The following is a 144,179-nucleotide window of genomic DNA, read 5'->3' as shown; positions in this document are numbered from 1 at the left end:
TTGAACTCTAAGCTTCTGGAGGAGGAGGTGATAAGACAGTCTTTTAGGGACTTCTTTGAATCCCAGGAATCACTTTTGGAGGCGGGTTGGAGTAGGTCTGAATGGTGGGAGATGCTGAAGAAAAGGACCCGGAGCTTTTTTCGGGGCCTTGTAGCCAGAAATAACTTGTTAAAAGAGAGCGCCTACATGGCACTGAGGAAAAAACTTGGATTCTTGATCTCTGGCCAGGGGGATAGTGGGGAGATCCCCCTGGTGAAGGCTCAGATGAGAGAGATACAGTATGACCGGTACGCATCCTTGGTTCTGGAGAGGGATTGTGGGAAGTACCATTCGCCCGATCCTTTCCAGAGCTGTAGGAACTCGGTAGATGCTAAGGAGGTGAGGGGCCTGCGCGATGCTGAGGGTGTCCTTAGGGAGGAGAAGGAGGGCATCCTTGGTGTAGTGCGGTCCTTCTATTCCGATCTCTTATCGGAGAAGTCACTTGACAAAGAGAGGATGGACCAGTTTTTGAGGGAAACTCCTGGCCTTGGTGATTTTTTAGCGGCCTGCTTGAGTCCTTGGGCGATGAAATAACGGTGGACGAGGTCAGGATGGCAATAGATGGTTTATCTGTCAAGAAAGCCCCAGGCCCAGATGGCCTTACATCTGAGTTTTTTAAAATCTTTAGGGACATTCTGGCTCCGCGTCTCGTGGAGGTTTTTAATGAGAGCCTGGGCAGAGGTTTATTGTCTCCCTCCATGAGGGTCTCTGCCCTTATCTTACTGTCCAAGGGGAAAGATCAGTCATGTATTGAGAACTGGCGCCCCATCGCTCTTCTCAATACTGACAGGAAGATTCTGGCAAAGGTGCTTTTTAATAGAGTGATGCAGGTTTCCGGCCAGTTGCTCTCTCCTTCTCAGCACTGCACTGTGAAGGGCTGAAGCACTTTCAGTGCTGTCCTGACGGTGCGGGAGGCCTTTGAGCGGTGCCGTGCGGAGAAGTGGGGGAAGTACCTTTTAGCCTTAGATCAGTCGAAGGCTTTTGATAGGGTAAATCATGAGTACCTTTGGGCTCTACTTCTGTGGTATGGTCTTCCAGTGCAGGTGGTGAATTGGCTCCGTACCATTTATAGACAAGCCGAGAGCTTCCCTCTTGTGAATGGTTGGGTGGGTCAGTCCTTTGAGGTCAGCTCTGGAGTAAGACAAGGTTGTCCCCTGAGCCCCCTCCTGTATGTGTTTGCCATAGATCCCTTCGTCAGAAGGGTTGGTGGTAGCTCGTTGGGAGGTGTGCTGTTGGGTCCGGAGTGCCCCTTGAAGGTAGTGGCCTACGCTGATGATGTTACTGTTGTCTTGTCAAGTTCCGCGGAAGCTGAGGAGGTAACGATTCTGGTCCGTGGGTATTCTGAGGCCAGTGGCTCATTAGTAAACCAGGAAAAGAGTAAAGTTTTCTGGATGGGGGAGGAGGGTTGTGAATTCAACCTTCCAGACAGTCTTCCCCGGGCGAGTGAGAAGATCAAAATTTTAGGGATTCATTTTGGCCCTGGTGATTATGCCAAGCAAAATTGGGAGTTAAGGCTGGAGGAAGCTTCCCGGAAGGTAGTGAGCTGGAAGAGGTGGAAACACTCTCTCCGGGAAAGGGTGGACCTGATCAAGACCTTCCTGATCCCGGTATTCCTGTACATCAGCTATGTGTGCCTTTTGCCGGAGTCTTTATGGTCTAGGGTTTATGCAGTTTTCTTCCAGTTACTCTGGGGGAATAGGCTGAATCTGGTCAAGCGGGCTGTGACCTACCGACTGAGGAAGGATGGGGGCCTGGGTATGATTAACCCTGTGCTGTTCTTTATGTCAACCTTTCTGAAGTTGCACCTTAGTAGTCTCCTAGTTGAGACCCCTCCTCAGTGGGTGGGAGGCTTCAGGGTATGGGTGGATCCCTTCCTCAGTGCATGGTATGGGGGAGGCACCGTTAAGAGTTTCCGGGTCCGGCATGGGTATCTCCCGACCTACGTTTCCTTGGGATTGAAGGTGACAAGGCGTTGGGGCTTAGGGGCGGGGGAAGTTGGGAGCTCTTCTAGAAGGGAGTTGGAGAAGAGAGTCCTGCACTCCCACTTTTGGGTTCCGCTGTCACTGAGAGACTGCCCAGGTGATGTGAGTTCGGTGGGGCTTTCCTTGATTAACTCGAGGAGAATCCCGTTGAAGCTTCAGGACATTGCCTGGCTCTCCTTTCACGGGAGACTTTATGTAAGAGGGAACCTTAAGCACAGAAATGCTGATGATCGTGGCTGCCCACGGGAGGAGTGTCTAGGGGTGGAGGAGACTATGGACCATTTCTTGCTCGAGTGTCCCTTTAATGTAAAGGTTTATAAAAGAGTCTCCAGGTCGCTGGGGATCCCCTGCCTTTCGGGGCTTAGTTACCCTGAATGGGTCTACGGGGCATTCAAGGCAAGGTGGAGGGCTTTTGATTTCTGTACACTTTTTTTAGTCAGTTTAGTGGTCAGGTATTTCACGTGGAACGCACGGTGTCAGGTCACCATCCAGCAGAAAGTCCTTCCCTGTGAGGTAGTGGTGGAAGATATTCTCCACGAGGTGTGGAAATTGAGGGGCATGGAGGGTCGCCGGATGTCCAATGCTAACTGGCTCAGGCTGTGGCGGAGTCTGAGACCTCCTTAGGGGGTCAAAGTCTGGTGCCTCTCCTTTCTAAGTGGCTTCTCTTGCTGTCCTTTCACCCCATTAGATTTTGTGTGGTGGAAAATTTTTTCAAGTATGGCTTACATGCACCTACAACTTGCTTCTTAGTGGGATACGGTGATGTATATGAGTTGGGTTTGTTGTTTGTATGGTGGCACCTTCTTGTTTTATGTGATTTTATCCTTTTATATTTACTGGACTTATGAATTGGGCAAATAGCCCTTCTGGACTTTCGGTTAAGTTAGGCAAATCAGCCTTTGATTTCAGTTGGTCTTTTTTAATATAGGTTGGTGCCACCTTTAGTAAAGTTTATTGGTTTTATTGTTTCATATGTAATGTTATGTTGCAAGTTTTAAATAAAAAAACATTAGCAGAACACAGCACAGCACAGCACAGAACTGAACAGCACAGCAAAGCACAGCACGAGATATAGCAGGACAGAGGACCACCTAACACAACCTCCCTCTACCCTGATCAATGCCCGAGTGAAGATGGTGGCGACTAGCGGGGAACTTATAGGATCCGAGTATCGCGAGATCCGACAGCGGGATTATGACTCAGAGCCTCGGTTTCAGTTTTGCAATTGGCGGGAATACCCGGATCTGTCTCGGATCCGGTTTGGATCGGCAACGTTCGGGTGGGCTCGGATTTCAGATATCTGAGCCTGCTCATCTCTAGTCTACATTTGCACCAAGTTTTACAGGGTTAGGGTTAGGGTTGCTCATTAGCATGCTAATATGGCAAGGTTGGGAGTGCAAGGGTTTGAGCAGGCCAATGGGAGTATTTGGGTTGATTTAAAGCCTTCCTTGTTAAGTGAGGATTAGGTGCATGGATGTTGTTTCTGAAGTGCAAAAACTAGAATTAATTTTGGGGGACAGATGATTTATAGTGTTGTTCTCTGCTTTGTTGCACGGTTTACCTAACACAGTCTTTTCTATCCCGCAAAAGAACTTGAATTCCCTTCCATCTCTGTTCCCAGACACTTGGAGGTAAATGTATTAAGCTCCGGGTTCTTCAACACCCGCGAGTTCGGCGTCTTCGGCGTTTAAATTTAAAGCGGCGCTGCCTTGTAAAGGGATGTTTCCCTTTACAAGGCAGCGCCGCTTTAAATTTAAACGCCGAACTCGCGGGTGTTGAAGAACCCGGAGCTTAATACCTTTACCCTTTGGTCTCTTTCCTTAATTTATAGTGAAATACATTTTGCACCTTCCAGGAGCAAAAAAAGTGACACGTAATAAAGATCCATTGTATCCCTTGTCTCCTCAATCCCATGATCAATTTAAATGACATAATAAAAATAAATGGAGCAGTATTTTAGAAGAATCCCTGAGAAGTTTAAATTAATAAAGAGTCTGGTTGTAAATTGGAAGTAGATAGTACTTCAATGTGAGGTGTTTAAGGTTTCTACCCTACGCGTTTCTTACAGGTCTGCTTTCACTGAATCCTTTTTTGAACAGCATATAATTGATTCTGTGCAGTTCTCGTGAATCACTTTTCTGTGCTGTAATTTCTTCTCACCTTGCCAGATCATGCATCAATTTTCTATGATTACTCCAAACACTTCTTTTCACTACTCGATATGCAGCTGCATATTTAGTTTGGGCAGTTGCCTCGTTTTGCCCTCGTTGACCTGAGCCTTGATCTGCTTCCTTTCACCAATGTATTCCCAAGTCTGCTCATTCATCCAGTCCTTTTCTAGTGGCCGAAGCCAGGGTCACTGGTCTCTAGGTATGCATTTGTGACTTTTCTCCAGGTTTGTTCCATGTCATGCTCTGATTCAGATGCAAATGCTTCGAAACAGTCGTTCAGCTCTAACCTAAACTCATCTTTAGATTGTTTTTCACGTAGCTTCCCAACATCGTACCTCCTGTTCCTTTTCATAAAATTCTTGTTGGCCACCATTATTTTCAGCAGAGACTTGGCAACTACTAGAAGATGGTCACTACCAATGTCCTCACTTTGTCTGTTTCTAACATTGGTCAGAGAGCTTCTGAATTGTTTAGTTACAACGATGTGATCTTATCTGGTTTTCAGTGGTTGAATCTGGACATACCCATGCGACTGGAGTGACACACCTTCCTCCATTGGAAACCTGCTGCCCGTCTGCCTTCCCTCAAGTCTAAGATGTCTAACATGTATTCCTTTATTCCTTTCACGGCTATTTATTTTTACTTGATTGGTTCCCTCAAGTTCTCATGTTCCATATACCAATCCTCATTTTCCATTTTGCATCAAAGGTTGTCAATAAGGGATCAATATGGGATCGCTTCCCTTCTGTTTCTATAATAGTTTATGTTTTATTTTTAAGGTTACTAGACCATAGCTCCCAAGTGTCCAGGTGGGGATGTAACCTTAAGGCCAAGGCACTGTCCTGATTTTTTTATCCTGATTTCTTCTCCTAACCTTTGAAGAGCTCTCTCCAAACTACAAGACAGAAGATGCTGGTTTTGGTCCACCCAGGTATTTTATTTCATATTTGGTGAGCAATGCCCTATCTGCCACTTGGGGAGGCATCTGATGGGAGACCAGCAACTGCACATGGAAGAACAGATGAGTGGATGGGATAAATACTTTTCCAAAGTTTCAAACAGAGATCGGCCAATAAGAGAAGGAGAGGAGGATCAAACAGACGATGTGGAAAAGGATCCAACTATCAGTCTGCAAGCCCCATCTAAAGCAGAAACAGCCCTTAGATATCTTAGCAATGGAAATTCCCTTTGAATCAACAACATCCCTCTCAAAATCTTAAAGGTAGAGCTTGAAACCTCGGCTACGTTGTTGCAGCCTTTGCTTGAGAAGATCTGAGTAGGAGAAAAGATGCCCAGGGAATGGAGAAAAAGGCATAATTGTTACGCCACCCAAGAAAGGAGATGCCTCAGCTGCAACAACTGGAGAGGGATCACAATCCTCTTTGTGCCTAGTAAGGTGCTGATCTTAAACCATGTCAAAGACACTGCTGAATCTTGATTTCAGAAAGATCAGGCCGGGTTCTGGAAACAGTCGCAGTTGCATTGCCAACACACTCCGAATAATCCTGGAGGACAGCTGCAAGTGGGAAAACATCCTATACCTTTTTCATGTAGCACACAAATATCAACTTTAAATTTCAGTGTACAAATAAGCTATCAATTATTTGTGTTCTACATGAAAAAACAGTATTTTACTTAGACAGTATTTAACTCATATGCAAAAGAGAAACCTAATTTGCACCCCTTGCATTGTAACATGGTTTTGTCCAAGAGACTGAAATAAGAAGTTTCTCAAGTTAAGATCCTTAATGAATCAGGCCCTTACTCATCTTACTTTGTCACCCCATGCACCTCAATAGAGGTTCTGCCCCTTTCTCTTTCCCCTCCTGTTCTCATTACCTATAATGTTTACTCACCAGCTATACTGTGCACCTCCTCCTTGGACTCTCTGCCCCTTTACTCCACTCCTCCATTGTCTTTGCACCTCTTTCAGTGGCTCTAAACCTGTTCGTTGTGCCCACGCTAATGTGCACAGGTTATATCCTGCGTCAAATATACCCCTTGCATTCCATTACCCATCCCATTACTGTATTGTACTGTTATACCATGTTCTGTCTTGTTGTTTGTCCTCTGTACGGTGCTGCAGACCTCATGTGGTGCCCTATAAATTTAGGCTAATAATAATAATCAATAGTAATAATAATAATAGGCGTACTTGCGTATATCAAGACATGTGGTGGGTCCAAAGCTGTCTATGCATTGTGCAGGGGGCAATTTGAGCTTAACAGATGACCTCCAGTAGAGGCAGCAATTCTGTAGGTACCAGAGACATCACTGATGAAGTGAACGTGTGATATGAGTGGCTGTGAGGTGAGGACTGGTTTACATTAAGTGAAAGTGTGATATGAACTAACAGTTCAGCCGCACAGCGTGATGATATGAAGGAAATATGTGAAGATGTGTAGAATGCATCTACAGGTTGTTACACGAACCATACGCACTACCTGGGATGATCACCATATGACTCAAGATTTTCAGATAAAAGAGTAGCCAATTTCTAAATAACTCTATCGTCTTAGGCATACCAAGTCCTTAACACTCTGCTAGCGCTCACAGCATTTGTGATTAAGATCTATTCAAGAAACACCTCAACAGTGGAATTCTCCCTGAATATAAGGGAGTATACAAATTGATATATATGTTTCCAGTCCCTATAGGATCTAGCTACAGTACCCACGATATAGACTGAGGGCCTGATTCATTAAGGATCTTAACTTGAGAAACTTCTTAATTCAGTCTCCTGGACAAAACCATGTTACAATGCAAGGGGTGCAAATTAGTATTCTGTTTTGCACATTGATTTGAGTGAAAAAGAGTGAATTGTATAGAGATCCTATATGGATTCAACATATAGATACAAAAACTTTGTTCCAGTCTCCTGTGTTCGAGGTATATCCCACTAGTGAAACAATTCACAACTCAGGGACTGATTCATTAAGGATCTTAACTTAAGAAACTTCTTATTTCAGTCTCCTGGACAAAACCATGTTACAATGCAAGGGGTGCAAATTAGATTTCTGTTTTGCACATAAGTTAAATACTGACTGTTTTTTCATGTAGCACACAAATACTTGATAACCTATTTGTACACTGAAATTTAAAGTTGATATGTGTGTGCCTCATGAAAAAACAGTCAGTATTTAACTTATGTGCAAAACAGAATACTAATTTGCACCCCTTGCATTGTAACATGGTTTTGTCCAGGAGATTTAAATAAGAAGTTTCTTAAGTTAAGATCCTTAATGAATCAGGCCCCTGGTGACTGTTGACGCCATTGGAGGACATTGAACTCATTATCATATTCGTGGAGCCAGCTTGAGATGACATGTGCTTTGTGACATTATGCGTTATCCTGCTGGAAGTAGCTAGTAGAAGATGGTAGACAGTGGCCATAAAGGGATGCACATGGTCAGGAACAATACTCAGGTTGGCTGTGGCATTTAAATGATACTCAACTGGATTTAATTGTGTGCCAAGAAAACATTTCCCCACACCATTACACAACAGCCTGCACAAGGCTGGATGGATTCATGTTGTGTACCCCAAATTCTGACCATGCAATCTGCATGTTGCAGCAGAAATCGAGATTCATCAGAACAGGCAATCCTTGTGCAGCCCATCCACTTCAAGGTTCAACATGCTGTGCATTGAGATATAGTATTCTGTATACAACGGTTGTAACACATGGTTATTTGAGATAATGTCGCCTTCCTGTCAGCTTCCAGTCTGACTATTCTCCTCTGACCTCTCTTATTATCAAAGTGTTTTCTCCCACAGAAATGCCGCTCACATGTTTCGGTCACTGTTCTCTGTAAGCTTTAGAGACTGTTTAGCATGAAAATCCTAGGAAAATTCTGCGATACACAGACCACCCTATCTGGCACAAATAATCAACCCACTGTCCAAATGACTTAGATCACATTTTTTCTCCATTACGGTGATTGGTCTGAACAACAATTGAACCTCATGACCATGCCTGCATACGTTTATGCATTGAGTAGCTGTTACATGCTCGGCTGATTAAATATCTGCTTTAACAAGCCGCCATGCTTAATAAAGTGGCCACCGAGTGTATGTATATATATACTGTGTGTGTGTATATATATATATATATATATATATTGTGAGTGGGAGTGGATTGCCACAGGACTGGGGAATTTGCACAACAATACAGATGTATTGTCAAGGTAATCTGCGCTTCTCGCAAAGTCCGCACCATCCTACTTGGTGACACTAGGGGGAGGCGTATGTGACAGAGGGAATAGTTTTCCACAGCCTGTGAAAGAGGAATCAGCTATACAGCTGACAGTCTGCAGGTAAAGTCTGCAGAACGCGGTACACACAGGTATAGTAGTGCACTTAGGTTAAGGTATACAGGTGTAAGACGTGTGACAAAGTAAAAGTATAAAGTGTGATTTAACTTACATGCTTTGAAAGTGTCTTTTCCACAGATACAGCAGGCTGACTGGGTGTGTCTGCAATGAAGAGTAATTACAGAGCACCTGAGGAGACTTCCTTCTAAAGGCAAGGTGGGATTGTCGCCTGCCCGTCAAGCTAAGGCTGTGGAAGGATTCTCAACTCTATTTTATGCTGCTATGCAGTGTGACTGATGCCAGCTAGTGGCCGGTAACCAGACAGGAAACCTGGGACTAGCCAGAGTTAGGTTGCCTGGAGTCATCCTGAGAAATGTATGCTGTGTTATTGAGATGGAACAATAAAATCCCTGTTTTCAACAAGTTTTTCATGTATGAATCACTTATGGGTGCCCGTGCTACAAGTGGGGTTGCAAAGGACAGCCAAAGCACATCTGTCCCCCCAGCTATCCAGATGCAAAGGTGGTGAGTGAAATGTATTGAATGCCACTAGCACACACCAAACTATTAAAGCTGTCAGATGCAATGGGGAAATTTCTGCATTCCAGAGAAAGCAGAAAGGTTTTAAAAATTGCTGGGCATTGTAGTGCCACACCTGGTTATTCACTGAGCTGTGAGTTGGGTGTGGTTCATAAAAAATCCCTGTGTACAGGGGTTACTGTTTGGCTGTTTCAGATGCTAAAGCACCTGTTTGTTTTGCTAATTGCCTGTGGAAAGCGCTGGATATATGTAAAGATCAAGTTTTATGTTTAAAGGCTGCAGTAGAACAAAGAGTAATTGTTGCCAGTAAAAATTTTTGTTACTTGTCTGAAATTCAGTCCCAGCAGGAAAATTTGGAAAACCTTCATGGAAGTTTGGAGAAGAAGTTGGAAAATCTCATGGTCTATGCACAAACCTTGTGTTACCTGAGTGAGATTATGTGGCCAGGGAAGAGTATGATTGCTTGAAGAAAATGTTTAGAGAGAAAAGATTTTCTGGTAAAAGAAGTGGGGTATTTAAAGCACCAATGTGATGAAAAGATAACAGCCCAAGAAGCTGTTTCTGAGTCCTTGAAAAATTAGTTGCATGTATTGCAAGACTTATATAAAGTAAAAAGAATGACAGTGGAGGCTCTTAAAGAAACTGCAGAGAGATTGCAGCAGAGAGAGCAGGAAATGTTGGGTTTTGAATATTTGAAAGATAAGTTGCATTCATTACAAGAATTGTATGTAGAAAGGGGAACAGCAGTGGGAGCTCTTAATGAGATAGCAGCAGAGAAAGATAAAGAAATTGCTGTTTTAAATCAAGAGCTTGTCATGGATTATCAGGAGGTGCACACATGAAGAGAGTCTGTAATGGAACTTGTGGAGTACAATTTAGGCTTCATCTGGGTGCAGCGATTGCTACATGAGAAAGAAGACTCTTTCTTCTAGATATGCTGAAGAATGTGATCAAGTGGTGGCCTTGACATCCTCTCAGAGGGGTTTGGTGAATACCAAGGATGAGAGCATCCAAGTGTGTAAACCCAAAATCAAGGGCATAAAAGGGAAAAACTGCTGCTAATCAAGGTTCAGCTGTAAAGGTGACTCACCTGAGGTGTTTCAAGTGCGAAGAGCTTGGACACTTTATAACCAGGTGCACTAGACCCCGGAAACCAATGGACTGTTCAATTGCCCAAGCTGGGTCTCTCTTTCTAAGCTGCTGTCCTAGGAGTTTTACAACCAGTGGTTCACATATAATCAAAGTGACTGTGTGGAAGCACAACAAGGTTGTCCAGGCAGTCGTGGACTCTGGGTGTGACCTTATGCTGGCTTCCATTCTGTCCTGGCTGGAGCCAAGTTCTCACGGTTGCCAAGATTTTAAGTGCGCTGCTCACATGGGGTCACCAGGTGATTAAAAAGGACTCTTTTGGCCAGTAGTCTAAAATGCTAAACTATGTAGTTAGTGGCTGTCATAGCGACTAAGCTGCCATATCGATTGTTCTGGGGCAAGACTTCCCACTGTTTAAAGAGCAAATTCGTCCACACATGCCGGCAACTGATACACCAGTCGGAAGCCCAGTTGTGACAGGATGGACCGCCTATGCCACCCTGTCTGTTGCTGCTGGGAACCGACTGGGCTTACTTTGCCACCGTTCCCTTTCATTATCCCAAATGCGCCCTCTTGTCGCAGTAGGAGGGGCTTACAAATGCTGCCACCACTGGACTCCTTACGGGCATCCAGAACCGGGATTCTTCTGGCTAACTAGCGCTGCAAGTGTACCCCGTTACTAGAGTACCTGCTGTGGATGGATCCCCCCCTGGCCTATATTATTGACCAGGGCTGAAGGGTAGCAGGCAGAGCGGTGGTACCGGAAAAGCTGGGTCCAGCCTCAGAAACAGCGGGAGAATGAATAAGACTTAGGGTCTGATCTGCAGGTCACAGGAATAAAGCAATATTGAAGATGTTTTCATGCAGGTCTTTGAAGCAAGTGATGTTTATTTGCTCTCACACTGGTTGGAGGTAGCAGTAATCAGGTGAGATGAAACAAGAAGAACAACTTTTCAATACAAGCCAGTGCCTTTTATACAGTTTGGACACAGGTTATTTTTAGAATCAGGAAGCAATGTGTTCACACAAACATGGATTTACATGCATTGCAAAGCCAACAATATTTACACTTATCTATGAAATTCTAGAGACGCTGTGATGTCCTGCATCACATGCTGTTTACAAAGTTCAGAAAGGTTTGAACACTCTGATAAAAGGCCACACAGTAACGACCCCCTGCTGGGCCTTTGGCCAGAGCAGGCATTTGACACTTCATCACAAAACTTAGTTAGAGATTCCTGCTATCAGATTCCCTCTCCATATGCCTAATTGGAGGTTTCCACTAGCAACCTTGCAAACCCCAAACAATGATACTTCCATACAAAACATCCCAATACACAAAAGACCTCCATCCACAAAGGTTCATTGTATCAGATATATACCTCAGAAAAAAAGGCATTTCCTTTAGAAAGGTTAAAACAGAAAAACACATTTTCTACCCTGGTCTCTAAAATAATGATTTCCTACCTCAAAATATACACAATATCAAAAATAAATGCATGTGCAATTATATAAATAAGCGCCCTGCGCTATTTCCTTTAAATAAGTTTATACCAAAAGCTATTTTTCAGTGATCCAGTTACACCAGTCTTAAAGGATCTGCCAAAAAAAACACAACAATTGAACTTCGATCTTTGGGAGTGGCCAAACCAGAATGCTGTCCTGGAGTTCACGGCAGGACTTTCACCGATGCCTGGACAGTCGAAATCAGCATTGGTTGGTGACATCGCAGAGGTACCCGCTGCCTGTTGGTGAGGGTATGGACTGGTCTGACTATTCCAAACTGGGGAGTGTGCCAAGCTTTACACGTGATCAGAGAGATGATGTAACTTTAAAACATGGCTTTAAAGTAGCTAAAAATGTTGGTGTTATGGCAAGAGTTGCCAACTCTGCAGGCTGTATATCATTGTCAAACATGATTTGTTGTTCCGAATGACTACTGTGAAAGGGAGAAAGGTAGAACAGCTAGTAGTTCCACAGGTTCATGTACCCTCAGTGTTGGGAGCAGCACACACAGGTGGGTGGCGGACATTTAGGGGAAGGGAGCACACGGGAACAGGTGCTTTGCAGGTTTTACTGGCCTGGAGTCTATCTAGCTGTGAAGATGGCTTGTGCAGTGTGCCAGAAAACCTACCCACAATGTTGCAGTACAGCCACAGTTGGAAAGGGCTCATAAGCCCTGCAATGAGGAGTAATTACAGAGCACCTGAGGAGACTTCCTTCTAAAGGCAAGGTGGGAGTGTCGCCTGTCTGTCAAGTTAAGGCAGTGGGAGGAGTCTCAAATATAAAAACTGCTTTGTGCTGCTATGCATTGAGACTGATGCCAGCTAGTGGCCGGTGACCAGAGAGCGAAACTGGAACTAGCTAGTGATAGTTTGCCTGGTGTCATCTTGATGAAAGTATGCTGTGTTATTGTGATGAAGCAATAAAAGCGCCATTTTCAACAAGACGTTGTTCATGTATAAATCACCTAAGGATGCCATGCTAATATATATATATATATGCATGTGTTTCATGCATCGGCAGTTTGCAAATTATGTTTTTGACCCTGCAAAATTGCAAATAGCAGATCACTTGGGTCGCTTTATAACATTGCATTAAGGTGCACTTTGCTCTAAACCATAGTAACCAACCAGATACTTGTTTTAATTTCCTAACTTGCACTAGTCTGATAAAAGCTAATTGTTTATTGGTTGATGTAGTTAGTGCATGTTTCGCACCTAAATGTAAGGTTAGTAAATAAGCTTTGCAGAGTCTACTACCAGTTTATTCCACCGATGCCCCTGGGCCTTAAAGTTTTTAACACATTACAAAAGACATAATAGAGGTATTGCTTGGAGGCATATAATAGGCATAATAATTTAATTATGGAAAGAATGTGCCATGTTGATGCACCCTGGAGAGTTTGTTTGGTCCATACTATGTAGAAATGTGTCCACTGAGCTGGCTGAGTTTAGAACGATTGCAAAATGCTGCATTCCTTAGGCTGTTTCCTTTCCTCGCTGAAGCAGACTGTGGGTGTTGGAGCTGATAGACACATGCATATTTTGTTTAGAACAAGAAGGCAGTAAAAACTTTAAATTCCAAGCCGGCAAAGTCATCCAAGTAGTGTCCATCTTATGAGCTTTTCTGCATTGCTGTCTCAAGTACAACATTTCCCTCATGTAAAGTTGGATATAAGCGTCTCCTTTTAATTTTTGCATAAAATGCGCATTTCCGTACTACACATGCACATGAAAAATGCATACGTGTAAGTCGATAAGCAGATTCAGAAGCATCAATGGGGCAGGAACTGATGTGAGTTCTCTGTACAGTGCGGCAGTATTAGTGGCGCTATATAAATAGCTGCTGCTGCTGCTGATGATGATGATGATAAAACCTCGCTCTAGAAATCCTGTTTGCCTCGCTCTTAGATATTATCTTACCAGGATTACAGCCTGTGGATTTCTACTGCTCCTAGCACCATCTAACTTGAAAGATTATTGCTTAAATAGACAAAGACGGTCTATTCGTTAATTCCTCAGCGAGGGTCTTTTCTGGCATCTCTCCTGTCAGTAAGCTGGATAAATATTATAAAATAATGAAGAACAGCCGTTCCAAGAAGAACGTTCTCCTTGGATTACAGGTGGACAATTTCTCCAGATGAGATAAAATCTTGCCCTGCTCGCTAAACGTCTGCTAGTGGGTGTTCAAGTCATTTATTTATTTTGATTTAATTTTCTGTGGCCTTTTTCTGTGTCTTCAGGTTGAGATTAGCAGTGAGATGTTTAGCTTTTCCACAGGTAGGTAGATGTTACTTGGGATACAACTCAGTTGTTCTTAGGTGCCTTGTCTATTTGTACATACGCCCACAGGTCCTGACTCACTCGCTGTCCATCCCGACATTCATACAAGGTATTCATCTACTAGTGTTCTTAGGGCTAACTGGGATAGGCTTGGATGTGTCATTATCTGTTATCTATTTGGATAGGTGAAGATATTTTTAAAAAGAATCAATTACTATATGTGATACGTTAATAGCTGTCCAGTGATACAGTCACAGGTTATCACTGAAAAGCATTATTCTAATTTCCTTGTTGATAAAGGAGGCAATGGGGAGGATGAGGACGAGGTTTGGGCTAGAAAGGAACCATAGTTATACAACAAGTAGAGTAAACAGAAGTCTAGTTTAAGACCTGGCAGCTTAGTGTACTACAGTAAAAATACCCAAGGTGCCAAAAATGTGTCTCCTTTGTATTGTAGATTATGGGCTTCATTCATTAAGGCAGGCAAAACGCACGTCCGGAGGCTACTAGGAGTAGACCTGAAGATACGTCTCTTGTAGAGTTCGGGTCTTGGTCCGCTCTTCTCTAGCAGACAATACACTGCAGGATATGTACAATACATATTTGGAATATTAAGTCCCAAAAGAACGCACAGGAAAAAAAACCTATTAATGTCACCTGGTAATAATATAGTCATAAATGACAAAATATAAAAAAGTCATTCTTTTTTTTTTTCTCTGTATAACCCTCTCCCCCCAAATAAAATGCATTTATTAGGATGTTATGAATGTCTACTGTACATAATATGCATTTTTACAGTTGCTGCTGATTGCAGACACATATTGCAGCATGCACACGAGACTGTTATCACTTATAATTGTCACTTATACCATACCTGTAGCTGCTGCATGTGATACGACAGAAAAACACGTACCCGAGAGATGCCCGAGCTTGGCACGTCCTCACTGTACATTGACTACGTGCTTACTCCCATTCCGCCAATGAAACTGCAGGCTCTAGTCAGGCGGCGCCGAGAGAGGGGGAGCGGGTACAAATTACCAGGGACCCGTCTGTCTGGGGGGCCCGAGCCCTGTAGTCCGGTAATTAACTTTTTTGTTTTAAAAAAAAATTCTCCCAGTGGGTGTCAGCCGCTCCCAGTCCGCGGAAAGTGTGTGACATCACACATTGTCCCAGCAGGCTGGAGAGCAGAGAGGAGGAGTTTCAGCTCAGCTTAGGTAAGTATGCTGGGCGCTAGGGGGTTATGATGATTTTGGGGGGTTGTGATGTGTCTGGGGGGATTGTACTGTGGCTGAGTGTAATTTACTCTCATCATTATTGAGTTTATGTTTAAGGGTTTTTGAGCACCTCTTAATTTTTATTGTGTATTTATCTTTGCATGGGGTTGCAGAGTCCCTAGAAGCAGCCATTTCTCCTATACACTTACTATTGTGTTTCATTATCTAACCATTTTCAAACATATAGATATCTGTGATTATGTTTATCACACATATTTTGCTTGTTATATAATTATATACTGTGTGATCTGTGTTGTGTACTGTGTTCACTAATTATTTTCCATATTTGATGAACATTTTCCAAACAGGTCCCAACATTCCAGGATTCAGACAAGAATCCAGTACCAGGATGTGAAAGCTGCAATAACAGGTAGGTGAGAGCAACACCCTTTTAATATATAATGTGGGGAATTCAATTTCTGGCGATGTGGAGTGCGGACATTGCGTCGGACACATTGCCAGCAATTTCAGTAGTAATTTCTGACAAAATCTCAGCTGCAAAACATCTCACGGACGTTCTGAAGACACTTTGTGGCTAATTGAATTTCCCCCATAATGTCGTGTGTAAAAAGATGCAGCCACAGCCCATGTTGACCACGCCCCCATCAATATGTGGCCCTTCACGGCTGCATAGTGGCGCATGTCCCTTCTCCTGCTATACACGTAAGGGGGGGGGCAGAAAGTTGCTGTACCAGGGCCCAAAAAGTCCTCTTGGTGGCTCTGACTGTAGTAAGAGATTGCACCCCAAAATGAATTGGATGATGCTGCGTTCACTGGTGTTTAGTCCGGTTCTGGATATGCGGATAGCGATTTTATGCAAAATACAGCACATATTCACATGTACGTTGCTTAATGAATCAGGCCCTATATGTTTTTGTTTTTTTCATGTCACCCCCTCTCAAAAAAGAGAGGGTGACATAGCAGAAACACCCAACTGTCCTTGACTGAATTAGTCCCCAAGATTTTGTCTATCAGACGTTTTACCTTATCCCAAAACGTGGTTACCTTGGGTTAGGACCACCAGGTGTGCATATAGACCAGCACACTGGGGAAGTGAGGGTATCAGGGCCACCGAGAGGGGGGGGGAGCGGGTACCAATTACCCAAGCCCGGGACTCGCGCCGACGGATTTTTTTTTTTTTAATGGTTTTTTTTTCAAAACTATTTTTTTTTTGGTGGGGGGGTTTGCGGCGGGGGGGGGGGGGGCTCGGCCGTTGTTGGGGTGAGCAGGGTAGTACAAAAAAAATATTCATACTCGCGTGATTGCGGCGCCGGCGTCCCTCCTCTCTGCTGCTCTGTGCTCCATTCAGACTGTCTGAATGCCGGGTGTGACGTCATCATGTCACGCCCAGCATTCAGTCAGTCTGGAGCAACGGAGCACAGAGCAGCAGAGAGGACCAAGAGAGAAGAAAAGGAAAAGGTAAATAAAAGTAAGCAAATTTTTTTACCATACTCGACTATAAGGGGGGCCCCATTAATTTGTTGTACCGGGGCCCTGAATTCCTCTTGGCAGCCCTGGAGGGTATTATGAAGTTTTCTGTGACATTGCACCATCTATGATAAACCTTTTAAATGTTCTATTTTATTAGTGTGGAAATCAAGCTATTTTTCCCTAATGTCAGACCACTTGTCCTCATGTGGGGAATTTACCAAATCCTGCTCATGACAGACCGGCTCTACACTAAGTTAGGCTAGAATCAGGTTGGATAGAGCAGAGAGTAGATGGACCCTGCAGCAAGGAGATCTTAGACATCACCTTTCACAGGTTTGGGAGGCCAAGCAGCGCTTTGTACATAATCAAAAACTGTGGAGCCTTCGATATCATGTTTCTGCAGTAACTTGGGCAAGGTAATCAAAGTCTCCAAATATAAATGTATCACAGACTAGAACTTATCCACAATTAGCATTGGGATTTTGAGAGGCCTGGGGGGGGAGGGGGGGAAGGGGGGGGAAGGTTGGATGACACTACATGGGGATGAGAGGAGATAGAAATATTATTTCAGAATTGGCAAGTGAACCGGATAGTAGGAAAACTATTTCGACAGAAGAGGCATTTGTGACTTTGAAATTATATAGACACATGGGGGCCTGATTCATTAAGGAACATAAACGCCTATATGTGCCATATTTTACACATTAGAGCAGCACGGTGGCTTAGTGGTTAGCACTTCTGCCTTACAGCACTGGGGTCATGAGTTCAATTCCCGACCATGGCCTTATCTGTGTGGATGTTCTCCCCGTGTTTGCGTGGGTTTCCTCCCACACTCCAAAAACATATTGGTAGGTTAATTGGCTGCTCTCAAATTGATTTTAGTCTGTTTGTGTTTGTGTGTGTGTGTGTGTGTGTGTGTGTGTGTTAGGGAGTTTAGACTGTAAGCCCCAATGGGGCAGGAACTGATGTGAGTGAGTTCTCTGTACAGTGCTGCGGAATTAGTGGCGCTATATAAATAAATGGTGATGATAATGATGATATTTTCCATAAAATCACACTGCACATACCCACAACCAGACCATACGCCAGTGCACACAAAGTACATTCAATTCATCTTCAAACGCGAAGGACACTTCTGACAGCCTGCGATTTTATGAGCGGAAAGGGGGGCAGGAAGGGGCATATATATGATGTCAATGTACAGTAAGGGCGTGCCAAGCTCGAGCGCACACAGCAGTGCCTGGTTTAAGCTTTGGGCATCTCTCAGTTACGTGATTTTCTGTCTTATCACTGCGCCAACTACAGGTCCGATGTAAGTGGTAAGTGATAGTGATGATGGTCGCTTGTGCATGCTAGGACATGTGTGAATCAAGAGCAGCCGAAACGGCTTTTACTCAGCTTCTATGAATTGCTATTAAAGAAAACGCCTGCACTTTAAATTGACAGTTACCATAGCAACCTGTTTTAAAGCGGCAATGCCAGGACTCAACAATCCAAACTAAGGGTTAGGGTTAGCGTTACAGTTATCATTAGGGATAGGGTTAGGGTTAATATTAGCGTGTGTAGCCGGGTCCTGGCATTGCCCTTAGTCCCTTAGATTGTACGCTCCTTTGAGCAGGGTCACCTCTCCTTCTGTCTCACCACTGTTAACTCTGCTCTCCAGCAACCTTGTCGCCCTCCTCGAGGACCCTCTTCCCCCTGTCCCATCCCGCTCCCTCCTCTCCCCCCCTGGGGGTCTCCCTATAATCCGTGCCCTCCCTCTTGGGCTCCGTCGTATGCAGACCTTCCCCTCTCCCCTCCCCCGCCCTTGCTGTGCTTTGAGCTCACGGAGTTACTGTGCTTATTGTTTACTGTACTGTGCTGTCTCTCCTTGTATTGTAATTTCGTTTGTCCCTGTACGGCGCTACGGACACCTAGTGGCGCCCTATAAATAAAAATTAATAATCATAAAAATAATAATTGCCGCTTTAAAATAGGAAATGTTAATGTCGCTATGGTAAATGACGTCAATCCAAAGTGCAGGCGTTTTCATTAGTCGCATTTTATGGAAGCCGAGTAAAAGCCATTTCGGAAATCTTCTGTGTCTATTAGTTGGTAAGTCTATATTTTATTTATGTCGCTGTCATAATGTTCGGTATTTTTTTTTGTAGGTATTGTCTGTGTCGGTGTTATGGTCATCAATCAAACGTATTCCACCCAAGTTAAATAAGTTCAGTTTCTGGTGCACCATAGTATGTTTTATACCTGATATATGGCTGCACATTCTACAAATTGCTACTATTAGAGTAAAGTAATCCTGAGCTCAGCTCACAATGAGCTCTATGGCTGATGTGGTTCCCAATGCAGATTATTTTCACAATGCATCAAAAATGCTAAAAACAGAATCATACACTTATCAAGGACATAAACTTTATAGTAAAGTAAAACAAACAATAACATAAATGGTATGATATGTCCGTAGGGCAGTGTATTTTTAAGAATTATTTTGTGGACACCGGAGATATATTTAGATATTCATTTGGAGTTGACACATTTTGTGACCTGATTGTGCATGTCAAATTTGTGTCACAAAACTTGCTGACATACACAGGTATGTTAGGTTGAATGTATGGCAAGATACATCCAACTCCAAACACTGAAGAATTCCTACGTCATCAGGTGTATACATATTTACACGATAGCTACAAAATTATATTTACAATGGGCCACAGGTAACGGCAAAAGGTCCACCTCCTAAGAAGTATATCTGTGGATGTGTCAATGGCTCATTAGGTTGCATCTCCGGGGGGGAGGTTTTACACTTATGTTACTGTACGCAACTAGGGCTGCGTGCACACTACAGTGTTTTCAGACAATTATAGGGCCAATCACACGATAAACAGCCGTTTGGCCCGATATCACATGAGTGTCTACGCTACAACGATGAACGATCATCGTTCCAAAGCACATTGTATTGTTTCATTTGATTTATAAACCGGATTAAAAATCAAGTGCGACGATGTCGTTCCACTTCTGCAGTGTGTATTCACACACGACCGGCAGCGTCCACTCTATGGAGTGTGTCTGTTCAGCCGATGGTTATGACAGATAAAGAGCACAGATCTGAAGGTAAAATGTGTTTAGTGTGTACACATAAATCAGCATGCTGATCGGGACTTTTTCAGTCGTTGGTAAAATCGTTAACGATATGTCATTGTGAGAAATTTTCTGTACACACTGAAGCATTTTCGGCGAATAATCAGGCAAATCAGTCGACATTCCACCGTTCGGTCAAAAGTAGGATTAGTTTATATAGTGACACGATGGTCGAAAGTCGTTCCACAATGCCAATTGTCGGCTCATTTGGTTGGTCGTACTGTTTAATATTTTCCAACCAATCACCTAACGATCATGTGGTGTGTATGAGTTTCAGATCGATCTACGAGCAACTGTTCCTCGAGCTGAGACTCCTTTGGGGGGTGTGTATGTTAAATTCTGATGCCTGTACCAGTCCCACATGGTGCGGTGGCCGCACATCACTCATTTGGTAATTAGGTGCTTCCATCGGTAAAGCAATAGCAGGTGTCTATTGCATTAATGCGTACAGCATATGTCTGCCATTTTAATTACAAACATTTGTCAGTTTAGTGTTATATAAATGAAACGTTGTTTTTTTATGTATATTGCTTATGTCTGCCTCCATAATTATAGTTACATGGACCTCATAAGTCGTTTCAGTGTGTACAAAATTCTAATCTTTGCTCACGACAATATGACTGTGAAAAGTTGTTGCCTGGACGGTCAGTCTTTCGTTAATCGTCTAAAACGTGACTAGTGTGTACGCATCAATCGAAGGTAAAGTCGTTGTAGATAAAACGTCGTTCGGAAAATTCTTCAGTGTGTACCCAGCCTTAGTCCCCTGTTCTGCCTCTACAACACAATATGGCACAAGTCTGAGATAAGCTGAAATCTAATTATGGTTATGATATGCATGCCCTGTACAGAAATATGTATATTTATGCCCCAAATGCTCCCAATTGTAAAAGAGGCCCTTACTGGTTATATCTCACTGTCTTCAGCCTGCTAGATGGGCGGAAATGTTAATCATTACAATCCATGTTCTCAAAGACAGCGAGGGGTGTGTCAGTCACCCCCTGGGGCTACACTGGATCCTAGGATATGATGAATCGACTCATTTACATTCAGGAAGATTGTGGGGTGTTGCCTGTAGAGAAACAACTGTGCTAATCATCACACTACACTTAATGTGCCAGGATGTAGGAGACATGGAGCCGTTATGAGCCTTTTTTTCCTCTAAAGCCAGAACTGACAGCAGCTAAAATATACGTGCAGACCAGGGGACCTGGGGTGTTGTCTTATGACGTATCTCAATCTCTTCCGTACAATGTGAGTTACAAGACGACAGGCTTGGGCAAGTCTAAGTTAGAGTATGCTTATCATTACTTGGGTCACAGCCTCCTATCAGCGTGATTCAACACTTACTGTATTCCTGGGTCATAATGAGTCAGAATAACTCATAATGCTTGCTGCAGAGTTGGGCCAAAACCAATTATTGATGTATCTGTTCCTAGTGACTCAGTTCTGTATCTAGTGACTCAGAATGTGTTTTTTTAAGTGGATAGTTGTAGTTTACCTAGGACGGACCTGGCCAACCTGTGAATCTCTAGGTGTGACATTACAAGTCCCAGCATAATCAGCCGATAGCTGGCAGGGTATGCTGGGACTTGTAGTTTCACAACACCTGGAGAGAGACAGGTTGGCTGGCCTGCTCTAGTATCTCTAAACTAAGCAATTAGGAAATTGAATACCTAAAGGTATAATGACAACACCATCCTGAAGGATGAAATGAGAATCTGCTGTTCACTGCAAACTTCGTTGTGTAACACTCTAAGTTCCAGATCCACTCCCTCCTAATATTGCAATCTGCTCAAAAAACAATAAAATGATAATAATAAATAATAACAATAATAATAATAATAATAATAATAATAATAATAATATCCTACATTGTGAAACCATTTGCAGTTGAGAAAAAGCACACAGTAGTCGTGGGCAACCTGATACTCTACGGGGGTCGCACAATACATCTAATCAAAGAAAGAGACACCTATCTGTAATACCATATCTGCAGGCATTTTATACAAGTGTTACCAGCTATAACAAACATATCTGACAATAAAGCAGGAAGGAGCTGGGGGCCACAGGTAAAGGCTCAGAGGGCCACCTGATGACCATCACTGACATAGTATCAGAGAAGAGCATTAATGCTGTGGGTGCACTGTGTAGAAGTGTAAACATCAGACCAAAATCCAACCTCCTACCACGTTAGTACGGCACCTTTCAATAAAAACGTATTTATGGCCTATAGTACTTCCACCTCATTATCCCACTGGAATGTTGGCAGAATAAGTTTACCTAGTGGCCAGGATTATACAACTATGAATTATTTGTCAATTAACTACTTTAATGTCCGCCGTGTTCTAGTGTTATCTGAACGTGTATTCAGTGCAGTCTCCTGTCAACAGCTAAGATGCTTAAACCCTTCGATGCTGCTCTTATTCATTTAGGAATGATTCTACAGAACACTTACCTGCAGAGAGAGGACGGTGAGAACCAAACTGGGAGATAGAAGGAAAGAGATAGATAAAACTAATCCTATAGTTTATTGTTATTAGACATTATTTGTAGCTGATGACAGATGAAACAGTTCTGTCAAATATCTCAAACTAATAAGATGATAATTGATTCCTATTCCTGTGAATTGAGTGAGCCCGAGGACAGATCAACTACAAACAGGGGACACAAATTCTAATATCGACGCAATTTACCATGGGGCCGCTTCCTGGTGATACTGGCTGACAGTACTAGAACTCTTACAGCTTCAAAATGCCTCTAAGCATGCGTGACCCGGCGTCGCTGCTTCACACACGCACGTTGGAACTTCAAGCCCAGATAAAGGACTTTTAGTTCCACTTTCCATTTTTAATAAATAAATAAAAGGTACAAAAAAATATATATTTATAAAAAATAAATAAGTCATTCCCCAGGACTATATTTATATAGTAAATTAAGTAAAGTTTCTGAAGTATTGGTATTTTTATTGTTTTGTACTGTTTCACCCTGTATAGTCGACTGTTTTGTACTGTGTACGGCGCCGCGGAAACCTTGTGGCGCCTAACAAATAAAGGATAATAATAATAATAATAAAGTATTTGCCTCCCTATTTTCGCCATCCTGAGATGGCCAAGCGATGAGAACCTAGCGGTACTCGTTTCACAACTGTCCATGATAAATAGGCTTAGTGCTGCCGGTGAAAGTGCTCTGCGCATGCAGAATCCCATAGGAAACGACAGGTACCCCATTCTGAGATGTCTATTTTAGATCTGTAGCAACCAAACATCGATAATTAGATTATAAGGTCATGAAGACTAGACTATTGTTTAACAGAAGCAATCCTTGTTTACCTAAACCACAGGAGATCTAGCTAGGTGTGGTGTCCCCCATCCTGTTACAAATCTAGCCAGGCTAGTGTTATGCTTAAAGCACAATGGAGTGAATAGCCAACATTACATTGTGCTGTATCCATTTACATAGATTGGAATTATTCTGCCCTGCTAGAATGTAAATAGCAAACAGCCTGAGACTGTAAGATTGTGCTGTTAGCTACATCTCTGGGCAAACAGTGACCGTGAAGCAGGATGGCTCAGCAATGTCGGGACTTGTGCTAAGTAGAGTAGAAGGAGCTAGTATCAAAGCGTAAGCCCACGTTCAGATATCCCAAGGTGGTCAGAATAAGACTGGTAATGCATTGTATGCTCTACCCTCGTGTCCGTTGTCCACACCTGTAATTATTACTCCTGTACATATGTTGGTTTGCGCTTGTTGTTGTTAATAAAAGATACCATTGGTGAAGTTGGATATCTGCCTGGGTGTAAAGCTGGGTACACAATACAGGGTTTTTGTCCAATATTCGGCTCAACCAGCCGACATACGACCGCTCGTTCAAAAGCCAGGTCAGTGTGTGCAGTGACACGATGGTCGAATGTCTGCCCAAATGGACGTTTGTCGCCTCATTTGGTTGGTCATAGCGTTAAATATTTTCGTTCCAATCTCGTTTTCGTTGTGTAGTGTGTATAAAATTCCGACCGATGTGTACAAAATTGCAATCATTGCTCACGACAACATGGCTGTAAAAAGTCGCTAAAGGGACGTCCACTCTTCCCTTTATCTTCTAAAACAAGGCTAGTGTGTATGCAGTCCATGGACCGAGCGATCGGACCATCGATCGCATGTAAAATCGATCAGCATAAAAAGTTGGTGGAAAATTCTGTAGTGTGTACCTAGCTTAAGTATTTACCCATGTACAGGGACAGGGGTCAGCCTCGGGAGACGCCATGTCCTCACAGAAAAATCCTGCATTCTCCCTGTATTTGGATAGCATCAACAGCAATGCTTGTAATGTGATTTTAGTGAATGATTAACACTTTTTCAAAGTGATTCTCTTCTCAGATATAAAATCCCCATTGATATTGCAGACCCTGAAAACATTAGCGCATTATATCAGCATTGTGTTTTATTACTAGTTTCCCATAAGGTATATATAGTATTTTTATTGATTGTGCATCATTATAAGAGGACAAGATCTGCGTCTCTCTTTCACTCTCATCACATCCTCCCATTCTCAGTTACAGGACTTTTTCTGGGCTCCACCCACTTTGTGGAATTCCCTCCCTCGCAGAGTAAGACTTTCCTCTAGTCTTCAAACCTTCAAGCGTTCTCTGAAAACCCACCTCTTCAGACAAGCTTATATTATTCCTCAACCACCATCTTAATCTCCCTAAATTACCCTATTACCACCCTCTACACAGCTAACGCAAGACAACAACTCTCTGACCTACATTGGTACACACACAGCCCACTCAGTACTTTTACCTTTGCATTCTAGCTGGACCTTTGTGCAATATAATGTAGCACATGCCCTTGTGTCTCAAACTTCAATTGTCCCATAGATTGTAAGCTTGTGAGCAGGGCCCTCTTACCTCTCTGTGTATATGTATTACCCAATATTGTCTTATTAATGTTTGTTCCCAATTGTAAAGCGCTACAGAATTTGCTGGCGCTATATAAATAAATGTTGGTGATGATGATGATAGTTGTGTCCTTTATGTTACGAGACACGGCGGGGACCTCAAGCCTCTGCGACTCACTGTGCCCGCAGACGCATCCCGACCATCTCCATGATGACCAGGATGTCACTTCCTGTATTCACCCCAGCCGTTGCTAAGGCAACGGTCGGGACACTCTTGTTTATACCCCGCCTCCCGGCATTAGGAGCAGCCGAGTGCCTGCACAAGTAATTAGAATTAATTAAAGAGCCTCTGAGGCTGATTATTACCTCCTGGGCTCTCTGCTTTCTATTGGCTAGTCTGTCTATATAAGGCAGGGAGGGCTTAGCCTGTCGGTTATAGCGTTCAGGTTGTTCTACGCTGACTATAAGACCTGTGAACATTACCAGCTCTAGGGGAAAGGCGGCTGCTATAGGTGATGACCTGTTATACAAGCTTAGGATAGTAACCATAGCTATAACACTTGAATAGTATTTTATATGTTCCGATTCCATGTGCAAGATTCCCTCCTAATGCATTTTCCCATTTCAGTTAATCCATTATTAATGACTGACTCTATTAAAGGAGCATGTAATCCTCTCATTCTCTCTCTCCTCTACTCCTGCACCCCTCCCCCCATCCAAATCTACCCGGTCCAGGCGCAATCTCGACACCCTTGATCCTGCTATTCTATCCTCTTCTCTTGAAACTCTCCTCTCTCCCCTTTCCACCCTGTCCTGACCTAATCAGGCAGCCTCCCTCTATAACCAAACCCTCTCCTCCGCCCTTGATGCGGTTGCCCCTGCCCAGCCCATCCACCTTCGCTGCTCCAATCCCCAACCCTGGCACTCCAAACTTACCCGTTTCCTCCAAAAATGCTCTCGTACTGCCGAATGCCACTGGAGAAAATCTCGCTCCCTGGCTGATTTCCTCCACTTCAAGTTTATCCTCTCCTCCTACAGCTCTGCCCTCTCGCTCGCTAAGCAATCCTTCTTTAAATCCCTCATCTCCTCCCAGTCCTCCAACCCCCGCCGCCCCTTCGCTACCTTTAACACTCTCCTGTCCCCCCCCCTCCATATCTGCCACTGACTTCACCTCCTTTTTCTCCTCTAAAATCGCGGCCATCAGACTTGAAATCTCCTCCTCCACCCACTCTTCCGCCACCCCCCCTTTTGCCCTTCCTCCCTCTCCCCCCAGCCACCAACTCCTTCTCTCCTTCCGCCCCACCTCGGGTGAGGAAGTCCACGCTCTCATTTCTTCTTCCCCCCCCTTCTACCTGCCCCAGGACCCTATCCCTTCTCACCTTCTTCGCTCCCTTTCCGCCTCCACCTGCTCCCACCTCGCTCACCTCTTTAATCTGTCCCTCTCCACCGGCATCTTCCCCTCCGCCTTTAAACATGCTTTCGTCTCACCCATTCTCAAGAAACCCAACCTTGACCCCACCTCACTCTCTAATTACCGCCCCATTTCCCTTCTCCCATTTGCCTCCAAAATACTCGAGAGACTTGTCTGCAACCGTCTCTCCACCTACCTCTCTGAACACTCCCTCCTTGACCCTCTCCAATCAGGCTTCCGCCCCCTCCATTCCACTGAAACTGCCCTGGCTCAAGTTACGAACGATCTCCTCTCGGCTAAAGCCATGGGCCACTACTCCCTCCTGATTCTCCTCGACCTCTCAGCGGCCTTTGACACTGTTGACCACCCCCTCCTGCTTCACACCCTTCAGTCCATTGGCCTCTCCAGTACCGTCCTCTCCTGGTTCACCTCTTACCTTGCCGACCGTTCCTTCTCTGTTTCCACCTCTGATTCTCTCTCCCCATGTTCCTCCCTTCCAGTCGGGGTCCCTCAGGGCTCTGTCCTTGGACCCTTACTATTCTCACTATACACCTCTTCTCTGGGTGCACTCATCAGCTCCTTCGGCCTCAAGTACCACCTTTATGCTGATGACACTCAACTCTACCTTTCCTCTCCTGATCTCTCTCCCTCCCTTCTCTCCAGGGTATCCGCATGTCTCTCTGCCATCTCCTCCTGGATGTCCTCTAGATTTCTTAAACTCAATCTTGCTAAAACTGAACTCATTGTCTTTCCTCCCTCTCGTACCTCCTTCCCCTCTGACCTCTCCTTCACTGTTGACAACTCATCTATCTCCCCTGTTCCCCAACTCCGCTGCCTAGATGTCATCCTCGACTCCTCTCTCTCCTTTGCCCCTCACATTCACTCTCTCACCAAATCCTGCCGTTTCCAGCTTCGCAACATTGCCTGCATTCGGCCCTTCCTCTCCCAGGATGCCACCAAATCTCTCGTCCACTCTCTGATTATCTCCCACTTGGACTACTGCAACCTTCTCCTTATCGGCCTCCCCCTCTCTCATCTCGCTCCCCTTAGATCTGTACTTAACGCCGCTGCTAGGCTTATTTTCCTTTCTCGCCGTTACACATCTGTATCCCCACTCTACCAAGCCCTTCACTGGCTCCCCTTTCCCTACAGAATCCTTTTCAAGCTCCTCACTCTGACTTACAAGGCCCTCGCCAACTCCACTGCTCCCTACATCTCTAACCTTATCTCTATTCACACTCCCTCCCGCTCACTGTGATCGTCCAACGATCGTCGCCTCTCTTCCCCTCTGATTACCTCCTCTCACGCACGTATCCAAGACTTCTCCTGCGCCGCTCTCCTCCATTGGAACAAGCTCCCCCGCTCCATCAGAACTTCCCCAAATCTGTCCTCTTTCAAACGAACATTAAAAACCCACCTTTTCCTTAAAGCCTTCCAGTCTCATGCCTAAACTCCCACCGGTCGGCTACCTCTCTTTCTCATCCCTTCTTCCCCTTCCTCGACTCCGTCTCCGTTTCTCCCATCTCATCCATGTGTCTGTCTGTCTTCCTCTCCCTTTAGATTGTTCGCTCCTTTGAGCAGGGCTCTCCTACCTTCTGTTTCCATCACTTTTAACTGCGCTCTCCAGCTACTCAGCTCACCTCCTCTCAGTCCCTCTGCCCTCTGTCTCCTCTCGCTTCTCTCCGCTCCCCTCAGTGACTCTCAACCTGTCATCCGTGCCCACCCTCTTGGGCCATAGTTACCTGCCTGTACTCACTTTTCCCCTCCCTCCCTCTCTCTTTCATGCTGTGCCTGAGCCCCCAGAGTTATAGTGCTTACTGTTACTTGTACAGTGCTGTTTCACCTTGTACTGTACCATTGTTTGTCCCTGTACGCCGCTACGGATACTTTGTGGCGCCCTATAAATAAAAATTAATAAATAATAATATAGGACTATAGATCAAGACCAGGACTCTAGAGAAATGGTTCCAGACTATGCGATCATACACTATATGGACAAAAGTATCCTTACACCAACAGGGATTCTAATTACTTTGTATTCCCATACATATACTTTAATATGGAGTTGGTCCCTCTTTTGCAGCAATAACAGCTTCCACTCTTCCTATAAGGCTAGCCACAAGATGTTGGAGTGTTTCTGTGGGAATTTGTGCCCATTCATTCTTTAGAACATTTATGAGGTCAGGTACTGATGTTGGACGAGAAGGCCTGACTCGCAATCTCTGTTTCATCCCAAAGGTTGGGGTTGAGGTCAGGGCTCTGTGCAGGCCAGTCAAGTTCTCCCACACCAAACCGTGTCTTTAGAGATTTGCTTTGTGCACAGTCATGTTGAAATAGAAAAGGGCCTTCCCAAATTGTTGACACAAAACTGGAATCATAGCATTATCCAAATGACTTGGTATGATGAAGCATTAAAATTGCTCTTCGCTGGAGATAAGGGGCTTACCCCAAACCCTAAAAAACAGCCCCATACCATTATCCCTCCTCCACCAAACTTTACAGTTGGCATAATGCAGTAAGGCAGGTAATGTGCTCCTGACATTCACCAAACCCAGACTTGCCCATCTGACTGCCAAACAGAGAGAGGCGTGATTTCTCACTCCACAGAACACGTTTCCACTGCTCCACAGTCCAGTGTTGGTGTGCTTTACACCAGTCCAACCAATGCTTGTCTTGGTGATGTGAGGCTTGCATGCAGCTGCTCGGCTATGGAAACCCATTCCATTAAACTACCACCGCAGGTTTTTGTGCTTACATTAATGTCAGTGGAAGTTCGGAACTCTTCTATGGAATCAGCAGAGTGTTGCCGACTTTTACGTACCATGTGTCTTAGCAGTAGTTGACCCCATCCTGTGAATTTACATGGTCTTCCGCTTCGTGACTAAACGCTTACATTTTCTAATATCACTTACAGTTGACTGTGGAATATCCAGCCCGGATGAAAATTCACGAACTTATTGCAAAGGTGGCGTCCTATCACAGTACCACGCTTGAAGACACTGAGCTCTTCAAAACCTGAGGCAACGGATCTGATTGAAACACCTCAATTCAGTAATTAACAGGTGTGGCTAAATACTTTTGTCCATATACTGTAGCTGTACAGCTTTCTATACAGGATACATTAACCCCAACTGATGACCAAGTTCCAGTGCGTTAGCGACAGCTGGGTCACAGATAAGCTCTCAATGTAAAACATAAAAACAACTTAGCTGTTTATAGTATATCTGTAGTGTTTCTGCAAGGTCTACTGAAAGATGGATTCCGCAGATACATAAATCTTCAGATATACTTTCATGTGTGAGGAAATGTTCTGTGGAAAGCAACTGGGTTGATATGAGCTGATATTTCAAATGGTCTAATAATAATTTCTCCCAGTTTGAGAGATGGTAGTGGTTGCTTCAGAGGTTTCGTATAGAGCCACTTTCTCTGTGACGTAAAAATTGGGTGTTACTTTACAACTTCTATCAGTGTCTTTGCTGATAATGTTCCTAAGCTTTTCGCAAAGTCTCCATGAAACTTTCCCGTACTTTAGATTCTGTAGCTACAGTTGGGATCTGCCACCAACTCCTGAATCTGGTATGGTTGAGCTGGTGATCGGAAGAGACCCTGAAAAAAGTCTTATTCCAAGGACACTGCGGAAATGCTGAGCCAAAATGATTTCAGCACCTTAAGTCATAGGGGTAAGTGACCAAAGAACTAGGTACATTTCATTGGGCACCATAGAAATCACTTGTTTTATATCCGTCACTGGTATGGTTCTACAGTTCTTATTTGAGAAGCAAGGGCCATAGTTGACCATCACAAAACTTTTATCATGTAGCCTAATGAGTTCTGAGGCTTCCTAACAACATTGACTGATACAGGTTCAGGTGAATTAAGAGTTTTGTGGTGGTTTACTTAAGAGCTGTTGGACTGTAAGACTGTCACATACTGCTGCCAACTCCAAAATGTTCCTTCATAAAGTATTAGGTCAACAGGAATTTATAGTTGGATAAATTCATAAAGGTCGTCGGGCGTTTCGACTCAGGCCAATTCATCATTTGCTTGCTTATAAAGTTCCTGACAGAACTGACATTCTCACATAGAAGAATCCCATGTGTTGTCCGCAATCCTTCGTCGGAACACGGCAGTGGGGCGTTTCCTTTGGAGCAGTTTATAGAGTCTATCTCCAGTAGTTACACATTGATTAGGATCTTCAAAAATTAGGCCTGTGGCTGAAATAAAATAATCCAGATCTTCTAACATATCATGTCTTGTCCTACAAAAGGAGGGACCCACGGCTTCCTCAGTCAAAAGGTTTATTATGTAGATCATCCTACCAATGGAATTTAAAAGTCTAAGTAAAGCTCGAAAATTTGTGCAGAAAAAGTTATTCCTTAAATTTTCCAGATGCTTCTGTTGATCTGTTATTTCCCTTGTGGAACACAATCTAGATTTTGGAATTCAGTAATTTTAGCTGTTTTTTTCCCAGTCCAATAAATGGACTTGCTCTAGTGAACTTCGTGTGAGTCTGATTACTTTTTGTTGAAATGAAAGACACCATTTACTCCTTTTTATTGGTTACAGGGAGTTAAAGGTTACCGTTAAATACTTGCTCCCAGAATTGCCTGATATGCAATTTTAAATATCTACAAAGCTGGATTTGCTCGGGGAATAAATTCTTTCGACTTGAAAAAAAAGATTTTGAGCACTTGGTCACGGCTTTTGTTCTGTGCAATGCACACACTACTTTTCAGCATTTATTAAAAAACGTTTTATAGTTAACAAATTGATTTGTTGTTGGCTTATTTGGATAATGTCCTTATTCTTTCAGATAATCTTGACATTCACCACAAATAATCACTTTATAATAAGTAAATAAAACAGCAGTACTCAGTCTAGTGACAAATTCTCTTTAAACTTAACCACACCGGAGGCCTCCACATTGTAGGCTGATCCTATATACAGCCTTATCAATTGGCTGGGTACCAGTTACATCACAGACGTACAGCATTGCCCAACTAATATTCCCAAGGCCTGACTCGATTCACTAGGAAGCAGTACCTCTTGAATATGATTGGCTACATTCTCATCCATACTAGCTCCACCCACAAAATGGCTGCCTGCAGTGTGTGTTGGTAGTCACATTTTATTATTATTATCATTTATTTGTAAGGCGCCACAAGGTGTCCGCAGCGCCGTACACGGTACAAACAGTAGACTATACAGTGTGAAACAGTACAGAACAATAAACAAAAATACCAATACTTCAGAAACTCCACGCAGGCTAATACAATAAGCATGGAGTAGAAGAACTGGTGAGGAGACAGGAGGGAAGACGGCGCTGCTCATGTGAGCTTACATCCTAAGGGAGGATAGACAGAACAGGCACAAGGGGAGTCAGAAGAGACAAAGGGAGAGAAGGGAGAGAGAGTGGAGGAGATGGGGGTTAAGTAGCTGGTTGGTAGGCGATACGGAAGAGGTGAGTTTTCAGTGCACGTTTGAAGGAGCACAGAGTAGGAGAGAGACGGATGGAACAAGGGAGGTCATTCCAGTGAAGGGGAGCTGCACGGGAAAAGTCCTGGATTCTGGAGTGGGAAGAGGTGATGAGAGTGGAGGAGAGGCGGCGATCATTGGCTGAGCGCAGGGAGCGGGTGGGAGTTTGAATGGAGAGGATAGAGATGTAGGGGGCAGTAGAGTGGGAGAGAGCCTTGTACGTGGTGGTGAGGAGTTTGAAAAGGATTCTATAGAGGAAGGGAAGCCAGTGTAAAGCAAGGCAGAGAGGGGAGGCAGAGGAGGAGCGGCGTGAGAGGAAGATGAGTCTAGCGGCCGCATTGAGTATAGAGCGGAGCGGGGAGAGGTGGGAGTGGGGGAGGCCAGTGAGGAGGAGGTTGCAATAATCCAGGCGGGAGATAATGAGTGCGTGGATGAATTTACAGGAAACCATCCAAGTTAAACAAAGACCTGAAATAAACAACTTGTTCCCATCATAGATGGGATGAGGGACTATTTGGTAAGAATGAAGTAAACTTATATAAAAATTATGGGATGAAAATCTTAAAATATTCTTGATATAGGGACTTTACCAAGTTTCTACATTGGTGGTGCCGAGTCTGCTTTAAGTGGTCACCATTCAGTAACATGTCACAGGTTCCCTTCTCTTTCCCATAATCCCTTTCTCTCCTCCTGTCAATCTTAGTGTGGTCATCCTCTCATTTACTGGCAAGACGTATCTGTGACATCATTTCGGGGGTGGGGCGTGTCGTCTTTAGGGGCGTGGTCAGGTCAGAAAGAGCCAATAAGAGAAATGTATCGATATATCCAAACTTTAACCAAATAAAACGGCAACAAGTGAAAGGATTAAAAAGTATTTTAATTATACACATGTGGTCACAATTCTGCCTTTTAAAAAGATCATTGGGAAATGTACATAAGGCCGCTTGTAAATGTACACCATCTATAGGTTATCGTTACACCGCTGTATGTTCACCAAAATCGTCAATAATTTACATACGTTTTTTTTTATTCATTTTTTTTTACTCCTGGCTTTTGAGCCGGCCAATCAAAAATACAGTACTTTTATACAAAGCAAGCCGCCGGGCCTTTCCGCGAGGTGCTTCCCCACGAACGTGAGAGAGAGAGAAATTTATATTATAATATAAATATCATACCCATTTTTCATTTTTATCTATGCAAAATGTACTGCACTGATTTCTATTAACATGTTACAGCCGTTGTATATAAACAAGAACAGTTTTCAGCGGTAGATAAATAGATAGCTGGTATTTATAATATTTATATATTTTTACGAAGCTGTATAAAGGCTTGTTTAAAAAAAAAACAAACAAAAAAACCTTGATTTAGAAGAAGAAAAAAAAAAAATTTTACATTATACAACACTATTCGCCAAGGCAAAATAGAGACAACCCAAATGTACACTAAAATGAAAAATATCCTAGCCCCTTCCCGGACGAGGAGGGAGAAACGATCGACATGTACAGCCAAAGAGGTTTACAAATGTACATCTGTACAACCAACTACAAAATAAGCAAGGCTCATATTAAACATTGAAACTGTAAACAGTCACCTACTCATTAGTTACACTTCTACAATACAAAGCATATTTTCATATAAACAGAAAGAAAATGACAAACTAAGCCATTTCAAGATTTTTTTTTTTTTCTTTTACATCGGTTTTTTATCATGCGTTAAATGTCAAGCCGTCAACGGGGCTTTTTAACCTCTAACCTAAACCTACTTGTTTCGGCTAATTCATGACAGCAAAAAGTAAATTTCTAAAGCTGCTATTAAAATGTCACACCATTTTATATGCAAGGGGAGAAAAACAAAAAACCACATTAACGTTATGACCATTGCGGAACGAAGCAATGATTCATTGTCGGTGCTTCAGTACGCGCTGAAGAGAGAGAGAGAGAGAGAAAAAACGATGGAGCCGTCTTCTGTAGACTCCGGTGTTGAGTGTTTGCTGAGCAAATTAGGCTTTTCAATATTTAATGTAGCAGCCTGTTGGTTGCAATGAACCACAATGGAGGAATTCATCAAAGCCTCCAATCGCATGCTAGAGCTCACTACATGATTTGTTGCACCCGTGATTACTGAGAGTGAATCTCCTTTTATTCTTTACTATTGCAGACTCCAATGGTGCATGTACAACTATATTTATTTTATTAAAATAATAATAATATTAACAAGCACCGTGAATTGCCTGCTGCTTGGAAAATCATCGTACATTTATTAGTAGGAAATAGAAGAAAAATTAAAGCATTTTCTTGCTTAGTGATGTGAGATCAAGGGTGTGTCCACACTCAAGTCTCCCCGACCGTCCGGTCATTTGTGAACGCCAATGCTCAGCGGTGTCGTTCAGAATGACCGAGGTCACTTATCCTGGTCGTCGAGGATTGAAAAAACAAAAACCAAACCAAAGACAAAGCTTAAGGCGCACCCGTTGTCTACATATAATCATATAGTGCAGGCCGTGAGAAGGCTGCCTGTCAATTCATTAGAAGCCAGTAACGCGGAGGCACTAATCGCTAGGAAACGGTGACATAATTCACCGTAGAACAGTCACGTGACTGAGGTAGAAGGCACACTGCGTCTCATGCCCGGGTAATGTCGCCGTTTCTTAGAGAACAGGATGCATTGTCAGGAACACTGGCACAGCCTAACAAGACTGTTGCCTCCGTAATATTACTGGTACCCCCCCTCCCCCCAGGCGGCCTTCGCGTGAATATTGGGTATAGCCCACAAAATGGTTTTGACCACTGCATGCCAGTGACTGGTATGCTTTAAGCAATTCATCTATTATCATTTATGTGCCCGTATCCAATTGCCTTCCTGTGGAAAAGACCTTTAAAAGTATTTAAAAAAAACAAAAAAAAAATATAATATGCAACAGAGTAAGACTAGAAATCTATTTACAAATGAACGCTCCCTGCTTCGGTCCCCGGGAGACTCACCCAATTGGCAAAACCAGCGTATTAAAATACTTTACTTTTTTCCCTTTAAAAACTACCACTTTTTACAGGAACTTTACAAGGTAAAAATGTACAAAATATGTGACAGTTTGATACACTTACATCATTTACAGGCTCTGGTTATATACTAGTCGGGCAGTTGGGTGAGTCTCCCGCCGCAGTCAGGGAGTGGAGGGCGAGAAAGGCCCAAAATCTTTATCAGAGCCACAGTAAGAATTTATATGAAGGGGGGGAGGAGGGACAATAAATAGCGTGGTACACATCAGATATTCTGATAGGAAGCGAGGTGGGAGGGTTGGATGGTTCCTCGTACATAAGAGGTGTATGTGTATTGTATTTTCTGGTTGTGGGGCCTTCCCTAGAGCATTCCGTTTGACGGCCCGATCATTGGCCCCAAGTCAGTGCTAGTCTTCATGTAATACTTCTCCAGCTTGGCCAATATATGCTTCCCATATGTATATTTACGAAGCGTTGTGATGTGTGGTCGGATCTAATAAGGGGAGAAAAAGAAAAATCATGCTGATTATTTGGAACAGAACACAGCTTTATATGGATCTAAAACAAAATTTGAATTAGGAGCACAACGGTACACAATAGTGTAAGCCGCCTGCTGAATGGACATGCAAGCTCTCCTCCAATCAGCAAGCGACCGTCATTCTGGCACTAACGGAGGGTTCTCAGAACATCATCAACGATTTATATAGCACCAGCAAGTTCCGTAGCGCTTAACAACTAGGGACAAAAGTAGTAATAGCCAATACTGGGTAATGCAGACAAAGAGGTGCCCTACCCGCAAGCTTACAATCTATGGGACATGAGGCACCATTTAATATGTACTTCTTCACAAACGTGTCGGGTCTTTAAACAAAGAAAACTTTTGTTAAATTCCTTTAATTCAAGGGGACTTTACCACAGGGCAAAATATTCTGTACAGACATGAATATGAAAAGCAAACGTTGTTATAAATGAGGCAATACTTGGAGAAGTAACGGTGACTAAGAGCGGGTTTATTTACCTTATGCATGATGATTTTGCGCTGAGCAGATTCAGCCATGTCAATCATCTTCTGCACAACGTAGTTTGCATACTGGTCCTTCATCATGGTGTATAAGGCACTGTGAGGACCATCGTTTTGGCAGCAGACCTCATCGATCAGCAGGGCTCTCTCAGCGCGGGACGAGTGGGTGACGCACTTCTCCACAACATTACTAAGGAGAGAAGAGGCAATCCTATTAATATCCTTGATAGAGTATGCGCGTGTACAACATTAGTAAACTGTGTCACACAAACATAGCACAACGACAGCTTACAATACTTGTATAACTAACAGGATGATTACGGACATGAAGCCGGAGGGATAGTATAGACCAGTGGTTCCCAAACTTTTGCAGTTCCAAGCACCCTTAGAGTCTCCATAATTTTTTCAAGGCACTCCTCCAAAATAATTACAGAGCAGTCCTGTTTTATATGTAGTTGGGTCAAAATAACCCAATAAGTATTTAGGTCAGGACAGAAATAATTATTTTAAAAAAATACACATAAATCCAAGGGAAAAGTGGAATATTTTTTTCAATTATATTTCTGTCAAAGAATAATTTACAGCTAACTCACACTCTGCCGCCCCTCTGCGCCTCCACACACTCTGCCGCCCCTCTGCGCCTCCACACACTCCGCCGCCCCTCTGCGCCTCCACACACTCCGCCGCCCCTCTGCGCCTCCACACACTCCGCCGCCCCTCTGCGCCTCCACACACTCCGCCGCCCCTCTGCGCCTCCACACACTCCGCCGCCCCTCTGCGCCTCCACACACTCCGCCGCCCCTCTGCGCCTCCACACACTCCGCCGCCCCTCTGCGCCTCCACACACTCCGCCGCCCCTCTGCGCCTCCACACACTCCGCCGCCCCTCTGCGCCTCCACACACTCCGCCGCCCCTCTGCGCCTCCACACACTCCGCCGCCCCTCTGCGCCTCCACACACTCCGCCGCCCCTCTGCGCCTCCACACACTCCGCCGCCCCTCTGCGCCTCCACACACTCCGCCGCCCCTCTGCGCCTCCACATACTCTACGCCTCCACACACTCTGCCACCCCTCTACGCCTCCACACGCTCTGCCACCCCTCTGCGCCTCCACACACTCTGCCACCCCTCTGCGCCTCCACACACTCTGCCACCCCTCTGCATCCCGGGGCCAGGAAGAGAAAAAAAAAACAAAAAAACTTGCCAATCCGGCAACGCCCGGGACCCAGCCATCCTCGGCTCTCCTGCCGTTTGTCATTGAATGTCGGACGTGATGATGTCACGATCGACATTCAGTGATAAACGAGGAGGGAGGATGCTGGGTCCTGGGCGCTGACGGATTGGCAAGTTTAGTTTTTTTTTTCTCTCTCTCCCTGGCCGCGGCAGCCCTGGGAGCCGCGGCGCACACTTGGGGAACCGCAGGTACAGGCTATGGCACCACCTGGGTAGGCAGTTACCTGGTCATCTGTTGTTAAACCGAGCAGTATTTTAGAAGGAAAAGTGAAACTTTTTATATAATGAGAGGTTGTACTTTGAGGTGACAATGCAGACGCAGCTTTAGATTATCCTGCTGAAGTCCTGAGAGCAGATATGAGGCTAAGTGTGTGTAATGTACCATCTACCTGCACTGGTGCAAAACAGACACAATTTACTTATTTGCATTGTAAATGAGGTACACTGCAATTACCTCTCAAACACTCCCCTCCCATAAACAGGGACAGGTCCTCCTATTTTATATTCCTACAGTTGGGAAAACGAACTGATTAACTCTTTGTATAACTTTTTTGGGTTGCACCAAGTGTAACTATGGGAAGAATCATGGATTAATCTTTCAATACATTATGAACGAGATCACTTACCTGGCAAACTTGTGCTGACTTAATGACAGAACCTTCCCTCTTATTTCAGACACAATCTTGCTCTTGTCTTCTGATCGGCCATGTTCTAGAACATGCTGGATGACGTAATTCCCATACTGATCCTGCAAGCAGAGGTGACAAGTCCACATGAAACAATTGTTTTGATTGCCAAGCATTTAAAATGTTGCCAGTACTAAACGAGTGCTAGAGGCTAGCGCTGCCTACGCTGGGCGCCCGCGCTAGAGCTGCCTACGCTGGGCGCCCGCGCTAGAGCTGCCTACGCTGGCCGCCCGCCCGCGCTAGAGGCTAGCGCTGCCTACGCTGGCCGCCCGCGCTAGAGGCTAGCGCTGCCTACGCTGGCCGCCCGCGCTAGAGGCTAGCGCTGCCTACGCTGGCCGCCCGCGCTAGAGGCTAGCGCTGCCTACGCTGGCCGCCCGCGCTAGAGGCTAGCGCTAGGTGGTATCTGCTCAGACAGGGGGCAATTCTGAGTGTAATTACTTACTTTATGATGCAGTAGATTCAAGTCTAATATAATGTGGTGGTGGACATGTTAACATTTGGCTAACAGTATTTAATTATACGTGGCTTTTATTGTAATACAAGCAACATTTTACTTGTGTCAGGTAAAATCAAACTGTTGTAAACCTAAAGACAAAAACATAGGTTCTAATGATGCAAATGGGTCACTATATGGAGATGAGGCTTGAAGATTGTTACTACGAATGCTCTAGAAACAGGTATTACCTGCACCAGCTGTTCTGTGCTCTGATGTAATTCCTCCAGAATAGGCATGGTCTGCTCAATTGTGCAATGTTCCAGAATACGTTGTATGACTCTGCAGCCATAAGGATGAGTGGAAAGCACATACACCTGTGGGTAATAACAGCACATTAAGAATAAACATCTATACATAAATAATCTAAATCACTGCAAAATGGCACATGTCTCAGTGATGGCACTGGTTCCTAGAGAACAGACAGGCTGCCCTTCTCAGTGATGGCACTGGTTCCTAGAGAACCGACAGGCTGCCCTTCTCAGTAATGCCACTGGTTACCAGAGAACAGACAGGCTGCCCTTCTCAGTGACGGCACTGGTTCCTAGAGAACCGACAGGCTGCTCTTCTCAGTGACGGCACTGGTTCCTAGAGAACCGACAGGCTGCCCTTCTCAGTGACGGCACTGGTTCCTAGAGAACCGACAGGCTGCCCTTCTCAGTGATCTCACCGGTTCCTAGAGAACAGACAGGCTGCTCTTCTCAGTGATGGCACTGGTTCCTAGAGAACCGACAGGCTGCACTTCTCAGTATTATCACCGGTTCCTAGAGAACCGACAGGCTGCCCTTCTCAGTGATGGCACTGGTTCCTAGAGAACCGACAGGCTGCCCTTCTCAGTGATGGCACTGGTTCCTAGAGAACCGACAGGCTGCCCTTCTCAGTATTATCACCGGTTCCTAAAGAACCGACAGGCTGCCCTTCTCAGTGATCTCACCGGTTCCTAGAGAACCGACAGGCTGACCTTCTCAGTGATCTCACCGGTTCCTAGAGAACAGACAGGCTGCTCTTCTCAGTGATGGCACTGGTTCCTAGAGAACCGACAGGCTGCCCTTCTCAGTGATGGCACTGGTTCCTAGAGAACTAACAGGCTGCCCTTCTCAGTGATGGCACTGGTTCCTAGAGAACTGACAGGCTGACCTTCTCAGTGATGGCACTGGTTCCTAGAGAACTGACAGGCTGCTCTTCTCAGTATTATCACCGGTTCCTAGAGAACCGACAGGCTGCCCTTCTCAGTGATCTCACCGGTTCCTAGAGAACCGACAGGCTGCCCTTCTCAGTGATCTCACCGGTTCCTAGAGAACTGACAGGCTGCTCTTCTCAGTGATGGCACTGGTTCCTAGAGAACAGTCAGGCTGCTCTTCTCAGTGATGGCACTGGTTCCTAGAGAACAGACAGGCTGCTCTTCTCAGTGATGGCACTGGTTCCTAGAGAACAGACAGGCTGCTCTTCTCAGTGATGGCACTGGTTCCTAGAGAACAGACAGGCTGCCCTTCTCAGTGATGGCACTGGTTCCTAGAGAACGGACAGGCTGCCCTTCTCAGTGATGGCACCGGTTCCTAGAGAACAGACAGGCTGCTCTTCTCAGTGATGGCACTGGTTCCTAGAGAACAGACAGGCTGCCCTTCTCAGTGATGGCACTGGTTCCTAGAGAACAGACAGGCTGCTCTTCTCAGTGATGGCACTGGTTCCTAGAGAACAGACAGGCTGCCCTTCTCAGTGATGGCACTGGTTCCTAGAGAACAGACAGGCTGCTCTTCTCAGTGATGGCACTGGTTCCTAGAGAACAGACAGGCTGCTCTTCTCAGTGATAGCACTGGTTCCTAGAGAACAGACAGGCTGCCCTTCTCAGTGATGGCACTGGTTCCTAGAGAACAGACAGGCTGCTCTTCTCAGTGATGGCACTGGTTCCTAGAGAACAGACAGGCTGCCCTTCTCAGTGATGGCACTGGTTCCTAGAGAACAGACAGGCTGCTCTTCTCAGTGATGGCACTGGTTCCTAGAGAACGGATTCCCTGTGTGAGTACCCTTGAAGAAATGTAGAGACTGTACACACCTGTCCTTTGAAGGCATCAATAATGAACTGGAGGGACTGCGGCTGGACACACTCAATACACTTCTGCACCACGTGGTTTCCGTTCTGATCTTTCACACACTTCAGTACATGTCCGTCCAGCTCCTTCACCATCTCACTCTGGAGAGACGAGATTACACACAGCGATTACATACTCCATGCTTACAACACAGGAAGCTCAATAGGTTTACTAAACAGTCTAAATAAAATGGGCTATAATCTAATTTGTAGATATGCTAAAAAAAAATGAAAACAAAAACGGCACTAAAAGACGCCTTGATGTAAATAGTTTTTTTTTATATACAGCCTGTATGTGCAAACTGTTCCTAACTCTGAAAATCATCTAAGTGGATCATTTTTAATTCCTTGAACACCTTAAAATATTGAAGGGATATCAGCCTATTCCTCAAATAACCTCGTTGCAGTACTGGGAAGAATAGATTCTGCTGGGTAGTGGTAACATAAGCCAACACTGGGGAATATATAGGGTTTCTGATTTCAATACTGAGTTTATTTAGAAGGAGATAAAGTTATATTGTCTTTACTATGGCTGCTCCCATTTTACTTCTTGCACATCATTGTAATGTACTGCGATATGTTTTCCTAGAGTCCTCCCTTCAATAACAGTTAAAGAAAATATATAAAATAAAAATTTGGGCTGCATAGCATGAGATAAGTATGGACACCCCCATTCACTGGAAGGTCATCCGCTGTGATTTTATGTAGCACTGTCTGCAGACGGCCGTTCCCGCACAAACACGGATCATCATGGTCCATGATCATTTTCAGCCACATCCTGAACTGATGCGAATAGGATACAGCATTTGTTTTAGGTCCATACCCACTGATATTTACATCCACTAAACGGCTGGAATCAATCCGTGTGTGTGTACTTATACAGAATTAATGCAGAATGATTTTACAGCATCAGAGGAGATGAAGCAACTACAAATAATTACAGTAATACAACATCTGACTGAACATGGATCAGCCGGGCAGTCCTCTGGAACTCTACTCCTAGTTAGTGTCAGTGTCATAATCTGGCGCCACCTTGTGGTTGTTTATGAGCATTGCTGCTTATAAGTTACAGCATTAGTAGATATTTACATTTAGAATTTACCTCCTAGTAACAGTTTAATCAGAATCCACATTTAGCTTTGGAGCTGTGAACAGCTTACACCTCTACAGTCTTAAAAGTACTTGCTCAGTATTAACGCTAGTTACCTGCTGATCTGGAGATATGGACTCTAGAGCCTTCTGAATGACCCGGCAGCCATACATCTGTAAAGCCAGAGGAAGTACGTGGCCGCGTATACGTGTGGCCAGCGCCAGCTTCTGGTCCATGCTGCCAAACTGAAAAATAAACATACCCACGAGGATCTCGTGTCAAACACGCTCAGCGTAAAACTTAATGATCTCGGCGGTATATGGGCAGTAATTCTAAGGATAACACGGCGTGGCTGTCAGGCAGTTATCTATCTGCTACAGCGCAAGGAGAAGAACAAAGACCTATAAAAGGACTTACTTCAAAAAACTTCTGAATAACGTAATTCCCGAAAACATCCGTCATCAGCTGATAGGCGGCTTGCAGGATCTCGCTGAACACCACCTGGCGCTCAGCTGGAGTGGCCCGTTCCAGCTTCTGCTGGATGAACCTGGAGATCAAGTAAACACAAGACGTTACACCACACAATGGTTGGATTCGGGAACAATGGCTGTCCCCATGGGGATAATGTGTTGTTTACCAATTCTGGGTTAAACCTTAAACATATGATAGAAAAACCTAGTTCGCTTTCTTAAATCTCTCATTTAAGACAAAAATATTGTGCTATGCAGTAACAGCAGATTTATTTCTTATATGTCAGAAGAGTTCTGTTCAGAAATGTTAAATGTCTGCGACGGAATCATTCATCTACGCACACAAGACTTCCTGTGATATATACTGTAGAAAAATAAGTCATCCGAAGCCTTTAATGGCTGATTACATCAGGAAATAGCTTAAACGTAGCTTTCTGACAATATCCTTGGCGATAATTAGAGATTGTTTTCCCATGCACTGCTGATTTAGCGATACTAACCTATTCTAGTACTGATCATTAGTTGGTACGGTGTTAGACATATATATCAGAACAGGGCGCGTGGATATGCTGGACATGGTTTATTGGGGCTCTACCTCTCCCCATATGTGCACATGCAAAGAACTCACTAGTGTCTTTGGAAGCTGCAGTTTTAAGAGACTGTAACATCCAAAAAAGGAATTTGCATAATCCAATTCACAACTCATTCCACGCCCACCCACTTCATCATTAGCCTCCCCTATACATAAGTGTGCAAATTGTAACTGTCCTGTTGTAATTGGGACAGTTGAGAGATATATTACATCTCATGAAAAGAAAGTTTAAGGCAAAGAGGAGAAAAACAATGACCTCTCTACTGAATATTGAGCTGATCTGGAGATATGGATTCTAGAGCCTTCTGAATGACCTGGCATCAAAGAAACTATGAGGAATATTTTATACATCCACCCTGTATTGTTTACACTATACAAGTACAATTTAAAAAAAAAAAAGGATTAGAGATTCCTTTTATAGGAAACAGTAAATGCTGGACAATGGTCTTCCCGATGACCAGAGACCTTCCCGCCATTGATAAGACACCCACCTGGATCCGTGCTGGTCTTGTGAGAACTCGACGATGTGCCCAATCAGATCCCTGAGCTGCAGGCTGGGGAAGCGGTTGTTGCGGAAGTCTTCTAACAAGCGGCTGCGTCCGGAGGGCATGATGTCAGATCTGTTGTACCGCAGGCGCGACGGTGGGAAGAGCTGGCTACTGGAACTGAAAAAACTGGATCCGCTGCCAGCGCTGCGATACTTTGCCTCTGCTCCAGGCGCTGCAGAAATGTAGCGCCCACTGCCATTTGTTAGCCCCCCTATGTAACAAAGTACGTTCATTAGTGTGTAGGTGGTGAGCTCTGATGGAAATGCATCTTGAAATGACAAATAAAATATCCATAATTAGGATTCATTTTAAATGTGCTTTATAATGGCAGAGGGAGGCAATCCATGACTATCCAGCTGCAAGGGAACTACAACTCCAAGCATGCCCTGACTAACGCTGTGGGTAGCCGGAGGTCTCCTTCTTCCTCTGCTATAATAGAATACACAGCAGTCAGGGGAGACAAATACAGGTAGATATTTAAATCTTGTGCAGCAACTTTTAGAGGAGCCCTTGTGAACAAGCCGGATCCATAGACTTAGGATTACAGTGTCCAGTATTCTAAATCTGTACGTTATCATTTGCTTCCTACTAGACACCGTGCATAGTACACAAGTGAACAATTCCATGAACCCAGTTACAGTCGGTGCCTCTGTAGTCTGAACTCAAGGAGTCAAGTATTCCGGATTTACAAAATACCTGTCTAGGTGAATTCTCACACCACCAGAGTCCTAGTTATGTTGGTTTAAGTCCTACATCATTCGGACCTCCGGCTCTGGTTTCGCACCCAACCCCTTTACACAGTGGAGTTATTAGGAGAACGCAGCCTGTCATTTCACTTGGAAGTGGAGGCACTGCGACGCAGTGATGTCACTAGCTCATAGTGAATTGATCCATAAAGGCTGCCTATAAATGGATAGCCTTGGTGATATCAGTGAGGCAACAGAGCTTTACGTAGGTGAAAGGAGCACTTTAAAATCCGCTTAATAAGCAAAAGGCGCATTTAAGTTGCAAATATTAATTGATTAAATGTAAGTCCCCCTTTGTGGAGTGTTCTCTCTACGGACTTCTATCCTGGTCAAGTTGGGCACAATGTGACATAGGATTGGATATGCCCTGAAGATAAATACAAAGCAACAATTAGTACCGGTTAGATACACTCTGCAAGACAGCGCATCTAACCTAGGTATAAAAGTAGGATAGGGGCTGCATTTACAAAAAAAGAGCCTTTGGGTCTATTATATACATTATTTTTTTAACCAAAACCGGGACCTTTAAAACAATAGGTTTCAGCATGCTGTAGCCTGAACACGTTGGGGGTATATTGCGATCAGTTCATATATGAACCACAGCAAAAGGCTAGACTACTTGCTAAATTAATCTGAAGAAATCAGACCTATCGTTATGAAATTTGCTTCAACTTCACACTCTGTCTTGTCATTGCATTAATATGCAACAAATGGGGGCAGGATGGTGCACATTGAGTTAAACACTTAAGTAACAAAGGTCTCCTGAAGATAAAGTACTAATTATAAGATGAAGTAGTAATTCTGTTATCTTCTCTGAAAACCCTCTTCCTCATTAAATTATCTAGCTGTACATTCCATTCTGTATTCTACGCTGTGCTGCATCAGATCTTGTCCTACGTCTCGTCATCAAACCGGACAGACATTCTATCTTCTGTACAAATTGTTCAAGGGCTCATTATACCTGACAAAATACTGACCTTATTCATGAAAATGATGCTAGAATATTAGGGTGGCTGGTCTAGGGGGAATATAAGCCAAGGGTAGTAGATAGGTGGAATAGCTTTCCGGAGATGGTAGAGGCCAATATAATTGGGAAACTAAACATACTTGGGATTGACAGAAGGCTAAGGACCAAATAGGTCCTGAAGGTTATTAGGAATAAAATCGTAAGACTAGATGGACCGTTACATCTTTTTACAAATGAACAGTGCATTCATGGTGATACATTATTCAGTTCCTTTCCCCCTCTAAGGTCCCCATGTTAAAAATTCTAAAGCTTGGAAAATGTAACGCTTAGTAACTTGGTAACTGCGTGGGTACGACAAGGTCAATTAAATCTGTTGAAAGCCTCCCTCTCTCTGGTCCGATCTACAAGGCATGTAGACGTATGGGGGGGGGGGGGGGGAGGTTTTACAAGACCAGCTTTTCAATTTCAGACTATTTTGTTGTTTTTTTAAATCTACACCAAGTTACAAAAACATCTACATGCTGTGACCTCCTATCGTATATAACATCACAGCACAACATAAATACGGAAACAATGACCAGCACAGCCCTGAATAGAGAGGTTGGTCCAGATCTCTCCCATACCCACAAATATTACTGATATAGCCACATTTCTAAAAACAAAAAGTCACGTGTCAAATGGTAATTTAACAAAAACAAAACAAAAAAAAACCAAAAACATACACACACACACACAATCACAAATACACACAAAACATACAAATAAAAGTTTGCTTTACCTAAATGCAAACTGGATGAAGATCCATGTGATGAGAGAGATGGCGGTGGCGTTAGTGAATGTCCGGGCGTTTGGCTTGGAAGAGGCATGCCTATTGGACTTGGAGAGCAGGAGAATCCCAGGCTATTGTAATACGGCTGCACTATGGCCGCTAGGCTGCTGCTAGACTTTTTGTACAAGTCAGAGCTAGCAGTCAGGGAATCTCTCCTTGAGCCACTACTACCTGCGGAATTGCCAACTGAATAAAAATAAAAACAAACAAACAAAACAAAAAAAAAAAACTAATTAAAACACAGTGTGTTATATGAAGGAACAATTCCAAACTTATGTCTGGAAGACAATTAACAGAAATTATAAGTCATGAGAACAACAACTAAGGAAAATGATGCAGCCACAAATATCTTGAGCAGACATTAGCCTCTATCATCTTTTGAAAAGCACCATTAAAAGAAGAACTCGCTCTTTAGTAGACCCATCATTAGCCAAATATGCCCCCACAGCATAGCAAACAGAGAACAGACTCACAAGGTGAAGCGTTATGCCTTGCGGTACACCACATTGTCCCTGCGGCATCAATGAGCGAGATTTAGTGCAAACCAACTCTCAGCTCCAGGTAATGGGTGTGGGGGCAAACTTCAATTATGGAGGGGGTCCACTAAGGGGGAGTATTTAAAGAAGAATTACAGAGTCAAATGTAAAAATCGAAAGGAAAAAATATTTTAAATTTTGCAATTTGCTGCTTAGAGCTAGTTTAATATTCCTCGCCAGTTGAAGGGTCTACGATAAAGGAGATATCAGTCTTCCCCGGCACAGTGCTAGGAAGCATTTCTGACATCATTCTGTGGGTTCAGAAGCTAGTGAGAGCGACAGAAGATGTAAATTGAGGTATTAAAACTAAGCTACTTATCGTGCTGTATAAATTATATACCGCTGATGTCAGAAGTGCTTCCTAGCGCCGACTCAGTGAAGGTTGTGGCAGGGAGTAAAGGGGAGGAGCATCGACAACCTCTTCTTGTCGGTTCTAAATCAGGCAAGCAAGGTGTCGATAATGGCAGGCAAATAGATGTCAGGAGACTGTCACCAGACAGTGAAAACTTGTCGCAGACAAGACAAACACTGGACATGTATGTATTGAAGGTTAATACAGTTTAAAAGGGAAAACTGCATTTTATGCGAAGATGCAAAAAGATCAAGTATTTTAATTTCACTGTATCAATATCAAACATAAGACCTTAGTAACGTTTTTAACCTGCCCGATACCTTGTTTATTTTAGCTTGTCCACTGTACACATGCCTCAGAATGAGCAATATAACTAAACAGTGAGCTTAATCACAACTTAACTAACTCCTCTTACAGCAGAGCTATCCCTTAGTTGTGTGCAGTCGTGCTTAAAACCATACTTTAGGATAAATTGTTTTACAGACATAACTAGTGGGTTCTAGCTCCACTACCAAAGGATGTCACTTTCATGAGGCTCAAAAAAAAAAGGACGGTCTCAAACCAAAAGCGAACTGACAGGCTGACAACATAGCAAAGACATTCATCAAATTAGGGGGGAAAACGATAACGATGCTTTCACAGAATCACTGTTTTGCTACGCTCAGTGTGGCTATGGTTGAGAAGACGATGATTTCTCTATTGTAGCAGGACTAAAACGTGCCTGTCACATAGACAGTGGTGGCGGACGTACTGTGGGCTGAATATGATGTGCAAAGTGACGGGTCCATTCTAAAGAAGTCTGATTATTTACATACACTGGCACAATATACAGATATTGCATCGTCTAACAGCTGTATTTACTGGATGTCATTATGAACCCAATTCTAAATGTAAGATGCATAATTCAATATGCAACAGTTGTCAATTAAATTTAATATTTAAATGCGTTATTCCATGGGGATAGAACAATAAGAAACACATCAGGCCATCCCCAGAGAGCGGTAAGCTGTAAACAGGGGGGATATAATCTGCTGCGAACATCACAGAGTAAGGCCTGTCTGGGGACTGGATGCTGACATGGGATCACATGCTAACCGCATTACTCATAGTAGACACAATCTAATATATAAATGCTTAGTGGCGTCTGTCTGTGTGTGTGTGGAAAAAAAACCAAGTTGCAGCTCCACCTGCTGGGCAGAGTTATACACTGACCTACTAAATTCTTAGTGTGTGGGAAAAAAAATTCAAAAAGGGCTGAAATTTGGTAGGGCTCAAACTCATTTTCGTGAGGTAATTTTACCTCATCAACACACATGTGTAGAGGCGTGCGTTAGTGTGTGTGTGGAAAAAAACTATTTTCTCAGAAAGGGCTCATCCAATTGACCTGAAATTTGATATACTGACATTATTTGACAAAAAAATTAGAATAGTCAAGTCAGTTAACTTCCATCATCCCCCCTTCCCCCCGTGGGAGGGGTAGTAAAGGCTAAATTTACGAGTTGAGGGGTCAAACTCATTTTCGTGAGGTAATTTTACCTCATGAACACACATTAAAAAGGGCGCTTGCGTCGGGAAGTAACGATCTTCCCCTGAGGAGGCCTGGGCTAGGTCCAAATGCATGACAAGAACCTTTTTAAGACCTTAAGTATCTTGATTTGACTAGAATGCATGAGTATCATGCACGGGTTAACTTGTGTTATATACATATACATGGGAGCATGGCAATGGGAACCAAGCGTAAGCACAAATACTTTTGCAGATGATAGATTTGTTGGAGATTCAGTGACTTATACAATCAAGCTTTAAATCTGCTTTAAGTGGAAGGCTGAAATGTTGTTTGGTTTGGACATAATAAAATGACAGCTTTGGAGAAGTATCCGATGCCCCCCAAGGTGACAAAGTGAGCCCTGTCCGACACGGAGTGCGTGCCAGCCATGTCCAGGGCTTGGCGCAAACCGCCAATGTTATCACATAGCAAGGTGCCCTGTCACCAAATAACATCTATTATCACATAGTATGGAACATACAAGATTTGTCGGGATTGAAGGCCATTATTTCATGAAGAGGAATTGTATGTAAAACCAAAACACTAAGAAATAATAATCTTCCTCCTCAGTTTACAACTAGTCCAGCAAGGAATACAAAAACACAGTAGATAAGGTCAGACACCACACATTCCTGGAGTAACTCTGCCCCCCCCCCCCCACCTCCCCAAAGTCTTGGAGAAAGATGTAAAAGGTAATTCCAAAAACCCATTCAGCAAAGGTGGGGGGGGACAGAGCGAGATGTTCCAAAGCCCCCTCATCTGGATAAGATGAACGTCCCCCATACCGGCATCCATATTTACTGCCTACCACACCAGAACGGAGATGGATCTTCTAGTCATGAGATGAGAGATCATCCACCACCTCAGGGGGTTAATCATCCTGTGATATTGACAAATGGGACTGTTGAGATGCTCTATATATGCAGAAGTGCATTTTTGAAGGATCACATGGGGAATTCTAAGCATTGAACCACTTCTAGCGTAGAGATCATAGTCCTCACCACCCTCATGCAGTACATAGTGCACATATTGGTCAGAAGAGGGAGTGTTAGGTCATGGACAGAGCAAACTCTGATTTGGGGAAGAAACATTTTAATACAGCATATTGGAGCCCTAGGAACACCATGGAAGCCCGGTTCCCTTAACCAGGCCTTCAGCAGGATATCGTCCGTATACAGGATGATTATAACTCTCTGATGACGTAGAAGGGCTACCAGAGAGGTCATGAACTTGGAAGACTCTTATGGCCTCTTGTGAGATCTGCCAGAGTGCTCAAAACTGGAACTAAGCTTCCTGAAAATCAAAAGGAGAAATGCTGGTGGTCCTATGGAGATATGAAGCTTAGAATCCTTAATATCCAGGCATGCCAGAAACACCTTCCATGATGGATTAAAGGTATTGGAGGTACTCCATCTCGAATGACTCAGATATCGGGGCTTTTTCGAGGGCCTTCAGATCCAGCACGGGCACCAGGGAGGGACTGGAATAAAAATACCTGACCCCTTTGATGATCCTCCATGACAGGACAAATGACCTAAGTGTCCACCCGCCCTTGAATAGATTAGTGGAAAGCATTTCTTAGGTCTTGGTCTATGATGAACTATAAAAAAAATAAACCGCTTTGAGGGTTCTCTGAAAAGGAAATCATAGGAGATTGGCCAAGAATCTGGCCACTAACATGGTGGGATCAAGTGACACGTTCTCCATGTAGCATGATGCATCCATAAACATTAGAGGAAAGCTGTATCAGCTCCACCTTAGAAGCGCCATTCTCCAATCCTTCCAGGGGCTGTTCTAGCGAGTGTAAGTTGCTTTAGCTTACCAAGTGGTCACAAAAGCTGGCCTAAGCACCAAGCCAGAAGAAGAAAATCGGTTCTTTAGGACACAGTGTAATCTCTTGTGAAGGGGTTCTTGAAGGGTGTCGTGTCTCAAAGAGGAATTTTGGTGCTGCTAGATAGCCGCAAGACAAGAGATTCCATGAATAGACAGGATTCCCACAACTTCAATTCTCACTGAGGAAAAGGGCTCCAAAACGCTCTCCGGTGCAAAACTGATGGTCATGAGCATTCTCCAAACTTATTAAAGCTTGGGAAAAATACCCGAGAGATGCGATCATGCAGGGAGGTTGATTGTGGTGTCAAAGCATGACCATAAAAACATCTCGTATGACAGTCAACAAAATCATTCACATAGAGGGACTTGTCTTCCAGAATTCTGCCGCCTTCTCTCAAAGAAAGGATTCATCAGTGACTCATCCAGTCCCTATTAGCCTTAAGGGCTAGAAGCAGGGATGCTTTAAAGGGTCAGTGATTGGCTGAATAGGAACGGAGCACAGGTTGGTTTGTGGATGGAAGTGTCAACAGTTGGTGTAACACATTGTACCTCACAGCCTGGAGGGTTACAGCCCTTGGGAGTCCTGCTTAGGTCTGCAGAAGAACGCAGATTGTCCTAGTAGGAACGCCTTCAATGGACACGCTCTCGATGCCCAAACCTCCAAAAGGACTCTTCTCTGCATTGCAGACACCATTTATAGCAACCGTCCCCTAAAAATCCCACCAATCAATTTGGCTTTAAACTCAGATGAGCAAAATCCAACGACACCACAGCTGGAATTCTGGGAAACCACCACAGAATAGTTACAACTACCTAGTCACTGCCCTCAGAACCACAGATCTCATCGCCATAGGTCAAGATGAAAGGACATTTGATTACTTTTAGTCCAATTTAATCAGAGGCCAAAGAGGAAGAGAGTCAGTTTCTACTAGTACTTGTTGACATAGAGCAGAAGTAGACAACATGTGACGTTACAACTCTTGTGGAACTAAAAGTCCACGCATGTATTGCAGGCACTGGTTGTCTAAGTCTGAGGGAACTATAAATACGTATACAGTGAAAACATAAAAATGCAGATTCTGACAGAACTGAGAAAAGAATAAGACATTATTTTCATTTATTATTGCTTCATATTGCTGAAAGCGACAGAAACAAGTGACAGAATCTCAACTGGACACAATGACAAGAAAGAAGACACAGAAGTTGTAAGAACAAACTTAAATCTATTCTATAAAATCTATAAAATACAAACAAAAAAACAACCAACCACCAAATACAACAATAAATTAAAGGTCATTTGCTAGGATCTACCTGTGCAAGGAATCATACTTAACCCAGACGTTACTTCTGGACATACCTGATGAGCCAAAGCCGCCAAAGGCTGAGCCGATAGCTGCTCCCAGAGAGTTGTTGCTGCTGAATCCGAGAGAAGTATTTCCGGGTTGTTGCTGCCCGTGTGAAAACAAAGAGCTGCTCTGAGAGCTGTTGGTCAGAGAGTTATTCCCGTAGAATGAACTGGAATGGAGATTGGAGTTAGGCTGCGACTGCTGCTGCTGTTGCTGCTGCTGCTGCTGTTGTTGCTGAGGGGCCATAGGGCGGAAGATGCCGTTTGCGGCTGCTGTGAGGTTGTTTCCACCAGAGGCGGATGCTGCAGCAGCTGACAGAAGAAAAGGACATGGTTAGATAAGTCAATGCTACAACTCTTAACAGTGATTGTAGGGATGGTTCACTCACCAATCAGCTATTAAAGGGAGAGGAGTTGCTTAAAAAAAAAATTGGGAGCGGGAGCATGCTTTTAGCCCTTTAAAAGCACTACGTACACAAGTGTTCTCTGATTAGTTTTATCTAACACAGTGTTCTGCTCTCACTGTGCAGGTTATAAGCAAACTTATGGATTTGTGAACACCTGCTCAGTCATGATCTCAGCCCTCCAGACCTTGGTCATACCTGCAACTAAAACGGTACACAGCTTGAGTATACTGCCGGGGAAATAGTATGGAGCAGAGATCCGCTGACCTTTATGCTGTCTGCACGACGAGCAATGAAATATGCAGCTTGGATGTTACCATTGCCAAAAACTGATTTCCACACGATATGTTATGAGCACTGTCACGGCTGTATATGTGGACATCACAGCAGGCACAGCAGAGTGATCAATGGATACCACCAAACAATCAGTGGACCTAGCGGTTTTCTGAAGTTGCGTTTCCATCAGGAACCCAACTCCAGAAAGCCCTGATCTGGTCATATCCAGTGATCTACAGCTGGGCTCTGGGAGGAGGGAAACAGATTATGGGGGAAGAGATCCTAACTATGGCAAAACGACCAAATAGTGAGTACACTTTATAACAGCTTGACAGAAAGCTACTACTAAGTTCTATAACAAGACATAATAGTAATATTTACAGTAGATACATATAATGGGAAGGACGACACTAAATGTGCAGATTACTTAGTGGCTTCTCTACATGGTTCTCCAAAAATGTCAATAGAATGAACAACTAAGTAGTCACACACCAATCGCTCCATCTGTATTAGCTATAACATCTGCTACTTGTCAGAACAGTAAATATCTGACGTACCAGCTTGTGCAGCCGCAGGACTGATGAGGACCGGGGTAGACGCCACTAGACGCACTTGGGCTGCAAGCCCTGCTCTCCCTCCGGGGCCGACCACCAAGGCACCGTTTTGATCGTAATAGGCAGTGGGTGCCAGGACTTGATAGCCTAGGAATATGCAACAACAACAAAAAAAAAACCGTCATACATGTCAACACCACACGAGGAAAGACAGAAAGTTATCTGGCGCCGCAGGCTGATTCACAATACCTGACATGCTGGTGGCCAGACCCTGTCCAAACGCCAGAGCGGAATTGGCGGCGGCGAGGGAGTCGTTCTGTTGTCCCTGCTGTCCCTGGTTAGGTGTGAGAGGACGCTGGTTGGCCGCAGCCCGCATAACCTGCAATGACAAATCCAATGGCGTGGTCTTAACTTCAGCACTAGCCTGTTTGTATACAAATCTATGGGCGCTAGAAGTCACAACTGACCCCAGGCTTCTATTCTGTAGAACAATGGCAATAACAGATTTATAGATTCCAGAAGGCCATACAGAGGGGTAAAATGAGAGGTCAGGGAGTGAGGAACTATGGGGGGGGGGGGGGGGGGGGGGGGAAGTATTAATATTCACAAACCAAATCTTGGGGTCCTATGTAATAACAGTGGATTTTGAGGTAAGCTTCCATCAAGGACAGGGGGAAAAATATTACAATTACATTATGGAATATAGATATGTTTTTAAAATCTGTAATCTAATCAAAGTTATGTTATCTGACTAGATCGAACAAGGATTACGTTCATTACAGAATATACAGTACATTTGATCAATGAACATCCCATGAGGAACATTTTACCAAGTCTGTCTTCTCCACAGATTAACGAAAACCATTCTACAGGGGGGAATTCAATTGGCCGCGTTACAGGTGAAAGTAATGGGGCCTGCGCTTTTATTGCCGTTATTACGGTAATAATGCGCTTTATTGCCGTTATTACGGTAGCTTCAACACCGGCTTATTGCTCGCAGCTAGAAAGCCGGGTTAAAAGTACCGTAATAATGGTAATAGTTTTAATGCCGCGGAAATTCGGGGGGAATTGAATTCCCCCCAACAAGTGGTCTTAGAATATGGGAAACAAAAACTAAAACCTAGTATTTCCGAGTACATAACTAAAAATTAAATAGTCTTCATTTACAATAATGACAGCTAAAGCAACACTTCGCAAATATGAAAGAGATTCTGTCCCCCAAAGAGAGTGGAGGAAGACGTTCTATGGGATGAGCAATATTACTGAGAATGAAGCCTGTCAGTTCACCATAAACCAGGGACACCAATGAGGACTCGTGGTGCCTCTAGTTCTTAGTGACAGACAATACTGGTTACCCTACAAACTGGCTGCCTATGTGCACATTAAGACTGGTCAACCCCCTACTCTCCCTCAATCAAAACAAATAAAAGTTATACCACCACTTTCTTAGTATACACTCGTCCTCCATCTGCCCCAAATAATGGTAAATTAGAATATAACCCAAGAGAAACGGTGCTGAGGCAGGGAATGGTTCATACATTAATGGAAGTTGATGCGATTACGTGTGATCACTTTAATTCCGTTACCTGCTGCTGTCCCTGGGCCGCTTGCGTTGCCGCTTGCTGGTTGTTGCTGTTGGCGGCGGCGGAGGCAACGGCGGCGGCTTGCTGCTGAAACAATCCAGCCGGGTACACTCCCCAGGGTACACCGTAATATTGTGGCGGAACAACGGCGGGTCCTGTAGAGCGTAGATAAACAGCTGTGTCCGTTACCAAATAAAACGAAATGAAACCAAAGCGGCAATTTAGTCATCGGTCATTAAGATTCAGGATAGTGGATCGCACAGCAAAAACCCAACAACAGAACGGCAGAGGGACTGCCAACGGCTCACTAGCATACCACCCCGGAACCTGTATTCTCTGGATTTCATCCAATGGAGAATAAGATGCCGCCCTCTAAAAACACCACTAGGAGAATATAGGATTTGGTTAGGAGGGACCATGCTAAGAAACAATTGGGAAGGGAAAAACTATATCTCTAGAACTTGTTTAACATGAAAAGATTACATCTGTATCCAAACGTAAATCATGATGTTTTGGTGCCCAAGGAATAAAAGAAAGACCCCACACATATAATGGTAAATCATATTTTTTATTTTATTTTCAAAATATTTAAAAGGAATATTGGCATAATAGATCACATTCATAACAAGGATTGTTATAACGGCAAAATTCAGACATCGGATATAAAAATACTCATCAATATATAGAACAAGTGACAGAGGATAATAATCAGCCACCACCACCTAGACAGCTCTCAGTTCTCCTTACACAATGCTGAAATAAAGCAATAATCTAATACTAAGAATATCGACTGCACTAAAAAGGGACATCTGTAGTGACATAAATGTCAGGTGCTATTCTTTAATAGACGTCTTCCTACTGAAGCGTCCTAAAACCTGGGGAGAGCACTCTAACGTCTGATTCCTTTTATTTTATTATCCTCCCTTTTATTTTTAGAATGTGAAGGGATAAAAGTATCAATATATTCTTGTCAAAGGGCTGTACCCAATTTCTTTGTAAGGAGGAACAACGAATGTTACCCGTTCCTACAGAACTGATATACGGAATCATAGAATGCTGCCTCGACTGTGAGTAGGTGACCAGTACACTTCAATACAGCGAATAACCAAACAGATTGATATAGCTAATGACCTACCTAAAGTGTACATACCTCCTAAGGATGCGGCGGCAGCCAGGCCGGCCGCAGTATACGGATCTGTGCCAGGGTGGGCGGTGCTGATGATATAAGGATTTGGCATGAAGGCGGCTGGAGCCAGGCCTGCTGAGAACATGCCCGCTGGAAGACAAAGAAACCCTTATGTAAATAGGACACCACTCACAGAGTGTGATGTAACAGCAGCATGGGCATATGCAAAACATAACAAGGCTTTAACTTATCAAAGACAATCATGTTCTACGCCAACATATTGCAGGGTTACCTAGATGCCCCTACCTTGTGAGCTCACCATATGGGAAATTCCTGGGGGATGAGCATCAATAACCCCATCACCAGTTTTATTTTCTAGCATTCATTAGAGGGACATGAGATTACAGAGTCATTGGAACCTTTGGGGAACCCTCAAATTCTTCCTGAATGACGCACAAAACTTTTTTTTATTTTGTTAAAGCAAATGGAATTGAGAATAATTTCCTCCTCTTGGGCTTTTGACACATAAAACTGGGATGGAAAAAAAAAGTGTATAAAGAATTTTAATTCTAGGGCCCAAATGTAAATGTTTTAAATGGACTTTTAAATCATACTACAAAAATAACCTAAAAATTTCTCTATTTACAAATAACAACAAGAACATGCCAACTGCCTTTTGTGTGAAAGTTATACTTAAAAAGATTAACCAAACCTTGTCATAAAGGAAAAGTGGAGGTGTTGCCCATAGCAACCAAACATATTCTAGCCATCATTTGTCTAGTACATTTTAGAAAATCATAGCTAAAATCTGATGAGTTGCCATTGGCAACACCTACTCTTTTACTTTTTGGAAGGTTTGATAAATCTTCAAAAGCAGGACAGTGTATAGGCAACATCCCACTTAGAGACTCTTTCACTCTCACTGGGTCTCATCAGTGCAAGATAGATTGTTTTAAATACATTTTTAAACAATGAAAATGATTAGTAAACTCCCCAGTGTTAATATACATATAAGCACATTCTATTCAGGAGAAGTAACTTCTTGGAGAGATCACTTACATGGCAGACCTCTGAGCCAATGCTTTACCCATTAGGTAATCAGAGCATTACAAAGGCCAGCGGTGTGATAGGACTACACCTATTTCAGTGAGGATGTGTGTAAATCATTTCACACTCACAGCTGTCTGTAGGTGGGATTCGGTCTCAATGCTGGCCTTGGATGTGTCATGAATAATGGGTGGGGAGAAGCAGAGTCTCGGAAGTTACTTCTCCTAAACAGGAGATTCTAACCGGCACATGGTCACTAATGACCTTTTACAGTAGTAACAGCAGGTTTGGATATCAGTAAGAACGTAACGAGTGGCTGTATTTGACGGCAGGGGAATATGGTACTATAATACAATCTGGTGTTTATATATGATCGATAATAACTTACCAATGTGGGACTGCTGTGCCGCTGCCAGGGCATATTGCTGTTGTTGCTGTTGCTGGGCTGCCGTTAATTGCTGCATTGTTAAAGCGTTGGGTCTCTGAAAGAGCTAGGGAAACACAACGGGTGTCCAGTCACAATTCCAGCAGGTGAAACATGAGCTCTTCATTTTAGACCAGTGATGGACAACCTGATACAATTTAGGAGTCGCACGGGCGGCTTTCTAACCTTCAAGTGGGCCGCACATCACCCTTAATCTTAGTAAATAAGATTAAACAATACACTTAATGAAAGAGTGACACCTATCTGTAATAACAATAGCAGGTATTATAAACAAGCGTTACCAGCTATAACAAACCAATCTGACAATAAAGCAGGAAGGAGCTGGGGGCTGCAGGAGAAGCAGTGGAAGCCGCAGGAGAAGCAGTGGAAGCCGCAGGAGAAGCAGTGGAAGCCGCAATATTCTTATTACAAATGTACAAAAACTATTTTCACGCAGTCTGAGGTGAAGACAGACTAACCTGCTGCTGGGTGTTATAGTCAAACAGCCCAACGTTGGCGCCAGCAGAGTCCATGGGTAGCGGATTCCCGGGATAGTCAAACTGCAGTGAATCCAGGCCGACTTGTTCCATGCCATCCAGATTCTGGCTTTCAGGGCTTCCAAACTCCTCCGTCAGGGGTTTGTTGACCATGGGATTTGAAAGCTGCCCCAATCCCTCGGACACATTCTGGTTTGGGCCAATTCTTTCTGCTATTTCTGTGGGGGAGGCTTGACGACTTCCTGGAGTACGGCTGGGGGGGAGAAAATGAACGCTCATTTGGGTTGTGTGCATATAAGAGGCCACAGAGATATGTTTCAGTGACAGGAGTAGGTATTATTATCTATTAAATCTATTACATACATACACTATTTTTGTCTATGGTATTCAGCTACAAACCATGCATGTATAAAGTTATCTGAAAACCGCTCCCCGCAGGTTTACTTGTCAAAGGGACTTTATTTGGGCCCATTTCATTTTTACAACTGGAGCAACTGAAAAATGAAACTAAATATAATGCAGCCATAAAAAAAAAGTGAAACAAAAGTTCATTACAGAATTAATCAATAAATATTTTGCGATAAATAAATAACAGTGAGCAGTGAGGAAAAAAGCTCAAATTTAAACTCCAGCAATTTTCCAGCTGGCCCCAACTACAAGAGAAATGGCCAGTGTGGCAGCTTTTAGGTGTACATATACCAGATAACAAACAAAGAAGAAGAAAAGACCACCGACCAGGCATATACAAATTATAACTCTTATTAAAAAGTCTTTCATCCTTACTTAAAATCTTTGCAGTCTGCGTCAATCCCGTTAGGAAGCCCCCTGCCGTTCAGCTTGGAGACCTCGTCACCATCAGCGGAAATTAGATCCCATTTCTTTTCCTCTTCAAATGAAGACGCTTTGCCTTTCTGCTCCCCTTTCTCTGGTCCGTCTAATTCACAATCTCTAGCACCCTATATAGAAATTAAATGAAAAATGGCGGCTTTATATTAAGAGCTGCTGGCTGGTGCATACTGTAAAACAGGAAAGCCAACTATTTACATATTTACAGGTAAATGTAAATAGTTAATCCATTCATCCTAATTAAATATTTTCCTCTTTAAAAAAAATAGTTCTAAATTATAACCAATTTACCTTGAGACATTGCACTGCAGTAAGCAAAGAAGTGGGATGTCTCACGTCAGTCACATTAACACAAGCGCCAAGGGTGAATTAAAACATTTTCTAGAGCAAACCTTTAATCAGCTGCTACTTACTAAATGCAAGATGCATTCAGTTAAATTTCTTACTACTAACATTAAAAGGTATATCAATTTTCAATTAAAAGTATTGATTGTATTTTGTATGATATAACATGTATTCGTATTGCATTGTATATTCTGTGACCGTCAAACACTTGTTTTAAAAAAAAAAAAAAAAAGGTATATTCAAAGGTTTAAAGGATTTGAGCATTGAATTAGGTGCCAAAAAGCTCTTCACCCAGTCCGCAATGGTAAAGGAAGACTTGTCCAAACATTATTGGGTGTAGAACTTGTTAAACTTTATCCAAAAGTACTGAAAAAATTCTGACTGCTGGTAAAAACATGCTGGTAGGTTAATGGCTTCTTACAAAACGGACCTGTTTGTGTGTGTCTGTGTGTTAGGGAATTTAGACTGTAAGCTCCCATGGTACAGGGACTGATATGAGTGATATATTCTCTGCACAGCTCTGCGTAATATGATTGGCACTGTATAAGCAATAGAAAGAAGAAGAAACATATGCAAGAAAGTAAAATGTGCCTGTATACGTAGGTACATTTAGAACAATAAATGTCAGTGCTGTTTCTAGACATACCCAATTACCATCCGCAGAGCAATGTTCCTGTGTATTTTTAATAACATTTACCCATTGTGTGCCTGTCCTATAACCCTCTATTTTTCTACCAGTCCTGTGTGTTAAACCTCTCACAATGCAATAGCTTGGGGCACAGTTTGGTGGCAGGGGAGAGGACTGATGTCACTGGGGGCATTATCCAATCAGAAGAGCTTGTACAATAACAGAGCAGAGACAGATGAAATCCCCCAGGTTAGCCTCTAGCCTGCACAGAGGGGAAGCATAAACCTATTTCTAATAAAAGCATTACCCTGTACTAAGCAAAAATAAATATAAATACGCTCTTGGTCATGTTTCAGTAGACCTAAATAGAACCAGAAGATGCACATTACTTTAAATAGGGTAATATTTTACAAAAATAAAATGCTAATAAGCAGATATATATATATGGGAGGGTGCTTTACAGGTGTCTAGAAGCCCCCTTCTCCCCAATCAAGACATAACATGGCTGGTACATTTAGTTTTTACCCTTTGGCGTTTGTTTTGCCTATAGAAACGTTTGTTTAAGCTCAGGACACTTTGGTATATAAATTTATTTTAGTGTATTCATTGCAGTTTGCTAAACACTCACATAGGCTCCTTTCCTGAACCGTGGGTCGAGTTTATCAGCAGGCGAAGAGCTCAGGACATATTCCACCATGCTCACCCCGAGACCACCACTCTCCGAGCGGGGAGACAGCACAGAGTTTGCGTCATGGTTCCCTTGAAAGCCATGCCCGGGTCTCCTCTGTACCATGATTGGCTGGGACATGGAATGATCTAGGAGACAGGAATTGGGAAATTAAAACCAGAGTTCTAGAACACCTGAAACAAATCATTGCAGGTCTTCAAAACCACAGAATTCTCTGACCCGGTAGTCAAACATTGCATTCTCTTTTATTCACACCTGGATAGGGGTGTGAAATTATCCCAAATTTGACTTGGGACAGCTGTGATGACAAATGCACAACACAGCTAATAAAATAACCATAGAACCACTGTTATTACCTAAATGCTAAAGATAGGACTTTATTACTATAGTTTATAATAAATAAAATTTCAAGGGGCCTATTTATCAAGTTCTAAACCATGTGGAAACAGCTTTTTCAGCATGGTTCAGGCATTTTCAAGTAAATTGACTATGTAAGAAAAGCCTAACGCAGGAGGGTATCTCCAGCATTAGGCAAATTACCGCATAATACCGCAGTCCCTATAATATTCAATGTAGACTGCGGTGTTGACAAATGTATCAATCTACAAAAAGCGTAGCTTTCCGGAAGTTGACCTCGATGGCTAACGCCATCTGTTGATAGCCATTCAATCCTATGGGGGGAGCATAGCAGGAGAGGGATCTTCAGATCACTCTCCGCAGACTTCCTGCGCCCCTAAACGTTAATTTACCTACATGACCTCTGTGCACGCGCAACCCTAGGTCTAACTTAGAGAGACGTTATCGCAGGGACAGCCTCCTATCAGATGCGCAGACCCCCCCCCCCCCCCCCAACATGACTTCAGGAAATAAATTGACACGTTAATTCATCTGTCATTGCTGCGCTGACAGATGATAATTAACAGGGCTAAAGTCTGATTGATAATAGGTCGATTTAATGAATGCTGATTTCGAGTCACATACTGCAGAGTAACTCTCTTGCCAGCAGGTGGCAGCAGAAGCCGTTATTAGAGCTGAATGGATAGGTCACAGGATGGACTTCTATAATAAATGATGTCAATCCTTGTCAAGTGAAAACAATTTTATTCAGAGATCACCATCAGGCATACTCTCCAACTTTACATGGAGACAGAGCAAGACCACTCACTCTCCAACTCTCGTAGCTTCTTGTAATAGGCCTGGCAGGTAAGCATACATATTCCTTGGTCAACCGCAAAATCCATTCCACAAGAGTGTCAAGTGCATTGCTTTTATTTACGTGCAGTCACATTAATGTACGTAAGGACAATTTAATTGCAAGGTTCACACAGGATAATCACATTCAATGCTTTACACTAAGAGAAGGAAGGTCAGCAGAGAATGGAGGACAGGCCTGTCAGCAGAGTGTGAGCACACAGCAGTCAGTGTAGTGTGGAACCGAGAGCACAACAGATCCGGCAATCACTACAAGAACAGAGGACAGGAACGCTGCAGGACTAACATCTATGATGAGAAGAAGTCTGTCCAGGGAGGGAGGGGAAAGCGCAGTGACCAACATATCACTATGACAGAGTTGGGCAACCAGCCAGGGTGCAGCTGAACACGTCTGTAGCAGTTTGCTAGGAAATTGTGTTTCTCCGAACTTTTTATCTGAAAGTCTTCACCAAACCAGAAGACAGTCAGGCAGGCAAGTAGGTCTACCTGGTTATATTTAAATTAAAATAAAAACATTTTAGTGTGCTTAAACTCCTGAAGGATGTCAAGGTGGGGGAGAGTCTGGTGTATAGAGAAATGAGGAGGTGCAGCACAAGAGAAGTCGTGAATGAGGTTAGATGAAAGGAGGAGAGCAAAAGGTCACTGCTACGGCATTCATTTAGCAGAAAGCTGGGTAAGGAAGTAGAACGTTATTAGTAGATGTAATAGATGCTGTTAATGGGTTTTTATTTTCTAGATTTAATTCAACTGTTGATCACCCTCCTCCCTGAAGAAGCACCGTGGCTCGTCTATTGGCTGTAGAAAGTGTGTAGGCTACTACCACGGCTTGTTATAAAGTACCATATATTATTCACTTACAAAATCCCGAGCAGAGAATTCCTGATAATGAACAGATACAGAAGCCGGGGATGAGCTGTGTATTACGAACGCATGATAAAGCTGTTACTTATTAACTCACAAAAGCAGTTTAGTAAATGGCCTGATGAGGTCACAGGAAGGTATATAACAAGGCCGTGGAATACAGCCTTACACATGTTTAGACACCTTCCACACAATGTGCTTTCTAATTGTGATATGCGAAACCACTCTCATGAACAACAAGGAGTCCAGTTAGGGTGGGGAGGCCATACATGTATCCTACCTTACAGTGCTAAAGGTGGTCCTACTGAATCAGTTTCACACATGACCTGTCCTTGCCGACTTATTTTTAGTTGAACAAATAATGACAATGCTAAAATCTGGAGTAGACGTTTGTTAGATATGTCCCGATATGTACAAACATAAATGTGAATGAGAGGATGCAGTTTCTTTCTCACATGACCACAGACTATGAAGTAAAACGCTACAACATCCTCACAGCTAGGCCTGGATTATACTAGGGGTGTGCTAGGGTTTATAGCAGGGCGATGGAACATAATTCACAAAAGATAAGTAGCAGATATACTAAACTGTTCCTCTTTTGGGCCCAACCCCATCTACCTCGCTGGGTCAGACACAAAAATTCCTATGAATAAGAAACGGACTGTTTGACCCTGTATTGATGACAGCAGGCAGCCTGTGTATTATGTCTCAGTGCTTGAAGTATATAGTAAAGGTTTGTTCTACGGGAGTTATGACAGTGGAGGAACAGGAGGACAAAGCAGTCATATCCAGGAGAACTAACACACATACAGTATACAAAACATAGTCAGCGACTACTTATTATAAAACCACAGACAAGAACTATCACAATCTCTCCAGGCGGAGTGCCCAGGACTTACGAGACGCTCCCCACGTGTTCTCCCTCCATTCATCTGGAAGGAACATCCCTTTCTGTCCATCCTTAGCTGGGTCCTCAGCATCCCAGAACTTTTTGGCCGGTAAAAGCTTTATAAGAAAGGAGACAGAGACATCATGTTGAACGGCCCATCAGGAGTCCTGAAGAGTGTGGTCCCGCTTCCCCCAATGGGTAATGCACATGGTTATGTGCAAGCGCCTACTGTCAGGGTAATCAGCAGATAGGGAAACGGATACCCTAGCAGGGATTTTCAGTAAGGAAGGTAAACAGGAGAGGACGGGGAACAGAGGAACAATACCTAGTCCTGGGACAAGGGGGGGCGGGGGGTTAAAAAAAAAATATATATCAGTGAGACTTTCTACATGAGTATGGAAGATATCCATCTACCTGTCAGAACACTGACCAGACGGTGACTTGAATTTAATGAATCATCTACATATAATTCCCTGGTCAGTGCAGACACAATGTAAACCTACACTTTGTAGTCAGGTCAGTTCGCCTTTAGACCAGTTATGGGCAACCTGATATACTCCAGGGGCCACAAGATGTGTCCCTCTAACCATCAAAAGGGGCCGCACATTACCCTTAATGTCAGACAGATAGAACAATACATTTAATCAAAGAAAGAGGAAAAGTAATAACATCTCACCAGGCATTTTAAGTGTTACAAACTATAACACAGAAATCTGACAATAAAGCAGAAAGAAGCTGGGGGCCACAGGTGAAGGCTCAGGGGCCCGCCTGTCGCCCATCACTGACATAGAGCCTCTAGTGCAGGCCTGTCCAACCTGCGGCCCTCCAGGTGTTGTGAAATTACAAGTCCCAGAATGCTTTGCCAGTAGACAACCAGTTATTAGCTGGAAGGGCATGCTGGGACTTATAGTTTCACAACATCTGGAGTGCCGCAGGTTGGACAGGCCTGCTCTAGTGAGTGGTAAGTCTAGGTAAACAATCATAGTGCAGGAGGATGTATCAGAGGTGTTCTTGTGGTTAAGCCATCAGACTAATTATTATATACTCATTGACTCAGGCGTGAAGGTGCCGAGGATTCTCATATCCCCCATTCCATGCTGCATTCTACCTTCTGGATTATGTTGTTGTTTTAATTTCAAGAAAACATGAGAAGCGTTGTTTTTATACCCAATTATGGGGGTATTTGTTACTACTTTCATTATTTCCTCAATAAATAAAATTAAATCAAAACAAATATGGGGTTTAGGTTTACTGTGTGAATCTTAAACAGCCCACATGTCAGTGGGGTATAGCTTGTACATTGAGGTACACTGTGATATCTTATCATTGTGTTCTACTGCACTTACCTCTCCCATTCCTCGAGATTCTAACGCAAGAGCCTGGAAGTCATGATTCATCTCATCCGCAGACCTCACCTACAATGAGAAATATTGCTGTAATCCCGTCTTCACATAGCGGAAACACTAACACAAGATGCCAGAGGACGTATCCTTAGCACTGGTTACATGACTCAGATAGATCCATGGATTACAATGCTGTCTGGATGTCAGATGAATGCACTGCAGACAATTTGCTGGAAGTTTTGGTTTGCTTTGGTGGTTAGTCATACTACGTATTATGGGGGGTTTCAGATGACATTATAGAAGAGAAGGTAATTTCGGGAGTTTTAGACTAGAGGCCGTCCCTTTAAGGAGGCCGAGTCTGAGTGAGCATGTCTGTATCTCTCCCAGTCTGCCTGATAATTAATCACATCCCTCACCTTCACCACATCAATACAGACAAGGACAAGAGATAGCAGAACTGGGTTAAACTCTGTATCACCACTACAGTCAGCATCGCAATGCATCACATTGTACACAGCAGATGTGTGAATGATCTCAGTGCCTGTGCAATATCCATAAGAATGTGAACGATGCATTTACTAGGATCCAGTGACATCATTGAGGCTGCAGTAATCAGTCTCAGTGGTGCCCCCTAGTGACACTATAGGCTGCATATTTATGCCTCCACTGTGCAGCAGACAGAGGCGCTCCTAAAAAACAATCATAGAAAAAAAAATAACCAGAGAATTTGCATGAGCAAAAACATATAATTATTTATGAATATTATAAAGACCACTTGTGCCTCTGCAATGCAATCCTTTTTATGGCATTATGCCATGTGGACAGATTCCTTGTAAACAACCAATACCATGTTCCTTTAGTCAATGTCCACAAAACACAGCAAAGAGAGCAGACTGCTGGTACTGATAAAGGTCCATATCCACCTCATCATCACTAAACAGCCATACACATTGTCATGCTAATCTACATTCAAAAAACAGCAATAATCACTCAGTGTAACTTCTGTGACCGCTCCGGAGAATGTTGAGAATATGAAAGTTCCGTTACAGAATAAGTGATTTTCCAGTATTACAAGATTCCAAATACTCTGAGTAAGAAGTGTAGGTAATCCCCCTGCTAGCAATGATCTGATGGAAATGAGTAGGTGTAGTCCACTGTTAACATGAATCGCAGCATAAAGTGTCGTTTAAAAGCGGTTTAACAGTGTTTACAAAGGCAAGCACAATATACAGTTTTAAGAGGTAAAATGATAGTGCTACTTTAAAACCCTGAGTTAAATTAAGTTACTAATTCATACCAGTATTAGAAAGCGAATAACACTTGAGTAAGGCTGGGTACACACTACAGAGGATTTCTCCCGATGGGATTTCGTTAACGATTTTACTACTGAAAGTCCGGATCAGCATGCCGATTCATGTGTACATACTATATATGTTTTACAAGATTTACCTTTAGATCTGTTCTCCTTATCTGTCATAACCATCGGCTGAAAACACAGTGACTCTGTAAACTCAATGGAGATCTGGTTGTCAGTGCACACACACACTGCAGAATTGGAACAACATTGTTCCATTGTTTACCGAAATTTTAGTCAGTTTATGTGCTTTGGAACGATAATCATTTATCTTCGGAACGTACACAGAACAGTCATTTATCGTGTGATTGGTCTGATAATCGGGTGAAAGACCTGTAATGTGTACCCAGCTTCAAAGTCCTGAGTTTAAGATGTGTCTCTAATACAAATACAGGGCATGTAAAGGGATGGCCTTGCCATGAATAGGTGATCAGTCTGTACTCTCTGTTTACATGTACACAGTAGGCAGAATATAAAGTGTGTGAAAGGGAATAAAGGGAGACTTATCCTGCAGCAATTATCTGCTTTAGATATAATCACCGGTACATTAGCATTTGCCACAATACCTGCAGAACAAACACAGGCTCTGTAGCACTGCCAATACATGCATGGGGATAGAAGTTCCTCATAGTAAACAAGACTGCAGACCCGGCTAGCTTGATTTAAGCTTTAGAGATACCAAAGAAATAATTTATGCCAAAATCTGACGCTACTGTACACGGTGGCTGTGACCGTGTCCCGGTTAGGAACACACGTGACCTTTATCTGGGATGAGAAATTGCAGCACCAGTAACTGGACATTTTTTTATTTGCATGATTTTAGGTTTTCAATTGTGTGTTACTTTATTGTGGCTAACAAAAGGCTAATGCACTAGGACGGCCCAACCTGTGACTCTCCAGGGGTTGTGAAACTACAAGTCCCAGCATACCCTGCCAGCTATCAGTTGTAATACTGTAATACTGGAAAATGCTGGGACTTGTAGTTTCTGGGAGAGTCGTCACAGGTTGGCCTGGCTTGCACTAGGATTCGTGTCCTGTCTATTGTTCTTTTAATGTGAGGAACTATCTGAAGAGACAATTAAAGAACATTTTCTAGAAGACAAAAGGATCTGAAGCAGCACATTTATCAGTAAGAAGAAAGGAGGAATTCTGTAATTTACATTCTTTGGAGAGATCTGCATTAGACTACCTGCTTCAAGCTTGACATGAGTGCAAATATAATATGAGGAGTAACAGACAGTTACCTGTGCTAGATCTACTTCACTATTTCCACCTGCTCCTTTGCAACATATGGAACTACTGTAGGAAATTGCTTATAGATTTCTCTGGTTGGAATAGAAGCTTTTACTGGAGATGACTTCTGTATAGGTGAAGAGTAACTGTGCACAGTATCACCAGATTTCAACACTTATTGCTTTTTTTTTTTTAATAGTCTTCAATTTGGAACACGGTGGAACTCGTGTCCTAGCGGGTCTTATTGTATTACTGTTAAGAGAAACTGCTAAACGGCTCAATATGAAAGTTAAATGGGGAAGAATCAGTAAAAATCTCTGCTTTCAAATGTCATATTCATGGTGACATTTCAAGAAAGGTTTATGGGGGTGGGTGTTGTACTCATTTCTGTCTCGTGTAACAGACAGAGTGAGAAGGTGAAGGTTGGGGGCATATCATGCAGAAAAATGCCTGGGGAGAGGAGCGGGGCTGTTATACATGACCGTTTCTAAAGCTCTATATAAAGCATGGTTTGTAGGCATGACCAAGATGCCTGACACAGTGATAGACAACAGCGTTCCTCTCTGATCACCACAATATCCAGGTAAAGAAGTCACAGTGCAGACACTTCCTCCAGTTGTACAAAGTAAACGGCTATATGGGCAGTGATGTTCCTTCTGCAACCAATGAACGACTTAGAGCTTTAGTTTTTTAATTTAACATACAAACTTAGTAACTGTTAAGGTATGTGATGTTTCCTCCATGAGATACTATGAAAGGTTTTAAGACACAGCATGTTTCTACTCTGTGGGATCATATAATCAAAACTAGTGAGCGTTGTTGCCCCATATTGTTTTTACCAAATGATGCCGTGCTGAATCAAAGTGAAATTATAACCTATAAAAGCACAAATGGTAACACAACAAGAAAGCACAACATAACTAGAAAACAAAACACTGGGAATCCCAACTGCAAGTGGAGCATCAGTAATCCTGTATGCCATCAGCTGTTTGTTTAGAACCCTCTGTAACTCCAAAGAACAGGGGTCAGAAGTACAAAGATACAAAGCTTTAATCAATCCCATATTGCTGGTATTCTGCTTGTTTTCCCACCAGTGAAGAAGGGGCTATCCAGAATAGGACTCTCAGTATGTACTGAGGTATCCTAAAGCAGTACCAGACGGGAGTTCTGCCCTGAAAAGAATGTGCAACACCAAATGGTTACTGGGAGACAGTGAAACATAACTGGTAGATGGGAGAGAGTACATGTATTTATTGATGAAGACCAGAGACGACATATTTCAGAGCAGGCCGCCAGTCAGCCGCTGTCCGGATAGTTGTTATAACATATCTAGGGGGTGGTTATCGGGGACTATAAAGCGTTAAACATCACTACTTTACCCTTATATCTTTACAGTAACAGCCTACACTTCATACTGTATTAGAAACTAAAAATTACAGGCAAGAAATACCTCTATTTTCTAATACATACACAAAGATAAATTATAATTCAATTGCTGTCATTTAAACTCAATAGCACGAAGCAGACATCAGACCGAGTAAAGCAAAATGAAAGACTATTATAGAACCAGTGCAATATATGTGGACGGCTAGATGGTTATGTCTTTATACCTTATTCATGTCTGGAAGGGAGGGCACCTGCAGTAACCTGGAACTGCCCCCGGTTCTCTTCAAGCCAGGAAGCAGCACACAGTGCTCACTTTGAATCCAGTCTCTACAACAGGGATGACTGACACTGGATGAAACCGTTTTCTGGCTTCCTAGTCTCAGCAATCTCACTAGTGCAGTGTTGGCTAACCTGTGACACTCCAGGGGGTTTGTAGTTTCACAACACCTGGAGTGTCACAGGTTAGCCAACACTGCACTTTTGTCAGGGCAGATATAAAGCAGCACAATTCACCCTGCCCAGGGAGCAAATCACTGGGGATGGCTCCCTGATGTTGTGCTCCCCCAGGGCTCCCTGGATCATCTCTCAGCCTCAAAATTGTGGCTACAAAATACGCTGGAGACTATATGGTCATGCACGGGTGGAAAAAATTATATTGCTGGGCTATGTTTAGGGGCAGCACAGTGGCCTAGTGGTTAGCACTTCTGCCTCACAGCACTGGGGTCATGAGTTTGAATCCCGACCATCGCCTTATCTGTGTGGAGCTTGTATGTTCTCTCTCCCCGTGTTTGCGTGGGTGCTCCGGTTTCCTACCACACTCCAAAAACATACTGGTAGGTTAATTGGCTGCTATCAAAATTGACCCTAGTGTCTCCCTCTCTGTCTGTCTCCCTCCCTCTCTGTCTGTGTGTGTGTATATTAGGGAATTTAGACTGTAAGCTCCAATGGGGCAGGAACTGATGTCAACGAGTTCTCTGTACAGTGCTGCGGAATTAGTGGCGCTATATAAATAAATGATGACGATATCCATGATATCAGGTGCCTAATACTGGAAACTTCCTTTCACACATAAAATGCATTTGTGCGCTAGATGAAAGGAACATCCCTACAAAAGCAAACAAGCGCCAAAGGTAATGACACCTTAAACATCAGCGAAACTATTTCAGTACTAAAAAAAAAATAAGACCCAGTAATACATGACTGTAATGCAACCAATGTCGGAGGCGTTTCGCACTTATATACAAGGCAAGAGACTGTGTACCTGTAGCCTTGTGCCTTTATATTATATAATATGCCGATATCACCATGCACATTGTTGCATGTCTGGCCAGTAATAGATAGAAGACCGTTTCAGGTGACGATTGGATAACACAGAAGGAGGAGGAGTTGCCGCTGCAATATCAGCTCCCCAACAGCAGCAACCCCGCCAGGACGACGCAAGGAACAAGGAAGGAAACTAGAATTACATACCGAAGCCTCTACGCTATCCCCTGTTGGCCAGCGGTGTTTATTGGTGTAGCCGTTCACCTGTTCTCCAGCTTGTCTCTGGAAGAAATATCCCACCGTGGCATCGTCCTGAGAGCGGCCGCTCAGGGGCACCTGTGCAATGGAAGCGCCGGGAGGAATGGCGTGTGGGTGATTTCCAATGGGCCCCGAGGCGGCTCCTCCGGAGGGGACCATCCCGACCCCGAGTGCTTCCTGCCCATTGCTTGTATGCATTATTCCTCTCGTCTCTTGCCAAGCCACTTCATTCATGCCTACAAAACATGGAACGTTCATTCCACATAGGCACCTAGAAGAACAAAACACAAATATTAAAGATTAAGGGACTAATTAAACATGCAAAAAAATACAAGACATAAAAACAAAGCTAAAGAAGCAAATGAAAAACAACTTGTGGGGAAAATGAAATAATTCTATTTAACCTGTCAGCACTTAATGATGCATTACGGAACATTTTCCAAGTATGAAGCAATGTGCCATGAACAGATACTACACTCACACAGTCTATTACCCGGCTACACCGTCACCTTCATGTCACCGTCACCCGTCAGCAGTAAGAACTTGTGTGAACTGTCCTCTTTCACTCACTGAACAAGGTAACATTCCTGTACATGTTCCTGCCCACTACAGCCTGCAAACACCTCCACAAAGCTAGATGTATACATTCATCCACAGATCTACCTGCCTAAAACACATTTACCTTCATCTGCCAAGTTACTACCTCTATGTAAGATACAGAAATCTGTGCAAAGATAGACTGGAGTTTATTACAGCAACCACTTATCTACTGTAAACATTTCACCTTTTTAAAAACTTAAAATTACCAGTATTAGTGACATTGCCTGATGAAAAATTTTTTGTTGCCTGTACTACACACACACACACACACACCACACCGCAACTTCACCTTCACGCCCCCTCCCCTACGCACATTGCATAGCACACGGCCCCAGCCCGTGCCCCCGGCCCACATAGCGCACGGCCCCAGCCCGTGCCCCACATAGCGCACGGCCCCAGCCCGTGCCCCACATAGCGCACGGCCCCAGCCCGTGCCCCACATAGCGCACGGCCCCAGCCCGTGCCCAACATAGCGCACGGCCCCAGCCCGTGCCCAACATAGCGCACGGCCCCAGCCCGTGGCCCCGGCCCACATAGCGCCAGACCTTGCCCCCACCCAGTGCTCATGACATCACTACAAGGGAAATCCAGGTCTGTGGCTCTGACCAGTGACACAATATTATGCCTGCACCATGAACCAGCTGTACAGACTCTCAGCAAATGCATTGCAGGGGAGGGGGAGGGGGGACTGTTACTAAAGAAAAAAAAAACAAAATGTAAAAAGTGGAGTGTGAGATCCGGCCAGCAGGCTGTGTTTTCCAGTCGCCATAGTGAATGGGGGTTGACAAGTCCAGTTTTATGCTATCCTTAATACAAGCTTCCCTGTACTAAATCAGTATTACATGTACAGAAGCTGGTAAAAGCAATGTAACATTTCACACTTCCATTCAACAAACACAAAGAGGAAATAAAAATAGGTCTCTGTGTGACCACAGATCATTGGAAGCCGCTTAAGAAGCAAAAAACAACCCCGGCTCACTACAAAGCATTATATGTTATTACAGATCGTGTAGCAAAAATTATTTTTTTATATTATTGCAGTACCGTGTTAGCCAGAAAAATCTATGCGATGTTAAATACTTTTGTGTCAAAAACAACAAAAGTATTATAGGAGTGATACATTTTTGGGGTTATCCAATAAAGGTATATTTGCTATTTTTCAGAGGCCCCACTTGCCTGATCAAGGGGCCTCTGTGCTCTGAAAGCTAGGAAATATAATACCTTTATTGGATAACCCCAAAAATGTATCACTCCTATAATACTTTTGTTGTTTTTGACACAAAAGTATTTAACATCACATATGTTATTATAGTATCTACAAGTGGTCACATCCCACAGCAATATTCCACTCAGTCTGCATAGACGCTTTGCACAATCATTGTGAATTTATTTTTGCACTGTGACTCTCCTCTCAGCATGGTTTGTAAACCTGAAAATGTAGCCAGCAAATAGAGAAAACCTTGAAATATGTGCTAGATCCATCCTTAAAATCACCTTTCCATGTATCTATTAGCAGACCCCAACAACTTGTGGCTCTCCAGGTGTAATTGAAACTACAAGTCCCAGCATGCCATGCAAGCTGTCAGTTGGCTATCTACTGGAAAAGCATGCTGCGGCTTGTAGTTTAACAACTTTTGGAGTCACATGTTGGCTAGGCCTGATCTATACCATTTTCCTGCCTTATTTCATTACATCCAGCTTCATCTAATCCTCTCTTATTCACAGCTGACCAACTATGCCAGTGGTCAGGGAACAGGGGTAAATTACCCCAAATGGGGTAAAAATGAAATTCCTGGGGGTAATGCTGCCGATTCACATGCTGTCAGTTGGATTGTAGACCCCTTTAAATGTGAAATTGCTGTTGTACCAGAAGAGCCTCAAGGGTTGGCAGAGGCACTTCTTGAGCTTTGATGCAATAATGAAGCATGTATTGCATTTAAAAACAAAGCAGATGTCATAATTTTTGGATGTCAACAGCTGCAAAGGCATCAAAATTGCACATGAAGAGTCAGTCAAAAAGTTGCTGCCTTTTGCAACAACCTACCTTTGCGAACAAGGATTTTCCACTCTAGCAAACAAAGCAGAGAAATCGATTGGACGCTGAAGACTGCATCAAAATTGATCTGACATCACAATGCCCGAATATTGATGCTCTCGTATCAAAAATGAAGCAACATCGTTTCTCCAAAACCTGAAGTTTTGAAGTTGAAGCTTTCAAAGAAATTTTGAATAGATTCAATAAAATTTTGAATTCCATTAATTAATAATATATGATTACCTTCCATTTAAATCAAGGGGGTAATGTCAGCGTATCTAAATATATTTGGGGGTAAAAGGTAAAAAAGTTCCCTGACCCCTGAACTATGTAAACGGCTCTCTCTCCTTATTCTGTACATACTCAAGCTGCATCTTTTTTATGTTTTCTTAAACATTTTGTACACATGGAAAACATTCTTAAATGCTTGTAAAATGTGTCAATGTTTTAAACAACCGATTTCCATTGAGCTGTTTACACAGGCAATTAAATTATAAAACAAACAAAACAATTCCGTTTAACTTCTAAACATGTTGCATTTTATAGTGTTGATGTCATAGGTTTATGCTGGTCATTTATTCACACTGTAAAATAGCTCTGCGTGTTCCATCTCCAAAATGAATGTATAGGAGAATGCAATGGTTGACGAACGAAGGTAACAAAAGCTGCCAAAAGTGAACGAAGCCGGAAACGCATTTTACATGCAGGAAATCAGAAAGATGCTCACGTACGTATGTCCCGACTCCATCACTCAAATACGTGCCTTATTTATCCAACAGCAATTTGGGGACATAAGAAATACTGGAGCAAAACAAGTACCAGGGATAACGTATTCAAGATGCAATGTAGTGGTCTGATATAGCACACATGGACCTTCTCTGTTACAAGAAATATATAATCTGAGCTCCATGAGACATCACAGAAGAACGCACTCTCACAGTTATAAGTATGGGGGCAATGCAGGGATCTCCAGTGTCATACACACCAGTTACCACTATATGGTAAGAACAAACGCATTTTGCAGCAATGTCACTGGCCAGAGGTTAACCAGCCTTAGGGTTGCAAATAAAACTGTGGTTAGATACACTGTCTGGTAGGGCGTATCCAACAGGTATCTTAATGTGCAAAAGTCCCGTTTGGAGTCAGGCCTGGTATGAAGACACTGGCGTATTATTCGACTGACATCATCAGCTGCTGCTGTGTCTCTATAATCAGATGTTTTCTCTAGACATGACAATTTATTTGCAAAACAAACTGTAAAGTTCTATTGCATTTCATTATTTAAAACAAACAAAACGTCCACAAAAAAGGTTGACAAGTCCTTATAGTAGTACGGACAACGACCTGCGGCTGGATAGGATGGATTCTCATGTACATCGTGTCAGCCTATAAACCAGCTAACTGCGCTGTGCGCTGGTGTAAGGTGCTCCTTAATATTTGTACAAGTGAGTCACTTACACACAGTGACAGGTAGAACGTTATTACTGTGCCAGGGATACATCTATGGCACAAGATGGGATAAATATTTAAGTTTACAGAAATAAACAGGGGAGCAGAGTATAATGGTGCTGACTGATTGGAAAATAAAACAAATAAGGACTAAATCCCATTTTAATAGGACAGTCACAGAACAGTAACATTAGATATATAACACTGAATACCCAAGACCCCTATCTGCATGGAAAGTAACTTATGAGGGTGTCATTACCTGCTGGATGGAGACTGGGATCCCAGTCTACGAACGATACGCCAACAACATTATATAGACGTATAAAAGAAGGTAAATAGACTTGGCATCAATGGAGCAAATACCTTGAATGAGGATTCAAAGGAAATTTTAAGAATATTCTTACCCCATATAGACAGCTTGGACTTAATGGTTCATACAAGGCTACCTAAAACATTAACAAACTACAATGCTTTATCTTTCACTTGCCCTTCTATGCTTTTCAGTAAGGTCTTTACATCACCTATGTAGAGTTGGTCATTTCGCTACTTTTCAATACGCTGCACCCTGTACAGAAAAGCAACTTCAAAAGCAGCCATCCCTATATGATATAAAGGCCTTGCTGGAACCCTGAGAGGTACGCAACACATATAATGCAATGCATATAGTTAGAGCTTCAGAACAGAGTCAGTCTAACAGGGGGAAAGACCCTTTATACAGCTTTCTTCTCATAAGTATATAGTTCTGTCTACAGTCTGACCTTACTGCTGCCAAAGTCAAGAAAGAGGATTTTCTTTCCCAACTACAGGCACCATTAGATAGATACACTCTGGTATAGAGTCTAACACCCTAAAAGGGCCAAGTAGGGGATTCTATTTCCAAAACAAATGCAAAACAGTGTTTACTATGCGTTATGTGTTCCAATGTACAGTCATTTCTTCAGAGTTTTAGCACATACATTGGGGTGGGGGCTGTTCAGTACTACCGGTCACATACATAATGGTAGATGTTATCATAATGCTGTGCTGCTTACCTTACAAGCTACTCACAACCGCAGACATCATACAGAGGATACATAGAATTTTGCACGCAACAGTTATGGCGTCTCTGTATATTTTTCTTTACTTATAGTGCACATAATATCGCACCGCGGAGGCAGACTCATTGTGGACTTAACCATCACCTAACCTCTTAATTCACTAGTGAAATCACAATGGGATGAGGCTAGCATTGCAGGTGTATGGAAGAGAGACACCAATGTGTCTGGGATCATTTATGTCTATGAGAAGCCACGCAGCTGTGCACTAGTGTCATTACACAAAGACACCCATGTGCATGGCTGTGTCTTTTGTCATAGGAATCAATGCTCTCTACTGTACTGGTATCACTCTCACCTCTTCCATCCTATCGTAAGAAAAACGCAGCATGACGGGATTAAAGAAATCATGTGTACCCTAGCACCGAGTCACAGTAATGTAGAAAAGTTTCAGGATCCTGCCATATACAAAAATGTTGTAATAGATCCGGGGTAGGAGATAATTTTAATGGGTTGGAATTTGGACTTTGGCTCCACTAGGGGGCGCTGCAGAGATGCATCAGATCATAGATCAGGATACCAGCATAAAAGGATTACACAGCCCAACCAGGTTCACATCCTGGTGACTGGTCACGTTAGGGAGAAGAGATCTCCATCCAATCACAGGATACTCCGTCACATAGAATGAATACACAGAAAGGGGCCAAAATTGGGGTTTTTGGATATGAGCCATTAAGGGGAAAATACACTGCTCAGTGTTTACAGTGGGACATCAGGTTAAAGCTGAACTACCAACTGGACGCTCTGTGCAGCCATTTTTCCTGGACCTCTGTTGTCCTCCTAACCCCTCACAGCCCACTGAACAGAACTGGTTTCAGAGGACACATTAGCTCCACACTAACAGATAGTTACAACTCCCCTTACATCTTTAGAAGAGTGTCCTGATGGGATAGGAATCAGGTCAAAAAAAATAGAAGGTCGTCATTTTGAGCTGCTTTGATTTGTTTGTACACAGGGGCAGTGATGTCAAACAACGCATTCCTGCACAGCAAGGCTGCCAAGCTGTCAGTCACTCTGTGTATGCTCTATTAGAACAGCACCTCTTGTAACATGGTACCCTGCTGCAAAGGAGTGAGCAAGCAGTGACAATGTATGTTATTCAGCTCAGTGATACACAGCCTGTGTGGGATATTAATGTCAAATAATGGCTTTACTTTATTTTAAACTACTTTTGTGAGAACAGAATTACTAGAAAGAGGACATTACACTTATACAGTATATGAATGCAACACACGGTGCATTAATTATCTGGTCCCTACTGACATACTAAATTATCTGGGGGGGGGGGGGGGGGGGGGTTCCAAGTTAGTACACTTAAATGTAACATTTTGCATGGAGTTTTAAAGCAGTTGTCAACTTTTGGTCAACCTCCTCTATCCACATTGCTGCCCCCCCCCCCCCCCCCCCCATTTCTAAAATACAGGGCCCCTCCCCTTCCCTTGGACACCAGAGTACATTTATCAATCCCTCTTAAAGCTAAGAGTGCTCCTATTCAGTTCCAGCTCTGGGGGAGAGGACTGAACGGACTCTGTCCTCCTTCAATACAAAGTCACTGAAGCTCCAGGTGGTTTGGGAGATGGGAGCAGGGGAGGTGCTGGGGCAGAAATCCCATTAATTTGCTAAATAGTTGAGCAGTTCAGATACTGGTGATTTATAAAAGATAATGACAAGTTCCACAGGTGTCTAGGTGTGGAAACATAGGAGGTGTGATTAGGCTTATTCTACTCTTGACACATCAGGCTCTGTGGCCTGAATGACATTCTCCCCCCTCCCCAGGGGAAATCATTGAGGAGCTATTTTTGGGAGGCGTTGTGAAACAAACAAAGCGAGACACTGAGCAGCTTTCTAATACATCGTTTCCTTGTATCATCCTCCAACAGCCCCTTATATCTGGCCTCTCGTATTAGGTTTCCTTGTCACGGACGACACTGTGTTTCTGGCAAAATTACAGAAGGCTCTTCACATTGATATAGCTGCTGTCTGGACATGCATTAAACAGTTAAGAATGTTGTGTTTATTGTTACAGATAAAGAGAGATGTGCTAGGTTCCCTGTGTAGTTTAGTAAAAACAGGGCTCTTGTGACAATACCGGCTGGGTGGTGAACATATAAATAACACATAGACCTTATTTGTTAATTTTCATGCCCTGGCAGTGTTATATAACCCTAATATAGAGCAGTACAATGACCGCGGAGTCCTTATAAAACACAAGAGGTGATTCAGGCACAAGTCTGTAGAAAGCTCCATCCAACATCACTGTCAATTATATTTTATGTGAACGATGTACATTTAAAATAATCACGTGAAGGGGATTGTGGGCGTTTCACTTATCCAGCAGCTATGAAAATATTTACAGAATTAAGAGTGCAGCCAAAAATGAAACCACTTCTGATAGCATAAAGTGTATCGTAAGTGTAATAAGCTCCCATTAACTCTCAGAACCGCGGTGCAATGTACACTAGTGTACGGAAGGTAATGGGTCCTGCAGTCCAATGATGGTCTGAAGACTCTCAGCCTGGAGTATGACGTTAGGGCCCTGCAGATGGAGGTGGTCAAACTAGCTGGATGGAGAACCTCCACATTTGCAGAACTTTACATTCAAACTACAGGCTGGAGCTCCTGGAGCATTATGAGGCTTCAGGACCTAGCTGGGGGAAGCTACAAGGCACGTAGAGCGGGGGAACCCAGCACCGTAACCACGATATCTATGGGGAGAAGTTATTTCAAGCACAAATAGATTTTTTAATGAAGGTCTTTTATATATATATATATATATATATATATCTCAAGAAAAAATAATCTCAAATGTTTGGGCTGGATTTATAAGTCAGTGTTTCTCAAACCCAGTCCTCCCCAGGACCTCTAACAGGGCAGGTTTTCCAGGTGACAAGGGAAATAATTATACCACCTGTGGATCGGTTACGTGTCAGTCAGTAATGAATACACCTGTGCTAAAGAAAGGAGATATGGAAAACCTGCACTGTCAGGGGTCCTAAGGACCACCGATATAAAACAGTATTGAGAACCAGGGGCCTGATTCATTAAGGATCTTAACTTAAGTATCTTATTTAAGTCTCCTGGACAAAACCATGTTACAATGCAAGGGGTGCAAATTAGTATTCTGTTTTGCACATAAGTTAAATACTGACTGTTTTTTCATGTAGCACACAAATACTTGACAGCTTATTTGTACACTGAAATTTAAAGTTGATATTTGTGTGCTACATGAAAAAACAGTCCGTATTGAACTTATGTGCAAAACAGAAAACTAATTTGCACCCCTTGCATTGTAACATGGTTTTGTCCAGGAGACTGAAATAAGATACTTCTTAAGTTAAGATCTTTAATGAATCAGGCCCCTGATCTCTTCAATGCTTCACAAATAAAAGCAGGCCAACTGAGAACTACATACATCTATGATGCAAGAGACGTGATACAGAGCGGATGCACATACATAGTGACAATGAAATATAGCATGCCGAGCAATAGCCATGTTATAATGCAGTTGTCCATTCATATGAAATAAAAGTGGTATTTACTCAACAAACTTGTTTTCCCACATAAATGTGTTAAGTGGACCAATCACCATCCTGACATTTGGGCTTTATTTTTTTTTACTTCTCAGATGAGTAATTTATGGGCTTCCCCCCCCCCCCTGTGTCTTCTCATTCATACATGGCTTCCTCTTTCCTGCTGCTGCCTAATGTTACAAATACATGGCTAAAGAGCACAGACCTAATTATTTTCATTATCCTGGGATTAGACAATGTTCTGCTTTGGATACAACTGTATCCAGAGGACTTTGGGTCGTATCACAGAGCAACTTAAGAAAGGAAACAAATAATGATTGCTGTTGTATAACTTTTGGCAAGTCCCTCTTATTTATTCACTGGCTGCTTATAAAGATCCTGCTGGCTCTTAGATTTGAATGACTGTTTTCTGAACAAAATTATCCTGCACACCCCAGATATAAATGTGTGGTTGAAAAGCAAAGAGAGGAAGGAGCACAGTATGTGGTAGAATTGGTAGGCGTGCATACACAGGTAAATAAACAAAAAATAATTTGAAGGTGGGAAATTACTTAAAAATAAGGACAACGATTAAAAAGTAAACATTTGGTCCTTTGGGTTTTGTACCCTCCAAATCCACTCCCTACACCAGGCCTGGCCAACCTGTGGCTCTTCGGGTATTGTGGAACTACAAACCCCAGCATGCTCTGCTAGCAGAAGGGCAGACTATGGCTGACAAGGTGTGCAGGGCCTTATCGGCCTGTCCTACACAGATAGGAAGTCTAGAATGTAAATGATTGGCTGTCCAGCACACTCTCTCTATCCGTCTCTCAGCCTCCCTCACCTACATCAACGTCCCACACTAATAAGAACTGGCTGAGGACGGTGGTAGGAAGAGACCAATTCTATCCAGCTTGATTGAACTCTGCAGCGTCGGACAGTCTCAGACAGTCTTCGTACATGAGAGACGTACGAAGGAGGTACAGACATCAGACAGAGAGGGCTCTGATTCTGAGCTCACAGTCTAGAGGGAGAGGGCAATGGTGAGACAATAGGAACTAGAGGAACACAGAGTGGAGGTGGAACGAGCAGAGGGAGTAGTATCAGGTGGGGGAAGGACAGGCTATAGTGAGGAGCTGGGCTGTCAGAGATTGCTTGGGAATGTTACAATAAGATTTTTAAATAAATCAAACTTGAATTTGTGTTTTACCAGCTCATTATAATGCAGAGTCTTCTGGTGATTAACACAAGAAACTGTTGTTATTGTGCCTTCGGCTGTAGCTTTCAGGGCAGAAATGCTAACAGACTGGCCAAGTTAGGCCACGTAATTGTGTTTTATATTTTAGGCCTCCTATGTAAGACATGATAGAAATAAACCACACTCAGAGGAAAGGACTAACATTTTCCCACCTGAATGAGGCTGTACGTTACATCTGAAAGTGTTGTATGGGAGACTCTATTCCAACCCCCCCACACTCCACACAAGGGTGTATGGAGCTCAGCACTTCCATTATCTATCAGCCATTAGTTATATTCTGCAGTGCTGTGCAACCAGAGCTTACACTCTAATTTTCCCCCGACCACAGACACACATCTCAACAGTGCCCTTGGACTGTGAGATGAAACCTATGTGAACCCCAGAGTACAAAGTCCAGTATCCTATTGGCGTAAAACCCAATGCCCCAGCACTGTGAGCAGGGCCGGTAGAGCCCGGGCACCCCACCAATGCAGAAAACAAATATTGTTCCGGTGCGTGTGTGTCCAGCCCCTTAAGATTCCGAGTATCCAACCGGAACAGAGCAGGTACAGGAACAAGCAAGGCGTTATGGGGTAGCGGCACATGCGCTAACTCTGGGCAGAGGGTCACCGGCCCTGACTAGGAGGCTGCAATTCCAACCATTGTACAACTACACTGCCACAAGTATAAATTACAGAATACAAAGAGGAATCTTACTGCTCAAATGTTTATGTGGAAGACATGACATTGTACTTAGCAAGAGATGTCAGACCAAATTGTGTTAAGATTGGATCCCCGGCCAGAACATATTGTTAGGTGGCTCAGATATTAAATCAGTATTTGGGTCACTTTGTGGATCTGCCAGAAGACAAAAGGTTATGGAGAAGGATAAACTTTTTTTTTTCTCTTATTAGGCTTTATTTCCTCTAAGAGTCTATGAATAGGGCGAACGCTGGCCTCATACAACACCCTGGCTGGTTCCTACATGTTGTCCACGTCACCAGACTATATAGTTCCATATCAAGTGTCCTGTGTGTGGATTATTAAACTAGGTGCTATATGAGACACTGGCTATAGGACATATAACTTTGCGTTTCAAAATATTAGCGTTATGTTTAAAAGTAGCAATGAACCCGCAAACTATTATGAAATATGAATGACCGTAAACTACACTTAGTGCTGAGTGTTAATCTGACTTTACAGCTCTGCTCTGATGAGAAGTAAAGTGTTAGCTTCTCAGTCCATTACAGACAGCTGGAGCTCCTCCTACATATTTACGACAGGGTCCTGATGGGATCTCATACAGGTCAAAAAGCAGAGAATGCAGTAATTTTAGTTGATGTGACTTCACTGGCCCCTCGAGTATAAATCCGCCAAGACAGAGTGCATGCTCGCACAAGGCTGCAAAGCTGTCACTCAAACTGTGCCTACTTAGAGCAGCACCTCTCTCCCAACCTGCTGCAGTGGAGTGAAAGAGAGCATGGAGGATATATTTAGTTATAAAAAAAAAAAACCTCTCCAATAATATGTATTGTTCAGCATCCATTGATACATAATAATGTCAAATAGTGGCTTTACTTCCTCTTCAATTTAGGTATCCAGTGTTTTCTCTTTTAGATGGATTAACAGTGAAATGTATTGGTGACTAATTTCAGTATTTGTCATGTGACACAACAAGACACTGACTGCTTCCTGGGTGCACGCGAGCGCCACAACAAGACACTGGCTAATTTCTGTGTGCACGCGAGCGCCACAACAAGACACTGGCTGCTTCCTGGGTGCACGCGAGCGCCACAACAAGACACTGGCTGCTTCCTGGGTGCACGCGAGCGCCACAACAAGACACTGGCTAATTCCTGTGTGCGCGCAAGCGCCACAACTAGACACTGGCTACTTCCTGGGTGCACGCGAGCGCCACAACAAGACACTGGCTAATTCCTGTGTGCGCGCAAGCGCCACAACTAGACACTGGCTACTTCCTGGGTGCACGCGAGCGGCACAACAAGACACTGGCTAATTCCTGTGTGCACGCGAGCGGCACAACAAGACACTGGCTAATTCCTGGGTGCACGCGAGCGCCACAACAAGACACTGGCTGCTTCCTGAGTGCACACGAGTGCCACAAGACACTGGCTGCTTCCTGGGTGCACGCGAGCGCCACAACTAAACACTGGCTAATTCCTGGGTGCACGCGAGCGCCACAACTAAACACTGGCTAATTCTTGGGTGCACGCGAGCGCCACAACAAGACACTGGCTACTTCCTGGGTGCACGCAAGCGCCACAACTAGACACTGGCTACTTCTTGGGTGCACGCGAGCGCCACAACTAAACACTGGCTACTTCCTGGGTGCACGCGAGCGCCACAACTAAACACTGGCTACTTCCTGGGTGCACGCGAGCGCCACAACTAAACACTGGCTAATTCTTGGGTGCACGCGAGCGCCACAACAAGACACTGGCTACTTCCTGGGTGCACGCGAGTGCCACAACTAAACACTGGCTAATTCCTGGGTGCACGCGAGCGCCACAACTAAACACTGGCTAATTCTTGGGTGCACGCGAGCGCCACAACTAAACACTGGCTAATTCTTGGGTGCACGCGAGCGCCACAACAAGACACTGGCTACTTCCTGGGTGCACGCAAGCGCCACAACTAGACACTGGCTACTTCCTGGGTGCACGCGAGCGCCACAACTAGACACTGGCTACTTCCTGGGTGCACGCGAGCGCCACAACTAAACACTGGCTACTTCCTGGGTGCACGCGAGCGCCACAACTAAACACTGGCTAATTCTTGGGTGCACGCGAGCGCCACAACAAGACACTGGCTACTTCCTGGGTACACGCAAGCGCCACAACTAGACACTGGCTACTTCCTGGGTGCACGCGAGTGCCACAACTAAACACTGGCTGCTTCCTGGGTACAAGCTGACAAATTTCACATGTCTGCAGAAAAGTCATATGGTTAAATTGATTTCTTTTTAGCAGAAACATATTTGAGAAAGGCAGCACAGTGGTTTAGTGGTTAGCACTTCTGTCTCACAGCACTGGAGTCATTAGTTCAATTCCCGACCATGGCCTTATCTGTGTGGAGTTTGTATGTTCTTCCCGTATTTGCGTGGGTTTCCTCCAGGTCCTCCGGTTTCCTCCCACACTCCAATAACATACTAGTAGGTTAACTGGCTGCTATTAAATTGCCCTTAGTCTCTCTCGTTCTGTTGGGTGTATGTTAGGGAATTAAGACTAAGCTCAAATGGGGCAGGGACTGATGTGAGAGAGTTCTCTGTACAGCGCTGCGGAATTAGTAGCGCTATATAAACAGATGATGATGACTTAACTGCATCTATTTTATAGTGGGGAAAGTGTAAATCAAAATAGAGATTTAAACAATGCAAAAATAAACAATAGCTGTTTCAAAAAACACTGGTCTGATCTTTTATTTTTTTTAAAAAAACACTTCAAACCTCATACAAAATGTACGATTTCAACGCCTTTGTGAAAAAGGCCTAAGATGTATTATAGCTACCTAAAGCCACTGAAATGGCCACAAGTGAAAGCCACTAAATGCTTTACTGAAATAGCTTTTATAACAACAAGAAAAAGGAACAAGAAGCGTAGACCAACAAAGGACTCTCCTAAACACACCAGGCCGCTCTCTGATGCACAAAAACAGCAAATCCCAAATACAACTCATTTTTTTCTTTTTCTTTTTTACAAGTTACAAAGGCTTTTGTGAAAATAGTTTAGACACCGAATCACAAACCCTAAAATAAATGACTTCACAGCCACTGCCAGATGGGGAGGAAATGATGCAGATAATCTGAAGATTGCAACTTCAGCCTTAGTAATAATACCACCAGACCACCGGCAAACCAGCTGACAAAGGTGAGCCAAGTGGTTTACAGTTGCGCAAGTGCATTTTTTTGTTTGTTTGTTTTTGTCCCTGATGTAGAGAAAGATACACACAAATATTCCTGGCAAGACAAAAACCCAAGGAGAGTCCGTCTCAAAAAAAAAAATGTCTGGTGTCTACATGTTGTGCCGTAGCTATGTTAAAAATAAATATTGGTGTTTGCAACTCTTTGCTGGCTTCTTCAAATCGTAAGCTGCCTCCTATGTGATACCTGATTCCACCTCTACAATTGTTGTAAGACGGACTTTACGAAAGCACAACACTTGCAGTTAGTAAAAGATACAAAGATTAACATTCAAGTGGAAACTGAAACAAAGGTCATATAGACACATAAGGGCTCTGCAGAGCCCAGCATGTGGTTATAACACGTGTATGACTGGCAGAATATCCCGGTACCTCTAGTAAGTGGGGATGGGATGGAATCTACACACTTTCGGCTGTGGTTGGGAGAGTCATTGTCATCGTTTGGGCGTTGCCTGCTCTATTGAGTTCACTGGGTCATGGGAGTGTCCTCCGTTGACCCCAAACCTCTCCCGACCGCTGGTGTTTGTTACCACGTCAAAGCCGATCACCAGCCTAAAGCCTGCCAGTGGGAGCTGGTAATAAATGGAACACGCCATACAACCATTCCCACTACATTCCTAGAGCATAAAACATACATAACAACAATCATAGGTCATATACAATATAGTATACTAGGTCATATATACTATAATGTACTAGATTATCTTGTCGGTTGCACTCGTCAACATCAAAATATACCAATTGTAAAGCGCTCCGGAATTTTCTGGCGCTATATAAATAAATGTTGATCTTGATGATGAAAATATACAAAAAAAAACAAAAAACTAAAAACCTTTACTTTTAAATACATGCTTAAAAAGATTATAAGCCCCAACATACTCAATGTATTAACAGCAAGAGTGTAACTTATGCTACGGAATTTGCTGGCGCTATATAAATAAATGTTGATGATGATGATGATGATGAACTTATGTTTAAAAACATTTTAAAATGTTTTCTTTTCAGCAAATAAAAAGTAACACATTATGTATCTTTTTTTTATTTGCTGATAATACAATTGTACTATAAATACAATAATTTCATTTTCCTCCCTCTAGTTATTGAAACAGCAGGAATCCCACTATAACAGCTCAGGATAAGGGAATTCTGCAAATCCTGCTAAAAAAAAACCACATTCGAAGCAGAAGCAGCCCCCTCATTAAGGTCCATTCTTATTGGAACCCCATCCTGAGCAGGAAGCAGCTTCCCACACACTAAACACCATAGACAGAATCTTCTCCCCGCCCCAATAAACTATACTGGGGAAATAATCCCATAGATCAAAGACAATGGCAAAAGGACGGGTATTGTGGATCAAAGTTAGAACCAGTTGTTCTTATCACAGATCAGAAAGCTTTTAACACATTCAGAGACCCAATTAAAAGAAATATATATATATCAACTTTGTAACATGGAAAATTCGGACATTTTAGAACCAGTCCTCATTAAAGTGTGAGATCAGCTATGCAGGCAGCCATTATATTTATATAATTCGATACATAATGTGTTACTTTTTATTTGCTGAAAAGAAAACATTTTAAAATGTTTTTAAACATAAGTTACACTCTTGCTATAATTGTGGGCAGTACAGTGGCCTAGTGGTTAGCACTTCTGCCTTGCAGCACTGGGGTCACGAGTTCGATTCCCAACCATGGCCTTATCTGTGTGGAGTTTGTTTGTTCTCCCTGTGTTTGCGTGGGTTTCCTCCAGGTGCTCCAGTTTCCTCCCACACTCCAAAAACATACTGGTAGGTTAATTGGCTGCTATCAAAATTGACCCTAGTCTCTGTCTGTCTGTGTGTGTGTGAGTCTATATTAGAGAATTTAGACGGTAAGCTCCAATGGGGCAGGAACTGATGTGAATGAGTTCTCTGTACAGCGCTGCAGAATTAGTGGCGCTATATAAATAAATGATGATGATGATATAAATATATATTAATTAATTTATTGGCGATCCACTATTATCAGCCACAGGAATAACAAAAAATAAATAAAAGTTTCAAAACTCTTATTATACATTTCCCTTCATATCATATCTTCTGGGCTGAAAAAGGATCTATTAAAACACAATATCCAAGAACGACGTAACCTAAAGCAATCTGGACAATTTTGACATTACTCACTAAATATGCATACACGCAAACACACTCATGACAACTATAGAAGAAGGGTTATCTACTCTGCCAATGAGTATATCCACAGAAATGTGCCTACATGGCCCTAAGTACAACCATATTACCTCCTTTATTGCTCTGCAACCCAAAACTTATATACTTTTGCAACAGAAACGTGGGCAGTGTGGTTTACAGACAAGTACATGCTAAAAAAGTCTGCTGACCTCTGATAAATACAAAAAAAAAATACAACCCCCCCCTAGTTCCCTTTGTGAGTTATTTTGAGTGTAAGAAATACCAGCGAAACTGCACAATACAAAAGATGGAAAACACTTGAGTGCAAAGAATTCCGTTAAGCCAATTAACAGTCAATTATCCTAATTGGAAAGCGACAAAATTGCAGATTGAATTCTGGCATCCACAACACAAGGTGCTAGCACTTAAGTGATAACATACAGCCTAGCGTTTGTCGGACTGACACTCCCAACATCCTCCATTATAACCTATTGGCAGAATTGGGTAAGCGGGAACGTAGAGGATTATCCATATTTCAGCAAAAACTGGGGTGATTGATTTTACTGCTGCATTAAAAGATCCTACACAATGAAACTGAAAGTACCACAAGAGGTGTTAACTCCTACCTGTCTGTAGAAGCAATAATGAATTACGGTGTCGCCTTTGATTAATGGACGCAGACTACTAAAGCTGGGTACACAATACAGGGTTTTTGTCCAATAATCGGTTCAAGCAGCCGACATACGACCGCTCGTTCAAAAGTCGGGTCAGTGTGTGTTGTGACACGATGGTCGAAAGTCTGCCCAAATGGACGATTGTCGCCTCATTTGGTTGGTCGTACCGTTAAATATTTTCGTTCCAATCCCTGTAGTGTGTATAAACTTCTGACCGATCCACAACGAAATTGCAATCATTGCTCACGACAACATGGCTGTAAAAAGTCCGCTATTCCCTTTATCGTCTAAAACAAGGCTAGTGTGTATGCAGTCCATGGACCATCGATCGGCATAAAAAGTTGGTGGAAAATTCTGTAGTGTGTACTCAGCTTAAGCAACCAGTGACTTTCCAGCTGTTGCGAAACCACAAATGCCTGTATACCTTTGTCATCTGCTGGTTGGCATGGCCTGCTGCGACTTGTAGTGTCCCTATAGCTCAACATCCACAGGTTGCCTAAATTTGGCATACTGTATTATTAATCTACATAGGCCACTGCATCAACAATCGTTTAAGACCACCTTGAACACAAGAACTGCAAACATAACAATACTATTTAAAAATAGCCCTCGCAGACATTACTTTCAAAGCAGACTAAACAAAACAATTCACGAGCAAGATAACTTATGCATAACTCAAGACAGGGCTTGGACACTCGTTTAACAGGCAAAAAGCTGCAGGTTAAGAGAAGGAAGTAGATTAGTACAGCATAGAACATTATACTATGTGAAATGACAATCACCAAAATTCTATTCTACAAATACTGCTGTAAATACAGTTATGAGTCTACTACAGAAAAACAAAAAGTTATACATGTTGTGACTTTGAAAGTAAGTAATGTAGTTATTGAAAAAAAGTAGACCCTAAACAGATGAAGAGACAAAGAATCACAAACAAACAAAAGAGTAAACTAACATGAAAAGTTTCTAACTAAAGCACATACCACAGCAAGTAAATACAAAGTGCAAATACTCTAATTATACAGAGCATTAGACACACTCTCACCCCTTCCTCCACTTATCAGTGTGCAGTGTACGACATAATACACAATTGTTTATTTTCAGACACATGATACCTTAATATAAAATCGACTGTACCTGTCTAGAAGGTAAGCTCTGAAAATAAGTCAACAAGTAAAACCTGCTTAAGGAATAACATACACAAACTCTTTCCCAGATGCGTCTAGCATCAAAACTGGGAGCACTGAAGCTAAACCGGTCAGTACAAACCATCATTCAATGCAAACGCAGGATTAACACTGAAAACAGGACATGTACTGTTTACCAGAATTTATCGTTTATCCTGCTTTCACATTCAATACTGGTTAAGGCCAGCTTGCCTTAATAGGCAAGAGTAATCCTTAAACTCAGCTCAACAGAACACGATCGCAGAGAAAACGCATGTCTGAATGTATTCAGAGCAAGTACTCAGGACAACTGTAGAGCAAAGTGTGTGTTGCTCTGCACGGATTTCAACAAATGGTGTATGCAGCACGTGTGAATCTCTGAATTGTGATCTACAGATCACTATGAGAATCGCAGTCAGTACTCATGGGGGTAAATTTACTAAACTGCGGGTTTGAAAAAGTTGCCTATAGCAACCAATCAGAATCTAGTTATTTATTTAGCACATTCTACAAAACGACAGCTAGAATCTGACTTGTTGCTATAGGCAACATCTCCACTTTTTCATGGTGTTGACTTCAAGGGTGGATCGACTAATAATTCATGTAACTGCAAACAGGATCACTATTTCTAAGTATGTTCCACTATTTCTAAGTATGTTGATTCTGTAGTCGTATTCTGAGAGTACATTTGGTAATGCCGGCCACACATTAATGCCGACACTTGACTTCCAGAAATTTGGCCAACCGTTTTAAGGAATCCAAACTGGGTGATCATACAACCAAGTCTATAGAGATCACCTCCACTCATCTTCCAACCAAATTTACAATTATGTTTGATAAAGATCCAACTGATCTCCATTTGATTTTCATCAGCCATGGGGTTCATTATAGGGCCACACAAAGTTCAATATCAGGCCAACTTCCTGATAACCCTGCAGTTATCACAGAGGGTCGCCCTGGGCAGGAACCCCAATCCCCACCAGCAGATGCTGTCCTGGGCAGAAGCCCCCTCTCCACAAGTGAAATTTGAAATGCACAATTTCCTATGTGTAATATTAGACAGAGTCCCTTCCTCCCCAAAACAAAAAGCTGGCAGGTGCCCCCTCCCCGCCTGGGCAGGAGCCCCCTCCCCGCCAGGGCGCCCTCCTGGGCAGGTGCCCCCTCCCCGCCAAGGCACCCTCCTGTGCAGGAACCCCCTCCCCGCCTGGGCAGGAGCCCCCCTCCCCGCCAGGGCGCCGTCCTGGGCAGGAGCCCCCCTCCCCGCCAGGGCGCCGTCCTGGGCAGGAGCCCACCTCCCCGCCAGGGCGCCGTCCTGGGCAGGAGCCCACCTCCCCGCCAGGGCGCCGTCCTGGGCAGGAGCCCACCTCCCCGCCAGGGCGCCGTCCTGGGCAGGAGCCCACCTCCCCGCCAGGGCGCCGTCCTAGGCAGGAGCCCACCTCCCCGCCAGGGCGCCGTCCTAGGCAGGAGCCCACCTCCCCGCCAGGGCGCCGTCCTGGGCAGGAGCCCACCTCCCCGCCAGGGCGCCGTCCTAGGCAGGAGCCCACCTCCCCGCCAGGGCGCCGTCCTAGGCAGGAGCCCACCTCCCCGCCAGGGCGCCGTCCTAGGCAGGAGCCCCCTCTCAGAAACTAAGATTTTAAGGCACAATCTCCTCTCTACATTATTGGACAGGACCTCTCACCCACAGAATTTCAAGCAGACTCCCTTCTTGGGCATTAAAACACAAAGCTGTACAAGAACACCTCCCAATAAGGAGAATCATTTGTCACATCACCCCCCGTAACGTACACTGAGAGGGTCCTGGGCTACCCCCCCAGGCAGACCCTCGGCTTCCCCACACAGTACAAGGATCGGCTTCCCAACACAGTACAAGGATCTGCCCCCCTCCCCTTCCTGGCCGGGCCCAGCGCGGCCTGCACCGACCTCCCCGCGCCCCGGGCTCAGTTTCGTGCGCCTGCCGGATACTCACCGCCTGGCTCGGTGACAGCTCCAGAGCGAGGGTCGGGACGCATATACGGACGCTGGAAGCTGGAGGGCCCCGATTCACTGCAACATGGCGAGGAGAGCGGCGGCCCAAGAGCTGCACCTCCTCCTAGTGCGCACTGCAGCCTGGGAGAGAGGGGGGAGGCACCTCCTCCATGCAGCCACTACCTGAGCCATCCTCACTTCCTGCATTGTGCCAGACACTTGTGGCTGCCTCATCACACACAATAACCTCATGTATACATACAAGTCACTATAGTGCATGGACATCAGTGCAGATATTGCATCAGTCGTACACTAAAAGAAGTTACATCTAGCATCCACCAATGGTTTTGGAGCTTAATAGGGTTTTGCCACATTTATTTTAATTTTCCTGACCCCACTCCCCCTGTTATTCCCTAGATAGTTTCACATTTTTATATTATCTATGTAATCTTATAAAAAAAAAGGTGGCAGTAAAAATGTTGCACTGTTCCTACATATTAACACGTGTGTAAAAAGCATGTCATGGGTTGGCAACCCAGTTTCACAGCTCCCATGCACAGAGGTGGGGTTGCCCTGCGTTAATGCAACTGAATCTATAGCGCGGCTCAATGTGGTTTTGGGTATGGAGATTGGTTTATCAGTTTTACCAATATAAATAAATAAGTAAATTCTATTGTGTTATGGTTACATGACCTTGGGGACACTAGGCGAGGTTGCATTAAATACAAGAAGTACAGCCTAGCCTAAAGTAGTTCTGGATATTAAAACAGGATCCAAATTGGACATATACTGGCAACTTAGTTTCCTTTACTCCCACTATAATCATTCCCTCTCCAAATCCTGCCGCTTCCACCTCCGGAACAACTCCAGGATCTGTCCTTTTCTCGTCTTGGAAGAAACCAAAACTCTCATTCATTCATTCCTGTAATCTCTTGTCTATACTACTGTAACCTCATCCTCTCTGGCCTACCTTACCCCTGCCTCGCCTCTCATTAGTTTTAACGCTGCTGCCCGCCTTATTTTTATCTCTCACAGCTCTACATCTGCTGACCCTCGCTGCCAGTCGCTACTCTTACTCTCCATCTACAGAATCAAGTTGAAACTCACCTACAAAGCGCAGAGCCACTCCTCTCCCCCTACATCTCCAGCCTCATTTCTACCCACACTCCCACTCCCTACGCTCTGCCAATGACCGCCATCTCACTACTACACTACCTTTTCACACTCCCACCTCCAGGAATTTACCATACTGACTTGTGGAACGCACTTCCTCGCCCTTTGAGAATAGCCACTAATCCAAGGCTTCAAACCTGCCCTCAAAACTCGTCTCATCATTCAAGCCTATCGACCCTCTTCCTCCTAGCGTCTCTGCCTATGCTACCATCTATAATCCTCACTCGGTGCCACCCAATTTGTGTCTCCCCCTTTCCCCTAGGATGTAAGCTCTGACGAGCAGGACCCTATTTCCTTGTATTTTCTTTCCTACCATCGCACCGCTAGGCCTGTCTCCCCAGCAGTGTTACTCGAGCTCTTAGGCTTAGGCCTACCTCACGAGGGTGCTACGTAACACTTATGCTCACTGTCTTGTCAATAGTTGGCTCTGCAGTTTTATGTTCCCTGTTTATATTCTGTTAATTCGTTGTTGACTGGCCGTTGTATAACTTTGTATTGTGTAATTATATGTTATTCCTATCTGTCTGTGCATTGTGTAATACTGTTAAATATGTACTCTGTTCATCCCCTATGCACGGCACTGCAGACCATTTGTGGTGCCTTATAAACGATGATAATAATAACCTTGGTCTAAGTGTGTCTTGTGAACACTTTAGAATTCAGGATCTGCATTCCTGCGTTAATTTGACCTAAAACATTTGTGTGTTTTTTAAAGAAAACAAAATGTACTTTTTCATGAGCTTTTAACACAAATAGGGTTATTTATAAAATAGCACAGTGCATCATTTTTGCACAATTGCATCTATTTTACACATACACATATTCCTGCTCACATTCTGCTCTTAGTAAGTGCCTAAATGCAGACACTTTGCACAAGTAGTTGTGGAACATGATTAGATTATGCATACTGACAAAAGTAAAAACACCTGTTCAAAGTCCTCCATGTTCTCTCTTGTGGATAAACCGCTTCCCCTTTTACTGATTTCAGACTCCTTTATGTCTTAAGTAAACTATGAAAACAAAGGGATATCTGGGCAGTCTTTGTTCCATGTATCTTGTCCACGTATTTTAAAGGTTTTAATACCATTAACAGATATAAATGTGCTTTCCACTGAAAAGTATGTCTAGATGATGCAAATGGCATCCACTGAAAGTAATGGCTGGAGCCTGATCTACAGTACTTGAGTATTTGTAAAAATAGGGTCATTTTGAGGGTAAAGGGATTTGCAGCCTCCCAATAAACTGAGCACACACTAAATGAATAATCTTTGCCCCTTTAAATATTTCCACAAATTTAAATCTGGCTTTTGCATTTGGGTGCAATATTAAGCCAATACAGCAGCTAGACTATATTTGTGAGTACTTGGGATTTTGTATCTACGGTGGAACACACCAGAAGAATTACGGATGCAAAACAAAGAGAGGTTGTCCTACTGGAATACACTGAGGCATTTGGCACTGAAGGCAAAATGCTGAGGGTACAGCTGATAACACGAAGTGAAGGGGTCTGGTAATGGAGTAGACTGAGTCTCTAATACTGCCTGGGTAGCGTGTATTGGGGTACATGGATTGAATAAAATACATGGAGGTGTTGGCACTGGTTGGGCAGTGCAATAAGATACACAGAGGTGTTGGCACTGGTTGAGCAGCGTGTAGCAGGTAATGAGGTACACGGAAGTGTTGGTACTGTTCAAATCATACTGTGTGCGTCATTGCTTTTCAGATTTTCCTTGTTTACCTCTAAGAAGTTTGAACCAGCCAATAGAAGGAGTTGGGCGGAGTTTGGGAAGAATGGAACCTAGCTTTGCTATGCAGTGCGAAAACCAGATTGCTGACATGAATTAAAGAGGTGGACATGGCATCATTTTATGAAAGTTCCTCGCTTTGCACATAGCAGTGAATAACTTTATCTCTCCACAAAAGCAATGGAAATTTGTAGCAGCTCTGAGATTGGGTTCCATCCTGTGCTTTTGATGGGAAGCACTTTGCTCTACCACAATTGCACCTCCAAGTTTCTGGGTGCACTTTGCCCAATTTAATAACACACATATGTGCCACATGTAATAAAGAGATAATCACAATGTCCTCTCACTCTCATTAGTCATTTAAGCTATAAATGAGGCTAAACGAAGAAGTATTTTAGGAGAAAAATAGAAGAGTTTAATATAGTTTAATATAACAATAATAATAATAATAATAATATAATAATAAGATAATATAAGTTTAATATAGTATATAGTTTTATAGAAGTGGTTATAAAGTGGTAGGAGGCTGGGCCTTGATGTGACTTGCGCACATTGCGCCCCTCGGATTTATCCCCATATACCAAGCTGCGGTTGTGGAGGCATCTCCCTAGAGCAGTAAGTAGGCGTGCAACTTGAAATGCGCTAGTAAATTTAGTGGAAGATATTTTGGTTTGACCCGTATATATGACTGCCAGCTTCGGGCTGCCCCTCTTCTTTCTGATTATTCTGTTGTTGTGACTCCTTCCCTTGGATATTGATCATCTTGATCTGTTCTTAAGTTATGAGTCCTCTTTGCTTTAGTCTCCCAACTTAATCGTTACATCCTCCTTCCCCACCTCCAATTTCTCTTCCTTCTTTGGGATTCGTTGAGATTTTTTTCTTAAACTTCTCTTTTCATATTATTATATTTTTATTGGTATATCACAAAAATATCAGTATGACTATGACTGGATAAGACATTTCTTCAGTCTACCTGTGTCCCAAACACTGAAATTGGATTATAAGCTTTACCTGTATCTGAAAAATTGTGTGTGTGCATCACATAAAATATGTGAGTGCTGTAAATAAAACTGATAAATTATAATAGTAATTCTGTATTTAAAGAATACTTGGGACGTGGACTGAAGCCAAGAGAAAATGGCTATTTGAACCAATAGCATACCTCCAAACTGTCCTGATTTAGGCAGAACAGTCACTATTTGTGACCTCTGTCCCACTGTTCCTTTGTCCTGCTTGGGCCAGAATGTTGAGAGGTAAATCCATTCACTATCACAATGGGGCGTGGCTGCACCCCCAAGGTGACTAATTGTTGGGAAAAACTCACCAGTGGCAGGCCAGGGTTTTTTGCGGATAGGGGAGGAGGTTAAGGGGCATAGCATTATCAGAATTGTAGGCGCTCACCTAGGGTTGCAGTCGTGCCCCATTGTGATGCAGACAATCCCCCATGATGACTCTTTTGTCGACTCTCCCGCTTTGAAGTCCTCCATTGTTGGGAGGTATACAAGAGTTCCATCCAAATAGCACCATCACTTCTCTTTCAAAGCATCAAACCAACCAAAAATAAAAAAAAAAAGACAAAAAGGAGATTGATTCCTAATATGGACAAGAGCAAAACCGCCACACTTACCGATTAAGGCTCTTTCTTTGCTACTTCTGAACAGAGTCAGTTAACACCGAAAAAAATCTAAGATGGCACTGGTCATGTGGACGGAGACAGCAACCAATGAGGAGGTCTCCAGAATAGAGGAACATAACGAGCACATGGTGAGAGATTCTGAGCTAGACTGCTCTACAATGTCTTATTTGAAATCTCTCCTCACGAGGGAGGGGGGGGGGGGTCAATTTTGCTGCACTAATAACACCGGTTAAAGATGTGATAAAAGCAGAAAGTGCTGATATGAGGGCTAACTTGTCAGAATTTCCACAGTGACTTTCTGGGGTCAACAAAATACTGATCAGTGTGTAAACATATTACAAGACACTGCTGTAGAACAGTGATAACCTCATTTACAGATGATCCGAAGAATCAGCATAGATAAACCAAATTAAGAATAAAAGGTCTACCAGAGGAGGTGTGTACACAAGCCATTGAAAACGCTCTTCTAACTATATTCCACTATATATTAGAGGAACCTCAGGGCTGCATTTCTTTGAATAGAACACATATTGGTTTACACCCACTGGGAACACGGAACACAGACCCAGAAAGGTTATTTGCAACAAAGATGTAGTCAGGGACAGATTGGGAGTTTAAAGTGGTCCGTAAAAATATTCTTAAAGTTGAATGCGTTGCTTGTCAGTAGGCGGAGTAAAATCAGCATGAGATGGGGAAATTTATATGTCGTCACTCTTAAGGATGCCACCTTGCTGTGGGAGCGTGAGTGACCAGCATGCAAAGTGTGTGGCTAGCGCTTTAGACGTTGTGTGGCCATCTCCGTCCCTTTCCAACTTTTGCACAATGCGGACCCAGAATTAGGATAGTTGTCAGGGAGTCTTGCTCTTTCCTACGTGTTTTTACAGCTTCCTCGACCTGTGGCTGCTGGTGTCTTGCTGCTTGTTTGGGATCCTGGAATGTTGGGGCCCTGTTACTATTCACCTACTGGAAAGGAGAGCAATAAGTGAACATTCTAGCCCCCCTTCCCAACATCGATAGCACCAACTTTTATTAAATAGGCTTCTTCAACCCAATCAGCCCGGAGATTAAAGTAATATCATTCACATTTAATAAATAGGCTTAATTTTCCCTTAATTACCCCCAATATTACATTGTTAGCACCCATTAATACAGAGTCCCCATGTTACATGAATACACCCCCTCCAAACACATCTTTATCGGCTCTAAAGTCTCACAGACAAGCACACTTACTCAGTCACTCACACAGTGGCTGCACTTACCTCATCACTGGGCCGGCTGCCTCTTCCTGGTGTGTCTGCCGCTACACTACACGGCTACACAGTGCATGCTCAGAAAGCGAGTGTGTCAGGATAGTGAATTGGATGGAGCTTCTAACTGGTATTGGCGCAAGGAGGCGCGGAGTCTAACGCACCTCCAGTATTCACCCGGTGACCCCCGCAAGGAGGTTTGGATTTCGCTGCAAAGGGTGCACAGACCCTGCCAAAAAGTGGCTATCAAGGCCTTGTTGTTCCATTTTAACTCCAAGGCTATGGTCCGGAGCTGAACAGCGTATTGTCCAGCAGACAATGACCCTTGGCGCAGAGCAAGAAAACTAGAGGCAGCGGATGAAACACAGCCTGGTTCATCAAAGACTCTTCTCAAGTTCTCGATGAAGACTGAAGAATTGTGTAAAGAGATGTCATCTCGTTCCCATAACGGAGAGGCCCAGGCGAGAGCTTGTCCAGTAAGGAGAGAGATAATATAAGCCACTTTAGATCTCTCAGAAGAAAAATTTCCTGGATATAGTTCAAATTTAATAGAACACTGATTAAGAAATCCTCTGGAGGCTTTAGGATTGCCATCATATTTCTCTGGGGTAAGAATACGCGGGCCTTTAGAAGAAGAAAAAGAACTGACACAAGCGGCGGTGATAGACATTGAAGAAGATGTGATAGCTGGAACAGAGGGTTGAGTGGTCAGGGACCCCTGAAGGGAACCCAGGTGGGAAACCACTCCCTGGATGCATTCAAGCAGTTGAGCTTGATAGACTCCTGTTGCTTCAAACGCTGGGCTAAGTGGAGTAAAAGGTTTAGTGCAGACGGTTCATCCTGTTCATTCATCGTGCCAGAGTATACTGTCAGCTTAGTGAATTGGATGGAGCTACTAACTGGTAATGGCGCAACTGTACAAGCAGGAGTGGAGTCTAACACACCCTGGTATTCACCAGGAACCCCCGAAATGAGGTTTGGACTTCGCTGCAAAGGGTGCGCAGCTTGCAAGTTCTCCAGGACAGTTATCAGTGTAGTAGTGATGAGGGTGATCAGGTCAAACCAGATCAAGCCAATAGGACAATGCAGTAACGAGGGAGATCCAAAGGAATGGTAAGAGTAGCCGAAGTCAAACCAGGAGATTAGGCAAGCCGAAACAGGATTCAGAAGAATGGTCACAGAACAGGCCGGGTCAAACAAGAGTTCAATAGTAGAAGCACAACACATGGAACGCTGGAGGCAGGAACAACCTGATACTTTGGCACCATAATGGTGTTAAAGTCAGGATTAAATAGAGGTGCACAGTAATCGATAGGTCGGTGGTTAGTGACGTCACAGACCACCGACGGAACACCAGAATAGCGTCCCCTTGTCTAGCAACGGGGCGCCCTGCCGCGCCTGCTCAGGCGGTGTATAGACGGCCGAGGGAGGTTGCTTCTCTGCTGCCTAGCAGCAGAGCTCCCTCGGCTGGAAGTGGCAGGCAGCCGTCCTCGATCTATAGTCGTGATGCGGGGACGGTGCCCGACACAGTGTAGGGGCCACTGTGGAGTGACTACATATGCACGATCATTGACCTCTCCCCCCAAAAAAAATGTGTTATTGCCCCCAGCGACTGCTAGTTATGCCCTTAGATGTGGTCATCCACTATGTCGTCATGGGCTTCACAAATGGTGTATCAGTTACATTGGGCTCTCCACATTTCTGAGGAACTTAGAACTGCCTGAAGTTTCACTTCCAGAATGGGATTTTTCTGAACCCTCTATGTAACCTGGGGTCATCCTTTGTATTGTAGTGGGCACAAGCAGCATTTCTCAAGTTAGAAAGGAATGGGAGGCAGACACCAGAGAGGCCAGAGCTCCTTGTCTGCTTATGTCTTTTGAAACTTAATAAAAGACCACGTGGTTCCTCTTTACGGTTCACAGGGAGAGACTGTACCTTTTTCTTGTCCCGTGAGGACAATGGTATATGTGGATCCTTCCATACTTTTCTCCTGAAGTTTTGATACCTGGTAGATTCTTATAAATCAATATATAGATAAAGTGGTGGTACTTATAATGGCTATATACAAAAATATTGGATATTTGGGGGTCTATTTACTAAGCTGTGGTGAGCCACAAATCTGGAGAAAACAGCTGTCTCCTCCAGAGAATGACAATCACAGCTCTTCTTTTAATTTATCTATGGGGACTGCAATATGAAAAATGTAAAAAAACTACGCCTATGCCCTAAAAAATTAACACAATATCGAGGTGGCATTAGCTTACCTTTTATATTGAGTCCTATGGACTCCACTGAGAAGGAGAAACCTCTCCGAGTCCAACGCCAGGGGCCCATCGCAATGCGTGACCTGAACCGCACATATGCAGTAATCACTTGGATCAAATCCTCCATTCCCCAACAAAAGAGCCCTGGCTTCATAAATACCAGTGTCAGGACATTTTGCAGAATGCAGCGATACAAAATAATTCTCACTGCCACCCACTAACCACCAATAGTAAACCAATAATAAATAGACCCCTTGTTCTGTTTTCTGTGGACATATTAACTGGATTTTTCTTTTGTTTTGTTTTTTCAGGGACTTCTATTTTGTAGAGGGTAAATTCTCTTGCATGGTTCACCCTTATTATAGCCAAATATATAGGAAAGATAACACACATGGGAAGGACAGAGGTGTATCATATTTGCAAAAAAAACATTCCTTTTATTCTTTTCCAAACTGAAGGTCATTTTTCTGTTTTAAGGGTCATTCATTAAACGACTTATACTTTTGCCAATGTTTAACTACCAGATCGTAACCCTCACCCAACATTATGGGAAATATTGTCCTCCATAGCAGAGTTCCAAGTGGACAGATATTACTGGGTGTTGACTTCAATGCTCCCTTAGTGCCAGATGTAGACACTGTTTTAGGACGTTTCCATGTGCCTCAATCTATCCTAAGGTAATTTAAATGGTTGTTTCATCAACTGTTGGTTGTTAATAGTTAAAGAACTCTAATCCCATAGATAAGAATTTTAATTATTATTCTTACCCTCATGAGGGTTACAGCCATATTGGTTACTTTTTCATCTCACATTACATAGGAGAGAGGAACTCGACAAACACACCCTGATAAAATTGCTGATACCTATGCAAAATGTTATAGTTCTCTTTATACCCTCAAGACAACCAGACTATCACACCACTCAGTAGAAAACTACTTTCCTAAATTAATCTCCCTAGCATTCTGGAATCCATGACTGAGAATTAAAAAGCCCCTTATACAGTTCCCCAATTGTAAAGCGCTACGGAATTTGCTGGCGCTATATAAATAAATGTTGATGATGATGATGATGATGATTATACAGTTCAAGAGCTTGCTCAAGCCCTTAGACAGACTTCGATAAGTAAACTCCTTGGTCCAGGTCTACTGGCACTTTCTTTTTTTTATTTATTGACACAAAGCACTTACCACTTTGGCAAGTTTTTTGTGTGTTTTGTCACTTATCCCCAAGTTATCAGAGGCTTCCTCCTTCTGGGGGGGAGCAGAAGACATAGTTCAGTGGGGAAGCTTTGGCCAACCTCATGTAGAAAGGGGTCCACCCGAGCCTTGCGGTAGAGGTGGGCCTGAAGACCCTTACGCCCATAAGAAGCTTTATGGCTCTGGGTGATGGGGAGGAACAGGGTCCTGTCCGTTTAGGGAAGGGCCCAAAAACCCAAGCCCCCTAGCACAATCACTGCACTCCACTGGGAGAATATACCTTGTGCTTTATTAAAAAATAAAAAAACTCCTTGGTTCAGGTGTAGTTTCTTTTCATTATTATAAAAATATTTCCTAGTGAACTTGCACAACACTTTGTTTAGCTAGTAGATACAACCCCACCCAACTATCCTGCGGAAGTGCATATTGTTGTTAAACCTAAACTGGATGAAGACCCATTGAAATGTTCCACCTATTGTCCTATATCCCTTTTGAATTTTGATCTTAAACTTTATTACAGAATGATAGACAATAGGTTTGCACCACTCCTTCCAGAGCTTGTCAATGCATGTGAGCTTAATTAGAGGGAGAGAGGAAAAAGACAACAAGAGACTTACACCACGTTCAATCCACATCTTTCCCAGCTATGTTCATCATCATCATCAACATTTATTTAGATTGTGACAGCAGATTCCATAACGCTTTATAATTGGGAACAAGCAGTAATAAAACAATACTGGGTAATACATACATACAGAGAGGTAAGAGGGCACTGCTCGTAAGCTTACAATCTATGGGACAATGGTTTGATACATAAGGGTAAGTGCTACATCATATTAAATATTTGTCCAGTTAGAATGCAAAGGTTAAAAAGTATTTAGTCGGCTGTATGCTCAGTCACACAACTATGTTGGTCAGAGGATTGTTGTCTTGTGTTAGCTGTGTAGTGGGTGGTAATAGGGTAACCTAGGGAGCTTAAGTGGGTGGTTGAGGAATATTAGAAGCTTGTCTGAAGAGGTGGGCTTTCACAGAACGCTTGAAGGTTTGAAGACTAGAGGAAAGTCTTGTGGTGCGAGGAAGTGAATTCCATAAAGTGGGTGCAGCCCGAAAAAAGTCCTGTAACCGAGAATTGGAGGAAGTGATGAGAGTGGAAGAGAGACGCAGATCTTGTGCAGAACGGAGGTGTCAAGTTGGGAGATATTTTGAGACAAGTGAGGAGATGTATGTTGGTGCAATTTTGTTGATGACCTTGTATGTTAGTAGAAGAATTTTATATTGAATTTGTTGAAAAAACAGGCAACCAATGTAGAGACTGACAGAGTGACTCAGCAGATGTAAAGGGATTTGCAAGGAAAATCAATCTAGACGCTGCATGCAATATAGATTGTAGGGGCTTGAGTTTGATTTTGGGAAGACCATTAAGGACAGAATTACAATAGTCGATGCGGGAGATGATGAGTGCATGAATTATTAAACAATTGTGACTTGAACCTAAGGCCATCATGGATTGGGAGACGATGGAGCAGTTACGAGTATGAAGTATCGTAGTGAATAATCAGAGAATGTTCATTACTGACCTCCACTTTCGTCAAGGGCTTTTTGGCAGGTTCATCAAATGTCTCATTTCATATCTACATCTATACAGCACATACAGACACACATTTCAGCATTACACAACACCTTGTTTTACAATGTATAGGTACTTGTAGGAACAACAGATTATGTTCTTTTTTCACTAGACTTTGGGAGAGGGTAAATCACATTGTTGGTTGGTGCCACCCTAGTTCCAGGAACTCTTTACATATTCAGTTAAATACATATATTTATGTAGATTCTTTACTAGAGCCTACCATACTCCCACCTACACTCAAGGGCCACTTTATTAGTGTCACGGGCACTAGGAGTCTTTGCCCAGGATATCACCAGATGATGGACTTACCAGAGTAATATAGCTGGTATTATGGTTCTCTGGTAGCGGGGTGACAACGGAACAGGAGAAACAGCAGATGGTGAGAGAATGCTCAAGGAAAGTCTATGACTAGCAGCAACTGGTAATGAGTAGATGAATGTACACGAGGAACCAGATGGACAAGGAAACGTGAGGAAAGTCAGTGGTCTGCGTATAGCAAGTTGTACCACTGCTATAGTGAGGAGGAATGTCCAGGAGTAGCGAGGAGGTAGTGAGAGTCAGCGGTCTGCGTATAGCAAGTTGTACCGCTGTCTATAGTGAGGGAATGGAATCCAGGTGAAGGTAGGTAACGGGGAAGTCAGTGGTCTGCGTATAGCAAGTTGTACCACTGCTATAGTGAGGAGGAATGTCCAGGAGTAGCGAGGAGGTAGTGAGAGTCAGCGGTCTGCGTATAGCAAGTTGTACCGCTGTCTATAGTGAGGGAATGGAATCCAGGTGAAGGTAGGTAACGGGGAAGTCAGTGGTCTGCGTGTAGCAAGTTGTACCACTGCTTATGTGAGAGGATACTTGAAACAGGTGTCACAGGCAACAGGAGTCAGTGGTCTGCGTCAGCAAGTTGTACCACTGATATATATATGTGAGGAGGGGCACGAGGAGATGAATGTAAAGCAGAGTATACACGGGGCACACAGAACTTGATCCCACGGTGATATCCACAATACAACGATAACTGACAAGCACTGCTTGAGAAATACAAAGTCACAATAGCTATCCAGGCAATAGGAAACAGAGTCAATGGTAACAATAGCTTCAGTGGATAGGAGGCTCCGTTGGAGAACACAACTCAGTCCAGATGGATATGCAATACAAAAGCAAAGTCAATGGAAAGTATGCATACCGCGGTTCAGGAGAGCAGGCTGTCAGAGAGACGTGCAGGGATACCTGAACGGCTGAAGGCCGGCAGGAGGAGAGACCACTGGAGGGTGGAAGCGGTAATCAGGTTGGTGCAGCGCACGGCAGGTAATCCAGAATCAACAAAGCAATACTCAGGAAGCAGTAGTGAGTGAAACTGGAAAAATGATGAACACGGGAGAGTTGAGGCTGTTTGGTATCCAGTAGTAGTGGTGGAGGCAGCGTAGAGAAGGCACGCTGAACACGGGAGAGTAGAGGCGGTCTGGAACCCTGTAGTAGTAACGGAGGCAGCGGAGAGCTGACACGAAAAACACAGGAGAGTTGAAACGAACAGGAACTCTGTAGTAGTAACGGAGGCAGCAGATAGGAATCAGCTGAGTGCAGACACGATGAACACAGGAGAGTTGAAGTGGTCTGGAAACCACAATAGCAGTAAACAGGAATCAGCAGAAGCTGAATACACGAGGAAACACAGGAACACCTTCAGAGACTCATGGGGAATGAGACTCCAAGATCAGGCAACCAGGTAATGATCACAGGTGGTTTAAATAGGGAGGGTTGCCTGATCATCCAATCAATTAAAAGCAACAGGTATTGAAGGCTTGATAAGGGCTGCACATGCGCAGACCCTAAGGATGGCGGACGGCCACGGTTCCTGAACACACGGGAAATGGCACTCACAGTCCGGTGAGTGACAATTAGGTACATCTGCTCTTTAATGCACAAATCTAATCAACCAATTATGTTGCAGCAGCTCAATGCAGACAAGCATGCAGACATGGTCAAAGGGTTCAGTGTTGTACAAACCCTAGAATGGGTAGATATGTGATCTAAGTGACCGTGGAATGGTTGTTGGTGCCAGCCAGAGTGATCAGAGTATTTCAGTAACTGTTGACCTTCTCCTTTAGTGTTTACAGAGATGGTGTGCTAAATTAAAAGACATCCAGTGATCAGCAGTTTTGTGGGTGAAAACGCCTCGTTTATTAGAGAGGTCAGAGGGGAATGGCCAGACTGATTCAAGCTGACAGGAAGGTCGACAGTAACTCATATAACCATGTGTTACAACAGTGGTATACACAGCACATCGCACCTTGAAGTGAATGGGCTACAGCAGCAGAAGACCACACCGGGTTCCTCTCCTGTCAGGTAAGAACAGGAGACTGAGACTACAGTGGGCACAGACTCACCAAAACTGGACAGTTGAAGATTGGATATAGTTTACCTGGTTTGGCGAATCTCGATTTCTTCTCTGATATGCATGTGGTAGGTGCAGAATTTGGGGTAAACAACATGAATCCGTGGGTCCACCACCCACGGATTCATGTTGTTTACCCCTTCACAATATCACAATGTGCCCTTTCACAATATCACATGTGCCCCTTCACAATATTACATGTGCCCCTTCATAATGTTCCCCTTCACAATATAACACTGTGCCCCTTCACAATATCACATGTGCCCCTTCATAATGTGCCCCTTCACAATATCACAATGTGCCCCTTCACAATATTACATGTGCCCCCTCACAATATAACAATGTGTCCTTTCACAATATCACATGTGTCCGTTCACAATGTGCCCCTTCACTATTTTAGCCTGTGCCCCTTGTCTATTTCAGCCTGTGCCCCTTGTCTATTTCAGCCTGTGCCCCTTGTCTATTTCAGCCTGTGCACCTTGTCTATTTCAGCCTGTGCCCCTTGTCTATTTCAGCCTGTGCCCCTTGTCTATTTCAGCCTGTGCACCTTGTCTATTTCAGCCTGTGCTCCTTGTCTTACCTTTTACTTGCTCTCCTGTCTTCTGTTTTCTTCTGTGGTCTTCTGTCTTCAGGCTCCTCAATGGCTCGCTCTTCAATGTAAATGTCGGGGAGTGATGAAGTCACTCCCGACATTCAGTGAGAACAGAATAGGAAGGAGGCGAGAAGGGAAGAGGTAGGAGCAGGGCCGGTGCAAGGTCTGTAGGCGCCCTAGGCTAGGTTTCAGCCGACTGCCCCCCCCCCCCCCCCCCCCAGTGAGGTTGTCACACCCAAAAAAAAATTTGAACATTTTTACATTTTGAAAAACAAAACAATATATAAATAAGTATGTGTGAACACTTTGTGGACCGCAATGGGCCCGTATTGTCACACACTCAAGGTGTCTTAGTAACCACCTACAGCACACAAACAGTATTCTAATGGTAATGGTGTGGGATATATTTTCTTGGCACACATTAGGCCATTTAATACCAATTGAGCATTGTTTAAATGCCACAACCTACTTGAGTATTGTTGCTGACCATGTGCATCCCTTTATGGTCACATGGTATGGTCACATGGTAACTTCCAGCAGGATAATGCTCTCAATACAATAGAACACCCTCAGGATGTGGGGGAACGGGAGATTCGCAGCATGAATGTGCAGCCAAAAAACCTACAGCAATTGTGCGAGTCTAGTATGTCAATATGGACCAGAATCTCTAAAGAATGTTTGCAGCAACATTTTGAATCCCTGCCGCAAAATAATTAAGGCTGTTCTGGGGTATGGATGCCCTACCCAGTACTAGAAAGGTGTACCTCAGTGGTTCCCAAACTCTCTCAGTTCTAGGCACTCTTAGGGTCTCCTAAGCCAAAATAATTACCAGGTAATCCAGTTTTTAAGGTCAAAATAATGTAAGAAGTATTTAGGCCCCTTTACCATCACACTGTGCCCCTTCACAATATCACAATGTTCCCCTTCACAATATCACAATGTGCCCTTTCACAATATCACATGTGCCCCTTCACAATATTACATGTGCCCCTTCATAATGTTCCCCTTCACAATATAACACTGTGCCCCTTCACAATATCACATGTGCCCCTTCACAATATCACATGTGCCCCTTCATAATGTGCCCCTTCACAATATCACAATGTGCCCCTTCACAATATTACATGTGCTCCCTCACAATATAACAATGTGTCCTTTCACAATATCACATGTGTCCGTTCACAATGTGCCCCTTCACTATTTTAGCCTGTGCCCCTTGTCTATTTCAGCCTGTGCCCCTTGTCTATTTCAGCCTGTGCACCTTGTCTATTTCAGCCTGTGCCCCTTGTCTATTTCAGCCTGTGCCCCTTGTCTATTTCAGCCTGTGCACCTTGTCTATTTCAGCCTGTGCTCCTTGTCTTACCTTTTACTTGCTCTCCTGTCTTCTGTTTTCTTCTGTGGTCTTCTGTCTTCAGGCTCCTCAATGGCTCGCTCTTCAATGTAAATGTCGGGGAGTGATGAAGTCACTCCCGACATTCAGTGAGAACAGAATAGGAAGGAGGCGAGAAGGGAAGAGGTAGGAGCAGGGCCGGTGCAAGGTCTGTAGGCGCCCTAGGCTAGGTTTCAGCCGACTGCCCCCCCCCCCCCCCCCAGTGAGGTTGTCACACCCAAAAAAAAATTTGAACATTTTTACATTTTGAAAAACAAAACAATATATAAATAAGTATGTGTGAACACTTTGTGGACCGCAATGGGCCTGTATTGTCACACACTCAAGGTGTCTTAGTAACCACCTACAGCACACAAACAGTATTCTGATTGGTGAGGGTCTCAGCCCACAGCCAATCAGTAATCACTTTGGTTCAAGAAAGAGTGTGAAATAAAAAGAACAACCCTTACGTTCTCCTGGCTGGCAAGGATGCAGTCCAGACGCACTGATGCTTTCAACACTTTTTAAGCTCCACTTCTACCCTTTGGGAAGTAACAGCAGTAATTGATTTAATATTGCTTGTTGACATAATATACATTTTTCTACAATATAGTTTGCATATCAAATATAGAGCATGAGTTGCCAAATAATAGTCATTTTTCTCACGCATAGTTTGCAAATCAAATATAGAGTATGTGTCACGAGCCGCGGCGGTACTCACAGCCGCCGCGGCTCGCTTCTCATGCGCCCCAGCGTCCCGGCCGTCACCTTGACGACCGGGACGTCATTTCCTCTTCCTGTCCGGCCGTTACCAGGGCAACGGCCAGACCCTAGTACACTAGCGCTGCGTCCCGGCATGCGCATAGCAGGCAGCCTGTGGGCTGATTAGGCTTATTAACAGGCATTAGCCTGCAACTGTGTAGGTCAGGGGCAAGCCCTGATTGGCCCTGCTGGATACTAGTAAATTAGCCTGCAGGAGTGTGTTCAACTGCTGATTGGTCTGTGTCTGTGTCACGGGCACTAGGAGTCTTTACCCAGGGATCACCAGGTGATAGGCTTACCAGAGCAGTATAGATGGTAATATGGTACTCTGGTAGCAGGGTGATCACGGAACAGGAAATAGCAGATGATGGAGATGCTCAGGAAAGTCTATGACTAGCAGCACTGGTAATATGGATGTAGAAATACACGAGGAACTGTATGGACAAAGGACACGTGAGGGTAGTCAGTGGTCTGCGGTAGCAAGTTGTACCACTGTTATAGTGAGGAGGAATGTCCAACAGAAACGAGGAGGTGATGAGAGTCAGCGGTCTGCGGATAGCAAGTTGTACCGCTGTCTGAGTGAAGGAATGGAATCCAAGTGGAGGTATCCGGGGAGTCAGTGGTCTGCGTTAGCAAGTTGTACCACTGCTATGTGAGAGGACACTGGAACAGGTGACACAGGAAACAGGGATCAGTGGTCTGCCTCTAGCAAGTTGTACCACTGAAAATATATGTGAGGAGGAGCACGGGGAGAGACTGCAATACAGGGGATACACGGGCACCTTAAACTTGATCCACAATAACATGCACAATATATTAATGACTGAACAGCACTGCAATAATAGAAAGTCACTTGAGGTAATCCGGCACAAGATAACACAGTCAATGATGGCAATAGTCTCAGCGGATAGTAACCTCCAGAGGAGAACAAACTCAGTCCAGCAAGATATGCAATACACCAGCACAGTCAATGAGAAGTATGCATACCGTGGTTCAGAAGCAGGCTGTCAGACAGGAGTGCAGAGATACCTGAACGGCTGGAGGCCGGCAGGATGCAAAGTCCCAGGAGGGGTGAAGCGGTAATCAAGTAGGTGCAGCGCACAGGTAGGTAGACCAGCAGGGGAACAAATACTCAGGAAGCAGTAGTATGTAGAACTTGACTCCTGGAGGACCCTGAAGAGTAGCGATGATCTAGATGAGATGAAAACAGTGAGGCGCAGATCCGATGCAGACTGGCGAGTAGAGACCAGCGGGAACACGGAGAAGCACGGAGAGCGGGTCAGCTGTAGTAGGACGAGTAGAACTGAGGAGTAGCAGCAGCAGGACTCTGCAGATACACGGAGGTAGCGGATAGCAACCAGCAGGTGCAGCAACGATGAAACACGGGAGAGCAGAGCTGAGCTGGAACTGTTGAGCACGGAGAGTAGCGGATAGGAATCAGTTGTAGCAGTCTCCAGGAAACACGGGAGAGATGAGATGAGCTGAAGACTGAAGCGCACGGAGGCAGCGGATAGGAATCAGCCAAACAGTCACGATGAAACACAGGCGAGTTGAAGTGGATTGAACACTGTAGTGCACGGAGGCAGCGGATAGGAATCAGCTAACGGTCATGATGGCACACAGGTGAGTTGCAGTAGATTGAAGACTGTAGTGCACGGAGGCAGCGGATAGGAATCAGCTAACAGTCACGATGATACATAGCAGAGTTGAAGTGGCTTGAAGACTGTAGTGCACGGAGGCAGCGGATAGGAATCAGCTAACAGTCACGATGATACACAGGAGGGTTGAAGTGGTTAGGAAACCACAGGAGTAGAAGTGGTCTGGAAACCACAGGAGTAGAAGTGGTTTGGAAACCACAGGAATCAGCAGCGCTGAATACACGAGGAAACACAGGAACACCTTCAGAGGCTCATAGGGAATGAGACTCCAAGATCAGGCAACGTGGTATTGACCACAGGTGCTTAATATAGGGAGTGTTGCCTGATCTGCCAATTAAGTTAAAGGGACAGGTACTGAAGGGTTTGAAAGGGCTGCGCATGCGCAGACCCTCAGGATGGAGGACGGCCACGGTTCCTAAATGTACGGGAAGAAGCACTCACAGTCCGGTGAGTGACAGTCTGTACTTAAGGCAATGAGGTCTGCTGCCTCATTGCCGGTTATAGCTTCTGTGCTCCAGTCTGCTGACCTGCTTGTTCCAGTTCCTGTATCCTGTTAGCTACGTTTTTGACTACCCGTGTTTGACCCTTGGCTTGTATTGGACTTCTCTTGTGTTTCCTGTGACCCTGATCCTTGGCTCGTTTACCCGTTCCGCTTCTCTGCCTGTGACCTCTGACCTCAGCTTGTTCATCGATACTGCTACCTGCTGCCGGCCTTTTGACCTCTGCGTGGACCTGACTCTTCTTGCCTGGGTTCTCCCCAGCCGGTACACACTTCACGACCCTCTGTCAGTCTGCAGCCCAGTCTGTCCCCACCATCAGGGGCTCCAGTGAACACCTGACTGACAGAGTAGACTCCGGGTTGTGTTGTGCCGGCTGGAAGAGTTCCTAACAGTATGACGTGGCAAATAGTCATTTTTCTATGGTATAAAAGGACTATTTGGCACCTCATGCTCTATATTTGATTTGCAAACTATGGTGGAGAAAATGATTATTTTATTGGCACCTCATGCACTATATTTGACTTACAATTGTTAAATATAGAACATGAGGTGCCAAATAATAGTCATTTTCTCCCGCATAGCTTGCAAATCAAATATAGAGCATGATGTGGCAAATAGTCCTTTTATACCATAGAAAAATGATTATTTGCCACGTCATACTATATATTTGATTGCAAACTTTGCGTGACAAAAATTACTATTATTTAACACCTCATGCTCTATATTTGACAATTGAAAATCAAATATAGAGCATGAGGTGCCACTCCACCATAGTTTTACAATCAAATAAAGAACATGAGGTGCCAAATAATAATCCAACCCCCCCCCCCCCCATTTTTATTTTTTTCAACTCACCTTCCTTATTGGTCTTTGTGCACGCCTTTTTACAAATAATAAAACAATAATAATGTAAAAATAAAAATAACATTCTATTTACTTACATTTTTTCTCTTGTCAGCAGATGCAGGGGGCTCCTCACACTTCTTCTGTCCTCTCCAAAGGCTGCCAAAACGCTCCTCGGTTTCCACAATCACAGAGGAGGGGAGTGGAGCAGAGTGGTGCATGCTGGGAGGGGAGGGGGAACTGGGAATCAACTTTACTCACACTGTCTGTCAGACAGTGTGAGAACATGGGGGGCGGAGACAGCATTTCTCGGGACCAGGAAGGACTGGAGGCGCCACCGAAGAGGGATAATATCACATGATCACTGACTGACGTCAGTGATCATGTGTGAGTGCGGCGGGCGGCGCGACCCGGGCGCATCCTTTGGAAAAAAAAAAAGCAGACACAGCAGGCGCCATTCCGCCGCTGTCCCAAACACCGCTGACTAGATTAGAAAATCTAGTCGGCGGTGCCCTGCAGGTCCCGGCGCCCTAGGCAACTGCCTAAGGTTGCCTAATGGGAGCGCCGGGCCTGGGTAGGAGGGCACCTGGCGTCGGGCGCCAGAAATGTAAGGTTGTTTATTTTTGCCCAGCCGGCAAAAATAAACATCTTTTATCTTGTATGTCCATTTTCTTTATGTATGCTCTTGTTTTCCCACTCTGGTGCTTTACAAATCAACAACAAATATAATACAAAATTACATCATAAAGAAAAAACTAGGTAGCATACTGTACTGTACCTGTGAATCTTTTTGACTGTAATTTCCTTTAAATTATATTACATGATATTACATCCAGCTTTACTCTGGTTGATTTGGTAAAGGCTCGGTAGACCGATATCCTATTGCTAACCATCTTTTCTAGCTTATTATATAAAAATATTTTACTAAACATCTGCTCGTTGCAGCTAAATGACTTTTTCTGCGGAAGTCCAAATGATTATCTGCTGCTCTTGGTTTGTTTGAACAAATTGAACTAATCTGAAACACAAAAGAAATGACCCATGACCTGGTAGTTTCACATGCGGTTTATTAGAAGACATGGTTTTATAGGGCTGAATACAAGAATACCCAATCATATAAAGATACAAAGGATAATCACATGCCCAAATTGTATATTCTTTTAGATGTTAGAAATGCTGTTAGGAGCTTTTCATTATTCTCTTATGTGAAAATGCTTTCACACCACTTCCCTTCCGTTCCTTCCTTTGTACATGTATAAATGTTAATCAGTTTGATGTTTTATTTAATCAGACAATGTAACTGAGTACTGATTTATGGATACCTCACTTTATATCTCACCAGGGAACAAACATAACAAAACACAAGTAATGGAGCACTAAATAAGTCTTATAATACTCAATCACCCTGGGGAATGTAACACCTGTACACAATGCAGACATTACTTATATTGGACAAGAAGCATTAACATCAATCCAATACTGACAGCATCGGCATTGTTCTAGGTCACATATGAATTAAGTATCTGTTGGTGCGGGCTGTCCAGTGTGCTGAAAATCTAATTGCAGGTTATCAAATCAGCTGACAGCTGGCAGACTACCTCCTGTGTATCGGTCTACAGACTATTGCATCCTGTGTGTTATCTCCACTGTCTAGCGGTAACATCTCGCAGACCATCGCATCCTCTCTCCAGTATCTTCTGTGTATCAGTCCGCAGACTATTGAATCCTGTGTGTCATCTCCACTGTCTAGTGGTAACGCCTCACAGACCATTGCATCCTGTCTCCAGTATGTCCTGTGTATTGGTCTGCAGACTATTGCACCCTGTGTGTCTTCTCCACTGTCTAGTGGTAACGCCTCGCAGACCAACGCATCTTTTCTCCAGTATCTCCTGTGTATCGGTTCGCAGACTATTACATCATGTGTGTCATCTCCACTGTCTAGTGGCAACTCCTCGCAGATCATTGCATCTTGTCTCCAGTATCTCCTGTGTAATGGCCTGCAGACTATTGCACCCTTTGTGCCATCTCCTTGCTATAACAGCCATACTCTGCTGACTTTTCATGCCTTACCATTTATTGCATCACTTACCTGTGTAATCCGTGTGTCACGAACGCCCAGCCTGTCTCAAATACAACAATCTGAACAGCTGCCCATGACTGGCATCACCTTAGTCACTTAGCAATGAATACACCTTTTCTGCCACCACAAAGGATCTTTTATGGTGTCCTTACGTTCAACAAAACCACTTATTAATGTTTCACCCTTAAATCACATACATATGTAGAATGAGCCTCCCTGGGCTTCGTAAGTTCACAAAGAATCACGGAGAACACACTAGATTAAATTTATTTAATTTGAAAATGTTTCCAAGGCTTAGTTACAAAAAAATAATAATAAGACATACAATAAGTTGCACAAATAAGTTTCAGAAAATAAGATATGAAATAAAACTAGAGTCACTACTTACTAGTTAAGACTTGGGTGTAAATGTATCATACCACGGGTTCTTCAACTCGCGGGAGTTCAGCGAGATGACAGCTAAAATTTAAAGCGGCGCTGCCTTGTAAAGGGAAACTTGCCTTTACAAGGCAATACCGCTTTAAATTTTAGCTGTCATCTCGCCGAACTCCCTTGAGTTGAAGAAACCGGGGTATGATACATTTAAGCCCTGGTGTCGGTTTCCTCCCATACTCCAAAAACATACTAGTAGGTTAATTGGCTGCTATCAAAATTGACCCTAGTCTCTCCCTGTCTGTGCCTGTGTGTGAGTGTGTGTCTATATTAGGGAATTTAGACTGTAAGCTCCAATGGGGCAGGGACTGATGTGAATGAGTTCTCTGTACAGCACTGCGGAATTAGTGGCTCTATGTAAATAAATGATGATGATGATGGTGTGTGTGGGGGAACACAATTGAGAAAAATGAAACATTTCAGTCTTGATAGACCCCCTCATGAAAATGCGCAATGTAATGCCTAAAGCAGAAGATTTTAAACCCTTCTTACAGTTACTTCATCCCCTACCTTAGGAATAGCCTTTTCAATTAAGTCAGATTGATTCCCAAAATGATACAGAGCTTTCCGAAGTAAATTATCTATCACTAAGATATATGTTTGGGCACCTCAGAGAATCTCTCACCTCTGCTCTGCTTGAGTGGCTAGATGGTTTACAACTTTGGGGCTTCAAACTCCTCTGAGATCCTTATCAATCCCAGGCCTATCTAGTTTCAAAAGATTATTGACACTTGCATAGGTTCAGACTCATGTCATCTAGCAAAGTACACGTTGAGATTGCATTACCAGTTTACATACAATATACATACCTCAATATTAAGGCAAAATAACAATAGTACATAATCATCACACCTTGTTTAATAAAAACCACTTTATTCCACTTGCATTTTCTCAGTAGTTTTTATTTTGAGAATCCTGACAATCTCCCTCTTGCTTGACAACATAACACTCTCTCCTGTCACCCAAGCCTGCTGCCTTGGAATCACCCATGAGTCTGCCCTCAGCTTTACCCCTCAGTTATCACCAAATCCTGCCACTTCCTCCTCCGTAACATCATGAAAATCTGTCCCTTCCTCTCTCAGGAAGCAACCAAAATCCTGGTCCTTTCACTCATCATTTCTCGTCTCGACTATTGCAACCTCTTTCTCACTGGCCTTCCTGTCTCTCACTTTTCTGTCCTTCAATCCCGAAAATGCTGCAGCTAGGCTTATATTTCTCTCCCGTAACTCCTCTTATGCTTCTCCTTTGCGTAAATCCCTTTATTGGCTTCACATCCATTTCAGAATTCAGTTCAAGCTCCTTACCCTCACTTACAAAGCCCTTACTGACACTCCCCCCCTTACATCTCTGACCTTTTCTGAAGACCATACTAACTCAGTCACTCTGCTCTACCTCTGACCTCCGCCTCAATTCACTTCTCATTACCTCCTCCCATGCTCGCCGCCAAGACTTCTGCTGTGCTTCCCCATATCTTTGGAACACCCTACCCCTTCTCACTCAACTCTCCCACAACCTTCAGTCCTTCAACACACTCAAAACTCACCTTTTCAAGCTCACCTATCCTACATCTCCTAACCATTCTATCACTGCCTCTTCCTCGTCTGCCATCTCCATTTTCTCCCAGTTGGTTCTACTATCAGGGCCATCTTAACAACATTATGGGCCCCCGGGCAAAGCAGTGCACCGGGGCCCCTAGATATAGATATAGATATATAGATGTATACAGATACAGATATATATATAGATATATAGAGATAGAGATAGATAGATATACTTGCTCAGTGACCCGTGAAGGTTTTTTTTGCAGGTTATTTTCTTTTGCAGGATTATTTATTCTCATTAAGAGCCGTGCCTTTGGGGCCCCCTTGCCCGTGGGGCCCCCGGGCAGCTGCCCATCGTGCCCAATGGAAAAGATGGCCCTGTCTACTATCTCTCACCAGCCCTTCCTCTAGAATGTAAGCTCTCCTGAGTAGGGCCCTCTCTACCTATTGTCCCATGTCTGTCCACTCTCTGACTCCATTGTATGTCCTGTCACATCTTTTGCTGCACTCTGTGTGAGTCCCCATAGAATTATTCACACTCATCTGTGCTACTTACATGTATTACCTCATCTATTTTTTACTTGCTTCAGTATCCGGCGCCACGAAACCTGTGGCGCCTTATACATAAATAAATAATAATAATAAAATAATCATCATCATCATTTATTTATGTAACGCCACAAATCCCACAGCGCTGTACAGAGAATATTTGTCATTCACATCAGTCCCTGCCCCGTTGGAACTTACAATCTAAATTCCTTAACATACGCTCACAGATAGATGCACATAGACTAGGGTTAATTTTTGTCAGCAGCCAATTAACCTATCAGTACGTTTTTGGAGTATAGGAGGAAACCAGAGCACCCGGAGGAAATCCACACAAACACGGGGAGAACATACAAACTCAACACAGATAAGGCCATGGTCAGGAATTGAACATGTGACCCCAGAGCTGTGAGGCAGAAGTGCTAACCACTACGCCACCGTGCTGTCCTGTTGATTATGACTAACGACCAAAAACTAACAAACCAGTTGTAATTAGAGGTTTGTTAATGATTCACAGGTGCTTAGGGCCTGATTCAGACTGTAACTTGGCAGACAAACCCCTGAGACGTCCAACTTGCGAACATGCACAAAAAACTTTTATTTTACACATTGTGAATACAATTCCTATAAAGCATCATTTAAACTTGAATAAGCTAGCGAATACAACAGGAACATTTTCCCGACATGCATTAAAAAAAAAATAAAAAAAAAATCTTTGCTACAACTTGCTCGGCAAGTCCTAATCTATGACCGAGCGATTAATAAATTCTCATTAAGTGGCAGAATCAATTAGTCGCGAGTTGCCACCGGATATATCGCCTCAATGTCCGGCTAATACGGTACAGAAATCATTTTCCTTCACACTCTGAGTCGCAAGGGAAAATGAGTTGAGATTTTAGTAAAAACTCTGACACGATGTGTCTCCCCGCACTGTTCCAGAGACACAAAGTGTCACCATTGCGGCCAAATGAAATCCCCCATTGTGTTTATTATATCTCTTCTAGCTTGTACTTTTTCCTTTCTCCACTAGGTGGTGCTCGCCAGAATATATACAAACCACAAAAGAAAAAAATGTATTCTGATTGTGGCACTCTTGGATTTGGATCAACTTTATTTGTTATTACAATTAGATTTTTTTTTTAATTACTTTAAAATATATTTGTTTACAAAACAAATTGTTTTGACGGAAAAAAAAAACCAATAGAACGAAAATATATTTTAAAGTAATGAAATAAAATCAGGGATTCTTAATGGCCTGGTGGTCACGTTTACTGAATTTGAGGATACTCCTCTTCAATAAATAATAACTTATAGAGCGAATAGAATAAAAATAGTCATGGTATGGCTTCTAACAAGCAGAGAATCAGGAAGTGAGTTGTCCAATATCTATTGGGAAATAGAGCATACTTGCCAACTCTCCCGGAATGTCCGGGAGACTCCCGAAATTCAGGTCAATCTCCCGGGCTCCCCGGAGAGCTGGCAAATCTCCCGCATCCCGCTGCAGCCACCGCTAAATGACACGATTCAGCCAGAATCGCAGCATTTTGGCCCCGCCCCCGCGACAAAACATATTTTCCGTCGCGGGGGCGGGGCTAAAATGATGCAATTTGTCTTGCCCTGCCCCGCCCCGCCCCCTCCCACCCTCCAGTCACGCCCATCTCCCGGAATCAGAATACAGAAAGTAGGTAAGTATGAAATAGAGACATTTTCAGGGACAAAACTTGGTCCTGCAGCTGTAAATTGGGCATAGTTAGCAACAGTGTCCTAATAGGATCTGACATAGGACAAAAAGCTCAGACTGAATTTCCGCACAACGACTCTGCCTTACTGTGAGATATATATAAATATATATATATATATATATATATATATATATATATATATATATATATATATATATAAATAATTATTGGAAAAAGCTGCACTCACATCTTCAAGTGAATCCTCTTTGGGTTGCTCCACAATAGCTCCCATTTCCATAGTAGCTAGCACATGTTCAAAAAATAGAGAGGGCACTCACCATTTAAAACAGATAGATTATTCTTTATTTTTAATCCAGCTCCTTTATATTATAGTCATAGACTATAGTCATAGACTATAATATACAGGAACTGGATTAAAAATAAATAATAATCTATCTGTTTTAAATGGTGAGTGCCCTCTCTATATTTTTAAATATATATATATATATATATATATATATATATATATATATATAAACAAAAACAGACATAGATCCTCTGCACTCACCATGTACAGACTGGGGTGCAAGAGGGGGTTGCCCACATTTTATAGACAGAAAAACAGGGATACTCTGCACTCTCCAAACACATAATTAATGCTGTACTAAATACTGTTCTATAATAAAAACAGGGAATGTTAGTTCCACATATTGCAATATATGTTAAGCTGACCAACTCACGCCAAAGTCTTCCCAATCTGTAAGTCCCATGACTCTTGCACCCCATTCTTTACATTAATTAATTCCAACTTGTGTCAGGTGAGTCCCAGGTCTCCCATGGCTGCTAGTGCTTGGGAAAGACTTGCCTTTAAAAGCTGTGTGCAGGTAAGCCTTAAGCCCAGATAAAATAGCATAGCATTTGCTCATGTTAGGACTGACCAGATTGGGAAGACTTTGGCGTGAGTTGGTCAGCTTAACATATATTGCAATATGTGGAACTAACATTCCCTGTTTTTATTATAGAACAGTATTTAGTACAGCATTAATTATGTGTTTGGAGAGTGCTGAGTTTTTCTATAAATATATATATATATATATTGTGGCACGAGCCCGCTACTGCAGAAGCACACGCGAACAACTTCTTCCTTTTTATGGTGCTTTATTGTCAGGATGGTAAATGTTTTGACACTGTATGTTTGCACAGCAATCATGGAGACCCTAAACGCTAGCTATACGTAGACCAGCTCTCTCTCAGGACCAGCCAGCTATCCCAGCGTTGGTCTTCCTGAACAAATGAAACAAACAAGCTTTTATACATGATGCTCCTCCCCCAGCCTTAGCTTGATGGACAGGTGACACACCCACCTTCTCTTTAAAAGAAACACCCATCACTGGCTCTGTTTGCACAACCAGACATGCCCTGTCTGTTTGCTGAGAGGAAGGATTTCAGATCATGTAAGTTTAACCAAATTTAAACTATTGCTTTTCATACATAAGTCTTCACTCTAGGTGCATTACTGCACAAATGTTTTACTCTACTTCCCTACTTTCTCTGCATATTGCCAGCTAAATGCCTCCTTTTGTTACATATCCCTCCCCCTAGCGTCTCCAAGTAGGGGGACGCGGACTTCGCGAGGAGCGCATATTTTCGTGACAATGCATCTGCATTCTTGCGCAGAATCCCAGGTCTATGTTCTACTGAGAACTTGAAAGGTTGTAGTGCCAAGAACCAGTGGGTTACCTTGGCATTTACCTCCCGGTTGCTCTGCATCCATGTCACTCACCGGACCGTGAGTGCCTCTTCCCGGACATTTAGGAACCGTGGTCGTCCACCATCCTGAGGGTCTGCGCATGCGCAGCCCTTTTCTATACTTCAGTGTATACCCCTTTAACTCAATTGGCAGATCAGGCAACACTCCCTATATTAAGCACCTGTGGTCAACACCACGGGGCCTGATCTTGGAGTCTCATTCCTCATGAGTCTCTGAAGGTGTTCCTGTATTACTCGTGTATTCAGCGCTGCTGATTCCTGTGGTTTCCAAACCACTTCTACTACTGTGGTTCCATACCACTTCTACCATCAACTGTAACATCATGACTGTTTGCTGATTCCTATCCGCTGCCTCCGTGCACTACAGTCTTCTACACCACTTCAACGTTATTTTATATCTATATGACTGTTTGCTCATTGCTATCCGCTGCCTCCGTGCACTCCAGCTTTTACCTCACTCACCTGCTTCTCATCAAGTCTGTTTGCTGATTTCTATCCGCTGCCTCCGTGCACTACAGTCTCCTGCTTGCAACTCGCCTGTGTTCAACATCGTGACTGCCAGCTGATTACCATCCGCTGCCTCTGTGCACTATAGTCTCATCTCATCTTTGCTGTGACTTCCTCGAGACTGCCGCTTTCATTACCATCTGTTACACTTCGTGATCAACAGCTCCTGCCCTGCGCTGCACTCCTGTTTCCCATCGCTGTTGGTTCCTGTGGTTGCTACTGGTTACCTCCGTGTGCCGCTGAGTCCTGCTGCGGTGGTCAACGCTATCGTCCATCTCCTGCTGATCCACTCTCCACGCCTTCACGTGTTCCACTGGTCTCTACCCTCCTGTCAGCATTGGATTTGTATCTCATCTACTACCCTCTGCTGGATCATCTCCATTCTCCTGGGTCTCCTATGAGTCCAGTTCCACGTGTTGCTGACTCCTGTGGATTCGTGTCCCTGTTGGTCTACTCATCTGTGCGCTGCACCTGCTAAACCGCTGCTTCACCTATCCAGGGACTTCCTATCCAGTCGGCCTCCAGCCGCTCAGGTACCGCTGCAATCCCATCTGACTGCTACTGCTGAACCACGGTATGCATACTTCTCATTGACTGTGCTGTGTATTGCATATCTTGCTGGACTGTGTTTGGTTCTCTCTGGAGTCTGCTATCCGCTGAGTCTATTGCCATCATTGACTGTGTTATCATTGTGCTGGACTACTTCAAGAGACTTTCTAGATTGCAGACCTGATCAGTCATTTACATATATATATATCTATATTGTGCATATTACTGTGGATCGTGTATAAGGTGCCTGTGTATATCCTGTGTTGCAGTCTTCCCCCGTGCACCTCCTCACATATATATTCAGTGGTACAACTTGCTGATGTCAGACCACTGATCCCTGTTTCCGGTATCACCTGTTCCATTATCCGCTCACATAGCACTGGTACAACTTGCTACCGCAGACCACTGACTACCTGGATACCTCCACTTGGATTCCATTCCTTCACTCAGACAGCGGTACAACTTGCTACCCGCAGACCGCTGACTCTCATCACCTCCTTGTTTCTGTTGGACATTCCTCCTCACTATAGCAGTGGTACAACTTGCTATCGCAGACCACTGACTACCTTCACGTGTCCTTGTCCATACAGTTCCTTGTGTATCATTACCTCATTATTACCAGTGTTGCTAGTCATAGACTTTCCTGAGCATCTCATCGGCCATCATTTCATGTTCCGTGATCACCCAGCTACCAGAGTACCCTATTACCATCTACATTGCTCTGGTAAGCCTGCCATCTGGTGATCCCTGGGTAAAGACTCCTAGTGCCCGTGACAGTAAGATCAGGCCATGACAGACCCAGATACGGAACCTACAGCCAAAGAGATGCTGCGGCATCTGGTTACTCGTATTGAGCAACAGGAAGTTCGCCAACGGCATTTACTGCGGTGTTACCAGGCCTTAGCCTCCCAAAGACCGTCTGTACAAGATGCCACAACTACTGTTGATGCTCCTGTGCCTTCCTCCGTTTCCCCAGTGCCATCCCAGGTGTTTACAGCTTCCACGCTTCACCTGCCTACTCCGTCAAAATACGATGGAGACCCCAAAACTTGTAGGGGTTTTCTTACTCAATGCTCAGTTCATTTTGAGCTCCAACCTCAAAATTTTTCTACCCATCGTTCCAGAGTGGCCTATCTTATTTCATTGTTTTCTGGACAAGCTCTCGCATGGGCTTCCCCTCTGTGGGAAAGAAACGATCCATTGTTACAGGATAGTGCCGAGTTTATTTCCACGTTCCGAAGTGTATTCGATGAACCAGGTCGTGTCATTTCCGCTGCATCCAGCATTCTCCGTCTTCGCCAAGGATCTCGCACTGTGGCTCAGTACGTCATTCGATTTAGGATCTTAGCCTCTGAACTTCAGTGGAACACTGAAGCACTAGTTGCCGCCTTCTGGCAGGGGCTTTCCGATAAAATTAAAAACGCACTGACTTCACAAGAACTACCCTCCTCTTTAGAAGATTTGATCTCTCTTTGCCATCGGATAGACCTGAGGTTTCGTGAAAGAGAACCTGAGAGAACAACTTCGGTTAAAACACCTCCTCTCTCAAATCCTCAATTTCACCCAGCTTCATCTCCGGTGATACCCATGGAGATAGGTCGCTCCAAATTAACTTTAGAGGAGAGGGACCGAAGAATAAAGAATAGACTTTGTATCTATTGTGCCGATTCTACGCATATGCTCAATTCTTGTCCCAGGAGATGCCGGGCTCTAACCAATACTGGGGAGATAAGGTTAGGGTTCCTGGAGTCCTCTCCATCTTCCATGAAATCTAAAGTCTGCGCCTTTGACGTTACGATTTCCTGTGCTACCAAAACCTTTGAGTCACAGGCATTGATTGATTCCGGAGCAGCAGGAAATTTTATTTCCAAATCATTAGTAAATCAATGGTCTCTACCAGTGATTACCTTAAAAACACCCATTACTGTGACGGCTATAGATGGATCACGTCTCATCAACGGTCTCATCACCCAGAGTACGTCTCCAGTAACCCTTCAGATTGGTGCCCTGCATCATGAAGAAATATCGTTTTTGATCCTTCCTGTTACGACAAGTCCGATTGTCTTAGGCCTTCCATGGCTTCAGTGTCACTCTCCCCAGATTGACTGGCGCACTCCTCGAGTTACATCTTGGGGAACTGAATGTCATCATCGTTGTCTCTCCCAAGTGGTTTCATTCAAAAGACAGCATTCGTCTATTCCACCAGGTCCTCCTCCACAAGATCCTTCATCTACGGATCTGTGTGATAAAGTTCAGTCTGAACGCCTTCCTCCTCATCGGGCGTTCATGACGTCATCGGACGTTGAAGATGGATCTCAGGAGTCATCTTCAAAAAGTCAAGTGCTGGTGGTTCACGGTCACCATCCGTCTTTTCCGGAATTTCCTGCCCTCCCGCCCACCCAAGTTCCTGCGGTGGAAACTGTTTGTCAGACCTTTAAAAATATCTGGTCTCAGGTCAAAACCTGTTTAAAGAAGACATCTATCAAATATAAATCTTTCGCAGATAGGAAGAGGCGGGCTATTCCACCACTAAAAATTGGAGATCGTGTCTGGTTATCCACAAAAAATATTCGTTTGAAGGTTCCATCCATGAAATTCGCCCCTCGTTTTATTGGTCCATATAGGATCATTCAAGTTATCAATCCAGTATGTGTGAAACTCCTTCTTCCTAAGAGTCTTCGGATTTCTAATGCCTTCCATGTATCCTTGCTCAAACCTCTTATTATCAACCGTTTCTCAACTCCTCCCTCAGCTCCGCAGCCAGTTCAAGTCCATCAGGAGGAGGATTTCGAGATTACCGAGGTACTAGACGCAAAAATTTCGCGAGGAGTCCTCCACTTCCTCGTTCATTGGAAGGGCTTTGGTCCTGAGGAGCGCTCTTGGATCAAAGCTGAAGATCTTAATGCTCCTGCCCTTTTGAAGAAGTTTTACTCCAAAAATCCGGACAAGCCCGGTTCCAGGCGTTCTGTGCCCACCTTTAAAAGGGGGGGTACTGTCACTCACCGGACCGTGAGTGCCTCTTCCCGGACATTTAGGAACCGTGGTCGTCCACCATCCTGAGGGTCTGCGCATGCGCAGCCCTTTTCTATACTTCAGTGTATACCCCTTTAACTCAATTGGCAGATCAGGCAACACTCCCTATATTAAGCACCTGTGGTCAACACCACGGGGCCTGATCTTGGAGTCTCATTCCTCATGAGTCTCTGAAGGTGTTCCTGTATTACTCGTGTATTCAGCGCTGCTGATTCCTGTGGTTTCCAAACCACTTCTACTACTGTGGTTCCATACCACTTCTACCATCAACTGTAACATCATGACTGTTTGCTGATTCCTATCCGCTGCCTCCGTGCACTACAGTCTTCTACACCACTTCAACGTTATTTTATATCTATGTGACTGTTTGCTCATTGCTATCCGCTGCCTCCGTGCACTCCAGCTTTTACCTCACTCACCTGCTTCTCATCAAGTCTGTTTGCTGATTTCTATCCGCTGCCTCCGTGCACTACAGTCTCCTGCTTGCAACTCGCCTGTGTTCAACATCGTGACTGCCAGCTGATTACCATCCGCTGCCTCTGTGCACTATAGTCTCATCTCATCTTTGCTGTGACTTCCTCGAGACTGCCGCTTTCATTACCATCTGTTACACTTCGTGATCAACAGCTCCTGCCCTGCGCTGCACTCCTGTTTCCCATCGCTGTTGGTTCCTGTGGTTGCTACTGGTTACCTCCGTGTGCCGCTGAGTCCTGCTGCGGTGGTCAACGCTATCGTCCATCTCCTGCTGATCCACTCTCCACGCCTTCACGTGTTCCACTGGTCTCTACCCTCCTGTCAGCATTGGATTTGTATCTCATCTACTACCCTCTGCTGGATCATCTCCATTCTCCTGGGTCTCCTATGAGTCCAGTTCCACGTGTTGCTGACTCCTGTGGATTCGTGTCCCTGTTGGTCTACTCATCTGTGCGCTGCACCTGCTAAACCGCTGCTTCACCTATCCAGGGACTTCCTATCCAGTCGGCCTCCAGCCGCTCAGGTACCGCTGCAATCCCATCTGACTGCTACTGCTGAACCACGGTATGCATACTTCTCATTGACTGTGCTGTGTATTGCATATCTTGCTGGACTGTGTTTGGTTCTCTCTGGAGTCTGCTATCCGCTGAGTCTATTGCCATCATTGACTGTGTTATCATTGTGCTGGACTACTTCAAGAGACTTTCTAGATTGCAGACCTGATCAGTCATTTACATATATATATATCTATATTGTGCATATTACTGTGGATCGTGTATAAGGTGCCTGTGTATATCCTGTGTTGCAGTCTTCCCCCGTGCACCTCCTCACATATATATTCAGTGGTACAACTTGCTGATGTCAGACCACTGATCCCTGTTTCCGGTATCACCTGTTCCATTATCCGCTCACATAGCACTGGTACAACTTGCTACCGCAGACCACTGACTACCTGGATACCTCCACTTGGATTCCATTCCTTCACTCAGACAGCGGTACAACTTGCTACCCGCAGACCGCTGACTCTCATCACCTCCTTGTTTCTGTTGGACATTCCTCCTCACTATAGCAGTGGTACAACTTGCTATCGCAGACCACTGACTACCTTCACGTGTCCTTGTCCATACAGTTCCTTGTGTATCATTACCTCATTATTACCAGTGTTGCTAGTCATAGACTTTCCTGAGCATCTCATCGGCCATCATTTCATGTTCCGTGATCACCCAGCTACCAGAGTACCCTATTACCATCTACATTGCTCTGGTAAGCCTGCCATCTGGTGATCCCTGGGTAAAGACTCCTAGTGCCCGTGACAATCCATCTCAATGGTGCATGGTCTGTTATTAAGGTGAACTCTCTGCCTAGGAGATAATAGCGCAGAGCTTCTGTAGCCCATTTTATGGCGAGACATTCTTTCTCCACAGTGGCATATTTTTGTTCCCTTGGAAGCAACTTACGACTTAGGTACAGGACAGGATTTTCTACTCCATTCTTCTCCTGTGACAAGACTGCACCTAAGCCAACACCAGAAGCATCAGTTTGGAGGAAGAACCTCCGGGTAAAATCCGGTGCTTGTAGAACTGGGGAGGAACATAGAGCTAATCGAAGATCAGACCAGGCGGTTTCTGCAGAATCAGACCAGGTTAATCTATCTGGACAACTTTTTTTTAACATGTCCGTAAGTGGAGCAGCTCTAGTGGCGAAGTGGCTTACAAACCGCCTGTAGTAACCTACTAAGCCTAAAAAGGTTCTTAACTGCGACTTTTTTTCTGGTCTTGCCCAATTTTTGACTGCCTCCACTTTGTCTAGCTGGGGTTTTACATGCCCTTGACCAACAATGTACCCCAGATATTTGGCTTCTCTCATGGCTATGGCACATTTCTCTGGGTTAGCTGTTAACCCTGCTGACCTTAATGAAGCTAAGACCGCCTCAACTTTGGCTAAATGTGATCCCCAGTCTGGGGTATAAATCACTATATCGTCCAAGTAAGCGGCTGCATAAGCTGTGTGAGGTCGTAGCAATTAATTCATGGCCCTTTGGAAGGTGGCAGGTGCCCCATGCAACCCAAAGGGTAGGACTTTATATTGATAGAGACCATCAGGGGTGGAAAATGCAGTCTTTGGCTTGGCCGTGGAAGTCAGGGGAACTTGCCAATAACCCTTTGTTAGATCAAGGGTTGTTAAATAATTGCTACCAGCAAGATTTTCCACTAGTTCATCCACACGTGGCATCGGATAGGTATCAAACTGCGACATACTGTTTAGGCGCCTAAAGTCATTGCAGAACCTAATTGTCCCATTGGGTTTCGGGACAAGCACAATGGGACTATTCCATTCACTAGTGGACTCTTCAATCACATCTAACTGGAGCATCTTCTCAACCTCCTTTCTCACATCCACCCGTCTGGCTTCTGGAATACGATACGGCTTCTGCTTTACAATGACTCCTGGCGTAGTGACAATGTCGTGTTCGATTAAGGTAGTGCGCCCAGGAATGGAAGAGAAGACATCCCTGTTCTAGCGAATCATTTCTTCAGTCTGTTGTCTCTGCTGAATGGACAAAGCTGGCTCTATGGGCACTTCACACTTTTCAATGGCAGTACTCACTACCTGAGGAGAGGTTTCCTCATCATGCCAAGGTTTAAGGAGGTTGACATGATATATTTGCTCCTCCCTTCTCCTACCTAACCGGCGGACTCTGTAATTGACAGGACCGACAGCCTCTAGAACTTCATATTGACCCCCATATGGGCGAAAAGTTTGCTTTCCTGGGTGGGAACCAGGACTAGGACCTTGCCCCCAAGGCTTGAAAGATCGAACAACAGCACTTTTATCATAACTTTTTCTCTGTCATTCTTGAGCCTCTTTTACATGTTGCTGCACAATGGGCCCTATCTTTTCTAGCCTCTCATACATTTGTGACACAAATTGTACCAGATTTGGCTCCCTGGGACCTTGCTGCTCCCACCCTTCTTTTAACATATCCAAGATAACCCTGGGCTGTCTCCCAAACAATAACTCAAAGGGACTAAACCCTGTTGAAGCTTGAGGTACCTCACGGATGGCAAACATCAAATAGGGAATAAGAGTGTCCCAATATTTTTTCTCTTGAGCCATTGCTTTCCTGAGCATGTGCTTTAATGTGCGGTTAAAGCGTTCCACCAAGCCATCGGTTTGTGGATGGTATACAGAGGTGTGAAGCGCCATAACCCCTAGCAACTGCCACATGTCCTTCATCAGTTTAGACATGAAAGGAGTACCCTGATCTGTGAGAATTTTTTTGGGTATTTCCAAGCGTGTAAACATCATTACAAGTTCCTTAGCTATGGTGCTGGACTTTATGTTTCGTAGGGGAATTGCCTCTGGATACCTGGTTACATAGTCAAGCACCACTAGTATATATTGGTGCCCACGTGCGGATTTTTCCAGTGGCCCCACAAGGTCCATAGTTATCCGTTCAAAGTGAACTTGTACTATTGGTATCGGAATGAGAGGTGCCCTGTACATGGGTTTGGGACAGGTTCACTGACAAATGGGACAGGACCGGCAATACTTTTTCACTGCCATGTGTACACCGGGCCAGTAAAACCTAAGCAGAACTCGTTCCCGTGTTTTATCCTCCCCTAGGTGTCCCCCACAGACATGTGTATGTGCTGCTTTTAACACTAGGGTTACATGGACCTGAGGAACCATTAATTGTTCTACTTTATCCCCCTGTACAGTAGCAACTCTATACAGGAAATTATTTTTAACAATAAAATATGGTATACCTTCTGCAGGCTGGGCGGCTTTCGCTACCCCATTTACCTCAGTCACACTTTTAAAGGCATGTTCCAAAGTGGCATCATTTCGAGCAAAGACCTGCAGAGGAAACAAAATTGGTATTGCGGACCAGTCCGTATCCTCACTGACAGGCGGGGTGGGCTCATCTGCGACATCACCGACCAATGCTAGTTTGGACTGTCCATGTTTCCCCGCAGGTGGATGCTTTTGTGGAACTCCTACTATGACTCCCAGGATGGCATTCCGGTTTGGCGGTTCCCAAAGATTAGGCGGTTCCTTTAAGACCGGGCTTCCGACCGTTGCATCAGTTGCCGGCATGTCCGGCCGTATCCGCTCACCGAGGACATCATTAAACTGTGGGAAGTCTCGCCCCAAAATGAGTGGATATGGGAGTTTAGGTGCTATGGCAGCTACCACCATAACAGTTTTGTCTTTGAGTGTGACTGGTAGTATTGTTCTTTCATACTCCTCTGTCGTGCCATGTACGCAAAGAACCTTCACTTTGGGCAACCGAGAAGTTATGGTTTCGGGTAAGGCAGAGCTGGAAACCAATGAGAGTTCACTCCCCGAGTCAACCAAGGCCAGAACAAGGTTTTGGTTGATTAGCACAGTCACCCGGAACAAACAAGGACTTCCTGATGTGGGACTCATGGTAAAACAGCTTGGAAACGCAGGCCCAATACGTGCCACGGAACAGTCCATGGGTTCTGTAGTTTAGGACACTCTGCCTTAAAGTGGCCTGGCTCACCACATTCAAAACACTTCAGATTAGACAGCTTTGTACCTGGCCCTCTGTCCGTAGCAGTTTTGCCATTGGGCCCTGTGGCAAGGATTGTCAAACCTGGCTTTTGGCGTGGCAGCGGCTTTGGCACAAATGCAGGTTCTTTAGTCATTTGCTGTAGCGCACAAAACCTTTCTACCACGGTGGCAAGCTCTTCATAAGTTTGTGGGTCTGATTGCAGCACCCACCTTTGCAAATCGCGGTTCAGCCCCCGGATGCAGTGATCTATCGCCAGAACTTCAATAATCCGAGAAGGCGAATTCTCCTCAGGCTGCAGCCATTTCTTTAAAATTTTAGAAAGCTCAGCCACTTGCGCTCTGACCGGTTTTTCTTTATCATAGCGCCATTGGTGATAGCGCTGGGCTCGGCCTGGCCCGGAAACTCCAATGCGAGCCAATATCTCAGACTTTAGACACAAATAATCAGAGGCCCATTCCTCATCTAGATCCATATAAGCTCGCTGAGCTTCACCAGTCAGATATGGCGCCAGTCTCTCAGCCCAATCTTTAGGAGGCCATTTTGCCCTTTTTGCAAGTCTCTCAAAGGACACCAGATATGCTTTTATGTCATCACCTGGCGACATTTTCAGGAGAACAGGACCAGGTGGTTAATTTCTGTCATGCCTCACCTGGCTTAACTCTTCCCTTAAGAGCCTTGTGTTTTCCACCTGTGCCTCGGCAACTCGTAGCATCTGAGCTTGCTGCTGTTGCTGCGCAGCAGCCACATTCACGAGGGTTCTCAGTACTTCCTCCATGTTGACGTCTGCGCGAGTTGGGTAGCGGAAACTTGCTTCCCGGAGCATCCCACTCCTGACACCACTTGTGGCACGAGCCCACTACTGCTGAAGCACACGCGAACAACTTCTTCCTTTTTATGGTGCTTTATTGTCAGGATGGTAAATGTTTTGACACCGTATACTTGCACAGCAATCATGGAGACCCTAAACGTTAGCTATACATAGACCAGCTCTCTCTCAGGACCAGCCAGCTATCCCAGCGTTGGTCTTCCTGAACAAATGAAACAAACAAGCTTTTATACATGATGCTCCTCCCCCAGCCTTAGCTTTATGGACAGGTGACACACCCACCTTCTCTTTAAAAGAAAACACCCATCACTGGCCAGACTCACAGAAGAGTAGTCAACCCTCCCGGATCCTAAAACATGCCGAAATTCAGGGCATTGAATATCGGGGGGTGGGGCTTACTTGAGTAATTAAGACCCGCGCGCCGCTATTCAAAGCGGGGAATTTAAGCATTTTATAGTGAGGGCGTGGCTATGGTGACACAAAGGCATCACCATGCCCCCTCCTACCACTGTCACATGTCCTCCCGGAGGACAGAGTCACAAAGTTGGCAACTATGATATATATATAAACCATGACCTACACAAATGTGTTATATATTGATGTTATTGTCAATATGTAACAAAAATCAGCAGTGTGGTGTTGAAGTTCAGCATATCTCAAGGATATTCAGCGGGTAAAGTAATACATTTTTTAAAAAGCATAGACATTATAATGTGCATAACACAACAAAGACTATGCAGGAGAGCTTACAATTAAATGTGGGGAAGTAGAAATATTATAATGTTTGAAGGAGGAGTTCACAGGGAGCGGACATTAGTAATCTGGATGTTAAATAAAGCAGCAATATGGTGTGTAGTTGAATACTGATGGATATGAATAAAATATGATTTTGCAGGTATTACATACATGTCAAGTAAGAGGTATGTTTCATGCCTGAAATAAAATGTGCACATTTTTTTGACCACAGACCACTTGACTGTTTAAAACATCAATTTTCACTTCAAACAGATTTTTTAAACGCAAGCTTCGTCATTAGCGGACTTGTTAAAGCCTCTAGATATACCTATTATACATATAATGGGCCTGATTCGTAAAGGAAATTAAGACAATAAAAGGAATACATTTTCTCCTGGACAAACCATGTTACAATGCAAAGGGTGCAAATTAGTTTATTATTTTGCACATAAGTTAAATACTGCCCTTTTTTTTCAAGTAACACACAAATACTTAATAGGTTTTTTTAAAAACACATATGTATGGCCCAAATATATGGGACTCTCATTGTTTAGAGTTAGGACCAGCATAGAATAGGTATCCTTCCTGCGCTCCTATAGGGAAAGGGGAAGGGATGGGGGTTGCAGCCCGATTCTCTTGGGAATACCCACTAAAATTCCCAAAATTACAATAAATAGAACAGAAATTCGGAATAAGGCGCAATTGGGAAGGTAATGAGATAAACGGGTTTTCTGAGTATCACAAAGTGTGTTGCATCAATGATAACAAAAATATATATATATATATATATAAAATAAAATAAAAATAAAAAATAAAATAAATGTAGCAAATTGTCCACAGTCACAGTAAAAATAAAAAATATAAAAAAATAAATAAATATATATATATATAAAAAAAATGGGTAATGGATTAAATCAGATCCCAGTATACAATCTTGTTAGGTCATCTGAATGTAATTCCAAATGATCCCTCGATATGTTCCCATCTGTTCCTCCCAGGGTCCACCATATAGTTCACATATATACGGAAGACAAGAAGGGACAAGGGTATCCTTATAGTGTAGTATTCAGATATAAAGTCTAGTTGTGCAAATAATAATCAAATGCACTTACATTTGACAAAAGTGACAATCCACATAAAGGTATCTTTCATAAACGATAAAACTCCTGCTAACACTTTAACGTCACGATGCTATATCCATACAGTCTTCCAAGTTCAGTTTTTTCAATTTTTTTCAATACCCAAATGGAAGGTAAAGGAAGAAAAAAAGTCCCCAAATGGTGTAGTATTTCAATAAAAAATGCGTTTAATAAAAAGTAACAAAATTTACACTTACATTCTGTAAGAATAACGGTGCACATAAGGGTCAACAGAACCCGGAAGTTGCGAGAGAGATACGATCGCGGTACAGCGTGTGCAGCGTGCAAGCAGAAGTTTAGCTGCGCTGAAAGACACCCTTATGTGCACCGTTATTCTTACAGAATGTAAGTGTAAATTTTGTTGCTTTTTATTAAACGCATTTTTTATTGAAATACTACACCATTTGGGGACTTTTTTTCTTCCTTTACCTTCCGTTTGGGTATTGAAAAAAATTGAAAAAACTGAACTTGGAAGACTGTATGGATATAGCATCGTGACGTTAAAGTGTTAGCAGGAGTCTTATCGTTTATGAAAGATACCTTTATGTGGATTGTCACTTTTGTCAAATGTAAGTGCATTTGATTATTATTTGCACAACTAGACTTTATATTTGAATACTACACTATAAGGATACCCTTGTCCCTTCTTGTCTTCCGTATATATGTGAACTATATGGTGGACCCTGGGAGGAACAGATGGGAACATATCGAGGGATCATTTGGAATTACATTCAGATGACCTAACAAGATTGTATACTGGGATCTGATTTAATCCATTACCCATTTTTTTTATATATATATATTTATTTATTTTTTTATATTTTTTATTTTTACTGTGACTGTGGACAATTTGCTACATTTATTTTATTTTTTATTTTTATTTTATTTTATATATATATATATATATATATATATATATATATATATATTTTTGTTATCATTGATGCAACACACTTTGTGATACTCAGAAAACCCGTTTATCTCATTACCTTCCCAATTGCGCCTTATTCCGAATTTCTGTTCTATTTAGAGTTAGGACCAACCTAATAGCAAAAGCACCGTGGAGTGGCGGGTGGCTTCAACATACATTCGCAAATGTGTGCAACTAAGACTTTTGCATTTTTATCTACAGTAGAAATGGCAGATCTGTTGCTGGTTACAGCAGTGTGTTGGGGGATCTCTCTGTGGGTTTGTTCCTTTCAGGATAACCCCACCCTTTCAAGCACCTGCTATAGCCTATAAATTGATTGAGCAACTTCCACTTCTTTATATATAGGTTTATTTTTACACTGAAATATAATGTTGATCTAGGACATGCCCTACCCCAACTATAAATCTACCATCACATTTTAAATTTACCTCCCCCTCCAATGCAACATGATTTTGCCAAGGTACAAACTTACTCCTTTTCTTACTTTACTTTCCTCAATGACTCAGGCCCATAGTCTGCTGCTGGGAGAGGCGACACAATTATCAAACCAATGAACTACTTGTAGAGGGGATACTTAAAAAAAACACCTCAATGTAATGATCATGCACGTAATTCAGCCCAAATTCATCACATGTAAGTTATACAGCTAATTTTGCTAGAATGAAAAAGCAGTAAAGATGTATATAGTATATTGTTATATTTTACTAACTAAGCAAATTACCTACATACAGATACCCTTATATTTGGCATAACCTGTGTGTTTCATCTATTCACCACATCAACTTACCTGCTCCATGTAACAAAACACATCTCCCTCTCTTATGCTTTACAGGGGAAGTAACTGGGGATAAACCATCTTCTTTTTGTGCTTTATTTTAGTCTCCAAAAACATTTTCCCAACATATTTTCTTTTTAAGGAGGTGTTGTCTTGATGTTTTGTACTAAATTCTGACCATTCCAGAATAAAAAAAGTCATTTTCAAAAATGATCACCACCTTTTGATGTGCAGAAAATAGTAGTGAATTAAGCATATTTTAACTACAGAAAACAATTCTTTATTTCGCACTCGTGTAAAGCCTGCGGTCGGACCAGGACAGATGCACACAGATGTCTTACCTTCCAAATGATGACCACCTACTGTCTACTTCGGATTCACCCAGCCGCTCATCGTTTCAGCACCGTCTCCAGTGAAGGTCTGACTCCTGGACCCTGGGAAGACCGATATCGCTTTTTCCTATTGCAGCAGACCAGCAACTAAACCTCCATCAGATCACTCCACTTCCCTTTAAGGAAGAAACAGAAGTTGAGTACATGCCTACCAGAAAGGTCTATCCGAGGCTACGGCAAGGAGCAGAGACACTTAGTCAACCCCGCTTGCCAACACCATGTTTAGTTTTGTTCTTGCCAAGGGCGTGGGACTACGAGTATTTGCGACCAGGAACAATCCCGCCCCAAATACTCTATTCAACCCCTGGTGAGGGCCTAACCGGAAAAAAGAATCAAGAGAGCTATACTCACCCGAGCACTCCAACTTCCGGTCCCTGCTCTTCTGCTCCTCGATGTCACCTGTGGACGACAGAATACAACATGGCCTCCCTCTAGTTCTACAAGTGAGGCTAGAAGGTACCACCCACACAACTGGTACTAGCTAACAACAGGTGCCCTGACCCTACAACAACGGATGGTCGGGTAACTGTCACGGTTAAATACAGGAATACAGCCACGAATATGGAGAAAACACTCTGTGTTTATTTGCAGAAATGTACAAATAGCAGGTAATCAAGTTTGTAGTAAATACCAGGTGCAAAGCTGATGCAGGAAGCAGGAGGTAATATGAATTTGCAGAAACCACCAGGTACACAGTTAATGCAGGGAAGCAGGAGGTATGGACAGATCCCAAGCAGCAAGTAACCAGAAGCATATCAGAAGGCAGGAACAAGTAACAACAGGATGTGACAACAATAACCAGCAATGTGTGCTGGGAGTGACAGGTATAAATAGGGAAAACACTCAGGTGCAAGGAATAATTAGTGCAGCAAGGTTAACTCCTAAAAGACATGAAGCAGGCACAGTAGCAGCACTTATGATGATCAGAGGTACTGCTGCAAACACACAATAATAAAGTCTAATAGTCCTGGAGGCAGGAGCTGCCAATACAAAGCAGCGAGCTGCAGGCAGATCGTGACAGTACCCCTTCCCTTAAGGGCGTATTCCAGACGCCCAATTACCAAAAATGTCTGAATTCATTGGAATCATAGTCTAGAATGGGGGGCCCGGCAGAAAAGTCCTCGTCTATGGGCAGAGAGGCAAAGGAGACCATGCCAGATGGAAGTTGAAGCACTGCAGAACCTCCTTTCTTTTTACGTCCTCCCCTTTTACGGGACTTTCTTGGAGTTGGATCCTGCGCCAACTGGGTGGAGCAAAAAGGTATCTCTTGGCCAGGTGAGATGGGTGGTACTGCTGATAATGCAGAGGCCCTGCAAGATGGCATTGCAGGAGGTATGACAAACTTGTTGATTACTGCCTCAGTAAAGGATTGTAAGTCCAATAAGATGGGATGATCCATCTCAATAAATGGGTTTGCCCATTCCAAAGCCTCTCCCCTAAAATGGGATATTAGGAATAGTACCTCTCTCTTAGGGCTACTAACAAGGCTTGGTATGTAGGGGATCTGTGAAGCAAAAAACAAAAGAAGGGCATTAAATTGTGAAGGATGCCCCTCAAAGAAAGGTCATGGTTCAGACTTGGCACCCTCGGTAATGGATGGTTCGGATTTGGCAGATGACCTGGCAGCAGGCCCGGACTGGCCGGCAGGCTTGGCAGCAGGCCCTGACTGGGTGGCAGGCTTGGCAGTGACAGCCCTTTGAGAAGCCACGGGGCAGACAGCACTTTGAGAAGCCACAGGGCAGACAGCACTTTGAGAAGCCACGGGGCAGACAGCACCAAGTGGTAACTTGGACTAAACCGCATAAACTGGCAACTCGGGCTGAACCGCATAAACTGGCAACTTGGGCTGAACCGCATGGACTGGCAACTCGGGCTGAACCGCAAGGACTGGCAACTCGGGCTGAACCGCATGGCCTGGCAACTCGGGCTGAACTGCATGGACTGGCCACTCGGGCTGAACTGCATGGACTGGCAAGGTTTCTGGAGCGGATTGTAGCTCTGGAACAGAGACATCAGCTGGAGACTCGGCAGAGGAGGCAACGGCTGGAGACTCGGAACTGGAGGCAGCGGCTGGAGACTCGGAACTGGAGACTCGGAACTGGAGGCAGTGGCTGGAGACTCGGAACAGGAGGCAGAGGCTGGGACCTCGGAACAGGAGGCAGAGGCTGGGACCTCGGAACAGGAGGCAGAGGCTGGGACCTCGGAGCAGGAGGCAGAGGTTGGAGCTGGCGCCTCAGGAAAGGCGGCTGGAGCTGGCGCCTCAGGAAAGGCAGCTGGAGCTGGCGCCTCAGGACAGGCGGATGGAGCTGGCGCCTCAGGACAGGCGGATGGAGCTGGCGCCTCAAGACAGGCGGCTGAGGTTAGCAGATTGGGTCTCATCCCAGAGAATAGAAATGGTGAAGCATAAACAAATCCGGAATGCGGAGAGAAAACAACAGAGGATGGATCAGTAGGCTGTATTGGTCTGCGGAGAGCACAGTCCTGTAAGAAGTGTACATTGCTGGCACAGAGAGAGTTTGTTAGCTATTCTGCACCGCCGCTCCTCTTCGGTCAGATGGGGGCGTGGACCACCTGTGAACCGGGAATTTGTTACACCATAGTTCTTAGTAAACAGCAAATTTGTAGAAGCACATTTTAGAGGTGCTGTTTGCACAGGTTCAGCAGCAGAGAAGGTGGATTGAGACAGATCAGCAGCTTCTGAATTAGGAGAGACAGAATCTGACAGTCTCCTGAGTGGGTCCATAAGCAAATTAGAAAATTTAGCCAGTTGGGTGCATAGCGGGATTATGTCCATTTGTAAAGCCTGTAGCTGTGGCAATTCAAAAGCTGGTAAAACAGACATGTTCCAAAAATAAATGAAAATGAATTGCAGAAAAATGGTCCCAGAATAAAAAACTTTCACCTGACTCCTAAGCTGTTTTTTGGGCTGGTTATACTGTCACTATTAAATACAGGAATACAGCTAGGAGCCATGTATATGTAGAAAACACTCTGTGTTTATTTGCAGAAATGTACAAATAGCAGGTAATCAAGTTTGTAGTAAATACCAGGTGCAAAGCTGATGCAGGAAGCAGGATTTAATATGAATTTGCAGAAACCACCAGGTACACAGTTAGTGCAGGGAAGCAGGAGTTATGGACAGATCCCAAGCAGCAAGTAACCAGAAGCATATCAGAAGGCAGGAACAAGTAACAACAGGATGTGACAACAATAACCAGCAATGTGTGCTGGGAGTGACAGGTATAAATAGGGAAAACACCCAGGTGCAAGGAATAATTAGTGCAGCAAGGTTAACTCCTAAAAGACATGAAGCAGGCACAGTAGCGGCATCTCTGGTGATCAGAGGTACTGCTGCAAACACACAATAATAAAGTCTAATAGTTGTGGAGGCAGGAGCTGCCAATACAAAGCAGCAAGCTGCAGGCAGATCGTGACAGTAACGCAACTTCGCTAGGTACTGGATGTAGTGTACTTCCTAAACCTCCTCCCTCTACCTACAGGGAACACCAGCCAGTGTGCACCTTCTACTCCGGGGCTGACCCTGCCCCTCACCAAGGTCATACAGAGAAGACTATTTTCTCACTACGGGGTCACTCACAGAATACCAAGGACCAGTTGCCACCTGTATGATCGGTGCTCACTGGAGCAACATGCCACCAGGGTGGCTGCTTCCACTCGGAACCGTCAGTGGCCACTGCCAGAACTCGAGACGGTCACGTTCACCCTAGTGGAAACACAGGCCCAATCTGGAACGGTCAGGGACCCTGCCGGAACTCAGACTGGGACACCCAATTGGAACCATGGGACGCACCCCTGGAACTCAAAAGTGCTGTGCTGCACTGCCAGTGAGGTACCCAATCACTGCCTCAGGAATTCTTTGTAACCCCAGGGACCTACGGGACGGGAAGACTACTATGTGTCACTCCTAACCCTCACTGCGGGTGTGCTCTAACTAACCCCTTGTCTCCACAAATACAGAGAATCACAGGATTACAGTAAGGAAACAAGCGCCTACCTTTAATGGGGGCCTGCCGTCATGCACCTGGAAGGAAACATACACAGCACAATCAAACAATACACAATGCTGTATTTCGCCACACAGGCTCAATAACACGTTGCTACTGTATATGGAAGGCTGACAACAGAAGGTACTTACCTCTACTCTCTAACCAGCCGGTTATGTGGAACAGTAACAGGAGCCTCCTGCTCAACTGTTATCTCAGGTCTATTGCCTGACGTTAACCCTTTGTGTGCCACACTACATCTCTGGGACTTGCGCACTATTCTAACTGAGGGCTCTTAAGCCCACTCTACCTATAAGGGTCTTGTGCCCCTCTCTAACTACAGGGCCTTGCTGATGTCCCCCGGCGCCGCACGAGCGCTGATTGGCTCGCCACGGCGCCAATAATTCAAACGGCCGGAGGTGAGCCAGTGTCACTCACCAGACTGTGAGTGCTTCTTCCCGTATGTTTAGGAACCGTGGCCGTCTACCATCCTGAGGGTCTGCGCATGTGCAGCCCTTTCAAACCTTCAGTATCTGTTCCTTTGAGTTAATTGGCTGATCAGGCAACACTCCCTATTTAAAGCACCTGCTGTCTATACCTCGTTGCCTGATCTTGGAGTCTCATTCCCCATGAGCCTCTGAAGGTGTTCCTGTGTTTCCTCGTGTATTCAGCCCAGCTGATTCCTGTGGTTTCCAGACCACTTCAACTCTCCTGTGGTTTCCAGACCACTTCAACTCTCCTGTGTTTCATTGTGACTACTCCAGCTGATTCCCATCCGCTGCCTCCGTGCACTACAGTTATCAGCTCACTTCAACTCTCCTGTGTTTCATCGAGACTGCACCAGCTGATTCCTATCCACTGCCTCCGTGCACTACAGTTATCAGCTCACTTCAACTCTCCCGTGTTTCATCGTGACTGCTCTAGCTGATTCCTATCCGCTGCCTCCGTGCACTACAGTTACCAGCTCACTTCAACTCTCCCGTGTTTCATCGAGACTGCACCAGCTGATTCCTATCCGCTGTCTCCGTGTTCAACAGTTCCAGCTTACCTCAACTCTCTCGTGTTTCATCGTGACTGCACCTGCTGATTCCTATCCGCTACCTCCGTGTATCTGCAGTGTCCTGCTTATCGCTACTCTCCAGTACTCCTCGTGTCTGCAGCCAGCTGATCCGCTCTCCGTGCTTCTACAGTGTTCCTGCCTGTGTCAACTCGCCTGTCTGCATTGGTTCAACGCTCCGCTGCTGTCTTCTCTGCCTTACCACTTCTACTCTTCAGTGATCTCCAGACGACCAGTCCTATATACTACTGCTTCCTGAGTATTGTTTCCATCGTTGCTGGTCTACCTACCTGTGCGCTGCACCTACTTGGATTCCGCTTCCATTTCCCTGGGACTTCGCATCCTGCCGGCCTCCTGCCGCTCAGGTATCCCTGCACTCCTTTCTGACAGCCTGCTCTTCTGAACCACGGTATGCATACTTATCATTGACTGTGCTCGTGTATTGCACACCTTGCTGGACTGAGTTATTCTTCTCTGGATTTGCCTATCCACTGAGACTATTGCCATCATTTGACTGTGTTACCTTGTAGTCTGGATAGTTCCCGTGACTTTGTATATTTGTGCAGTGCTGCTCAGTTATTAATACTTTGTGCATATCATCGTGGGATCAAGTTCAGTGTGCCCGTGTATACTCTGCATTACATTTATCTCCCCGTGCTCCTCCTCACATATATATTTCAGTGGTACAACTTGCTAGAGGCAGACCACTGATTCCTGTTCCCTGTGTCACCTGTTTCCAGTATCCTTCCACATAGCAGTGGTACAACTTGCTAACGCAGACCACTGACTCTCCGGATACCTCCACCTGGATTCCATTCCTTCACATAGACAGCGGTACAACTTGCTAAACGCAGACCGCTGACTCTCATCACCTCCTCGTTATTTCTGGACATTCCTCCTCACTATAGCAGTGGTACAACTTGCTATCCGCAGACCACTGACTACCCTCACGTTTCCTTTGTCCATTCAGTTCCTCGTGTACTATTACCTATATATGTAACAGATTCTGGATACTATATTACTAATCTTGATTAGCACTGGCTTACCTGAGGTGCGGAGTCTAACGATCTCCCCGGTGTTCACCAAGAACCGCCGCAAGGCGGGGTGGGCTTCGCTGCCAGGAGTCGCAGGTCGCGGTCCCCAGGTTCGCCTCAAGATGTAGTACAGCGGAGTGAAGCGGTGGTAGCGGAGTCAACAATCCGGTTCGGTACACAGGAATGGAGTCAGGCAGAATCAGAAGGCAACTCAGAGTCAACAAGCCAGGTTCGGTACACGGGTCACAAGAATAGGAGAATGGTCAGCAAGCCGGGTCGGTACACAGGGATAGGAGAGCCAGGGAAGTCAAACAGGCAGAGATCAGCACACAGGAGACACTGGAAACAGGAAGACACTGCAATCCACGAAGAGCAGGAGCCAGGAGCAGGTAAGTGTAGCTCTGACACTCAGCCAGTGTCAGAGTGAGGTTTTTATACTGAAGGGGATTCAAAATCCCCGCCTCTAGGGTTGTGGTCATGTGACCGCCTCCGGGTGCGGTCACATGGTCCTGAATGCGGAAGTGCGGCTGGATGGAGCGGCGGGGATCAGGTAAGTCCGTGACAGTACCCCCTGCCATAAAGGTGGACTCCGAACACCTAATAGGGTTTCAAAGGAAATTTTTTATGGAAGGATTTAAGTAGACGGGGAGCATGTAGGTCAATGGCTCTTACCCATGAGCGCTCCTCAGGGCCGTAACCCTTCCAATCCACCAAGAACTGTATGGCGCCTTGAACTTTACGAGAATCTAGGATAGTTTTAATCTCGTATTCAACTTGATCCCAATCCACAGCAGGAGGAGGAGTTCTGGATGAGGTGGAGAATCTGTTGGTTACCATCGGTTTTAACAAGGAGACATGGAAGACATTGGGTATGTGTAAGAAAGGAGGCAGACTCAATCTAAAGGCTACGGGATTAATAATCTCAGATATAGCAAATGGGCCAATAAACTTGGGAGCAAATTTTTTACTGGGAACCTTTAAACGAATGTTCTGGGTGGATAGCCATACCCTGTCACCAACTGCAAAACTTGGAGTCATTCTTCTCCTTTTATCATAGAATTTTTTGGAACGAGTAGTTGCTTGTTTTAAGTTTGTCTTGGTTTGTTCCCAAATATCAGAGAAGTTACGAACCAGAGAGTCCACTGCTGGAACTTCAGAAGATGAGACTTGAGAGAAGGTGGGTAGTCTAGGATGGCAGCCATACAGAACAAAAAAGGGGGAGTTAGAGATGGCCTCATGAAAATGGTTGTTATGGGCGAACTCGGCCCAAGGGAGAAGGTCCACCCAGTTGTCTTGGTTACTAGAGATAAATATTCTTAGAAACTTCTCTAATTCTTGGTTGGTTCTCTCAGTAGCCCCATTGGACTGGGGATGATATGCGGAAGAAAAGTCAAGCTTAATCCCGGATTTATTGCAAAAAGACCGCCAAAATTTTGATATGAATTGTGATCCCCTATCGGAGACAATATGTTGAGGACAGCCATGGAGGCGAAATATTTCTTTAATAAAAATATCGGCTAAGGAGGAGGAAGAAGGAAGGCCTTTGAGAGTAATAAAGTGGGCTGTTTTAGAGAAGCGATCCGTGACCACAAGCACTACAGTACAGGATTTGGAAGGGGGAAGGTCCGTGATAAAATCCATGGAGATCTGTGACCAAGGGTAATCAGGAATGGGTAATGGGAGCAAGCATCCATAAGGCTTTTTCCTAGAGGTCTTGTGTTGAGCACATTTGGAACAAGCAGCAACAAATCTCTTCACATCCTCCAGCAAGGAAGGCCACCAGTAGCTTCGGGACAATAAGTCCCAGGTCTTGCGAATGCCGGCATGCCCAGAGAAGAGTGAGTGATGAGCCCAGTGAAGGAGCCGGGTGTGTAGATGTGGCAAGATGAATGTTTTGCCTGGAGGACAACCCTTTTTCAGGTGTGTAGCTGCCAATACTTGACATGGATTTACAATGAATTTCTTATCTTCCGAGGATTCCATGTCAGCTGGATCAAAAGAGCGAGATAAGGCGTCTGCCTTCGTATTCTTAGATCCTGAGTGAAAAGTGATGTTGAAATCAAAGCGTGAGAAGAATAAGGACCACCTTGCTTGTCGAGGGTTTAGACATCGAGCAGTGCGTAAGTAAAGCAAATTCTTATGGTCGGTATATATGGTGATAGGGAATTGCGCTCCTTCTAGTAAATGTCTCCATTCGGAGAGAGCCAATTTGATGGCCCGGAGCTCTTTGTCGCCAATCCCATAATTCCTCTCAGCAGGTAAAAAGCGACGGGAAAAGAATCCGCAGGGATGAAGTTTTCCAGAAGGACCTCGCTGTGATAGTACGGCTCCTGTGCCAACAGAAGAGGCATCTACCTCCAGGACAAAGGGACGAGAACAATCTGGCTGTTGAAGAATGGGTGCAGATGAAAAGAGAGACTTTAATAATATAAAGGCTTGGATAGCCTCAGAGGACCAAATACCAGCATCAGCAGATTTGCGGGTTAATGCTGTGATGGGAGCCACGAGAGAGGAGTACCCCTTGATAAATTGACGATAATAGTTGGAGAATCCTAGGAAGCGTTGAGTGGCCTTAAGGCCCGAAGGTTGGGGCCAGTCAAGTATGGCTTTCAATTTTGTGGGATCCATCTGTAGACCGGTGCCCGAAATAATATATCCCAGGAAGGGAATTTGTCTCTGCTCGAAGGTGCATTTCTCCAATTTGCAAAATAACTGATTTTTTCGGATACGAGAGAGGACCTCCAATACATGAGTACGATGAGATGCTAGATCTTGAGAAAAGATGAGAATGTCGTCCAAGTAGATGACTACAGATTGGTACAAGAGGTCTTGAAACAGCTCATTCATAAAGCTCTGAAATATAGCTGGGGCATTGCATAGCCCGAAAGGCATGACCAGATATTCAAAGTGGCCGTCTCGGGTGTTAAACGCCGTCTTCCATTCATCCCCCTCCTTAATGCGTATAAGGTTATACGCTCCTCTGAGGTCAAGTTTAGAAAAGATGGTGGCACCCTTAATCCGGTCAAATAATTCAGAAATCAGTGGCAGTGGATACCGATTTTTAACGGTAATGGCATTCAGGCCTCTGTAATCAATGCAAGGGCGGAGGCCCCCATCTTTCTTTTTTACGAAGAAGAAGCCAGCCCCAGCTGGGGAGGCAGACTTGCGGATGAAGCCCCTGTTTAGATTTTCTTGGATGTACTCCTCCATAGCCTTAGACTCCGGGAGGGAAAGGGGGTAAACACGGCCCCTGGGAATGGGTTTACCAGGTATCAGATCAATGCCACAGTCCCAGATTCTGTGAGGGGGAAGTCTAGTGGCCTCTTGTTGACAAAAAACATCAGAGAAGGTTTGGTATGGCTCAGGCAGGAGAGTCACAGGAAATTCCTGGGTACGTCTGGGACTATTCGAGGGAACCACTCTCAGTAGGCAGCGAGAGAAGCAGGACTGTCCCCAGGACAATATGTGACCAGATTTCCAGTCCAAGGTGGGAGAGTGGACACGAAGCCAAGGAAGTCCTAGGATGACTGGGTTGGTAGATCTCTGTATTACTAGAAAAGAAATCTTCTCTCGATGAAGTGCTCCTATCTGAAGTAGAAGAGGAATAGTGCGTACCAGGATGGACCCCTCAGGGATTCTTCCCCCATCAATGGCCATCAGAGAGATGGGTTGTTCCAAGGCTTGTGTGGGAATAGCGAATTTTTTAACTACTGTGGCAGAAATGAAATTTCCTGCGGCTCCGGAATCTAGAAGAGCCGACTGCGGGAAGGTCTTTTGTCCTAACTGAAGGGAAATGGGAATAGACAGGCAATCATTACTATTGGGAACTGACTGACACTGAGAAAAGAGGCCCAACGATACAGCTCCAGAACTCGTTAGGCCCTGTCGTTTCCCGAGCGTTTGGGACAAGAACTCAGAAGATGGCCACTCTCTCCACAATATAAACACAACTTGTTCCGAAATCTCCTCTCCCTCTCTTCGGCTGATAGGCGGGTCCTCCCAAGTTGCATGGGCTCTTCAGGGGGAAGAACAGGGGTTTGGAAGTTGGGGGCCAAGCGAATCATACTACGCAGCGACTGTTCCTTCTCGGAATTACGTTCCTTGAAACGCAAATCAATTTTGACACAGAGGGAGATAATATCGTCCAAAGACGTAGGGAGTTCCTGGGATACCAACTCGTCTTTGATTCGGTCTGAAAGGCCCTGCCAGAATGTAGCTACTAGGGCCTCATCGTTCCAGCGAAGTTCAGAGGCCATGGTTCTGAAGTGGACCGCATACTGCCCCACAGACTGGTTTCCCTGGCGGAGACGTAGTAAGCCGGAAGCGGCATTGGACACCCTTCCTGGCTCATCAAATATTTTCTTGAAGGTGGACAAGAAGAGGTTGAAGTTATGTAGAATGGGGTCGTCCCTCTCCCATAAGGGGGAAGCCCATGCTAAAGCTTGACCGGACAATAACGAAATCACATAGGCCACTTTCTTTTTCCCGGAGGGGAAGTTCCCAGGTAGAAGCTCGAATTGTATGGAGCATTGATTTAAAAATCCTCTGCAATTTTTAGGGTCTCCATCGAACTTGGGTGGGTTAGGTAACCGTAGCTGCGAGGAAGAAGCTGCTGCTGCGGCCTGAGGTACAGGGGCCACTGCCGGCCCAGGTGATCCACCAGCCACTAGGGTGTTCTGGACAACATCCAACCGAGTGGATAGACTATTGAGGAATTTTAAAAGTTGCTCTTGGTTAGCTTCTTGCTTATCCATCCTTCCTACTAAATGCTCCAACAGATCTTTAGCTGTGGTATCCATGGTCAGAGCAAACTGTAACAGATTCTGGATACTATATTACTAATCTTGATTAGCACTGGCTTACCTGAGGTGCGGAGTCTAACGATCTCCCCGGTGTTCACCAAGAACCGCCGCAAGGCGGGGTGGGCTTCGCTGCCAGGAGTCGCAGGTCGCGGCCCCCAGGTTCGCCTCAAGATGTAGTACAGCGGAGTGAAGCGGTGGTAGCGGAGTCAACAATCCGGTTCGGTACACAGGAATGGAGTCAGGCAGAATCAGAAGGCAACTCGGAGTCAACAAGCCAGGTTTGGTACACGGGTCACAAGAATAGGAGAATGGTCAGCAAGCAGGGTCGGTACACAGGGATAGGAGAGCCAGGGAAGTCAAACAGGCAGAGATCAGCACACAGGAGACACTGGAAACAGGAAGACACTGCAATCCACGAAGAGCAGGAGCCAGGAACAGGTAAGTGTTGCTCTGATACTCAGCCAGTGTCAGAGTGAGGTTTTTATACTGAAGGGGATTCAAAATCCCCGCCTCTAGGGTTGTGGTCATGTGACCGCCTCCGGGTGCGGTCACATGGTCCTGAATGCGGAAGTGCGGCTGGACGGAGCGGCGGAGATCAAGTAAGTCCGTGACAATATATTACCAGTGCTGCTAGTCATAGACTTTCCACGAGCATTCTCTACCATCTGCTGTCTCCTGTTCCGTGATCACCCCGCTACCAGAGTACCATATTACCACCTATATTGCTCTGGTAAGTCCATCACCTGGTGATCCCTGGGTAAAGACTCCTAGTGCCCGTGACAGCCAGGATTGGCTCACTGTCCTCTGCTGCTGGGACCTGCGAAGAAAGAGGAAAACTCACCGGCGCTGGAACACAGGAACGATGAGTTCTCTTCTTTCTTCTTACGTTTCAGCTTCACCCTCTTCCTGGGCACGGCAGCAGGGCACATCTCCACACTCGCGTAATAGGAAAAGGTCACTGAGACTGAAAATAACATCCGGTATGCGGAAATGTGGCTCTGTCACTACCTACCTGTGTCATTGTGTTGGCAAATAAACAGGTGAACTCCTGGTTTGTCCATTCTGCTGATGGAAATTTTCCTAAATAAAATCCCATTTTGGAGAATTTTGCCATAACATCAGTTTCAGGTGAATTAACTTTGGTCTTACAGTGTGGTTTTATCACTGAGTTCTACAAGCGGCAGCCATTTTTCTGGAGACCACAATGCAATGAGGCCTGTGTAACTAGCTCACACACTGTGGCTTCTGTATTGAGGACAAATTGGTTTGTGACAATTGATCATCAAGTGATGAATTAAACGAGCAACGAGGAGAAGAACATACCGCCCACTACATCCACTGTATGTATATGTGTATAATGTCCAGAGAAAGTAAGCATGCAAAATATAAACTTGGGCTATAAAATATGCCAACATGTCTGTCCCCAGCAGCGGGACAGGGGGCATGGCCATGTCACAATAAGGGTGTGGCCACGTTGCGACAGAGGGCTATGTCGTGCCCCCAGGTGGCTGCCCATTAGATACCTCCCTTCCCCCAACATTCTGACCAGCAGGACAAAGATGTCCCTGTGCGGGACGGAGCCCTAAAATCGGGACTGTCCTGCTGAAATTGGGATAGTTGAGAGGTATGACTTATATACTGTTGCCGTGCACAAGGTCCAAAAAAACAAAATAGCTGAATCCAAAGGATGAACCTGCACTGGGTTTTGTCCAAAAAGTAAGGTTTTATTACAACATGGTGCTACTGCACCAAATACCCAACATTGACCCATGTTTTGACAAAACCTTACTTTTAGGACAGAAACCAGTGGCAACGAACCCCTTTCTTTATATATTTTAGGGGCTCTTCTCCTAGTATGGGGACTCTTTCCCATCTTTATATGCAGCCACGCTGTATGCAGTGACCACCGTCCTTTTTGGGGTCTTAGTCCTGTTGATGTGGGGACTCTCCCCCTCTTCCAGTGCTTATATCACATTGCTCCTCGACCCACTGGTTGCTCAACTAGATAATGCCGTCTTACCACCTGCTCAGTAGTGAAGGGACATTATTTAAAAATGTTATCAAGAATAAGATACACATGTAATACAAAATCTTATAATAGAGGTGGAAATTATATATTTTATGTAGAACATACGTTTCGGTCTGTATGAAATACAAATGCTCATCCTACCATACCCATTTCATATAAACTTCACTAGATTAAAAATAAACCAGCCCAATTTTATTTATATATACAGCCACTAGATGGCAGACCTGTCCACAATAGATAATTAGATAACTACTTAATAGAGCTGTATGCTGTTAAAACTAAATTGGTCTAGATCAGGGGTTGGCAACCTTTTTCTATCAGTGTACCAGATAAAGTCCAGTCAAGCCCAGGCATGCCAGTTGTGTATATACAATAATATTAATAGTAATGGGACCAACAAATAAACATTCATGTTTTTTTGTAGTGCCCCCAATTCATATTATGTCACATAGTCGTAGCCCCTAGTTCATATTATGTAACATAGTTGTGCTCCTAATTCATATTATGCCACATAGTCGTAGGCCCCAGTTCATATTATGCCAAATAGTTGTGCCCACAGTTAAATTAAATTTCAAACTTACTACTTACCTTTGGAGTCTGCACACATGTTTGGGAGCTGGGACAGACAGCTGCTTCACTAAAGCTGCAGCTCCGTTTCGGCCATCTTTGGCTACTTTAATGAGGCAGCTGTGAAGCTCTGGCGTATCAGATAGAAGTGGTCCACATGCTATGTCAGGTACGCATGCAAGGGTTTGCTGACCCTGGTCATAGGCAAACCGAGGGAGAGTTTACTAGTGCCTGGAAACCCCCCTCCCAGCCTGGGGTACTGTATGCTTGAGGTGGCTGGACCCTGCCCTGGGACCAGCCCCTTTGCAGCTTGTGTGCAGATCGTTTCTGTCTGCACTGTTCACAGCCATCTCTCCTCAACAAGCATTGAAAGCAGCAAGAACAGGTAGGAGACAGGTAAGAGAGAGCAGGACAGTCTGTCAACTGTTCTGACATACTCAGTCAGGACTTTGTCCTGATTGTAGGGACAGTTGGGAGCTATGTCTTGCTTCACACGACTCTGCTCTAACAGTAGTGCACACAGCATTGCCATTGTATATGATGGGGATAGGAAGAGTTGGAGAGCAGCCAAGCACTGTCTAAAATTATAGCCACGCCCCAAAGCATGCTGGCCACGCCCACTGGTGTTGTGGCATGGAAACCCCTCTCTACAAATCCTGCGTTTGCCCCTGCTGGTCTAGATTATTGATTCTTTCTGGCAGGCGCCAGGGAGAGGGAAGCCCTGGGGGCAGACATTAATGACGCGGCCACATCCCCTGTCATGTGATGC

At 44.1% G+C, this 144,179-nt stretch overlaps 1 protein-coding gene across 4 annotated transcripts; it reads right to left on the bottom strand.

Moving 5' to 3' along the window:
- Nucleotides 1-32,395: 32,395 nt before the first annotated feature.
- PUM2 (pumilio RNA binding family member 2) lies at nt 32,396-89,101 on the bottom strand. 4 transcript variants are annotated; one of them, XM_075201383.1, is made up of 22 exons: nt 88,963-89,101; nt 69,076-69,397; nt 63,636-63,704; nt 62,300-62,405; nt 59,268-59,455; nt 57,604-57,776; nt 56,803-57,073; nt 56,288-56,390; nt 54,862-55,002; nt 53,730-53,881; nt 52,393-52,522; nt 52,147-52,290; nt 50,922-51,221; nt 45,247-45,483; nt 42,699-42,966; nt 41,563-41,692; nt 41,262-41,390; nt 40,020-40,157; nt 38,158-38,283; nt 37,414-37,535; nt 35,554-35,746; nt 32,396-35,028 (listed from the first exon to the last, which is right to left on the bottom strand). In XM_075201383.1, exons 2-22 carry the CDS (start codon nt 69,382-69,384, stop codon nt 34,897-34,899), a joined length of 3,561 nt encoding a protein of 1,186 aa, XP_075057484.1. In that variant the 5' UTR covers nt 69,385-69,397; nt 88,963-89,101; the 3' UTR covers nt 32,396-34,896. The 4 variants fall into 4 exon arrangements, with proteins under 4 accessions (XP_075057484.1, XP_075057483.1, XP_075057485.1 ...); XM_075201382.1 differs by having other exon boundaries at nt 53,730-53,902; nt 54,877-55,002; XM_075201384.1 differs by having other exon boundaries at nt 54,877-55,002.
- Between the last annotated feature and the right edge of the window lie 55,078 nt (nt 89,102-144,179).

The sequence above is a fragment of the Mixophyes fleayi genome, chromosome 3, assembly GCF_038048845.1.
Source record: "Mixophyes fleayi isolate aMixFle1 chromosome 3, aMixFle1.hap1, whole genome shotgun sequence".
NCBI classification, from domain to species: Eukaryota; Metazoa; Chordata; class Amphibia; order Anura; family Limnodynastidae; genus Mixophyes; species Mixophyes fleayi.
This window is presented reverse-complemented; position numbering and strand designations above follow the sequence as displayed.

What these genes read in the sequence shown, in the direction of transcription:
- PUM2 (XM_075201382.1), bottom strand. Translation starts at nt 69,384, where the DNA reads ATGAACGTTCCATGTTTTGTAGGCATGAATGAAGTGGCTTGGCAAGAG. An exon ending in AATCTCGAGGAATGGGAGAG is followed by an intron (nt 62,406 to 63,635) that starts GTAAGTGCAGTA and finishes TTTCTTATAAAG; the next exon opens with CTTTTACCGGCCAAAAAGTT. An exon ending in ACTATAACACCCAGCAGCAG is followed by an intron (nt 56,391 to 56,802) that starts GTTAGTCTGTCT and finishes GTGTTTCCCTAG; the next exon opens with CTCTTTCAGAGACCCAACGC.